At 47.6% G+C, this 140,909-nt stretch overlaps 5 protein-coding genes across 33 annotated transcripts in view; 3 read left to right on the top strand and 2 right to left on the bottom strand.

Moving 5' to 3' along the window:
- DPYSL2 (dihydropyrimidinase like 2) overlaps window positions 1-33,991 on the top strand; it is a 41,311-nt gene extending 7,320 nt beyond the window's left edge. For 3 of the 5 annotated variants that reach the window (XM_042836156.1, XM_042836158.1, XM_042836157.1), the window contains 13 exons: window positions 4,189-4,277; window positions 5,467-5,651; window positions 19,132-19,296; window positions 19,903-19,964; window positions 20,703-20,783; window positions 21,615-21,683; window positions 25,010-25,130; window positions 27,750-27,906; window positions 28,043-28,184; window positions 28,299-28,469; window positions 31,111-31,290; window positions 32,541-32,706; window positions 33,188-33,991. In XM_042836156.1, coding sequence (XP_042692090.1) covers window positions 4,189-4,277; window positions 5,467-5,651; window positions 19,132-19,296; window positions 19,903-19,964; window positions 20,703-20,783; window positions 21,615-21,683; window positions 25,010-25,130; window positions 27,750-27,906; window positions 28,043-28,184; window positions 28,299-28,469; window positions 31,111-31,290; window positions 32,541-32,706; window positions 33,188-33,279 — 1,680 coding nt within the window. In that variant the 3' untranslated portion in view covers window positions 33,280-33,991. Of the gene's footprint in view, window positions 1-1,505; window positions 1,823-2,411; window positions 2,465-4,188; window positions 4,278-5,466; window positions 5,652-19,131; window positions 19,297-19,902; window positions 19,965-20,702; window positions 20,784-21,614; window positions 21,684-25,009; window positions 25,131-27,749; window positions 27,907-28,042; window positions 28,185-28,298; window positions 28,470-31,110; window positions 31,291-32,540; window positions 32,707-33,187 lie in introns of those variants that run through there. The other 2 variants (XM_042836160.1, XM_042836159.1) reach the window with 2 other exon arrangements.
- A 6,329-nt stretch (window positions 33,992-40,320) lies between these two features.
- Window positions 40,321-46,844, top strand: PROM2 (prominin 2). The gene is made up of 24 exons (XM_042836191.1): window positions 40,321-40,537; window positions 40,739-40,788; window positions 40,903-41,105; window positions 41,292-41,412; window positions 41,549-41,612; window positions 41,690-41,779; window positions 41,884-42,083; window positions 42,158-42,232; window positions 42,307-42,370; window positions 42,945-43,104; window positions 43,281-43,433; window positions 43,726-43,849; window positions 44,437-44,528; window positions 44,616-44,700; window positions 44,815-44,961; window positions 45,049-45,120; window positions 45,195-45,287; window positions 45,373-45,426; window positions 45,708-45,788; window positions 45,926-45,994; window positions 46,089-46,178; window positions 46,289-46,395; window positions 46,493-46,570; window positions 46,768-46,844. Exons 1-23 carry the CDS (start codon window positions 40,321-40,323, stop codon window positions 46,554-46,556), a joined length of 2,475 nt encoding a protein of 824 aa, XP_042692125.1. The 3' UTR covers window positions 46,557-46,570; window positions 46,768-46,844.
- A 9,125-nt stretch (window positions 46,845-55,969) lies between these two features.
- On the top strand, window positions 55,970-60,507 carry LOC122169777 (prion protein). 2 transcript variants are annotated; one of them, XM_042836154.1, is made up of 3 exons: window positions 55,970-56,028; window positions 56,810-56,884; window positions 58,355-60,507. In XM_042836154.1, exon 3 carries the CDS (start codon window positions 58,357-58,359, stop codon window positions 59,155-59,157), a length of 801 nt encoding a protein of 266 aa, XP_042692088.1. In that variant the 5' UTR covers window positions 55,970-56,028; window positions 56,810-56,884; window positions 58,355-58,356; the 3' UTR covers window positions 59,158-60,507. The 2 variants fall into 2 exon arrangements, with proteins under 2 accessions (XP_042692088.1, XP_042692087.1); XM_042836153.1 differs by having other exon boundaries at window positions 55,995-56,028; window positions 56,742-56,884.
- Window positions 60,508-66,438: 5,931 nt separating this feature from the next.
- RASSF2 (Ras association domain family member 2) lies at window positions 66,439-78,009 on the bottom strand. 2 transcript variants are annotated; one of them, XM_042836215.1, is made up of 12 exons: window positions 77,964-78,009; window positions 77,389-77,537; window positions 74,627-74,709; window positions 73,475-73,550; window positions 72,503-72,654; window positions 71,575-71,663; window positions 69,685-69,839; window positions 69,499-69,600; window positions 69,295-69,346; window positions 69,098-69,219; window positions 68,489-68,586; window positions 66,439-67,778 (listed from the first exon to the last, which is right to left on the bottom strand). In XM_042836215.1, exons 3-12 carry the CDS (start codon window positions 74,683-74,685, stop codon window positions 67,709-67,711), a joined length of 975 nt encoding a protein of 324 aa, XP_042692149.1. In that variant the 5' UTR covers window positions 74,686-74,709; window positions 77,389-77,537; window positions 77,964-78,009; the 3' UTR covers window positions 66,439-67,708. The 2 variants fall into 2 exon arrangements, with proteins under 2 accessions (XP_042692149.1, XP_042692150.1); XM_042836216.1 differs by lacking the exon at window positions 77,964-78,009 and adding an exon at window positions 77,621-77,956.
- A 2,595-nt stretch (window positions 78,010-80,604) lies between these two features.
- Window positions 80,605-131,448, bottom strand: SLC23A2 (solute carrier family 23 member 2). 23 transcript variants are annotated; one of them, XM_042836171.1, is made up of 18 exons: window positions 117,716-119,177; window positions 116,896-117,522; window positions 115,884-116,523; window positions 110,913-111,190; window positions 110,231-110,329; window positions 105,150-105,266; window positions 103,847-104,004; window positions 99,002-99,090; window positions 97,937-98,007; window positions 96,594-96,775; window positions 93,600-93,720; window positions 92,776-92,932; window positions 91,294-91,441; window positions 90,307-90,412; window positions 87,471-87,600; window positions 87,195-87,332; window positions 86,385-86,480; window positions 80,605-85,776 (listed from the first exon to the last, which is right to left on the bottom strand). In XM_042836171.1, exons 4-18 carry the CDS (start codon window positions 111,042-111,044, stop codon window positions 85,544-85,546), a joined length of 1,977 nt encoding a protein of 658 aa, XP_042692105.1. In that variant the 5' UTR covers window positions 111,045-111,190; window positions 115,884-116,523; window positions 116,896-117,522; window positions 117,716-119,177; the 3' UTR covers window positions 80,605-85,543. The 23 variants fall into 23 exon arrangements, with proteins under 23 accessions (XP_042692105.1, XP_042692108.1, XP_042692102.1 ...); XM_042836174.1 differs by having other exon boundaries at window positions 115,884-116,087; XM_042836168.1 differs by having other exon boundaries at window positions 115,884-117,135; window positions 117,299-117,522.
- Window positions 131,449-140,909: the final 9,461 nt, after the last annotated feature.

The following is a 140,909-nucleotide window of genomic DNA, read 5'->3' as shown; positions in this document are numbered from 1 at the left end:
AAAGGCCCAGCTGCACTGCCTACGCGCAGGGATGTGGTGGAGGTGCTGTTGTCCACGTTCTGAGCAGAAATATGCCGAGGCTTCCAAACATCAGGGCAGACCAGAAAGATGCAGGTTACACCCTTTTAATATTGTCACTTCTAATCAAAATAAAACCTGGCAGGCTAACAAATTAATCATTTTGCTGCTCTCGTGATGAGACGCTTTATCATTTGCTACTAATTGGATACTAACTGATTGGCATATCAGCTATTTAAACAGTGCCTGCTGCCCCACCTATACTCAGGAAAAGCTCTTTTTCCCTCATAGGCTCCTGTGAACTAACACACATGGAAGGTCCTGGTAGTCATCTGCTTGCACAGATGTTGCCTTTGTAATGATTAACTGCAGCAGGATTGTGGAGGCTTGTGAGCAGCTTGGGTATGTAAGGAGCGCTCTGTTGTGCGATAGGAGCAGCTTGGTTTGCTTTGTGGGATGTGGAATTTGCACGTGGCCGAGGGAAGGAGGTGAGTGCTGGTTGTTCATTAATGGAGCTGTCCTGACCCCCAAACACAGGTGGGCTCGGGCTGATGTTTTGGATGCCCCATCCCTGGAGGTGTCCGAGGCCAGGCTGGATGGGGCCCTGGGCAGCCTGGTCTGGCATTCAATGGGGAGGTTGGTGGCCCTGCATGCGGTGTGTGGGGGGGGGGGGGGAATGGGATTTGGAGATTCATAATCGTTGAGGTCCCTTCCAACCCGGCCATTCTGTGACGCTGGAGCTCTCCAGAAGGCACGATAGATGTGCAGGGGGTGCGTTCCCAACGCCTGTCCTGCACTGCAGCCACGAACCCCTTTCTTTGTGTTGCACGTGCAAGGAAAGAGGGAGATGCGCTGCCTGATGCTTTTCTTTCCTCAAGTGCCAGCCTGAGGAGCACAAGGACAGGGACACAGAATCTCCCAGTGCGGCAGAAGCACCGAGTGCAGCACAAGGGCAGGAATCGGCCCCACGGCACCCAGCTCGGCAGCGGCTGCAGGAAGGGGCTTCGTTCTGCGCCTCGGCGAGAAAGCAGAGCTGTCGACTGGGACACGAAGGAGCCGGGAGCGGCTGCGCCTTATTTTTCCCCTCCATCCGCTAAGGCGTCGGCAGCGCCAAGAAGGGCGGGGTGGGACAAAGAAGATGGAGGGCGGCGCGTCCTCCGGCAGCGGAGCCGCGCTCGGTGCCCCGCGCCCCTCCGCAGCGCCGATCCGGAGCGCGGCGCCGCGCGGGCGTTTCCCGCCCCCCCCTCCTTTGCGCCAATTCGCCCCGCGCCTCATTTGCATCTCGCCGCGCGCGCAGCCAATGGCGCGCTGCGCCGGCGGGAGCGAGCGACAAGAGCGGCTCTCTGCGCATGCGCTGCGCGCTCCGCCGCTGGCGCTGTGCCGGTGCCCGGCCCCTCCCTGCGCGGGCGGGGCGGGGCGGTGCGGAGCTGCGCGCAGAGCGAAGAAAGGCGGCGCGGCGCCGGGCTGCTGCTGACTGCGCTGCGGAGAGCCGCGCTCGCCTCCCCGGCGCTCCCCGCGCCCCTTTCCGTAGCATCGCGGTGATTTGGGCTCGGGCCGATCGCTGTTATTTTATTTTTTTGGTATTGTTTCTTCTGTTGTGTTTTTTTTTTTCTTTTTTTTTCTTTTTTTTTTTTTTTTCCCCGTTGGGAAGCGTTTGCCGCACGCGAGACAATAGGGATACAGCATCCGCCCCGCAGCTTTTTCTTTATTTAGAATAATAATAATAATAATAGGTGGATAAATAGAGCGGAGGTGAGCTCGCACCATGTCTTACCAGGGGAAGAAGAACATCCCGCGGATCACGGTGAGTGGGGGGCGCGGGGAAGGGGGAGGGGTGCGCGGGGATTAAAGCCCTTTGTGTGCCGGCAGCCGGGGCTCGGGGCCGGGTAATGAGATCAGCGCCGCGCGCGGCCCTTCCTGCGCCGGGGGACGGACGGGGACACGCAGCCCCCCGCCCGGCGGATCCCTCTTTCCCTTCCCCAGAAGCTTCTCGCAACGCGATCCTGGGGGAGCGGGGCCGGCGCCGTTATGTAAAGCCCCTCCCTCGCTTCCCCCCGTTGCGGGAGCTGATGTAGGGCAGGTACTGCGGACCCAACTTTTCCTTACGTAAGGTGGGCGCTCCCCTGTTCGGAGCGCTGCGGGCATCGGCCGCTCTGTCGGCTCCCCCCCCGCGGACACACCCAGCGCCGTCGCCGTCCGAGCCGTGACAGCAGCGCTGCCCTCATCTCCCGTCGAGGTGTTTTTAGGGACGTACAAGAGCTCTCCGACCGCGCGGCAGGATGCCCGCAGGGACATAACGGGCGGCGATGGTTCCCGTGGGCCGGGAGCCGCCTGACGCATTTTTGTGATGACGGAACGCTCGGATTTCCGTGCTGGATGCGCCGTGCGGGGCAGCAGCCCAGCCCCGTTCCCATCGTTTTGCTGCAGACCGCGTCCGTGCGTGCAGGTGCTGCGTCCTGCTTTTGTCTCAGGGGCGGCCGAAACGAGCAGAAGGATCCGTGCTCCTTTCAGAGCCTTCCCGAGCCCCAGTCAGCAGCAGAGCATCCTCCGGGCGAGCGGTCCGTGACACGCGCTTTGGCCCTCGCTGCTGGGTGCGTTGGGCTTTCTGCTGCCCGTGACGCGGGTGGCCAAAGCTCAACCCATCCCCGTAGCTGCAGCCTTTGTAGCAGCACGGGGAGCCTGCATTGGAGGTGGGCACCGACACTGCAATGCTTTTGGGAATGGAAGGCATGTAGGGCAGCGCTCTGCTGCCTGGCATTGGGAGGTGGGCAGCTTTTCTCGCCCTGGGTCAATCTATTTGGCCCTAGTGGTGTTTGTAGCTGCTACTGTGTTTAAATCTCAGCTTTTCCTTTGGTTTTGGTGTGTTGGTTTTCATAAGCAGGCGTTGTTGGGGGAAGCTCTCCATTGCAGCAGGGGGAGAAAAAGGGAGGGGGAAGGAGAAGCATTTAACGTCTCCTACAGTTGCTGCATAAAGGATGGATCTAAGGGTGTCAGTTAGGAGCTGGTGCCGTTTTAGCACTCAGACTGCTGAAAATGTGAGCTCCTTGGGAGGATGCTCGATTCCTTTCTTCTGTCAGACCTAATTCAAAATAAGGGCTCCGAGCTGCACTGTCGTGCATCCATTTGCTTAAGTTTGAGGCAGCTCTGAGTTCCTGTTCTGCTTTCTACCCTTCCTTGCAGTCACTTTTGGCATCACCACGCTGTGCTGTAGCTTTGTCATATGGGAGGACGAGGATGGAGTGCTGCACTGGGGCCAAGTGCAGTTTGAACACAGTGCTGCATCTCTGTATGTGCTGTGATTGAAGCGTAGGTCATAGCAGGGGTGGAGGAGCCAGCAGAACAGAAGTCACTTCCAGCTTGTGTCCCCAAACACAACTCTGCAGCGCCTGCTCTGCTGTTGCTCACAGCTGCTGCAAAAAAGGGGCAGATTTGCTTTGGAGCTGCCCTGGCTGGGAAGGCAGGAGGTGACCTGGGTGGTGTATCAAACGCAGTGCCCAGTAGCTGCCTTGTCACAGCTACCTTTCTGTTCTGCCAAGCTGCTTCCCAGTCTGCGGGTGTTTTAATGAGGCTGTGCTTAAAAGCCCTTCTTTTCAGCTTGCTTTGCTCATCTGGGCTTGTTTTCCATCCGATCATGCGGTAGTGATCTGGACAGGCAGTAAAAGCATCCACTGCGCCCAAACGGCCCCGAGTTGGACAAACGGGGTTTGTTTGTGTGGTGTAACCCCTGGCAACAGACTTTGGGCCATTTCCCTGACAGCCGTTGACTCACAGTTGGCCGAGTGGTGGCTGCAGCCTGTGGGTGCACATGGGAAACTTTGCATGCGACCAAGGCATTGCAAACAGCAGCACGGTGGCCATTAAGCATCCCCAGAGAGCACTGTGCACTGCCTTTGCTGCAGGTGATGGTGGTGCTGCAGGGCTGAGTGAAGCTGCCAAGCCTCGACCCAATGCCTTTTTCCCTTCTGATTCCTTGGGATCGTTTACATGATGAAAGGACTTGACTAAAACAAAGCATTTTTATCTCTGCAGTTGAAAGCACGGTGATGGACGGAGCTGCGTTCTGACTCCTGAATAATGCAGAGCTTCTTTCCAGCCCTCCTCTTTCATCTCAGGGGTGACACTGCAGACTGTCAGTGTAATTAGGAATTGCTGTATGCTTCTTTGTTGCAGAGCGACCGTCTTCTGATCAAAGGTGGGAAGATTGTCAATGACGACCAGTCTTTCTATGCAGACATCTACATGGAAGATGGGCTCATCAAGTAAGTGAGCGCGATGGCATGCTGTGACTGGAGTGTGGGGAAAGGCACTGCTTGGACCCTCAGTGCGCTGGGTTGGGTTGCCAAGAGAAGTGAGTATTTCACTCACATACACCCTGATCAATGCAGGAACCTTACGAACACAACCGAACTGATCTGGCAATTGAGTGTGGGTTGAAGGAGGTGCTTTAAATGTGCTTAATTTTAGCCATGCGAACAGCCCCGTGCTGAGATGGCACATATGTTTGGAGTTATCTGTGTTGTACAGTGAGCTGAGTTATGACTGAAGGCATTTTGAATGCAGGATTCAGTACCTGGATGCCTTTAATTCTGTTCTAGGGCAGGAAATTGGACTGAGGTGACCCCTCGGGGTCTCTTACAGTGCTGTTTTTTGCTATTCAGTGATGCAGGGATCAATCTGAAATCCCTTTGAGTTAAAGAGGGTGCTGCTGTTTGTGGACATACCTCTTCCCAGCGCACTTCTGTGTTTGCATTCCCAAAACATGCATTTCTGGCACGTTAAATAGATCAGAGGTTTCTTAGGAAAATTACATTTAGGAAAAAAGCGGCCAAGCCAGAGGTTACAAACAAGGAGTTTTCCTGTTCTGGCTCTCACAGGCAGCACATGTGCTTTGTTCATCAAGGTTAGAAGTTAGAGGAGCCATCCACAAGCAGCTCTTTCATTGCCCCATGTCACCCACCATTGTGTTTTTCACAACCAGTGGGTGAGAGGAGCTCCCACCAGCACTGTGTGTCCTCCTGTTGGTGCTACATGGTACCTATGCATGGAAGGAGAGTACAGAGGCCAAAGTTCTTCTGTGCTTCCAAACCTGTTAACATCCATCCAGCTGCTGGATAGCCAGCACTTGGTGACCCGCTCCTGTCCTAGCAGAGCTGCTTGCTTCTTGTGCTTGGTCCCTTCAACACACTGGCTGCCAGTGTGTCTCCAGCTTTTCCTTCCTCTTAAACCTAATGTTCCCCCCAGGTCCCGAAGTAATTGCGTGCTTTGCTCTCAATTATGCAGCTGCTTCAAGGGGAAGAATAAAACTGTATCAGCTGGGTCTGCCAGCCCTGCGCTTTGCTTTATATGGAAAAGGAAAACAGTGGCTGGGTTCAGCGGCGCAGGGTGTGTGTTTGCAGAGCGTGTGCCTCGTCTGCTGTCTGTCTGACCTGTTTGCAACCTGTGCACCAGGCAAATAGGAGAGAATCTCATCGTGCCCGGAGGAGTGAAAACCATCGAAGCCCACGGCAGGATGGTGATTCCTGGAGGGATTGATGTTCACACCCGCTTCCAGATGCCAGAGCAGGGGATGACTTCTGCTGATGACTTCTTCCAGGGGACCAAGGCTGCGCTGGCTGGGGGCACCACCATGATCAGTAAGCTGGCTGCTTCTCTGTTCCAGGAGAGCTTTACCCTTCTCCAGTGGTAACTAGAAAGCCTGCACAGAGGCGGTGAGGGGTGAGGGGTGTACCAGCAGCAGGGGATTTCCTGTGGCTGGTCAGGTTGCTGAGCAAAGCTTGTGTAGGGGCAGGGAGTGGGGATGAAACACTGCAGTCTCCACATCTACAGCTGTCATCCACTTCCCTCCTGCTGTCCCTGCTGGCACAGTTTGACTTTGGTACTTTGTGACTTCGCTGCTTTCCCTGTAGGTCTGCTCCTACTAAAAGCAGCCTGACTTTGAGCTCTGGCTCCAGTATGAGCAGCACCTCAGACACCCTGTGCCTGTTCCCTTCCTCAGTGATGTCCAAGGTTTGTGCTCGCTCACCTGTAGAGCTCAGCCTTTCTGGAACAGCAGTTGCTGCATTTACAGTGAGAGAAAGGACAGCTGCATCATGCAGGGCTGTCAGGGGAAGGGTTGGTGTCCGTAGCGCAGTTCTTGCTGAGCAGCTGCATGCCGATGTGTCTTCAAAACTTGGGCCACTTATTTGAGGGTTTGCATGATCCCAATCTGACACACAGTTTTGGCACTGGGGTTTTCGAATCATCATTTAAGTGCTGTTCCTTTTGTGCTCATATCCTCTTTTGGAGGAAGACAGAAATCAGGAAATGAAAACATCTCAAAATAAAGACAGGCAGATGGACTGGGCGTCCTGCAGGGTCAGGCACCCACCGTGTTCCTCTCTGTCTCTCCAGTGTCTCCTAGGTGACTTCCAGACTATCTGACCCCACTGACACTGGCTGCAGAAGTTTGGTGTTGCCTTTGTTTGGGCTGGAGGTTTGGAAAAAGAGAAAATAAAGCACTGCAGTGCAATTGGTCACATGTAAACCAGGGCATCCTGCAGAGTGTTGCTGCACATGGCAATGAGGGACAAAGGTGTAAAGCAGCCCAATATCTGAACACTGCATTTTTTTTTTTTTTCCTGCACTCTGAGGTGCTGCCATTCCACAGGAGGGGAGCTGAGATGCAGAGAAATGAAAGAATACAAATCAGAAGTTCTGGTGGCTTTTGTCCCATCCAGGTGTATACAAGGGGATGTGAGGCACAGCCAGGAGCTGCCCTCGCTCTCCTTGGTTCAAGCCCAGTTCCATATGATTGAGAACATCCTCAGCTCTTCGAGAAGAGCTCTCTGAACCCTGTCCCAACTGGGGGGTGGCTGGGATTGTCTGACACTGGGAGTAGGAGCCACTGGTGCCAACGCAGCCAGGCTCTATTTTGGAAACAGAGCTTGTTCTGGGCCTGGCCCACACTGAATGGTGTGTGAATGTGGTCAGGAAGTAACCTGGGAAGTTATTTTTCATCATGTTACCAACTCAGAGCATGAAGTTTGAGTGTGGAGATAACCTCACGCATTCAGGGAATGTAAACTGGGAATGCAGCTGTGGATATTCTCAATTTTATCACTAATAGCCATTTTTTCCCTCTAAATCTTTGCTGTCAATCTAAGTTAATATGGCTTAAATGAGATTTGCTTTCCAGCTTCAGTCCATTGACTTTGTTTAGTTGGCTGTCTGTGTTGTTAGCACACCTGGTTCACGTTGTCCACTTGAGTCATCGCTTTGTTCTTCCTTGCTAAGTTGAATTAGATCAAAATAACTTTCCCTGTCGTTTGTGTCTGGGCTCTGACAGCATTATTTCCCTCCGTGGAACCACTGTGAGCAGAAAGTCAAGTTTTCTAAAGCAGCCCTTTACTACAGAGGAACCAGCTGGGTCCTTGTACTTCAGAAGTGCTTAAGCCTCTCTGTTTGCACACACGTTGGTTGGCTTCATGACTGCAGTACCTAAATGTCTGTGTGATGGTGCTCATAACGTGACTCTGAGTTGGGGAAACTGGAGAAAAGTCCCCCTTTAGAGCTTCTCCCATGCTTCCCAATCTCATCTGTATGTTTTTCTCCCCTGGTTTGCCTGGGTCAGCTGTGCTGTCTCTTTCAGCTCGAATTGCATGAACGTTGTCCCTTTAATTCTCACATGGGCTGCATCCGAGGGAAGCACGCAGGAATTCCAGAATGTAATCTATTGTTTCCAAGCCGTGTTCCTATTTACTTCCCCTTCACAGTAATCTCATTGCTGCACATCCATGAAGGGAACATTGGGTTATTGATGGGTATTAAACAGTGCAGCCCCGTTTTCTGCCCAGCCCTTCTCTTCCTGAGCTCTCTCCTCTCACAAACTGGGGCTGATTTCTGAGCAGGAATTCCTGCTGTGATGCTTCTGTCTCTGCCCTCCAGTGCCAAAGGCACACTATGAGGCTCCAGCTGGCCTGGCTGGCATGCAAAGAAGCAAAACCAGGTTTGCTGTGCGAGGCTGAAGTGAGGCACCGTGATGCAATTATTCTTCTGAAAGCGTCATTTGCTGCACCCCCTTTCTCCATCCCTGCCTTAAAACAGCATTGCTGTGGGTTGTGTCAGCAGAGGGCGAACAGCACTGCGTGTCTCAGGAGAATACTGCTTTGGGAAGACTTGGATTCTGGCCCATTTCTAACGTTGGAATGAAGTGGTTGAGGGGAGAAGGATTCCAGGATGATCCGCAGCTGACTTTGGAAGAGGAGGCTGTGTGGGGCTGTAGCTCGTCCAGCTTCCCTGAGCTCCCCCTTTTTCTGTACTGGTAGGACAGGGGAGGGTGGCATTAAGTTGTGCCAGGCTGGGTGTTAGGGACAGTTTGTTCTCTGATAGAGCAGTGGTGCAGTGGCTCAGCTGCCCAAGGGGCGCTGGGGTCATCGTCTGCAGAGCTGTTCTATGGAGATGTGGCACTGGGGGTCTTGGTGACCTCAGAGGTCTTTCCAGCCATAGGGATTCCATGTTGTGTGGGAAGAGAATGATCCTCTGGAGTTTGGGAAAGGGCTCAGCCTGAAGTTGTCCTTTACAAGTATTTTTCTCACCTGTGTAGCCTATGGAGTTTATGTTGAGCTAAAGATGGCGTTTGTGGGCACCCTTTGTTTTGGCCTGAGAGAGGCTGATGCCCTCAGGCGTTCCCTGGAGCTACTGGAGAAGTTAAGAGCAGGGTGGTCTCTTAAAGCCCTGCAGTCGTTTTGTTGCTTATTGGTTGTGATGGGCGAAATCCCCTTCGACTCCCACAGTCTGACTCCCCCTGACTTCAGCAGAGGCAGGATTTCCCCTCTGCTTCTTACCCTGCAGAAAGGACAAAGCTGAGCTGTGTGTATTTATGGGCTCCCCGATCCTCTGGCCTGTTGAATGTCCCATGGCAGCTCCCACACACGTTTAGTTCCCCCCAGCGCTGCTGCTTCCTGGGTATCTGCAGTCCTTGAGTCCAACTGCTTGCTGACATTGCCTGTGTTGACTCAGTCAACCGCTGTTATAATCATAGGGAGAAATTACAGTGAGGAGAAATTATAGCTCTGTTTGGCTTGGTGACTTGGGAGCCAGCTGCCTTTTGAACTTGACTAGCAGTTATCCTAATAACATGGAGAATATGCACTTGGGATATGAGCTTTGTATCTGGGGAGGTTCAGAACGCGAAGGGGAACTTTGAATGGAATGCACTCAGCTTCTTAATGTTTTACCCTGCTGTTAAAGGGAGGGCTGGAGCAGGATAGCAGGGCTCCTCAGGAGGGTGCTGGCTGCTGGGCTCCACTCAGCAGTGCAAGCAAGGTGACTTCACAGCTTCTGGGTTGTCCTGAGGGATCCCCATCTCACAGTTCATCAGCTTAGAAGGGTGATCCCTACCTACTATGGTGCCTCACCTCTCAGTTCTTGGGCTTCAGAAATGCAAGTGTAATAGAAGGAGGTTGGAGAAGGGCTTAAGGAAGGGCCAGGCAGCATTCTGGGGCAATGGCAAGCTGGCACAGTGTGTGTTAGATCCATACATGGAGATCACCTACAGTCCCACTGGTTGCTGGGTTGCTGTGAGGGTTAGTCCTGTCCTGGTAGAGAGGAAGAGTCTGGATGGTGGGCAGAGGAAAAGGATGGAAACAGAGAGAGAGAGGTGACCCAGCAGTCATGCACAGAGCATAAGCCAAGCAATTGAGTCCGAGGGCAGTGGCCACAAAGCTGCAGCACCTCACCTGATCATAGAATGGTTTGGGTTGGAAGAGACCTTATGGGTCGTTTAGTCCACCCCCCCTGCAGTGAGTGGGGAACCTATGGCTGTGTATGTGTGCATTGCATTGCTGTACAGAGACCAGCCTGAATTTTGCTCCTTTTTGCACCCAGAAGCAAAGATGAAGAGGAACTGTGCAGTGAGGGACACCAGGCCAGGCAGCGGCACATGCCTGCTTCACCTCCAGCAGCTGCTGGCAGTTCTGCAGCAGAGAAATGTTTAATTCTCTAGAAATGCAATGGAAACATCCACTTGTTTGGAAGTTGGATGTTTGTGTGGGGAGAGGCTTCTCTTGGATGCTGGTATTAAGATAATGTTGTGACCACACAGGAGTACAAAGTCCCTCCGGCCATTTCTCTCCTCTCTCCATTTCTCAGTGCCTTTTGTACCCCCCTGCTCTTTGGGCTCTGCACCAATTCATGCTTAACCTCCCTTGCTTTGCTGCCCTCCAGCTCCCTGCTGATGCATTTGGTGCTTTCATTCAGAGCAGGCTTAAAATCATTCATGAGAAAGTCTGTCTGCATGCAGGGATGGGCAGTCCCCTGTGGTGTGCTGCTCTGCTCCAGCTTTAAGCCCCTCTAAGTCCATTAGGCATCGTGGTACCCATGGGCTGACAGCCTGCTCTGCTGCCCGTGCTTCCTGCTGTCCCCTCTTTGCTTTCTGCTGGGTGGGATTGTGCCTGTTGTTCTACTGGGATTTGCTAAGAGGTCTCTCTGGAGCCAATCTGCCAAGTCCTTGATGTCTCTTGCCAGTTAGCACAGAAGGAAGCAGCTGCTCAGCCCTCGACATACGTTGTGTGTTGTTCCGTGCATTGGATTCCCTTTGGGCTGCAGCGGTTGTAGCATCTTTGCTGCTGCTGTGAAGAGCAATTAAGAGCTGTGCTGCTTTGCCTGAGGTTGTGCAGGAGGTGGTGGTCCCTGGCTGGTGGCCGTACTTGGTGGCTCTGCCCAGTGGCCCTGTCTGTTGGCTGAGCCACCTTCCTTTCTTAGAGCATCGACAGCTTGGGGATGGAGTCCTGTGAGCCACTGCTGTTCAGCACAGCTTGCCTGTAAGTAGATTTCCCCTATTTTCCCATCTTCTGTCTTTTCCAGAGCTGCTCTGCACACCGTGCCTGCCTTCTCTCTGGTCTCCTGCATCTTTGGCAGCCCTGATTTCTGACAGAGGCCCCAGCACTGTTTGTTTTGTTCCATGAGGAGGAAGGAGTGGCTGCAGGCTGTCCTGCACGTGCTGCAGCCTGGATACCCCAGTGTATCCAACGTAGCTCTGCACAAATGAGTGCTGAAATGTCCACAGCGCTGACAGTGCAGCCGTCTTCCTGCAGATGGAACTGACCTACATTTTTCCATGCATCTGAAAAGAGGGATTTGGCACTCGCTCAAGAGAAGTAACCAGCGTTGTATGTTTATGCAATAGCACTTAATCCCTCTTATTCCATGTAATGGTCGGGATGGCTGTACTGCTTTCCCGCTGCATGAAGCCCACGTTCTTTTCTTTGAAGAGCTGCTTTTAAATGCTTCCCTTCCTTTCATGTGCCCAGTGCTCTCAGCCCCAAGTCCCATGCCTTACGGATGACACACAGAAGGATGGAGCTAATGGGTATCACTTGACAGTGCATGCTGTGTGCTGCCAAGTTTGAGCTGGGTCCTCAGCTGCCTGAGCAGATGATCACTGTCTAAAGCTTGTCTACTGGAGACTGAAAAGCAGTCTGAAAAAACAACAAAAAAACCTATCAAAAACCCAAACAGCAAAACCCCACCTCCATCAGCACTGTCTGTGATGAGTTTTCAGGGCACGTATCAAATCTTGCTAGATAGCCTGTCTTAATCACCCTCAAGTTGAGACAAGGTCATAAAAGCAGTGGGAGATGGTGCCTCCAGCCCTTCCTTTGGCACGGTTGGCTCTGCATGGATTGCTGCCTTCCTGCTGGCGTTCTTTGGCTTCTTTTGCCTTCTTGTGAGCTTGACTCAGCAAAAATCATCCTTGTCAGACAGGAACTTTAGCTTTCCACACTGGGAATTAGCTTTGCTTGTCAGGGAAAGGAAGCAAACGATGCCTGAAAGAAAGCATGGCAGAACAAAACACGTTATTTCTCGCGTGGGCGCGGTGGAATTTGGTGTCCTGAGTCAGCAGAGCCCTTTTCCATCTCTCAGCCACTGTCCCTTCAGTTCATGGATCCCCTCTGTTTCTTACAAACGGGGCCTTTTTAATCTTCCTGCTGGGAAGAAGTGTTAAAGGAATACCAATTAGCCCCCCTGTCTAGTATAATCTAATCATGCTTTGCCTGCTGGGTGTGCATCTCTCTGCCGTGGCAGCTGTGTGCAATGGCAAGGAATGCAGCAATGGGCACTGAGGAGTTATGGCTGCTGGGAAGACTCTTTTCTTCCTTTGATGCAGCGCTGTTGGTGCTGCCAATGGGCACACATTTAATTTCTCTGTGCTTCTGAATTCCCTGTTTTTGAGCAGTGGGAGGAACCATTGGGTTTGATGCAAATGGGGAACCTGATGGTGAATTTTCAAAGCCCATCCAAAAGGGCTGTGCTGTCGGAAGTTCCCCTTCCAGGACATATTTTTAGCAGATTGCTCTGTTCCTGAAAGCAGTTCCATGTGTGCTGTGTGTATGTATTTGGGATCTGGGGGTCTCTGTGGTGGTTTACATATGAATGCCATTCCCTGGTGCAGCCTATGGGCAGCATGAGCTGGTGGAGGAGCTCTGTGAGAACCATCCCATGCTGTTACACGGCACAAAGAGGAGGGAGGGGGGAAGTTCCCAAATAATTGCACGGCTAGAGGTAGAGAAACCAGCAGTTACAACATCTCACCCCATAAACGTGTCCTTTTAGGATTCTTCCCAGCTCGGGGCATGGGAACTGATCCATCCCTTTCCAAGAGTTTTATTTATTTCAGATGGAGCTTTTCAGGATTTGTAGCAGTGTCCAAAGGGATGAGTTCAGCCCCTGATGGGGTTCAGATGACTTCTCAGGCTGATGGATAGAGGCTCTCTGCCCACCATGAAGCAGAGTAGTGTGGTGAAATCACTGTAGCTGGAAAATCCGTAGATGCTCTTCTGTCATGTAGAATTTGGCTGTGGCTCCAAGATCAGTGTTTGCTCCTGTTAGTTTGAGGAGCAGTTTGCAATGGCAGCTGGATAGAACGGGGAAAAGTCCCATAAAGTCGCCCTGCAGCTCTGGATCTATCTGCTACCAGCAATGAAACTGAAGTCACAAATGTGAGAGATGGCGTAAAAGTTTAGTCTGTGGTGGAAGCAAAAGGCAGAGCCTTGTCTGTGCAAGCTTCAGTCATTAGTGTGGGTTGGAAGAGCCTCGCTGCAAAAATTCCCACCTGCAACTGTGCTCCTCTTCATCTCTGTGCTCCCATGAGGCAGTGATGGGCAATGAAAGAAGGCAGAGAGCCAGAGCGTGATCCTGGGGACAGCGGTGCAGACCCAGAGCTGTTCCAGCTTCCCAAGCGGTGGAAAAAGCCTGCAGGGCAGGGCCCAGCTCTGCTGACCTGAGAGGGACAACGTGTCCACTTCTTTCTGATCGCAGTTTTGCCCCCTGGGTGCTGCTGTGATTGCATTTGTTGTTGTGGTTGTGTGTTGCCTTGACCTGAGCTCCACAGCTCCAGCAGCATTGCGCTCGGTCCCATTCTACAAAGCATTCCAGCCAATTGGCTTCTGAAGCGTTGGGCTTCAAGTGTGGAGTGTGCCTAAAGGAAGGTGCAAGCTTTGGAATCACTCGAATATCTCATCTGAACTTGGCTCCCCTCCTCCTTTAGCATGACCTGGGTGAGCAGTGAACCTGCTCTGTGAGGAACTGGGACCTTTCATCTAAAGATGCAGTCATTCCAGCTGTGGAATTGGGTTTATTAATTATTGTTTGGACATACAGCCTGCTGTTCCTTAAATTTGTGTCCAGAAGACATTATTAATCATATTTTGGATCTGAACAGACAGCTAAAAAGACAAGGGAAATATCTACGTGACATCAGCGGGGGAGTAACAGAACATTGCAGTCTGAAAATGTCACCAGCCTGGATATATCCAGTCCTTCTGAGTCCTGTCCAGTTCCTGACTTTCTCTGCATGGAGCCTAATAAACTGCATCAGGACTGACAGAAGACAACCCGTGGTGTTGCTGACTCTGCCTTTCCCTCTGTTGGTCCAGCAGATGCTTCCAAGCGAATGGCCTCGGTGTGTTTTGTTAGCATGGGATGTGCCATTGGGCACAGAGAGCTGTTACTCCTCGGAACGATCCCTTCTGTTCTTCAAAAAGCATAATTTGGGGATAGGACCCCCTGCTATGCAAACTGAATCTCTTTGTGAGCTGTTAGGAAACTTTCTTTATATCCTCACTGTCTTCCTGTGGCCAATGCATCAGCTTGGGTACGACAGGTAGGTGAAGCAGGGAGCTTAAAGGTGAACTGGTAGCGATCCTTCCTTGTTCTAGATTGAGTGAACACACCCTGCAGTGTGTTTTAGGGGAAGAACTGTCTGTAATGGGAATACAGGGGATGTGAGGCTCCTGCAGGTTGCTTGATTGGGGATTTTGGAGCTCAGAAGACGTGCTGAGGTCTCTGTCCTGTAGCTGAGAGTTGGCTTTAGAACAGCGCTGTCGCTGCACAAGGCGTGTTGCCTTGACCTTGGTTATAAAGGTCTCTGATTATGGCATGATATTATGGCATGATCTTCTCCTGGGTCGGTCAGGGGCCTGCCTTCTCCTTTGGATCCCACTCACTTCCACAGCATCTCTCTCAGTCCGCCCCAGTGCCAGGAGAGCATTGCTGCAGCAACAGACCAACAGCAGCTCCAGTCCTCATTGCAGGGAGCTCTGCAATTACCAGGGATGAATTTAATTACAGCCCTTCCATGAAATGCCTTTCAGCAGTACATACAAGTCAATAAATACACCAGATTTCATCACAAACGGTGGCTGCGAAGATTAAGTAGTATTAAAAAGGCAGATGTGTTTATAGTAATCAAGCTGCTATTTAAAACCTGACTGCTAGCAGTTAAATATTGAGGATTTACACCTTATAAACTCTTGCACAATAGGTGCATTCTGTGCTGGTCATTGCCTGAAATAATGTGTACAGCAGTGAATGGAGCCCTGCACACGTGGTTGTATGACATACCCAATTTTTTTGGCCTAATTCAGTTTTCTGTTGTCCATATAAAACAGTTTTTCTGTTTCCTGGTAGTGGCATTCATTAGCTGAAGACAGAGGAAGAGTTTTGTGCGTGCTTTAGATATCACATAATTAAAAGGGTTGAAAAAAGGCTTTAGAGGGCAAAGCTGGAAGCAAAAAACTATTAATAGAAACTCCAGGAAGAGCAGCCAGTGAGCCAAGCCCTGCTCAAATGAGGCAGGATGTAAAGAAAAGAAAAAAATCTGAACATGCCACAATACCAGGAAGCCATAAAACCCATTAATCCCCACCCATCAGGGCATCCATCCAGCAAATAACGTTCTGTTTCCAGTGCAGGGCTGGATTCAGCTGTGCCACTGAGGTCCAGAAAGGCAGCCGTTTCTCTTAAGCTGGGTTCCTAACTTGCATTTTTTTGAGATCTTCAGGTGCCACAGAGCTCTTTGAAATGATGTTTGTCTGTCCCAGAGCATCCTGTAGGCTGTTGGTGATCACATCTGCCTGTTACTTCTGTTCTCCAACTGGGTGCTGCTGGGGGAGAGCTGGGCAGCCCCCTGCTTTGGGAAAGCTCCAATGGGAAGAGGAAACCAACATGCCCCAAGAGATGGTGGATGCCCCGTGCCTGGGGACACCCGAGGTCAGCCTGGATGGAGCTCTGAGCACCTGTGGGTCCCTGTGCACTACAGGGAGTTGGAACAGATGGCCTTTAAGGATCCTTTCCAACTCGAACCATCCTGTGACTCGAAGTTGCCTTTAAATCGGTGCCTCTAAGTTTCCTCCTTCCCCTTCGATTTAATTCTGAGCGTTAACTCTTCGCTGCAGCGTCCAGCCTTATGGGATGGTAGGATGCACAGTGTTTCATGTGGCTGAACGCCAGCCCTGGGATGTGGAAGCCACACACATAAGCTTGCAGTTGTTGGTGCTGTTGTCTCACTTTGGCTTATTGTCTGCTTTTCATCTTGAGCTGATTAATCTGCCCGAGGAGGGGAGCAAAGGATCGGGAGGGGGGCAGAGAACAGCCATGGGTGGTGAGTAGGTGGGAGCCCAAATAGTTGGAAGTAAGTACAGATGCACCTCATAAGCAGTGTTAGGGGGGGAGAGCAAAACCAGCACATCAAAGGGGTAATTAAGGGCTGTTTGATGATGGCATGTGGGTGCACAGGTGCTCAAATCCCACTGTGTTACAAAGGGTGGTGAACTTTTGCTTCGTCTGAGAAAAAGACAAACTGTCCAGTAATGCTGGAATCCCATCGGTTTCTTATCAAGAGAAAAATGAGATGATTTGTAAAATACATCATCTTTTTGTTTTTCTTCCTGTGGAGCAGTTGCTTTCCTGATGCAGACCAGCTTGCTTTACAGCCTCTCGCAGTTTGGATTCTGTGTCTCACAAGGGTAGAAGATAAATCTACAGAATGTTTTCTGCTCTGAGCTGGGAAACCACTGCAATCCAAACGCCAGCTTTGCCACTGAGAAGCAAAGAGGATTGGAGCTGAAGTTCAGTGCCGTGCAGGGAGCTGCTCTGAGGACCACAGCTCTGTAATTCCTCCTCGAGGTTTCGGCGTTAGTGAAGTGATGCTGAAACGATCTTTCCTTTTCTGCCTTTTCTTCTTCCTTCTGTTTCTTTTTTTGGTGCATGCTTTGAGCTCGAAGTGAGTTGGCAGCTTCCTCTTCAGTACTCAGCAGCTGACATCATTTGTACAGCAGGAAGAAAACATCTGGGTTTGGAAGCGAGGCGAGATGAAGGCTGCAGTGGTCTGGAGAGCAAAGGGGTGACTGCAGTGTGTTGCAACAGCTTGCCTTGAACGCGTCCTGCAGGCACAGCAGTGAGCTGGGGGTTCCCTGGGGAGCATCGCTCACTGAGGGCCAAGCACTCTGCTTTTCACATGGCAAACCCCCACGGCTGTGTGCTCTGCTGGGTCAGGAGACCTCACATCCGTGCTGCTGCCTGGGGGTCATCTCGGGAAGCTCAGGGCTGTGGGAACGGGGCAGATGGAGCTTTCATCTGCTGCTCTGTGCCGCTCCCTGCATGGGGACTGTAAAGAAAAAGCTTTTTGTTGCAGTCTGGGCTCTGCCCGAGGGCTGGAAGGAGCTCTGAGATGTGTGAGGGCAATCCCTACCCATGCCCAGTAAGCAGAAGTAGCTGCAATAATTGGTTGATTTAGCAGCAGGCAAAGAATCAGTCTTAACTCTTCTCCTTGAAGGGACCTGGGCTCATTCTTGCTTGTTTGGGCTCTAGCTATTATGGTTTAACTAAAACACAACCAAACAAAAACTAAGCCCCCCAAGCCCTAGCATGGAGGAATGTGGGACGTGATCTTGCAGTGTAGTAATGAGAGGTGATAAAACTGAGAAGCCATGTGCATGCCTGAATTTGCTCTAGGCTGGAACTTGGGCCTTACATCCGTGTTTCTTGTGCCTTCTGTGCAGCATCTGCTGCCTCTGCAGCAGCACGGATGGGTAATGGTTGGACTCAGTGATCTTTGTGGTTTCCCAGCCTTTATGACTCTATGAATGCAGCTTTTTCCCCCGTGCTGCAGGTCAGATGTGGCTGCAGAGCAGCTCTGTGCTGCTTCCCCAAATCTCTTTGGAGCTGTTTGATCCCAGTTCTGGGGAGGCTGGCGGTTACCTTGCACACCTGAGCCTGCCTCTTGCTGGGTCCTTCATCGTGGATGTAACCAAGTGGGTTGCTGGTAGTATTTGCCTGGCAGAGAGCTGCGATGGAAGCAAAGCATTCTGTGTGGATGGGGATGATGGGTTGTATGGCTGCAGTGAGCCCCAGGGAGCTGCTGCAGGATGTGGTGGTGGTGCAGCTTCTATGTGACACATCCCAAATCCCAGGGCTGACTTTCATGCACGCGTGCCCCATTACCTCCATCTCTTATCCTTACTATAACCAGCTGTAGTCTGACTTTGTCAGAGATCTGGTAGAGGTCCCTTTCCCCACCTCCCTGCGCTGACTCCCATTAGTCATACTTGGGCAGTGCATGAAATGGGACGGTGATAAAGCTCTGATCCTGAACACCAGAGTCAGTCCTAGGGACTCTGTGTTGGGCTGCAGAGACCATAGTGTTAACCCCTTGCTGCCCTCAGGCAGAAATCCCTAATGTCCATAGGCCACGTGTTGTCTGGGGGCCGAATGCACTTTTACAGCACCTTTCGTCTGAGCAGAGGTGGGTTTATGACTGCGGTGCCCTTGAGATTAAATGGGACTGTTTTGGCTTTTTAATTAGTTAGCAGGCTGAGGAAGACAGCTCTTGTGTTAAGACTGGGCCATGTCTGCAAACCTGGGTTTTCTCCATGTCCCTTTGGTAATGCAGAGGGAATGTTATTTTTCTCCTTGTTGTTCATACTGTTTAAGCTGAAGATTAACTTTGGCAGAGTGACAATGGGCTGCAGAGTGGCCAGGAAACAATTCAGTCTGGAAGCTCGTGGAAGGGTTCTGACCATTGGAGAGGAGGAGCTGGTGGAGGAGAAATCAGATGGTTTTTCCAACAGCAAGACTGTTTGTCAGCTGAGTTTGGCTTCATTTTCCCGGAGGTGTTGAAAACGACATCCGTGAGCTGATGCCAAGCAAATGTCAGAGCTTTCACCCATAGCACAGATTTCTTTAACGGGCAGAAGCCTGTGTCCTCATGAGCAGATAGAGCCCTCCTGTTCCTGAACCCTTCAGCCCCCAGTGGTGCAGTTGTGCCAGTGGCACATGGACAAAGAGCTGCATGTCACACCCTTCCCTTTGCAAACCAGAGCAGTGCTTTGAGGGGCAGGCATGGCCTTTGGGAAAAAAGCAAATATTTGAACAGCTGTTTGCTAGCTGTCATGTAAAAGGCAGAGAGGGAGTGGGTAACGTTGCAGGAAATAGGGTTGGTTTGGGTTAGCCTCTTGCCTTTGTACAGCCTTTACACACCTCAGAAAGTGGAGACATCATTACCAAATCCCTTCAGTTACCATTTGAGGAGGTTCTGTAGGACTGGTGGAATATTCCATAGCTGCCTACGAGCCCGGGTGCTGTTAGACCCAGTGTGCTGGGCTGAAATCAGACTGAAGGGATGGCATGGGCAGCAGGGCTGTGTCTGCGTTCAGGACAGGCTGTTGGTCCTCCTTGTTCTTCACTTTGCACTGCCTCTTGTTTGGGATGTGGAGCAAAAACCAGCTCGTATCCTAAGGGTAAAAGTGATGGCTTGGTTTTGCAGCAGCTTACTGGTGTTCTTGTTGTCTTTCCCAGTTGATCATGTGGTTCCTGAGCCGGGGACCAGTTTGCTGACTGCATTTGACCAGTGGCGAGAGTGGGCAGACAGCAAATCCTGCTGTGATTACTCCCTGCACGTGGACATCACCGAGTGGCACAAAGGCGTCCAGGAGGAGATGGAAGCTCTGGTTAAAGATCACGGTACGTGCAGTTAGAGAAAGCTGAGGGAAGCCTTTCCCCTCCTTGTTCTTCAGAATTGCTTCCTATGTTTGAAGACTGGCTTTTCAGATGTACTTTATCCTTACATCCTCACGACATCAGGCCCTGTTGTTGTCTTGTCCCACTGATGTGGGGAGCACTGATGTACAGAGGTGAGCCTTTGGCTGCTGCCGTGCAGAGGAGCACCTTTGTTCAGTGAAACCCATCAGCTTGAACTTGAACATCAAATGCTTTGTGTCGTGAGTGCAGGTGGGTGATCACTTCGGATGTGAAACGAAGGAAGAATCAGGGGCAGAAGAGCTGAATTAAGCAACCTCACAGGCTTTTCCCCTTTGTGGTTTCCATGACATTGCATCCTTAGGCTTGAGTCATTTTCCATCTTGCTTGTAGTTTCACTGCCTTCACACCAATTTGCTATGAGAGCATATGTATTGTGTGCATGCATTTCACAGCAGGTTAAAGTAATTTATGTGTCTATGATTAGTGCTTGATAAGGGGCCGATGGAGTGGGATGTCTTCTTTCTGTCCTGAGCCTTGTCTGTGCCTGCAGTCTGTATGCTGAGGACAGTTCCTTCGCTCTCTTTCTAGGTGTGAATTCCTTCCTGGTTTACATGGCTTTCAAAGACCGCTTCCAGCTGTCTGACTCCCAGGTAGGAAGGATCAGCGCATCTGTCTCTATCAGGGTTTATATTCACTGTATTTGGATCTAGCATTCTTCTGGTTTTTGTCTTTTTGTATGTATAACAGTACCTGAGGTTTGTAACAGTACCCAGAGCTCTGCCTCGAAGAATTCTTTCAAGTCTTGGCTAAGGGACAGCGATGGTAAAACTCATTTTGAGGGAACAGAGGGTTTATCCCAACTCCTTTCGTGTGGAAGAAGTGGCAGTTTTATAAATTGCTGCTTTCTGCATCAATACAGGGCAGGACAGTGAGATCCCTGGCATGAGTTTCAGTTTACAAACACATCCTGGTCCGGAAAGTGGGTTTGGGGCTGTTGTGTTGGAACCACTGGGACCTCAGAAAGGAACTGCCCTCCTGTTTGCCCTTCCAGTGGATCCATCTGAGCACAGCTAATTGTCAAGCTGGATAGTTTATATTTCTAAATGTGGTGGGAGGAGAGGAATGCCTGGGAGTCATTTGGAACCGTGTGGGAGGCAGTGGTGGATGACAGTTACCTCTAATGACTCTGGTGAGCATTTTAATGAGCGGCCGTTAACAGAGCAGGCATCAGTTGTGGGCTGGTCAACCTGAGCCCTCTCAAACTCGTTGCAGAGTGGGAAATCACGCTCCTCTGTCCTCCATTCTGACAAATTCTGTATGCTATTTGAATGTACAGCTGCAGACCACGGACCTGGTGTGTACTGTTGTGTGTATTCTCCCTCTTTCAGATCTATGAGGTCCTGAGCGTTATCCGGGATATTGGTGCCACAGCTCAAGTGCACGCTGAGAATGGTGACATCATTGCCGAGGTATGTTCTGTTTATTCTGTGGATTATCAGCTTCAAACTGCTGGGAGAGGTTTAAACTCAACATCCCTCTTTGCAACCAGGATATCTCTGAGCCACTTAAAAGCACAACGCAGCTGTGCATTGAATGTCATTCCCTTCATTGTCAGGGATACGTCAGGTTTCTGGGGCAGCTGTTGGCCATCTCTGCCTTTCTGGCCATAACGGAAAGACTGTGCTGGCTGTGACTGCTGCTGCATGCAGAAAAATGCTGTGCAGTAACGTAGAGAAAGAAAACAACTTCGTGTAGTACCTGGGATGCTGACGCTTGGAATCCTTGAAATAGCAACAAAGAGGGCATTGCTAATTGGATGTAATCTGATCTGCAGCTCATTTTACACCTTGTGCCTCTCCATGTGGCATTGCAAAGGGTTTCTGCATTGACTCAGTGGGGAGAAGACCACCTGAGTCCTTGAGCCCAGCTGCCTGCCGTCGCTGGATGATGTTTCCATGAGATGCTGTTTTTTGAGTCGTAGAGAGACCATTTTATAGACGTGAATGAGCAGTGAAAGCTGAGGGGACTGTGAGCCCATTGTGAGGCAAATTAATATACAAGGCTTCCCTGAGCTCCTGTGAGCGAATCAGCTGGGCTGTTGTAGAGCTCTGGTTATTCTCAGCAGTACATATTGGATAGAACTCTGGTTCTAAGGCCCTCATGCAAAGCCCCATGTGACCACCAACTAGGACAGATGCTCAGGATCTCGCTTGTGCCTCTTTCAAACAGCTGCGTTTGCTGCAATAATGCACGTTGCTTTAAATCTTGTTTTTTCTGCTCTTCTTTTTAATCTGCCTTAGGAGCAGCAAAGGATCCTGGAGCTGGGAATCACAGGCCCTGAAGGGCACGTGTTGAGCAGACCTGAAGAGGTGAGGATGCCTTTACCGTTGGGAAGCTCCGTTGGGATGGATGTGGCCAGAAGCAGGATTTCATCCTGGCTATAAGTAGTATTGCTGTATGGGATAAGGGAGGAGGCAAGGACTCTTCTAGGGACTAACTCCTACTAAATAACCAGTAACTGCTCCCTTCTGACTGCTGCCTTAGCTACAGTGGGTACTTATGAGAAATTGAGGAACCCCCCTCAGCTTTTCTGCTGGGGAGAGGAGTGCTTTCAGGGAACAATTCTTCCACCCTAAGGTTTAATTCACCCTCTGGAAATGCTCATCTCTTTCTGTAGGTTATTGGAGGGGGTCTGTGAAGGTGCTGTCACATGAGGTACCTAAAGCAGAGTGACATTGTTTTAGACACTTGTATCTTCTGTTGTATTTGATTGTTAGATGAATTTTGTACAGATGGTGGATTTTATTTTTTTTTTACCACGAGGGACCCAAATGATGTACTGAAGGCACAGAAAATGTGTACCAGAGAGGGGAGCTGAGTTTCAGGTCCTAGGCAAGCACTTCAGCACACCTAACCTCTCATCTTCTCTGGGGTTGAGCACCCTACTCCCATTTATCTCACTCTCTCTAAGTCCTTGAAAGAATGTGAAGAGCAGAAAAGAACTCACAAGTTGCCCTTTCAGTTCTTCATTTCCCTTCTTTCAGTATCTCTGAGCTCAGTACCTTACCATAGCATTCGAGGTTTGGGATGTCCATCTGTGTACTTACACACCATAAGTTATCTCTGTTCCCCCAAGATAACAGGGCTGTGCTGCCCACCAGATGTGGTCCTGCTGGAAGCTGGATGTGTGAGATCATCTGCACGTGCCCTCACGCTCCCTCAGTTTCCTCCCTTGGTTCAGACAAGCAGCATCCAGCAGCATTTCAGTAGGAACGTAAATCATTCAGCTGCTGCAGGCAGAGTGAAGAGAACACTCTCAGCTTGGGCTGAGCCCTTGCAGAGCTGCTTGGCCTCAGGAGCTGGGATTCTTGCTTCCTGGAAGTTGTGAGCTCACACACCGAGCCTTCCACCCACTCCTGCATTTTTTTCAATGGGACATTTTTCTTGCCTTGCATCAGGAGAGCAGGAACAGATGCCGACTTGACACTTAAGGGCTCATCTGTGGAGCACCCCATAACTGCTGTGGACTTATGAAAGGCTGCTCCTATCATCAAATTAGCCCAGCCTCGTCTGGCTGCTTCGAAGACCATCATTAGCAGAGCAGGAGCTTCAAAGCATGAACCGTGTGCGCCCCTGGCTCGGGTTTGGTGCTCCATCTGTCTCCTGCACTGTGCAGGAATGTGTTGTTGGTGGTGGGGTGAGGAGGGCTGCCCCAGGACACGTGGCCCAGCAGCTGGGCAGCTCTGAGCTCAGCTGTGCCGTCTGCGCAGGGTGGAAGCTCTCAGCCCACGTTCTCCTCCTTTAAAGTCATAGGAAACAGAGCAGGAAACGATGTCATCTGGTTCCCTCCCCTCCTTTTTCCCTGTTGTGTTTTTCAAACCACGCAGCGCTGTTTACATTGGCTGATGGAGGCCACGTCCTGCACCCCCTGTGAGCCTGCAGGTTGGGCAGGAGGCACGAATGGAGCCTCGCATTTTGCTGCTGGCTCTGGTGTCACAGCCAGCCTCGGTCCCATCCTTCACAAAGCCACCCCCGTTCCAAGGCAGCATCACCCATCACTCTCTGTAGCTCCCAGCCTCACAGAGCGGATCATTCTGTGATGACTTCTCAGAGCCATCCGTCACTTTTCTGCTGTTTCTGTTTCAGCCACAAGAACGCCGAAAGCCCGAGCGATCCAAGCGCTCCAGGAAATGTCTGTCTTCTTTTTTCTTTTTTTCAGGAGAACTGCTGTGTTAGGGCTTCTGATGCATGCTGGTAATTGCAAACATTCCCCTTTGGACTAGTCGCTGGGTTATTGTTATGTGCCTGTCACCATAGCATCTGGGCACAAGGCAGGAATTCAGCAGCCTCGTTTTCTTCTGGGCAGAAATGATCCTCTTCCTGCTCAGCAGCTGCTTGGAGGCATTTTGGTCAGAGCTGAGGAGCTGGGCGTTGTTTTATCCCTGTTTGCAAGTGAGGAAACCGAAGCATGGGGTGGAAATGTGAGTGCTGCAGCAGAGGAGCAGTGCGTGTGCCTGCAAACTGATGCCATTGGGAACATCAGCTCATCTGACGTTGCTCTTTGCTTCTCAGGATGGACAGTCAGGCTTTTCTTTGCTCTTTCTTTCAGCCTCCCTTTTCCTGCTGCTGACTGTGGAACCTTGAAGAGAAAACAGCCTTCCTTTCAGCCTGTCCTTTTTGGGCCAGAAACGTCCCTGTTCTGGCAGCAGCACTCTCTAGGGAAGGTTGTCACCAGCCCTGGAGTGTGACAGGCCTGGGCAGTACCCCTGTAGCTCTGCTGGGTTTGGGGAGCTGGTTGGGCATCCTTGTGCCAAATTCAGCTGCCAGCTCCTTTATTTCAGGTGCTCCTTTCAGTGCATGGCCCAGCAGCTGCTGCGTTCTGCTTCTGGGGCTGATGGGGTTTGGCTGAGTGTGACCTGGGACAAAGCACTGCAGAGCAGATCTCCAGAGTGCTGAGCGTGTGCCAGCCCTGGGCAGGTTCCTTTTGGAAATCAGGTGCCTGGTTGCTGTGGGTTTTCCTTTGTTGGCATGGAAGATGTCCATGGCATTGCAGCTCTTCATAGTAGTAGGCACTATGAGAATTCCTCTCATTAAGTTTGTCAGCTGGACTGCTTTGATTAGGATATGTGACTTGGGAAACTCCTGATTGCATTCGTTCTAAGAGCAGCTAGCATGTAGTGCCTCAGCCTTGCTCAAGGTTTCCTTATGGGTATCAAAGTAGTTGATTTATGGGGTGGTTCACGCTCTGTCAGATCCCAAGCCAGATATCGTAGTGGAGGGTACAATTTAGAAGGCTTGCTTGCAAACGTGGCTTACCAGAATATGTGGCTACAGCATCTCTCTTCCGTGTGGGCTGGAACACGAATAGTTCTGCTGAGCTAACATTTAGTTGCTTATTTTTGCTTAGGTTAAAGGAGAGGCTTAACCATACTGACCCCAAGCACCTGGGGGGTTGCTTTAGGACTTAGCCTGCTTGTAGAGAGATTCAGAAGCAGCCTGGGAGGAAAGGGAGTAATGAGAGGGGAGTGTAGCTTGGTGCCATCTTAATTATCCTGATTACATGCTACATTTTTCTGGCTCAGATTTGGAGAGGTGGGAGCTCACCTCACGCCTGCACACCCTGATTTCCCCTGCAAGGAGGATGGGTTATGCTGTCATGCAGGGATGTTGCTGATTTGCTGACTTTGTTTCTCAGGTGGAGGCAGAAGCTGTGAACCGGGCAATCACCATCGCCAACCAAACCAACTGCCCTCTCTATATCACCAAGGTGATGAGCAAAAGCGCTGCTGAAGTCATTGCTCAAGCCAGGAAAAAGGGTAAGTTATTGCCCTTGGATGGAAGCAACCTATTAGCTCATTCCGTGCAAATCCTTGCCAACATAAGCTTCACCCCTACAGGAGGAGTTTCTTTTTCCAGTGTTACTATCCAGGCTGTCGTTCAAAAGGTCCCAAGCAACTGCTTCTGTCTCATCTCCTGCAGAGAAGTATTCAGGGATCGTTATCAGTGCCAGAAGCTGTTTTTTCTGCTCAGCCTCCTCGCACGCATCCCACTACACTGAGCCATGTGCCTTCTTGTTATCACAGAGTAATTCCCTGCTTGACAAATCTCCATGGAGACAGCAAGCTGTGTCCTCTCTCCAGCTCCTGTGCTCTTCCCTTACTGCTTACTGCTGAGCTGCTTCTGGGGTCAGAAGCGATTCCAGGAGTTCTGATGGAGCTCTGTGACTCGTGGGCCCTCTTGGAGGTGGTTGGAGTAGCTGATGTAGTTACCAGATCTTTGCTTGTGAAATAGATGCTCCTGGTGCTCACAGCCTGGCATCCAAGCAGGAATTGGGATTGGTAGTTTAGGGTTGGCTGGGAGTTCCTGATGCCTCTAAGGATGCTGCAGGAAAGACCCAGACCTTGAGTGCTGCTTCTCATGGTGAGGTCCATGAGGGAGCTGTACTGCTCTGAGTGGTGCAGGAGCTCCTCCACGTCCTGCCCATGCTGCCTTGCCCCCAAGAAGCAAAGGCTGCAGAGCGCAGTGAGCGCCTGTCTCCCTTCTTCTGGAATGAAACCCTTCTTTTCTATTTAAAGTTGTTCTGGGTGGGTGAGTAAGCATGAGGGATGATGGTTCCCCTCCTTTCCTTGGAGGGGTTGTGTTTAATTGTATGCAGTCTCAGTAAGCCTGAACAGATACACAGATGACATCACTTTCCATCTGGGTGCTTGGTGCTTGAAGAGCTGATTTCCTACTGCAGCAAACAGGCTTGTGTGTGTGTGTGTGTGTGTGTGTGTGTATTAGCTCAGGAGTGTTTTGATCCCATGATACCTGTTCAGAGAGTTCAGAGCTGGTAAGGGTACTGATCTCCAAGGCACCGCTCTCTGTTCACGATGTGGAAGCAGTTCAGGCTGTTTTGGATGAACTTTCCTCCCCTAGCTCCATTATAGTGGAGATCACACTGAAACGAGAAGATGTGTTGACATGGTAAAGTGGCTGCATGTTGCATTACCCCAAGAAACAACTTGATGTGTCTGTGCAACTTAATCCTATAGGCCAGGGAAGCCGACTTCGGATTACATTTTCTCCTTATAAGGAGAATTAGGGGTATAAATGGCATGCCATTCTCTGCTCCTTTATTCAAATAATTCAATTTAAATGCTGTGCAATTACCCAGCTGGATAGCCCAGGAGGGCCACACACATCATCCTTGCCCTCCCAAGCAACAGAGGAAACTTAGTTGAGGACTATCCAAAGCAAAAACAGAACAGAATTGATTGGCTTGATGGAAAAGAACGGCTGTTATTTAAAGCCAGATGCTCCCAGTGGCATTTGTATGGAGGAGATTCCCCGCAGACTCCATCGCTGGCAGATCTTGGAGCTCATTCTCTGCAGAACAATCCTCCCAATGTCCTGGCCCACAACAGGCCTCCCATTAATAGGCAGCGTGTGTTTTTTGCCTTGTTCTGGTTTCATAACCCTATTTGGGGCAGGCGATGTCAGGCAGCCCCTTCCTTTGCTGGTGGATCCCCTCTGATCACACTGATCCTATTCCTCTGGTGTCACTGGGGTCAGGAAGCAGCACGAAGGCACTTTGTGCATTTGTTCAGCCTCAGCTGATACACTCTTTCCCATTCAGAGATATGGACAGTATGGTGGAAGGCTGTATTTCTGTGCTCTGCATGGTGAGCTGTGCAGGAGCCTGCTGACCCATTCGTGGGTTGCCTTGGTTCTGACTTTGCCCCATCCTTTGCAGGCTGTTGCGAATGCATGGGGTGTCTGGACTCAGAAGCCAGATGGACAAGCACTTTGCAGGGGTTTGGGGAGGGTTTCATTTGGTGAGCAGACCCATGGGGCTGCAGCCCGTGCTGCTTTTGAAGTCGCAGTGCCTTGCATCTGCTTGGTGTGCAGATGTGCTGCTATGTTCCATCGTGCAAAGAATCGTGGCCGTACGGATCAGCTTTTCCTTCATGTGCTTCCAGAAATGTTAATGAGGAGGAGGGGTGCACTGGTGGTTAATGCACTGGACAGAGAGTCAGAAGATCTGATTTCATTTCCTGGTTCTGCCACGGATTTACCCTGAACCACTGGGGGAATCAGTTTTCCTGAGCTGCATTCAGGAACCAGAAGCACTGATGCTTCCTCTTGGTGATGTGCTTTCTCTTTAGGCATTAAACTCTTCTAACACGAGTTTTCTCTTGGCTGATCTGTGCACAGAGCCTGCTGCGATAAACCCAGCCTTGTTAGATCTTTATTGCATGTATGTTTATAAAAATATTGCAGGCATCTTTTGCTGCTCCATGGTTTTATCTGTAGCAATATCTTTATTATTAACTCAGGAGTGTAAAGGTTTGGAAACATTCATTTCCAGACGGAGGCTTTGCTCCTGGAAGCCAGGTTAGAGATGCACATTGCTCAGCAATTACAGTGGATTTGCCTGCATTCCTGTCTTGTAGGCACTGTGGTGTACGGGGAGCCCATCACAGCCAGCTTGGGTACTGATGGATCTCATTATTGGAGCAAGAATTGGGCGAAGGCGGCCGCTTTTGTCACTTCCCCACCACTGAGTCCTGACCCAACCACTCCTGATTTCCTCAACTCCCTGCTGTCCTGGTGAGTAGAGCTCTTTGTGTTCATTACAAGATGTGTCTCATCATGAGACAAGCAATTAATAAAAATAATAGTGGTTGTTGCCAGCTAGCAAAAGGCTGTGACAACACAAAACCCATCTGCCATTACCTTTTTCCAGCGGAGACCTCCAAGTCACTGGCAGTGCCCACTGCACCTTCAACACTGCTCAGAAAGCTGTTGGGAAGGACAACTTCACCCTGATCCCCGAGGGAACCAACGGGACGGAGGAGAGGATGTCCATCATCTGGGACAAGGCTGTGGTATGTCACACGTCATGGACTGGCTGTATTTTGGCTGGAGAAGGAGCTCCTGCCAGCCCTGGGGCTGGTTTCCACAGTGCTGACATCCAGGCTAATGCTTCCATCTCTCCGCAGGTGACTGGCAAGATGGATGAGAACCAGTTTGTGGCTGTGACCAGCACAAATGCAGCTAAAATCTTTAACCTGTACCCACGGAAGGGCCGCATCGCCGTGGGCTCTGATGCTGATTTGGTTATCTGGGATCCGGACAGCGTCAAGACAATCTCTGCCAAGACCCACAACATAGTAAGGATGTTTTCTATGATGTGATTTCTCCTGCATGTTTTGTTCTCTCTTCTTCAGACTGTGCTGATAGGAACCAGAGCCTGTGACAACTGAGGGCTTTTTTACTTAATTTGTTTTTCTTTAAACCTTTGCCCCTAGCCTTTTGTGGTCTTACATCCAGTACAGCTCAGCTGTGTGAGTCCAAAGCTGAAATCACATGAACACCCAGATATTCCTTTCAAAGCAAAGAGCTTGTGAGTGTTGGACGTGCAGATCTGGCTCTTTGAATTGTTTAAAACACCGCTCATCACAATGTGTCACTGATGACCTTTTGGCTCAGCAGTGCTGGGATTGAGGACTGTGCCTTTCCCAGTGAAGCACATCAGCTCCCAGACACCTTTTCTGGAGGTGTGATCCAGGTCAGTGAGTCTGAGTGGATTTACATTGAGCACCAATCTGTCCCTGATTGCTGCAGGCTTCTGGCAGCATTCAGGCTTTGATGCAGATGTCCTGCACCTCGGGAGCATGGAGAAACAGGGTTAGTGGTGCAGTGGAGACCCTGAAGTTGGTGAATATCCATGAGGATGAGGGAAGTTGAGAAGAACCCATGGCAGGGACCATTAGCTGAGTGAAGCCGTAGGGGAAGCATGTGTGGAGTCAGGCGTGATTTTCCTGATGCTCATCCCAACCCAGGATGGCACAGAAGCACAGGGCAGCTCCCAAACTAAGCAGCGCTTCCCTTGTCTCTTCATGGTGGCACTGTTGGAGCTTGGTGGCCCACAGCAGCATCCCAGACCTCACACCTGGCTCCTGCAGTGCAAGAACCATCCCAGCTTGCACGGAATGTCAGCACTGTCCCCACACAGAGCACCGGTTGGAGTCTCCCTGTGACATTTGTGCTCTGTCGCAGAGAAAGCAGCCCCTGTTTGCATTTGTTGACAACTTGTTTCACTGCTGGCGATGAACCTATGGAATGTTTCCCTGGAAAAAAACTCCTTGTTCTTTTTTCCATGAATGCTTTCATTCACTCTGGAGCTGAAGGAGCAAAATTTTCTTCCACACTTGGATCCCTGGGCACATTCACAAAGAAACCTATTTTTTTTTTTTTTTTTTTTTTTTTTTAAAGGTTTGATTTGCTTTCCTGTGACTTAACTCAGTGTCAGAATTGGGCACAGATGGCCTGGATTCATTTTACCTGTGCGTAATGTCTAACACAGGCATCCAGACTCAGAAGTTTGGTTGCTTTTGAGGTTCTTCCAGACTCATCACATTCAGTCTGAAGAGAGAAGAGTTGCTCACGTACAGAGTGCTGGATTCAGTGGTGTAAACCTGAGTCTGTGCATTTGGGAGCTGACGAGCTCTGAGAGCTGGAAGGAGCTTCCTGGATTGAATATGTGACAGCCACTGCATTTTAATGGGTGTTGTTTTTAGGAAGTGGAGCCTTCAACGTTTCCTAACACAAAGTTCAGGTATCTTTTGCAGATGTTCTCCAGCACAATCAGGAACCACTGCTCATCACCTCCTCGTTTTGCCATATGTCTGGGCTCGGCTGAAGGACCACCAGACAGATGATCTTCATGGTCTTTTCCAACCTTAATGATTCCATGATTGTATGATCTCGAGGCCGCTCCTCAGAAATGGTTTGTGGGCTGAAGACTGCAGATCCCCACTGCGACTCCTGCAGTGCATCTCACACACTGTGAAAGAAGAAATGTAGAGGAGTGATGCCCATAGAGTCAAGGCATCCTATTTAAATCACAAGGATAAAACAAAAGCCCTTTGAAAGTCAGGCAGAGCCGTTGCCACGACACAGGGAGACGTACTGATTATGTGGCATCGGATGGTTGTTACGTTTTTTAATGCTAGAGCAACATGCAAACATTTTCCAAGAATTCACACTGCTGTTGCCACTGTCTGGCAAGGAAACGTCAGGAGCTGGAGGGGGAGATGGTGTTGTTCTTGGAACAGCCTAACTCATAAGTTTCTAACCAAGCCTCCTCTGCCACCACAACTTTTTTCATACTGGAACTGGTTTGCTGTCGGTTTAACCACCATTCTAGCTAATTGTAAATCTGCAGTCAGGCCTACCCATACTTATAACACACTTCAAGGTTCAACTCCATCATTAACTCAGAGAAAAAGACTTGGATTCCTTTCAGAGCTGGTTGCCTGAGTAAGAGTCCCCAAATAGCCTGGTTGTAGTGTATCTCCTTCCAGGACCCTTCTTGGGTGGGACATCTACCAGCGATTCCTTTAAAACTCCTCTTTTTTTTCCATGGTGTAACGTTTCAAATCCTATTAATTGAGGATGAGCAATCCCATTAGAGTAAAAAGATTGTCCTGGTCTCTGACCTATCAACCAAAACTCTGGTTCCAAGTACAGTCTTTGAAAATAACCATCACTTTTAATATGAAACTCAGGTAAAACTTAATTTGGCTCTTAAATCTCATGCAGTGCAGAGAAGGCACGTGCTGACATCCGTCTCGACCAGGTATGCTTGAAAGTATCCTCATTTAAAACAAATTCTGTTGAGGCACTGCGTGTACAGCTGAGGCACGTGCTGTTGGGTTTGCTTCCAGGCCTTAGGAATTACATGGCCGTTGATTGCTGGGCTTTGCTGGCGTGAATGTTTGCCTCACGCTGCCTCTCTGTCTGTTCCAGTCTCTGGAGTACAACATCTTCGAAGGCATGGAGTGCCGTGGGTCTCCCCTGGTGGTTATCAGCCAGGGGAAGATCGTGCTGGAGGATGGGAATCTGCACGTAACGGAGGGCTCTGGGCGGTACATCCCCAGGAAGCCGTTCCCCGACTTCGTTTACAAGCGCATCAAAGCGAGGAGCAGGGTGAGTGCAAGCAGCTGCCCCCTGGAGCTCCACAGTGGAAGTGGGCGGAAAGCAGAGGCTGTCCCTGGCTCAGTGCGTGCACTTTGCAAGAGGAAACGTTGCCTGCATAGAAGTCATGTGTAGCTCATTCCCCTTTCATTTCTGCTGTTTACTTGAGTCACTACTTTGACTTCAGATTGGCTTTTTTGCAAATTTTGTTCCTTTTGCTCTGTAATTCTTTGCTACCTTAGAGACCCCTGGGCAGTGAGAGCTGTCTGGATTGGATTGGAGTCCATCTGCAGATTACCAACAGAACGTACTGATATTGATAGCAATTACGCATCAAACCTTCCAGCAACAGTTCAGCATTCTGATTTGTAGCTGCAGATGCTCCTTTCCCTTCTGTCAGGTACAATCAGATGCTCTTGTCTGGTGACTGGTGAGTCACAGGCACAGCCCACGACTGCTTAAAAGTGGGAACATTTCTATTTTTAAGAGGCTAAAATACACCCATTCGAAACAGACTGCTCCTGATATGCCTTTAGCTGGTGAAAAGCTGGTGCTAAAATCAGTTGCAAATGAACTGCAGGGGATTTGAGAAGTTTATTTCCAGATAAAGTCAGGTTTCTGAGATGTTTCAGAGCCTGAGGTATTGCCCTCTCCTGGACAAAACCAGAGCTGTTTTGGTTTGCTGACCATAGGCAGTCTGCTCATCCCTTGCAGATTTTTCCTTAATTACTTGTTGGATGAATTACAAGAATTACAAGCACAGATAATTCAGCACTGGGGAGAAGAGAACTGTAGTTTCTGTTGTGTTCTGCCCTCCTGCAGAAATGTGTGCTTGACCTACAAATCCAAATCCGATTGGGCAGTATCTCGGCTGGAATAATTATGTTTAACCCAATGTAAAGCTCTGAAGCTGAAGAAGTGAAGCTGGCCTGGCTTCTGTCTGTGCAGCTCTGCTCTGTAGCAGCGTGGCTCTCCTGGGGTAGGAGCAATAAGCTCCTTAGAGTGGCCAGGAGCATTTAATACAACTGCAGGTTGGCTGAGGTCATAAAAGGAAGGGGAAAAGGAAAGGGGAAAGGAAAGAGAAAATGAAGGGGAAAGGGGAATAGAGTGGAAAGGAAAGGAAGGTCCTGTTTGCTTTCAAATCCTCTTAGTAGAGATGAATCTTGAAATATGCATCTTTGGCTTAGCAACATCTGGCCAGCTGTTTAGGGCCATTCTGAAGGCTGTCTGACCCTAAAGCTCCCTGCTGCTGTGTGTTGCAGCTGGCTGAGCTGCGGGGTGTGCCTCGAGGCCTCTATGATGGGCCGGTCTGCGAAGTGTCGGTGACGCCGAAGACGGTCACTCCTGCATCTTCAGCTAAAACATCTCCTGCCAAACAGCAAGCCCCACCCGTGAGGAACCTGCACCAGTCCGGCTTTAGCTTGTCTGGTATGTATTCTTGTAGAGGAGCTCTCATAGAGCCCTCTTTATTTTCTTAAACGCTGCATTCCCTGTAGCTCAGTGCTCAGCTGGCTGTGTGATTGCACCAGTGCCAGTTGCCAGCTGAGAGCAGCTGTGGGTCTGGCATGCAGCAGGTGGATTTCTCCATGCACTGGGGGTGGAATAGTTTGGACAGGACACAAGTGTCTTAACAGGGTCAGGACAAGTAGACTAAGAAAAGAAGCCGAGCAGAATTAAGAAGCAGCAGAATTAAGGCACTGGAAACCGATGCACTTTGCTCGTAGAATGGTTTGAGTTGGAAGGAAGGCTGTGTGGTCCAGCTCCTCTGCAGCCAACACCCACAGCTCGATCGGGTGCTCAGAGCAGCCCCATCCACGGGGGTCTGCAGGGACGGGGCGACCTGTTCCAGACCCCCTGCATCTCACACAGTCTCTGTGGTTGAACCCGACGTCCCTCCTGTCTCCCACAGGCGCACAGATTGACGACAACATCCCACGCCGCACCACCCAGCGCATCGTGGCACCGCCGGGCGGACGTGCCAACATCACCAGCTTGGGTTAAGGACCGACCCCTTCCGCCCGCCCAGCGGACCAGGGGAGGGGATGGGGGCACCTGGAGACCCTTTTTGATTCTTTTAGAGCCTGTGATGGTTACTGCGGGCAATGGGGGGGGCTGAAGTAATGCGCCTCTTTCGGTCCCCTCAGATTCCCTCCTCATCTTCACCAACCCCTCTCACTTCCCTGTCAGCCCCTACACGTTTAATGAGAAAACAACCAACCCTGTTTTGACACCTCTGACATGCAAAAGTAAATGTGAAGAGGATGTTTGAGATATGTGGCCTATGTCCCATTCAGCATCTTTCTTTTAATAAAGGAAGGATAAAGTGAATTTCCCCGGAGCTGCCTTTAAGACACAGATGAAAAGAAAAAAGAATAAATAAATTTTAAATGTAAAAAAATAGCTTTTTTTTTTTTTTTTTTTTTTTCCCCAATGTCAAGCAGAAGAGTAGTTCAAGGGTTATAAACTGGATGTTCTTTAGGGTTCTGTGTTCCAGCAGCATAGCTAGGAGAGCACGGAGGGCCACGAATCCCAGTCTGGCACCATTCCTCACCACCACCTCTGAGGCCACAGAATAGCTGTTTGCTGCCAAGAGAGAGAACCAGGACCCAGCACTAGGAGCTGACAGAGCACATGGCACCCCGCCATCGGGTGAGCTAGAACTGTTGGAGACTTTTGTTCTGTTGGGGTTTTTTTTTTCTTTTTTTTTTTTTTTTTTTTTTTTTTAATAATTTTGAATGTCTGTGTGTGTTTTTAATACGTTTGTCTCATCGTGTTTACAAAGCCTTATCTCAGAACTGGGCATCTCTCAGTTCTCCCCGCTCCTTTCCGAGCCTCATTCGAGTTATTGACCCCCACCAGTGTCACTGCCCCTTTGGTACTTTGGGTGCTCCTAGGATGCATCATTCCAGCCCATTCTTCCCACTTAGCTGCAGTAGGAGGCAGCAGTGCAGGTTTGTAAGCTATGATCTTCACTTCAGCATACTGGCTCTTGAGCTGGTGCAAACACTGGGGCTGCAGAGCTGGGCAGAGCCTCTGGAGGAGCTCTTAGCAGTTGGTTTACAGGTAGCAGTCAGTAAGCAGAGGGCCATGGTAACGGGCAGTACTTTGCCTGAAAGATTTCTGTAGCAGCCACATCCCCTTTCCTGGCCATTAATGAGTGGTTATTTAAAACTCTGAGAGCTTATCTTTAGCTCTTGTTGGAAGGCTGCTCTGTTGTGTGCGTGCCTGAGCATCTGTGGCAATTCCAACTAGCGTCCAGATGCCCAGCTGTTGTAACTGGGAGCCTCCAAGCAGCTCAGTGGGTCAACAGCAGCTGAGAATCTCTCATCCATGTGCGAATTTCACAGTCTGTCATTCCTTCAGGGATCTGCTTTGGTGCAAATATTCCTGAGAAGCCCCCGGCCCTGCTCGGGTACGTGCCTCAGGTTTGAGAAACCAGAAGGTAGGAGTGCTCCTCCAACTAAGCATTGATCACAGGATCATTTAAACCCAGGACTGAGAGGTCTTTTAGCGCTGGTATTGGAGGCTCATGTTTTCAGGTTTTCAGGACGTGGAGCATAAATCCATGTTAGATTTATGTGTTAAGTTAGAGTCCCACTTACGCTTCGCTGGAGGGCTTGATGGTCCCAAGGGCTTGGGCTGTCTCTGAGCACAGAGAGCTTTTCTACCCACAGTTAACAAAGCATTACCTCCACTGTCTGTAGCCCTGGTGCTTGACTGTGTCTTCTGCTTTATCTTCTGTTTGTCCTTCACCATGTGCATGGACCTCATTTTCCCTATTTGTGAGCATTTTCTTGAATGGTTTCTTGTAATGAAAAACTAAATATGAGAAGGCTTTTAAGAAGCAACTACCGAATTTGTTGTGATGCAGTAGCAACGCTGGGATTGTCAAAGGATCTGGGAGCAGTGTAGGTACCCTGCCCCTCCCAGCACAATTCCCATAGGCCCCTTTGAACATCAAAGCTAAGACATTGCCATACTCATCCATGCCTTTTGTATCTAGGTTTAACCCTTGGGTGGTTAGTTTTGCATAAGAGTTTGCACTTTGTGAAGTAATCTGTGAGCATAATATATATTGCAGCTGTCTTTCACCTGTATGTTAAAACCAATCTGAACGAGTTGGGGAGAGAAAGAAAGAAATTGGGATCCGTGTCGATTCTACAAAACACGCGGCTCTTCAGTATTCACTTAAGTCTTCCTTTTATTTTCCTTCATTGACTCATGATGACTTTTGGATTTCAATTTGTTCTTTGAAAGAGTAAAGGAAAAAAAAAAGCAAGAAAATCACAAAAAAAAAAAAGATTTTTTGCAGGCTGTGTAAGCATGTTTTTTCCTGTGAGAGCTCGTCTGCTTTGTGTCTGTTTATTGAATGTCATATGTAAATGCTTAAAGAAAAAAAAACATGACTTAATTAATTAACCGCAGTGACTTGAAGCTCTAAAAATAATAATAATAATTAAAACAAAAACAGTAGGATTTAATACTAGCTGGATTTAACCCTTGGATTTGTGATTGTGAACCATGAGTGGAGGAGCTGTAAGTGCTAAAGCTGATCATGTGTGTAGACAAAAAGAAGTACTGATATTTGACCATTGTCTCAATGGCAAAAAAAAAAAAAAAAACCAACAAAAAAACACCCAACCCCAAGTCTTGTGTTTTATTCCTGAAGAACTCTGTGTTATATTACCATGGGAACTCCTAATAAAGACAAAATGTTGTTGTTTCACTGGGTGCATCTGTGTCTTGAGGGTATGTGTCTGTGTAACTGCACACCTGGGCTGGTGCCTTCAGCAGGCAAGAATCTGGGCCCTCAGGTTGCTGTAATGTGGGTGAGGAGGAGGGAGGAAGGCAGCAGAAATATGGTTCCTGGGAAGGCGATAGTGAAGATGCCAACAGTGTGATTTCCTGTATTACTGCCATATCCTCAGCCATTCTATTTGAACCCTCATCACGATGGTGGTGGAGGAGAGAAACAGCCTTCAGTGGAAGCTACGCGCAGGTAATGGAATGGGGGTGATGGGGCTGACTGGAAGAGCAGCAGCGAAGCCTCCAGTGATAGCAGTTGGGTCGTATGCATGAGATGTGATGGAGATGGCACTGGGCACGGGTGGAGGTGGGGTTTGGCCAAACTTCTACCCACTTCACGGTGAAGGTCACCCATCCATGGTGTGGAACAGCATTGGGTTAGCATTTAATGAGCAGCACCACGCAGCAGTCACCTGCTAATAAAGCACTTGGGTTGGTGTGGGGTTCCTGACTCTTAGCAGTGAGGTGTGGTTATTGGGCTTAGGCATCAGCACCCATGCAGTGAAATGGCGTAGTTCAGGTTTGCTGGGCAGCTGTATGGTGTCACAGCTTATCACAGCAATAGATGCAGCATAAAGCACTGCTGTTTGGTTAACGCACATCTGTGGAACTTCCACTTGGTTTTGTTCTATCACTATTTCTTCCTCAAGATTCTGAGTTGGAAGGAAGAAATGTCTCCTTCAGGAAATCAGTGCCAGGGACTCTGAACCTGCGATAGAGCAACGCTGTGGGGGGGGAAATCAACAGAAGTGTATAGAACCTGAGGTCAGGAAGAAGAAATCAATCTTAATTGATTAACTGACCTTAATGCACTGAGGAACAGAGCAGCCAGAAATCACAGAAGGGCGTTGAGGTCAGTGGGGCTGTGCTGCTGCAGAAGAGCACAGGAATAGCTGTGTTGTCAGCCCACTAATCCAGGTAATGCCTTATGCTGGCAGCACTGAGATCCAGCTCACAGCTCATTAGGCTGCAAGCCTGCCATTAACTGCTCTATGTGCATATAAGGCCAAATATAGGTCTAATCTGAGCTTAGAATTGATACAGAATTAGCAGCTAAAAGCAGAAGAAAGGAAGTAGAAGTAGCACAGGATTTTCAAAACCAAAGCTATTGTGACCTGGAGCTGTTTCATATCTACTTTCCAAGTAGGTATGTAGAAGAACATGTGTGATGCTGTCTGACCCAGCAAGTTTTTCAGTAGGCAAGGTTAATTTGCACTGTTTTGCATTTCATGGTGGGTAAAACCAGTGTTCATGCAGCTTAAGACCTTCCACCCCAGAAGAGCATGTCCTGTAGGGAGCTGCAAAGACTCTTGAAGCAAACTGGGAAGGTCCTGCAGTACGTTGAGCTCTGCAAGTTCTCTTGGACACCTAATAGTACACCAGGGTGCCCTGCGAGACCTCCAGAGTACCTGGGGAAGCCTCTGGGTCACCATGGAGCATGCATTTGAGCACTGTCGGTACCCTTGGCACCCAAGAGTACAGGCTGGGGTACAGGGAGGCCTCTGGGGTGCCCTGGAGCACAAGAGTGAGTCCTCTGAGGGACCCTAGGTGGCCTCAAGGGCATGCAGGAGTACCAGCAGAGTTTTCTCAGTGTACTCCAGGGTGCCTGAGATGCTTCCGTGTGTGTCTGAGTGGCCTCCCAAGGCCGCTTGTGTGCTATCAGCTATCTGAGAGTAGCAGCAGAGTTTGGCAGGGAACCTGAGAGACCTCTCCTGCTGCCCAAGGGGCCACTCAGTGCCCCACTGTGCGCTCGGAGGCACCCAAGAGCTCCTCTGTGTCCTCCAAAGTGCCCCAGAGGCCTCCCAGAGACACCCTTGTGTGCTCTTGGGCGCCCAAATGCACCTGCAGAGCTCTGGGTCCCCCAGGAGCCTTCCTCGAGTGCCTGAGAGGTCTCCCATCCCTGTTCAGTCTGTGCCAAGCTCCATCACCACCAGCTCTACCCATTGCTGCAGGAGGCTGCTGATGTGCTGCAGGCAGCGCTGGGAGACTCCAGGTAGGTTTGGGTTTCACAAGAGCACACTTGGGGTCTCTAAGCAGAACTGGGGGGCACTGGGAGGTTATTGAGGAGCTACAAGCAGCACTGGTGGACTCCAGATGGTGCTCAGTGGCACGAGGATTGCACTACGAAGGTTCAGACAGACCTGAGGGATCCTGGGAGAGCGCCGGAATGTTATTGAAGGCTGCAGGCAGCACGAGGGGGCACTGCAGAGCTTCGGGCAGCGTTTGGGGCGTGGGAAAGGCTCTGCAGTGCTGGAAGACGCTCGGAAGGATGTGGACATCTTTAGGTAGCACTGGGGGCAGGTTAATGAGGGGCTGCAAATGGCACTGGGGGAGACTCCAAATAATGCTTGGGGGCAATGGATTTGCACTGTAAGGTTCTGTACAATATTGGGAGGCGTTGGGAGGTTATTCAGGGACTGCAGACAGCACCAGGGGGCACCGGAGAGCTTTGGACTGCGCTTGGGGGTGGGCTCTTCACAGCGCTGGGGGCACTGGGAAGGACCTGGGGGCTCTGTGAGGTTATTGAGGAGCTGCAGACAGTGCTGGGGGGCTCTGGGCAGTACTGGGGGCCCACAGGTGACTCCGGGATGGGAAATCTTTTTATTTTTGAACAGGAAATCATTGTGGTAACAGGAAAGTGGTGGCGGTGGGCTTCTGGCCTCCATTCCTGGGCTGCAGGACAGGCTCCAGCCCTAAAACCTTAGAGCCAAGGCTCTGCAGGGCTGACACCTGGAGCAGAAGATGCCCTACAGTGACCTGGGTAGGCACATGCTGGAGTCCATCCAGGCCCTGTGCCCATCTCAGGCAGTACAAATGCATTGTTGTCCTGGGGGCTGCCTCTGCCAGCCCCATCCCTTCCCCTCTAAAAAGCACCTCACCCCCAAAAAAGCCTTTGTTGGGATGCAGAATTTTTGGGATGGAAAATTAGGATGTATTTGGATAGTGAGTGATTGTCAGGAAAGGAAATCACTGGGATGGGATTTTTATTTTTTTTTTCTTCATTTATTCTCGTTTCTCTCATGCAGCACTTCATTAGGGAAGCTTCCCATGCCTGCCCCGTGAATTGGAGCCTGGATGACCACCATGGATGGGAGCAGATAGATGGATGGAGGGGGAATCTGCTCCTGTCCTGCTGTGGGCACCCCTGGGAGATGCAGGGAGTGCTGGGAGGAGCCGTTCCCACGGCACAGGGAAGCGGGGGCGGCCAGGGCTGCTTTGCAGTCATATAGACCTATATAGATGCCTTGCATGTAATTGCTCTCCCGACTCCATGCTTTTCTGGTCCTGGGAGTTTTGTCCTGGGACAGGAATCAGCCAAGCCTGTAGGTCCAGGGCAGGATTTTCCAGTCTGATGCATCTTATTCCCAGGAGGGTTATAAAGGGGGACTTTAAGAAAGAAGGGGACAGATTTTAGCAGGATCTGTTGTCGTAGGATATGGGGAAATGGTTTCTAACAGCAAGAGTAGAGATTTAGGCTGGATATAGGGAAGAAATTTGCAGTGAGGTTGGTGAGGAACTGAAATGTGTTGCCCAGAGGGATGATGGATGCCCTATCCCTGGAGACATCCACGTCAGACTGGATGGAGCTCTGAGCACCTGACTGAACTGTGGGTGTCCCTGTTTGTTGCAGGGAGTTGGGCCAGATGGCCTTTAAGGGTCCCTTCCAACTCAAACCATTCTATGATTCTTTGTGGAGCAGTGCGTTATGCCATCTGCTCCACAAAGTTGCTGCGTCCATCCATCCCCTGCTGGGGGAAAAGCACCTTTTTTGAAGGAGGGACCACACTTCTTTGCACTCTGTCCCAAAGGGAAACTCCCTCCCTTCCTGCCATCCTTGTCACTAGAGCTCAGCTCCTCCTATGGAGCAGGACGTGCCCATGGGACAGCTGGGGACGAGCCTTGTCCAAGCCCAGCCAAGGGGATGCTGTTTGCAGGTGAGGAGGGATCTCTGCTGCCTGCAGGGCTGAGCATGACGAGGGACGCAGCGCTTGCAAAACAGCCCTGGGATGGTTTGGGAAGGTTTGGGCGGCTCATCACCCCGCCTTGCACAGCCTGGCCAAGCCCAGACGCCCCAGGGAGGCCGGGGGAGCAGCCACGCAGCGTCTGGGCTCGGCGGCGGCCAACCTGTCAGGCAGGTTTCCTTGGAGCAGCCGACGAAGCCACCAGGGCCGGGCATGCCCCTCCGTGCGCTCGCAGGCTGACGGGCCGCCCGGCTCCTTCCTCACCGCCGAAGCCATGCGGGCAGCCGGGCTGCTCCTCGCTTGGGTGCTGCTGCGTCCCGCTGGCGCCCAGCAGTGCCTCCCCAGCAGCCCTGCTGGTGTCCTCCGCTTCACCGACACCCATGCTGAAATCCGAGTGCCGGCGCTGCACCGCGTGCCCAGCTCTCTTGACCCCCTCTATGGCCTCGTCCGACACTACCTGGACCTCATCCAGCAGAACCCCCTACCCACAGGTGAGTCCCCACCTGGAAAGGCAACATGACCACCACCACCACCCCTTGGAGCCCTCTGCAGTACCTGGGAGTGGTTGGTGGGGTTGAAGCTGCTTTGTCCCATCATGGAAGGGGATGCTGCCCACGGAGGGATAGGGGTGCACCAGGTGGGATGTGGGAGCTGCCCTTGAGGCATTCACCGTTGCCACGGTTTGTTTGCAGAGCTTCTCAGGGCAGCCCTGAACAACCCCAGCTCAGTGCGGGCATCACAGGTGAGCAGGGACGTGAAGACATGGAAGCCACAGCGGTGGCACCCAACCCAAAATTGGGGATACATAAAAACAAACAGATGGAACACCCCAAAACCACTCTCTGCCATCACACAGGTGGTGCAGTACGAGCTGGGCTACGTCATTTGTGCTGCGGTGGCTCTGCTCTTCACTGTGGCTGTGCCGGTGGCAGGGCTGTGCTTCTGCTATTGCCGGAGTCGGCGGCGGTGCGGGGGCCGCCTGCGTGCCCACCGGCGTTCCCTGGCCTGCCGGCGCCGCTGCCTCCTTGTCTGCCTCTCCATCACCTCCATCATCATCCTGTGAGTGTCCTGAAGTGCCTCACCCCAAAGGGAGCATGCTGATGGGGATGGGAATGGGGATGGGAATAGGGTTGGGGGTGGGAATAGAGTTGAGGATGTGGATTGGGATGGGGATGAGAGTGAGGATGGAGGTGGGGATGGGGATGCTCTATGGGACCTTCCCGTCACCTCCTGTATCCCTGGCAGGACCAGCGCCATCTGTGCCTTGGTCACCAACCAGCGAGTGAAGGAGCAGATGGAGCCGGGGCTCGGTGCTGTGCCGGCCACACTGCGCACACTGCGGCAGCACATTGCCAACATCCCCCAGGTGGGTGCTGGAGTGACTGATATGCCAGGGCAAAGCAGTTTGGGAAGCAAATGAGATGGATGCGTTTCTAATACAACACAGGGCTTCCTCTGCTCCCTGATGATGCCCCTGCACAGCAGCTCCTCTCTCTTTGCAGGGCGTGCAAATGGCAGTGGACCAGTTTGAAGTGCCCCGGCAGCAGATAATCTCTGACCTGGGGGGTAAGCACTGCACAGACCCCCAGAGCACCCTGTTCTGGGATGGAACAAGGGGCTGATGGTCTCGTGGTGCCTTGCAGGGGTGAGCCGCAGCGTGGGGCTCTCCATCCACACACAGCTGAAGGCAATGACCTACGCAGCACTGGCAGACCTGCAGGACAGGGCGGGAGGTAATGTTAAGCGTGATTAACCCAGGGCTGCTCCCAAAGCCTTGCTTGCAGACAGGGGTGGCCGAGTGGAGCAGCAAGAACTAGCCCTGGGCTTTCTCTTTAAGACCTACAGACCTCGCTGCACCATTTACAGATTCTCAACAAGACGGTCCGAGTGCTGACAGAGGCACGGGCTGAGCTGGAGCCGGCACTGCAGGAGCGACGGCAGCGTGTGGTCGCACTCCTGGACGATCCGCGCTGCACCTCCTGTGCCAGTGTGCTGGGCAGGGCACAGAGCCTGCAGCTGGGCGCTGACTACAGCAAGGTGGGATGGGGTGCTGGTCACCCCCCACCCCTCCGACACTCGCCAGGCTCACAGGATGCTTTTCCCACTTCAAGGTGCCCTCGGTGGAGAAGGTGTTGAAGACGTTGGTTGGTCTGCCCCGAAGTGACTTTGCAGAGATGATTCGGCAGGTGGGTGCAGTGGGGTGGCTCAGCACCCATGGTATCTCCATCTGTGCCACTCACAGTCCCTCTTCTCCTCGCAGGGCAATGGTACTTTCAATTCTATCCCAGAGTTGGCTGTGGAGAGGATGGCACAAGTGATCCAGGGTGAGCAGAACCCCCATGAGGAGGAGGGATGCCCTCCGTGGGGCAAATCCTGATTCAGAGATGGGGTGGGACACAGGGACCCCCTCCAATATAAGCTTAGAATCATAGAATCATTAAGGTTGGAAGAGACCTCCAAGATCATCTAGTCCAACCCCAGCCTGCCCCGCCATGCCCACTGGCCACATCCTTCACAACCACATCTCCACGGCTCTTGAACATCTGGGACGATGACTCCACCACCTCCCTGGGCAGCCTGTGCTGGTGCCCAACCACTCTTTCTGGGAAGAAATTGTTCCTAATATCCAACCCAAATGTCTGTTAGTGCAAGTTGAGGCAATCATCTCTCATCCTATCGCTGGTACCTGGGAGCAGAGGCCAATCCCGCCTCCCTACAACCTCCTCTCAGGCAGTTGCAGGGAGCCACGAGGTTTCCCCTGAGCCTCTTTTTCTGCAGACTGAACAGTCCCACTTCTCTCAGCTGCTCCCCATAAAACTTGTGCTCCAGACCCTTCACAGCTTTGTTGCCCTTCTCTGGACTCACCCCAGGATTTCAGTATCTCTCTTCATCTTGCAGAGCTGAGGGAGGAGATGGCCCAAGTGTCAGAGAAGGTGCAGACCATAGCCGATGGCTTCCCCCTTCCTGACTACACCCGGCACGTCAACAAAGCCCTGCTGAAGGCAGAGGACAGGAGTCAGCCTTTCCTCCGGGAGGTGGAGCGCTTCGAGTGGTACAGGTGATCCAAATGGCTGCAGGGGATGCAAAGGAGGTGGGTGCGGACCCTCTCCGAGCCCCATATGGGTCTGTATCTCGAGGTCATGGCCTGCTGCAACTTAGAATCATAGAATCATTAAGGCTGGAAAAGGCCACTAAGATCATCAAGTCCAACCATCGGCCTGTTACTTCCCCCAGGTGGGTTGCAGGCACGGCGCTGTGCTCCATCGTCCTCCTCATTGTCGCCTGCAATGTGGCTGGGATGGCTCTGGGTGCATATGGACTGTCCAAGCGGGAGGACCCAAGCGACTACGAGTGCCGAGGAGAAGCCGGTGCCAAGTTTCTCATGATGTAAGCATTACTGCCAGGGGTCTGTGGCCATCTCATGCCACCCAAAAATACAAAAAAAAAAAAAAAAAGGCAAAAGCAAAGGCAGGAACCAGGAGCCAGCTGAACTGAAAGGCTTTTGTAGATTCCGCCTGCGCCGGAGGGTTTGGGAGAAGCTGCTCCTCCCTGGGAGCCAGCAGCTCCCGCACCCAGCCGGCGTGCCTGGGCACAGGAGGGAGCCGCGGGGCCAGGCAGGTCACCGCAAGCCTGCTCAGGTCTGCAGAGCTGCCTTGGGCACCTCCTCTCCTTCTTTCAGCGGCGTGGGCCTGGGCTTCCTGTTCTCCTGGCTCCTCATCCTCATGGTTTTCACCACCTTCGTGGTTGGGGGCAACGTCCAGACATTGGTTTGCAGAAATTGGGTCAACCAGGAGATTTACAAGGTGGGTGGACGTCTGTCTGTCTCTTCATATGCATGCGCTCACCAAGATGCCCACAAATGCTCTGCCTCCTGTTCCCGAACCCAATAAGGTTGGAAAAGATCATCTACTCCAACTGTCAACCTACCACCAGTATTGACCACTGAACCACGTCCCTCGGTGCCACATCTCCGTGGTTCTGGAACACTTCCAGGGATGGTGACTCCACCACATCCATGGGCAGCCTGTGCCAGTGCCTGAACACTCTTTCAGAGAAGTTTTCCTTAATGTCCCACCTGAAAGCCTCATCCTAGACCAAAGAATTAAGATTCCAATTGGATTGCTGGATTTGCAGTGGGAAATTGGCTTTTGCAGTGGTTCATTTCCTTCGTGTGACAATGCTCCCACCTGCATTACTGTCCCCTGGGTGTTTGGAGGTGCTGGGATGGTTCTGAAGTGCTCGTGATTGGCAATGCAATTCATGCAAGATTAGCTGCAGATGGGATGGGGTACACCAGAACACACATGTGAGGGCAGATCACCCCCAAAAAAACATGTCTAGGAATGCATGCGTCTCACCCTGCCCCTCTCTTTCTGACTGTTTTGTTCAGTTTATTGACACCCCTGGGAACCTCCCTCCATCCATGAACCTCACCCAGCAGCTCAACCTCAGGAGGGATTCCAACCTTACTGCTGCATACCGGTGGGTGCTGGCAGGAGCCCTCCGCTGCCCCAAATTGGCGGGAGGAGTGCTAATTGGGGTGATACCGACTGCCCCTTCACTTTGCAGGGAGTGCAAGAGTGGCGCGGGGCTGTGGGAGGTGCTGCAGCTGGAGAAGTCCTACGACCTGGATGAGCACCTCAAAAGCCCTAAGGTGAGGGCTGCCTTCAAGCAGAGCTTCTGGAAACAGCGCAGGGATGCAAGAGCTTTACTGGGGTGACTGGGATGGAGGTGCCAGGCCCCGAGCATCCCTATCTCATCCCTGCAGTACACGGCCAACTTCCAAAAACGCCTGGCTGACTTCACGGCACAGCTGGGGGATGTGCGGCTGCTCCGCAGTGAGGGCAGGAACGACCTGGAGACCTTTGCCCGCAGCGGTGTGGATGAGGTGGACTATAGGAGCTTCCAGGAGGAGGTGAGGGGCTGCTGGCAGAGACCTGGTTCCTGTGACAGTCTTTCCGAGGCTGGATTTCAAGCAGCCGATGACTCTGTTTTCCTCTAGATGAAGATCCCTGTGGTGCAGACCAGCCTCCCTGCTCTGGCTCGGAGCCTGGAGGGGCTGCAGAAGATGCAGGTGAGTGGCATGGCAGACAGCAGCAGCTGCCCGTGTGCCCACGGGGCTGCCCTCACCCTGCTGTCCCCCTGCAGAGGAATGGCACGGTGGCGGGACGGCTGGCTGCTGAGGCCAAGGCTCTGTGGCGGATGCAGAACTCCACGGTGCAAACTCAGGAGGCTCTGGTGGTGAGTTCACACCTACAAGGCAGCTCCTGTCCCTGTGGAGGGGAGAAAAGGGATTTTGCAGCTTTCTCACCTCCCTGTCCTACAGGTGAAGCTGGGGGAAAGCGTCCGGTTCCTTTCACGCTTGGCACCGCACCTTCAGGTACCAAAAACATACACGGGGCCCTGTGTGTACAGCATCCCAAAAGTGAGTCATAGGATGATGGAGACCCAGGAATGATGCCAGCCCGTGAGCATCAGTCCCATCCCTGGCAGAGATGCCTCACTGCGTTTAATTGAGCCTCTACCCTGCCAGGAGGGTTTTTTCTCACTACCCCACAGCAATCAGACCAAATTAGAAATTTCATCCTTGGGCACCCATTCCACCAGGCCCAGTGTTGCTGAGTGCCCTGAGGGTTTTCTGTACTTCTTGCACTTCTCTAGGACCGAGTGAAGACCACACTGGCCACCATTGCATCAGTGGAAGCCCGGCTGCCTGTGCAAGCCCAGCAGATCCTCCGGCAGGTGAGCCGAGAGCAGAAAAATACCCCACAGCCAGAGAAAAAAAGCAGTAAAGGAGCTCTGGATTCGAGGAAGAGGCAATTGGAGCCTCAAGTCCTCTTCCTAAGCTCAGCCTCCATGCCACCTTCCTTCCACCCCAGGAGATTGGCTGCTTCACAAGGAAGGAGCTGCGCTACTTTGCACAGTACCTGCACTGGGTCGGACAGACGGTGGGTGCTCACCTTTGTCAGAGTGGAGGCAGCAAACTGCATCCTCCTGAGCCGGGTGGGGTTTTAAGCTTGGCCTCCCCGCTTCTTGTTCCAGCTGAGGGAGGATGTGGCTTCGTGCCAGCCTCTCGCCACAGCCCTTGACAACGGGAGGGTGATCCTGTGTGATCGAATTGCTGACCCCTGGGTAAGGACCTCAGTGCTGCACCCCACGCTGGGACCAGCAACCACAAGGCTCCCCAGCCCCTTTGGTTCTGCCTCTCCCTGCACAGCCCAGCATGCGCTCTCTCCTTGCAGAATGCCTTCTGGTTCAGCCTGGGGTGCTGCACCTTCTTCCTCATCCCCAACATAATCTTTGCCATCAGGCTCACCAAGCATTTCCGCCCCATCCGCAACCGGCTCATGTAAGAAGCAAGCATGGGGTGGGCGAGTTCCAATGCAGAGTGGGCAGATATGTGCTCCTCCTTGGCTATCTGATGTTTTCTCCTTCTTTCTCCACAGCTCTACAGGCTCAGAGGAGACCTGTCCCTTCCACATCCCTCGCGTCACGGCGCTGAAGCTCTAGGTCAGGCTCTGCAGGTATGGTGGAGGCTGAGACCTGGGCTGCTTGCTGCATGCCCTATGTTTCTGCTTATCAAACTCATATCCAAGCACTGTAGAGCTTCCTCCTCCTCAGCCATCCTTTCTGAGTGTGAGGCACATCCAAATGTTGTAGGGCTCCAGGTCCCTCCAACAGGCCAACGTCCATGGGTTCTGCCTATCTTTCTTGACTACAGGGACACCCGTCTCCATGCGCTGTAGGGCTCCAGGTCCTTGCAGCATCTCTTCCTCAGTGTCTGAGTACCACCAGGGACCTCCCTGGAGCCTGGCTGACCAGGGACCTCAGGCAGCGTCCCTGCAGCTCCCGCTGACTGCTGGCTCTCCTGCTGCACACGCAGACCCCGCTGCGATGCATGCCTGGCTCCCTCTCGCCCACCGCAGCCCTCCTGCAGCAGCGCCCTGCAATGCTTCTCCACTCCTGGGATGGAGCACATTAAACCTTCCTGAGCCAAACCTACCACTGCCTGCTTCTTTTTGTGATTTTGCCAGGAAATGCTCAGGCCTGGGGACTGCAGCCTCTCAGAGGAGCGTACCCAGCTCTCAGTCCCCTCTGCTGCAAAGTCACTTTGGAGGAACTCTCACAGTCACAAGGATGAGGGCTGGGGTGGGGAGGGGTAGGGGGCGGATCTTGAGACCCTCAAGATCTTTGCTCTTGGGACCCTCAACACCTTGAGTGTTGGCAATACCTTAGGTTTGGGGACCTCGAACACCTTAGGTCTTAATACCCTCAGCGCCTTGAGTCCTGGGATTCTGAACACCTTCAGTCTTAGCACCTTGAACACCTTGGGTCTTGGGACCCTGAACATTTTGGATCATCAAACCTTCAGCAGCTTGGGACTTGGGATCCTCCAGCCTGGGGCCTAAAAGCACTGGCAATATTCATCATTTATGATTATTAATTATTATTTCCTGGCCCTGAGAGGCGCTCCTGGCACTCACTAAAGAGACTGATGAAAAAAACTTCCAGTGGGCTGGGGACCAGAAAACCCCCTTGCTTAAGGCCTGAAAGATGGGATCCAAGCAAGCCCACCTCTTAAAAGTAATTAGAGGTTAGTCCAGGGAGGAGCAAAAAATGCAGGCTAAGCCTTCTTTTTTTTCATCATAAGGGACTCTTTTATGATAGGAACCATCACGTGCTTCAGGTTTGGGTTCAGAAGATGCTTACCTGTAAAGAAATGCAGCCGGAACTTTGATGTCCAGTTTATGGCATTGGTGGCTTTGTGGCAGGAAGCGCCTGCATCGCTGTGGAATCTTTCACCATCCTCAAAGCACTTTGTCCCTATCAGCAAGTTATTTTTTACAAGATCTATCAGGCAGTTGACACATCTGTGGTTTCCAAACGAGGGAGGGTTTCCCTGTGTTTCCGCAGCTGAAATACTCAGTTTGGTAACAGAGAAATGCCTCATTTTATGCATTATTAAAGGATGATTGCTACCCAAAGCCAGCAACAGTGCATAAAATGCCCGTGTTATGCATTATTTAGGTTATTGCTGCCCAAAGCCAGCGGGTTCTGTGCGCCATTTACCTACAGAGGTCAGCATTGCAATGGGTTTTTGAAAAGGGCAAAAGTGCAAGGTAACAACTACAGAAACAATTGTTTAACTGACCGCTGATGGAAGAACAATACAGGTGTGCCAACAATGGAGCCTAATTCAATTAGCTCTTCTTAAAGCCTAATCACAGTACACGAAGTGCTGCACGGATGAGTAATGAAGAGCAAAGGAATACAGTGCTGTAAATGCGTGTGGTCAGCGCTGCCACAGCTCTGCTCCCTGCCTGGGAGGCACACGGGTTGAAAACGTGAGTGGTTGCATCTCTGGGTTAATAATAAATTACCAATGAATATTCCAGAAATTGCCCTAATCCAATTAGGTTCGAATTTTTCTTTATTTTTACGGGGAAAAAAGGAAATGAGGACAGTCTTGGTTAATGATTCCTCAGCTGAAGCGAGGCCATGGTTTATGAATAACCTCCAGCCCTTTCCTAAATGTCCCCTTGTGATGGTTTAACTATTAATGTTCATCTGTGCACCACCATAGAAGGAGAGAGAGGAAGAAAATACAATGGCAAGAGAAGGAAAGCCTTATAAATTAAGGATAGTTTAACTGTGGGGGGGAGGGGGGAGGAAAAGAGCAAAAGAGGAAAAGAAAAGAAAAAGAAAAAGAAAAAGAAAAAGAAAAACAGAAACGAAAGAGCTGTGCAAAAGCAAAAGGAGAAAACGTTATTCTCTTCCTCCCATGCCCAAGCAATGCTTGGCCACTTCTTGGGAAGCAGAGCCTCAACATGCATTGCAGTTCTTTGGAGGAGAGCTGCTTTCATGGCAAGAGTTTCCCATGCTTGGGGGAAAGCGGCTTCCCCCACTTCTTCAGCCTTCCCTGGTGATGCCATGCGGTATGGAATGTCCCTTTGATTGGCTTAGGCCAGCCATGATCCCAGCCATGATCCTGAGCTCTGCCAGCTCCCAGTCCATCGCACCGAAGCGCCGGTGCCGTGTCAAGGCTGGCGCCTTTCTCTCCCCTCAGTTATTTTTATTGATAACATAAAGACTGCAAATGGTGCATTTCCAGCTTCTGAATGCAGTGCTTTTTAATTAAAGTGAATACCTCCTTCATCAGAGTTGTTTTTTTTTTCCATCTGGGTTTGTCTTGGCTCAGTGCTCTGCGCATTTTTGGGACTTGAGCAAACCAGTGCTGATTGAGCCGCTCGCCTTCTCGCATCTTCTCTCTGGAAATTCAACTCCTGCAGCTCCTCTCCTGCATGCACACCTCCCCACGCTCTAACAGTGACCCCGAGAAGTATCTATAATTACTATAATCAATAATTCAATGGCCGGAGAGCAGTGGGAGCCGGGAGCTCTGGCGCCGGCCCAGGTGTGGTCCCCACCAGCAGCTATTTCCAGACACAATTCTCTTCCCCGCTGCCAGAACTAAGGAAAAAAATACAGGAAAAGTGTTTGCAGCCCCTTCTAACACAATCAGCCTATTTCTGGAATTAAAATACCGTGGGGGTATTTACTATTGTTGTTTCATTTCCCTTTCTTTCTCTCTCTTTTTCACAAGACCAACCTGTTTTTCTCCAGAAAATGGCCCCATGACCTTTCCCATCTGCTGCTCTCATCATCCCTGAAAATAGCTCCACAAGCTGAGACACAAAACTGCAGGACCCCCAGCTGCCACAAAGATCTCCAGTCTCTGTTTTCATCCCAGACCCCAGAATGTTCATTTTAGAAATATATGTTCAGAAAAGTTACTGTGGTTAAAGAGGGAGCAATAAGACCCCAGTGTGCAGCCCTGTTTCCTTTAATCCCAGCTGAGGGGTTGATGTAACTGCACTGAACTGAACATCTTTGATTTGTTTTGTGCAGTGGGTGACCCAAGGACTGCTCAGCAGAGTAACCCCAGCTCCCAAACATGCTGAGAACTCACGTCCCAGAGGCTTTGCTGCAGCATAATTCCTTTTTTACGTGACAAGTTCCTTGCACCATCGATACCACAAAGATATTTTGAACAGTGCAGATGTTTCTGGGCAGAATGCAGGCACAAAAATGCCCTGGGAATAAGAAATTGTGTTGTATTATTAGCACTGACTATTGTCTGCTATTTCACAGCTGTGTGTGAGGCTTTTCTTGCAAGAAGCCTCATTGTGCTGAGTCTGGCACGGACAATTGACCCAGTCCTTGGGCCAAGTTTATGTTCCTCCATCCTTCCTAGACAGCAGCCCCGTGACAAGGCTGCATGGTTCTTGTAATCCAGTCCATAATGGCTCCATGCAGATTTAACATCAATTTTATTACCCCATTGCCCTTAGCACTATGTCCAGGATCACATAATGCATAACACAGGCATTTAATGCACTGTTGCTGGCTTTGGGTAGCAATCATCCTTTAATAATGCATAAAATGAGGCATTTCTCTGTTACCAAACTGAGTATTTCAGCTGGGGAAACACAGGGAAACCCTCCCTCGTTTGGAAACCACAGATGTGTCAACTGCCTGATAGATCTTGTAAAAAATAACTTGCTGATAGGGACAAAGTGCTTTGAGGATGGTGAAAGATTCCACAGCGATGCAGGCGCTTCCTGCCACAAAGCCACCGATGCCACAAATTGGACATCAAAGTTCCGGCTGCATTTCTTTACAGGTAAGCATCTTCTGAACCCAAACCTGAAGCACGTGATGGTTCCTATCATAAAAGAGTCCCTTATGATGAAAAAAAAGAAGGCTTAGCCTGCATTTTTTGCTCCTCCCTGCTCTAAGAGCTATGGAGACGCGGCTTTGAGGAACGTGGTCAATGGGCATGGTGGGGTGGGGTTGGATTTGGTGGCTTAGGGGTCTTTCCAGCCTTCACGATCCTGTGGTTCTATGACTCTTTGATGACACTGGGTAAGGATGGTAAAAAAGCTCTGAGTCTCATCTTCTGCTCCGTGCGCCCGCTGTAGAAACTCCACAGATCTGAGAATTTCACTTAGAAAAATAATAATAATAATTGCAGATCTCAGCTGCATTTGAGCTCTGGCTGAAAAACAGCCAACATCCCCAAGGATAAACCTTTTGGATGATCCCAATTGCTCCTGGATGGGAGGGAGCACACAGCCTTTGAGCTTTCTGTGCTTTCTGCACCACTTGCATCCCCATTGCTCAGTGCTGAGGTAGCCATGGAGATGCCCATGGGGAGCACCGTGCTCATGACAACGACTCCGTGTGAGCATCTGGAGCATCCTCAGAGCAGCATTCCTCTCCCTGATCCCTTCCCTGCACCAAAGCATGGTTATTGACTCTGACTCCCACGCAGGGATGGTAAAGCTTTCTCCAGCAGTAATTCTCCTGCTAAAATAAGAGGGCAGAGTATGAAACGTATGGAGCAGATTTGGTATTTAACATCTCTGAGTATTTGGTGTTTAATATCCCTTTGCTATAGAGTGTCTCTTTGGTACATATCGTCAGCAAGAGCCTCACAAAGAGCCTTTCATTTGTTGCTTGGGGAAAAAGGAAAGCTTTGTAATAAATCTCAGGTCAACCTCCCAGCTGGAAGATGTGCCAAAATGAGCACATCATGTGGGAAACTCAATGTATTAAAACCCTAAGGCTGAAAACCTACACTATTTCTCACCCAAAGGCATGCATTGCCCAAGCTCTGTCTTTATCTTATTGAGACATCAAGAGGGAAAGGGGGTGAACACTGCACATGGGAAAGGCAGAAAGCAAAATAATGGCCCTGGGAAGGTTTATTGGCAGGGAGAGGGGGAAAAGGGGTTAAGGGGATTTGCACATCCACTTGGTGAGCAAAGTGGGTTTAATCGTCTCATCCTCCCTGAGCTCTTGAATTAGAAACCACAACACGGGAAGCGAGAGCTGGATTCTGTCCCTGGTGAATAAACAGAGCAAAGAGCTGGGCAAAAGCTGTGCATGGAAAAGGAAAAAAATACTGCACATGAAATATGGATGATGAAAGTTTACAGTTCTTTTTAAAATTTCTTCATCTCCAACACCTTGTCCCATCCTGCCCCATCTCAGAGGCAGCCCCGAGGGATGAGTTGGAGGGTTGAGGGGTTGGAACTAAGGGATCTTTGAGATCCCCTCCAACCTGAGCCATGCTGTGCTTCTGAGGAGCCTCCCATCAGAAGGGTGACGGGATGCGACGCTGCCATACGTCAGCTGTAGGCCAGCCCCTGCAAGCCCTCAGCTGACGCACATCTGGATTGGAGCTGGAATGGTATTCGGATGATTGATGTGAAGACGATGGCAATGAGAGCACCTTCCCCCTCTCGGGGTGTGCCCTGGATTATTTTTAAGGAGGTGACCTCAGTGCCGTGCTACGTCAGCTGCTCGTGCTCCCATTGCTGAATGCCTTCCAAGGGGATTGCAAGTTAAAAATAAATGGGAGAGGTGAAGGAAAGCCTCCTGGTGAGTCAGAAGCAACCACTCCTGAATGAGAAGGAGAGAGATTCAGTTTTTCCTGCAGGGGAGCCAGCAGGGCAGCCCTGCGTTGCTTGGGGAATAAGGTTATGGCAGTTGGATGAAAGCACCGCTGACCAAGTGTTTGTTCCTGCAGCTTTACAGAGCTTTGAAAGAGCCCGAATGCTGGCTGCCCTCGTGTTTTCCAACAAACAAGAGTGTTATTGAGGAAAAAAAAGGACATAATGTGCTCTTTCTGCTAAGAATTAAGGCTCTTCCACTCACTCATGTTCCGGGCACAGCAGTGAATTGTTCTCCCCAAAGACACTGATCCCAAGTGTCCATGGCTGATATCCAGAGCATGTGTTATTTTCAAATACCAGAATCCAACAGCAAAATCCTGGAAGTATCGTGACTTACTCATCCCTCAGTTTCTCCATGAATTCACACATCCATTGCTGGCAGCAGTGCACTGCTGGGAAGTCACCAGCCTGCGGCCAGCGATGGCCCCATCTGTAAGGAGCTTACAAGTGTCCTGCTAGGAATAGCAGCGATGCACAGAGCTTGTTACACCCCTAATCAGATTGCATCAGGTCAGTGAGCATTTACAGCTCTTTCAAGATGTCTAATAGTAAATAGAGGGTGTGCTCTCCATGTCCACTCATTCAACAAACCCACTTACTGAAGGATGGAGCTGTGGCTTGGAAGCACAATAAGAACAAATCTGACACATTTGCTGCAAAAAGCAGGAATTTTTTTTTTTTTTTTTTTTTCAATGCTGTGCCCCCAGAAGAGCCTGCTGCCCACAGCATCACTCTAGAACCTGAGCCCCATGCAGAGATTTGCAATGAGGCATTGCAGGGAACTTGCAAAGCAAAGGATACATAAACATGGGCACTGTGGCTGCTGGCATTCTGCTCTCCTTGGGCAGGCATTGATATATTTCCTTTTTTCAGCCTTTGGCTTTATCTGTTTAAATAAAGAAGTCCCGGAAAATCACAAGAAGGTGCTTGAGAAGTTTGCTTTGCTTACTTTTCCCCTGTGTTTCCTCTCCTGACGTGTTGCTGAGCTGTTTGCATCATTACATGATGCCAGGTTTAGGCTCCAGGGATGCAAACCCCAGCATAGCTTTACCCTATGTGAGCAACCAAGGCCTGTGCAACATCCCCTAACTGGTCTTAAGTTACTTTTAATATCAGAATGACATTGAAAATGAAGGCTAACTGAGTGGCATCTGTTTCGCTGTGGTTCAGATGCCCTGGTGCTTTCCTTCCCCGTATTAATGTTGCCCTACTTACTCACAAATTGCTTTTTCTCTGCTCCCATCAAGGCAGGAGCCAGCAACCATTGACATATCTGTTTCACCAGAAAATCCCAGGGGAGAGCATTTTTAAAGAAAGAAACTTCCAGAAGCATTACCAGAAAATAAACCAATCTGCAAATGTAAAAACACACTTCATTACTACTCCGTGCACATTAAGGGATGGACGTTGTGCACATTATTGCCATTGGAGAGTTCAGCGAGCATCCCAGTGATTGCTGCCCCAAGCCTGCTTCCCTTCCCTTCTCATGTATTCCCAGATCCAGCGTGTGACTGTGGGATGGTGATGGGCTGTGGAACTCAGTGCTCTTATCCAACCCACAAAATCTGCCACATGACCCCAAACACAAGCCTAGTAAACCTCAACCAAGCCATCTTAATGCCTTCCCTTGCATTTGTGGCTTTCCCCAAAAGCAAGCAAGAATTGCCCAAGAGCATTATGTGAACAGAAGGGTTGTGCATGAATTACAGGGAAAAGAGAAAAATCAATGCGAAGCAATGAATCAGGGTTAGGTGGACCCTGGGTCCACTCCCAGCTGCTCTCATTATTAAAACACAGTCAGTGTTTTGCAATTGTTACGAGAAAAACAACCCATTAATGCTTTCTAACCTGGCACCAATTCCCCCCCTCACTTAACATCATTGCATCTACCTGAGCTGAGGCTGAAATGGAGGGCAGACCTCCAGCAGGGATCAATACAGCTCTCAGCCTGCTGACAGGAGAAATTTCACCCTGAGATGCTGTATAATCAATGGATATCAAGATGTTACAATCACAAAATAAACAAGAGAGTTAGGCAAAGTGGACTATGATAACAAGAGAGAATAAATGGAAGGCTTACCCTTATGCTGGGCTCACCACCAAACACCAGAAGGAGGGATCTCCAGACAAGATCCTTCCCCACTGGTAGCCAGCTCTTAAATAGGTCTAGGAGCACAGCTGAATTGCCTTCACCTGTGCTCCTCTGGCTGGCTCATGGCTCGCCTCAGGTGATCAATCAGAAGTTCAGGCCCTGACTCAGTGGTTCCCACACAGACACTTAAATCAAAGAGCACTGCAGAAATAATCAGAGTGGCTCAATTGGAGGGATGCTGCAGGCGCCTTTGTTTGGGTCTTTTTAGCACTGTGAACTTCCACAGTACCTTAAAACAAACTCATAGGCTGCTCCATTTGCAGCTCGGATCTCCTATAGGAACGGCAATGTATGTCAAGCCCACAAAGCCAAACACCCAGTGCAACCCATTTTGCTGCCAAACAGAAGTGATTTTAATTTTAATTTTTTTTTTTAACATAATCCATCCAGATGGACAGAGGAGAACACAGAGCACAGAGCTGGGAATCCTCTTTACAGCCAGATGTGCTGCAAAACCCAGTGGTGGGAGCACTGGACTGTGCCAAGTCCAGTCTGGGTGCAATGAGTTCCGAGCTGCAGTCACATCTCCTGGCCATCATGGCAGAGTGCCCTGGGTGTGCTGGGCTCAACCCTTTTATTGGAGCCTACCTAAAGGATGAGCATGATGGCTACAGCAGGGTGAGACTTGGCCTTTAGTGCATTGCAGTCACGTATCCCCACAAAGCAGGGGCTGTAAAACCTCGCCATCAGCATCACACTCATTTTTAATTTGTTTAATCTGCCTCTTCCCATTAACCACAAAATGCACAATCACTGTGCCCGAGAGTTTCGCTCATCCAGAGCACAGCAGGCTCTGAAGATGGACCCACTGAGCGCAGTGGGGATGGGCTGGCAGTCGGATTTGATGACCTTAGAGGTGTTTTCCAACCTCCATGGTTCTATGATCTCCGACAGAATGGGCTTGGTGGGGAAGGGTCAGCGATTGGAACCAATGACCTTAGAATCCCCTCCAGCGTTGAAGATCATTTTCACTGTCAGCCTGTGCTTATTTTATCCCCTACCACCAACTGATGCTGCGTTTCTCACAAGACAGTGGACTCACACGGCAACCTCTTCCTTTCCTCCTCAAATACCTCTCGAATACCGATGAACGCAGACTCCTCTTGAACAAACGAGCCAGGCGCCGAGGTTTCCTATCTTGCATCGTTTGGGGGAAGATGGGAAGGACCCGAACGCCGCGCTCAGAGCGAAGATCGCTGGCCGCGCTGCGTGGGGTTGGGCTGCCCGGCAGCCAGCTCCTCCCTCTCGCTATTTATTCCTTCCTCCCCCCCTTCGCTGGATCCGGATCATCTGGAGCCGAGCGGTGGCGGTGAGTGCTGGGGAAGGGGCTCTGGTCTGGGGGGCACGAAGCCACCGGGGGCTGTGGGAGGCGATGGGGCAGAGCTGAGCCGTTTCTGACAGCGGGCGCTGCGTGGTGTTTGCGGTTGAATCGCTTCCAGGGATGGGGGCTGCCCTCCTTTCCGTGCCTAAAAATAGAGGTTTCGGCTGCCTGCCTTAAGGCAGCTCCGCTCCTCGCCTCTGCTCGTCCGCTCCTGGCTGATTCCGCTCTGATAGCAGCGGGAAATTTTCCCCTACCCCCACCCCTATATCGGCCCCGGGTTTTATTAGCTCAGTCTGTGGGTCCCAGTGGCTGGAAATGGTGCGGCCCTCGCGTTGGGGTGCAGAAAAAGGGGGGATTTCTGAAAGCTGGCGGTTATCAGGAGTGTCTGCGTGCTTTATGCATCCCCCAGCCCTCATTTTGCAACCCAGAGCTGGAATTTCCCAGCACTGCAGGGTGAGCTCATCAGCAAATTGTAAACAGAGCATCTTCCTCATACCCAGCACTCTTCCACCTCCTCCTTCCCCTTCCCCTTCTCCTCTCCTTCCCAGATCTGCTCTCCAGGCCCCACCACACTGTGATTTTGGCAGCAGTGTTGGATTTCCCCCGCAGAGCCAAAGCCCATGCACGTAATTGCTGCTCACGATTGCTCATACATCCTCCATTTTCCTCTTCCCCTCTGCCATGCTGTCACTGTGGCACAGATGTAAAACCCTCCTTATGGTGCCCGACGCCACAAATCACCTGAATTAATCTGTCGTCTCCATTCAAGGCTTCTTGGATCGCTCATACATAAATATCTTTGAGTCAGAGGAAGCAAACACCGACCCCAAGACCTCACCCTGAGGTAAGAACATCCCCATTGCTTGTAGGGCTTTAATTGCATTTATTAGGGCACAGCAATTAGCAGTGCCAACACAACCCAACCCCAGCTGTGTTTATCGGAGCTCCAACACCATTGCAAACAGGTCGGTGCTGCTGGGCAGGAACACCCCCAGGGCTTTGCCAAAACTTGTTTCCATCCGTGCTGCATCTCGGGGTTATTTTTCCATCCCTTGTTACAGGAAATCATACATCTTGAGGCAAGATGCCAACTTGCTGCTTTATTTCTTCCCCCTATTTCCCAAGTCCTTCTCTGAGACCACGCAGCAACGTTTGCCCATCTGAATTTTAATCATGTCTGCTATCTAATTTTTCAAGTCATTGATCTCATCCTTGGGTGGGCACTGAGGGGTGGGGAAAGCAATAAAGCAGCAACCAGGGCCGTGTCCCCCCATCACAGGGCCAGGTCAGTGCATCCCCATCCTCTGATTCTTCTGGGAGGGAAAAAGGAGGCTGTTATCTGAACAAGGAGAGGGGTTGGTTTGTTTGCTTGTGGAGTGCGAAGCTGTAGTTAATAGGCAACTGGAAAAGGTTTTAGCTTAAGGAAGGAATTGCTCTGTTACGTCTCATGAGGGATGGTCAGCGCGTCTCATGAGAGTCATCTGTTATCTGTATTTAACTCGCCTTTGGGATTAGTGGTGACCATTAATCCTGGGGAGTGGGAGGAAGGAAAAAAAAAGAAAAAAAGAAGAAAAAAAAAAGGAAAAAAATAAAAAGAAAAAGTGGGGGAAAAAAGGAAAAAAGGGAGGAAAAGAGGGAGGAAAAAAAGAAAAGCATACTCGAGGCTCAAGCCATGGGCAATAAGATGAGCCAGGTAGCACACCCAGCCCACCGCCCTGCTGGACTTGAGAAATGTGGTGACCTATGCACCTTCGCAGGGAGAGTTTTCAGCTGGAGAGATGTTTTCCAGAGTTGGTGTCCATTACAGCTGCTCCATTTCCTGGGCAGATAACAGCTCATTACAGTGGCATTTTGCCCTCCCACCAATCTCAGTGTCGGGGGCTCCTGGCAGCCCTGTGTGCCCCTGCAATGCCAGCAGCAGAGTGCTGAATAAGCAAAGAGCTGCAAACTGTTAACCAGAGCAATGCCAGTCGCTCATGCTCTGCTAAGGGCTGTTGCACATAAACAGAGACTTGGGAAGCATGCTGAGTTCTGTTCTCTGGCAGAAAACCCAATGCTGAAGATTGCAGTTAGCAGCAGAGATGGCATCTGAGGCTCATGGGAAGGTGTACAGGAGGTTGCAAGCACAGGGAGGAGGGAGATGCACGGGTTTTTTGGAAGGGTAAACGTTTATGCCCAGATCCGTTCAGAAGGGGATGATGTTTGGGATGATGCTCAATTTAGGTGGAAGATCTTGTGATGCTTATGAAGCGGGTGGGGATGGGAGGGGGGTCTCTGCTCACTGCCCTAACGGTGCGTGTCCTTATGCCCGCAGCCATGGCCAGGCTCCTCACCACCTGCTGCCTGCTGGCCCTGCTGCTCGCTGCCTGCACCGACGTTGCCCTCTCCAAGAAGGGCAAAGGCAAACCCAGCGGTGGGAGTTGGGGTGCCGGGAGCCATCGCCAGCCCAGCTACCCCCGCCAGCCCAGCTACCCCCACAACCCCGGCTACCCCCACAACCCCAGCTACCCCCACAACCCCGGCTACCCCCACAACCCTGGCTATCCCCAGAATCCTGGCTACCCCCATAACCCAGGTTACCCAGGCTGGGGACAAGGCTACAACCCATCCAGCGGGGGAAGCTACCATAACCAGAAGCCATGGAAACCCCCCAAAACCAACTTCAAGCACGTGGCAGGGGCAGCGGCGGCAGGCGCTGTGGTGGGGGGCTTGGGGGGCTACGCCATGGGGCGCGTTATGTCAGGGATGAACTACCGCTTCGACAGCCCCGACGAGTACCGCTGGTGGAACGAGAACTCGGCGCGTTACCCCAACCGGGTTTACTACCGGGATTACAGCAGCCCCGTGTCGCAGGACGTCTTCGTGGCCGACTGCTTCAACATCACAGTGACTGAGTACAGCATCGGCCCCGCTGCCAAGAAGAACACCTCCGAGGCCGTGCCGGCTGCCAACCAGACGGAGGTGGAGATGGAGAACAAAGTGGTGACCAAGGTGATCCGTGAGATGTGCGTGCAGCAGTACCGCGAGTACCGCCTGGCCTCGGGCATCCAGCTGCACCCTGCTGACACCTGGCTCGCTGTCCTGCTCCTCCTCGCCACCCTTTTTGCCATGCACTGATGGGACGCCGTGCCCTGTGGCAGTGAGATGACATTGTGTCCCCACGCCCACCCATGGGGTGTCCCCTGTCCTCGCTTTTGTCCATCTTTGGTGAAGATGTCCCCCCGCTGCCTCCCTGCAGACTCCGATTTGGGCAACTGGGAGGGAATTTTGTCCTGTCCTGGTTGTGGCAGGACGGCTGCTGGTGGTGGAGTGGGATGCCCAAAAGATGGCCTTCACCACTTCCTCCTCTTCCTTTCTGGGGCAGAGATATGGGCTCGCCCAGCCCTCGTTGTCCCTGCAGGAGCATATGCGAAAATCCTCTTTGCTAACAAGCAGGGTTTTACCTAATCTGCTTAGCCCCGGTGACAGCAGAGCGCCTTTCCCCAGGGCACACCAACCCCAACCCCGGGGGCTTGGCACCCACACATCCCATGGAGGTTGATGGGTTTTGGGGAGTCAGTCCCAAGCAACACCTTGGGCTGCCGAGGTGCAATTGTAGCTCTTTAATCCGCCAATCCCAACCCTTCCACGTGGATAGGAGCTGTCAGCTCTGCATTTTGCATGCTGTAAACACCTCCTGCAGCAGCACTCCAAAACTAGAGTGATTTGGGAATGGTGAGGCTGAAGCCACAGCAGCTTGGGGTTGGGCTCATCAATCCACGCTGCTTTGCTTCCAGCGGAGCCATGCTGCCCTTTGTAGCCTGCCCAGAGGAGGGGAGCACTGCTGAATGCCCAAAAAGTAACACTGAGCAAAAGCTTCTTTCAGTGTATGATAGAAAATGAATGCATCTCATATGGATCAGCCATGGGAACATCATTTGCCATCAGCCCCAAAACCCAAAGGATGCTAAAATGCAGCCAAAGGGGAATCAAGAACGCAGGGAAGGACTTGAGTCAGCTCAACTGGATTGAAGTGGCAAAAAGGACGAGTAGAACGAACGCCAAGGGGATGCTGGAGACCCACCTTTCGTGAGCAAATTGTTCAATGCAGCCAATGGAACTATTGCTTCTTGTGCTTCGGTTGCTACTGATGTGTACATAGGCTGTAGCATATGTAAAGTCCACGTGTCGAGCTGCTGGCACCGCCTAGAGCTGATATATATCATGTATGTGGGCACTGAATGCCACTGCTGGCCATACTCAACCATCCTAAATGATTTTCACGTCCCTGTAACTAAAGTGGAGATATACTTCCAGTATATTCAACAACAAAAAAAAAAAGGTAAAAATATCAGGACTTGGAGGTAATGTGTGCTTTGTGAGACACGGCTGTTTTGTACGTTTGTAACGGTGCATGCACTGCGTTTTACTTTCCAACATTTTTCTAAATGTTTGACGTCTGGTGCAAATTAAAGCAGGTGAAGCGAAGGCGCGGGAGCCTCCTTCGTGCAGTTCTGGCTTTGGCCCTCTCGTGACCACGTGTCCCATCCCCTGGTCTTGTCTGTTTTCCCAAATTTCTCCCTTTTCTCCCTCTTCTTGCCCTACTTGCACTCACAGGGATACGCTGCAGACTGAAGCTGCAGTGACGGTGACCCATCACCCTCCTGGGCTGCCTGTGCCAAGTTTCTCCACTCTTTCTGAGAGCAAATTGTTTCTAATATCCAACCTGAAACCTCTCTGACCCCTCGCCCCATCCCCTGGGCACATCAATCCCCTTTAACGTTGAATCAAGGTCTGATAAACCTCCCCCCTCCTCTTCCACAAATGGTTTCAGTGCCATCCATCAAACATTTTCTACTAAAGACAATATAACAGTTGAGGATGTCCTTCTCCCCATTTAAACCTTGAGTTCTTCTATACAAAACCCAGCACCACTGTTGAGCTACTTGGAATATAGCAAAGCTTAAAAATTACAATGAAAGAGTGAAGACTGTGGGACTTTGGCCAAATGGTGCTTTTCTTTGAAGTGATTTGGGTTGAGCAAGCCGGGAGTTGGACTCAGTGATCCCTCCAGGTCCCACTCCAACATGGGCAGTTCTATGAGTCTGTGATTCTATGCTATTGAGCTGCAATACCCTCTTTCCTCAAGAGCACTTTAAGTGTTGGTCTTCAAGTGGCGTGCCAGAAAACCCCCAAAGTGACTCTTTTTCATATTTTTGCCAGGAAAAATAAAAAATTAAAAAAAAAAAAAAAAGAAGAACCATTTGGCACTAAACAGAGGATTATTCCTGAGTGCAAGCAGCTGGGAAACCACAGAAGACAAGATCATGGGGATCTGGAGCTCCCATGGGTGTTTGGGAATAGGAAAATAAAAGCTTTTCTCTTGAAGGCAGCTACTTAGAAATGGGCATCGTCACATTATCTGATTGTCAGTAAGAGGAGCAGTGATGGGATGAACGATCAGATGGCAGTCAGGAAATGAGCAGGATTTGATCTTTGCACTTCGTTTCCAAAATGGGGGGGAGGGGGGGGGGTTGGGGGAGGAAGATAAATTCAGGATCCCAGACGTTGCATCCCTTCTGTGCCAGAGCAGTGCAAAAAGCGGTGGTGAAGAGGAGGATTTGGGGTATAAAAACCCCTATGGATGTGTTGGCTCTGCTGTTGGGGCTGGCAACACGTGCAAGGCAGTAGGGTGCACTCCCATGTTCCAGTAAGGAAGGGCTGAGCTCACAAAGTGCTCCTTTCCACCCTGAAAAACCCTGAAACTTTTTCCTATGCTTTGATCAAAGAGCACAGAGCCGTTCCTGCCCCACTGGGATAGATGGAAACAATGAGAAATGCTTGGAGGAAGCTCATACAAAAGCATTTCCACCCTCCGTGCCCACACAGCACTGAGTTAATTGGTGAAACACTGCAGATTCAAGCAGGAAATGTTCAGATCAGGAGAAATATGCCCTAAAGTTCATAGACGTTACGGGTTGGGGTCATCTTCTGCTCTGCACAACGTCTCCTTGTTAAGCTGAATCCCTCTTTTGACAAAAAAAAAATTCTGCAGAAAAAACCACAACACGTTTTTCTGCCTAAAAAAGGCTGCAAAATGAATATTTTGGGCGCGTTTGCACTGAGCTGGGCACGGCTGTGTCGGGAACGCGCGCTGCTGAGTGGCCAACAGCTCCATCTCCTGTCTGAGCTCCAGGCAGCAGCTCTGGGGATGGCTGGCAATGCGTGTGCTCCCAAACTGTCACCAAACTCTGCTCCCCGGACAGCTTTCAGGTGTCAAGAGTAGTGATTTGAGAGCAAATTGCATGCAAATGCCCTGACCTCTCCTGCAGTGTTTTGCATTGGGTTGCAGGAGGTTTGAAGCACTTCTCCATCTATTGCATGCTTCTGAAAGAGAGAAACCAAGAAAAAGGTGGGGCTGCATTGGAGCTGCAGCATCTCTGATTTCAGGATGCAAATCAGAGAGGTGAGTGAAAGATGCTTGCAGAGTGGTCTGTCCATTCAGCCATAGCATGGATGCAAAACATGGGCAGGAAGTTGCAAATCTGGGGCTCATCACTCATTTTAAATAAGAACAATGGGGAAATAAAACAAAAACTAACACCTGCAGGAGGGTGAGAGCGAGGCAGCCCATGTTTTTAAGGGGAAGCCCCAATATTTTGTTTCGTTCTCCTTTGCTATCAGCTGCTGTGGCTCAACTGCGTTTTTGGAGTTGTTTGACCACCCAAGAGAAGGAGCAGAGAAAATGTAGAGCCCAGAGCGGAAAGAATCCCTCTTTTCTGTGCACGTCAGAGAGGATTTTCCCTTCTGGGAAGAACTGGATGAAAAGCAAACCTGAAACATCTGCAGAAGGCAAACCCTGGAACTCCAGAGCCCAGGGACAGGGCACCACACAGCTGTCTGTGTTCTGGGCAGCTGAAGGCTGTAGCAGATTCGGTCATACTGAGGCTGGACGGATGGAGCAGGAGGGGTCTCTCCCTGCACAGCATTGTCATCACTGGTGCCACCCTTGCTGCAACATCCCTTAGCAGTGCAGGGCTACACCCAATGCTAAATACAACAGAGCTGGTGTGAAGCTCCCCATAACAAGAGCAAATTTGCAGCCCAATAGAGGATGCCCTGATATTGCAAACCAGAGCAAGAGGCTGTGTCCAAACCAAACTTTAATGCAAGTTGGAGGGGTCATTTTGGAGCCCCATGTCCCCAGCTGAGTCCCAGTGCTCTTTGGGGAAAGGAACATCTTTTCATAACATCTTTCCTGATTTTGCCACACCATGCAAAACCAGGACAAGCACCGAGGCTGATGGGGTCAATCCACCTGTGTCTGCACAACGTGTGGGTAGAAATATTGACATTTCCTTGCTGGGCTTGATTTCTTCATGTGCTCGATGGGCTTGCAGGATCCCAAGGTTGCCAAGAGCACGGTGAGGGCTGCTGGCTGAGGGTCCGAAGGACTCGAGATGGCAGCAGAGCATCTCCCCCCTCCCTGATCCCCATCCCACCTCCCAGCACTGCTGTGCACCTCCAAGCACCCATGGTTTCATCTTGGAGGGTGCTGTGCCCCCTCCCCCCTTCAACTCTCAGCGTTACATCCCATGGTTGACCCAGCAGATGGCATTTGCCAGCAGTAGAGTGGGGACAATGCTACCGCACGGTCCCCTGGGGGCTCGGCTGGGGGGTCCCCGCTTGGCCCCCAGCTCCGGCCAAGCTGCAGCATGGAAACCCCCAGCTGGTGGGGGCTGCCGTTGGGCCGGGGGGCCGTGACCAAGGCGGGAGGGCCGCGGGCGCCCCAGGAGCCCCATCCCATACCCTGCGGCGGCACCGGCTGCAATGGCGCTCGCCATCTTGGAGCCTCGGCCTGCGGTGTTGGCTCCACGGGAGATGGACCGAAAGCCCCCACGGAGCCCTCCTCCTCCTCCGCCACCTCCTCCTCCTCGTCCCCCAGCTCTTCCTCCAGCTCCACGTCGGCCTCCAGCAGTGTTGCTGAACAGGGCGAGCAGCAGCATGGCCACCCAACACCAGGCGTCACGGGGCCGCATCCCGAGAAACCTGCAAGGAATGGTTGTGGTGGCCTGAGATTGGGTTGGAAGAGTTGTTAAAGATCACAGAGCCATGGAACCGCAGAACGGTTGAGTTGGAAAGGACCTCACAGCGCCACCATCTCCCCCCCTGCCGTGGCCTGGCTGCCTCCCACCGGCTCAGGTTGCCAAGGGCCCATCCATGGCCTTGGGCATCTCCAGGGATGGGGCATCCGCAGCTCTCTGGGCAGCAGTGCTGGAGCGCCATCCTCATGGCGAAGAATTTCTTCCTAACATCCAACTAAATCATCCCCTCTTTCAGTTTAAAAATATTCCTCTTTGTCCTGTCACTATCAGAGCGCATTTAAGTTGGTTTCATATTGTTTATAAGCTCCCTTTATGTACTGGAAGATTGCAGTGAGGTCCTTCCCAGAGCTTTCTCTTACCCTGAATCACCCAAGATCCCTATCTTCATAGGAGAGGTTCTCTCTATATATTATATATACAGTATATTTAATGCTATATATTTAATGTTAATTTGTTCAGTTGATGAGATGCTGGAAAAGGTTGCCCAGAAAGGCAGTGATGTCCATTCCCCAGAGGTGTAGATGGCCAGGCAGGATGGGACCCTGGGCAGCCTGATCTGGTGCTAGGTCTAGTGGTTAGCAACACTGCCACAGCAAGGGGGTTGGAACCGGATGATCTTGGGGGCCCCTTCCAACCCAAGCCATTCTGTGATTCTATGATTTCGTGTATTTGATCCATTTGATACATTCAAAGAATCATCAACTGGTTTAGGTTGGAACGGATCCTTCAAGATCATCCAGTCCAACTACCCCACCATGGACAGGAACACACAGTATATCTCATGGAACCGTAGAATGGCTTAAGTTGGAAGGAACCTAAAAGATCACCGGGTTCCAACCCCCCTGCCATGGGCAGGATTGCCAGCCACTACATCAGGCAGATCAGGGCCCCATCCAACCTGGCCTTGGACACCTCCGTATATGTGATATACTGAATCTATTCTTTAACTCACTACTCAATCCATTTACCACATTCAGCATACACACGGGATCAGCGCTGCCATTGAGTTGCAAACTTCCATAGTGCCAACTTGTGATGTCAATGCTCCCAAGTATCCCAGCAAAGTTGCAGTTCAGCTTTTGCACCCCAGTGAAAAGCAGCAGTGAGGACCCCCCCGGTGCCCCCCCGTTAGCCCTTGTGGCTGAGCAAATAGATTGATTGTGCCGAAGCTGCTGAGCCATCGCTGAGCTGTGTTGACAAAAGCCTTTTGAAAAGGCAGAGCCTGTGGCCCCGATTGAGTGAAAGCCAATGGAGCATCCCTGCATCAGCATTTCCCCCAGTAGAAGGTGCCAGGCGTGATTCCAGCCTCCAAGTCTGACACACGAGAGGCAGTGCAAATGCAGAGCTTCCTAAAAAAAGGACTTACTTAAATTAGCCATCTTCAGCACTGTTAGAGGACCTGTATCTCCAAGTAGTGTAGCATCAACTTTTTTTTTTTTTTTGCTTTAAAGAAAGTTAGGCACGAGTCTCTGTTCCAGATGCTTTCAGATGTGGAAACGCACTCGAAAAGAAAACAAACGAAGGCTTCCTTTTCCCTTCCTTTTTCCATTCCATTATCCCTGCAGCATCCGCACTTACAGATCACAATGCAGGTAATACAGCATTGCACACCTCTCTGGGTTGCTCTTCCCACCCCAACCCCCAGATTTGCAAACCTGCAGATCCTCCAGCTCCACCCCTGCCATTTCTCACCCCTGTCTGCTGTGCCATCCAGCAGTGCACTGCTCTTACCTTGCAGCCGCAGCCGCGCTGCCTGTGCCTCCTCCCGCCTGCACGCACGGAGCTCAGCTCACACTGGGATTTTCCCAGCTGATAAAGCATCTCTGGTCAGAGCCAACGTCACACATTCCCCTCCTCTACAGGGAGGGATAAATTGTTTTCAATGGGATGGGCAACACGGGATGGTGGCTTCCAGAGAGCTTGGCCTCTGGGAGGCAAAAAAACAAAACGCATCAGGTTGAAAATTTCAGTGGGTTTAAACAAGACTGAGCAAGACACAAGCCTCCCTTCAGAGGTGAAATTTACACTCTGGAAGAGAATCAGAGAATCATTAAGGTTGGAAAAGACCTCCAAGATCACTAAGTCTAACAACCCATCTCCACCATGCCCATAGAATCATAGGATCATTAAGGTTGGAAACGGCCTCTAAGATCACCAAGTCCAACCAGTGACCCTTTCCTTCCATCCCCATAGAATTATTGAGGCTGGAAAAGACCTCCAGGGTCACCAGTTCCATCTGTTGACCCATCCCCACCATGCCCAAAAAACTACGTCCGCAAAGTGCTGTATTCTGAACAAAACCAGCTCTAACTCATGTGCTTCCATACTGTATTAATTTACTACATATTTTGGTTTTCTTGTTAATAAACAAAGCAATGCCACAATCGTCCTCCAAACACATAAAACACTTTTGACACCGGACAATACTTCCCGTAACACGTGTTAAAAGTGTAAAAGGTACCATTAACCAAAAGGAATGTTAACAAAGATACATTGCAAAATACTCAAGAGTGGGAGAAGTCAGAGTTTTAGTTCACATCGAGGTATTAAATAGATATTGCTGGTTTCGCATGGAGGGAGGGAGGCTTTTGCCTGGCAAAATAAACCTCGTTCTGTCTCAATCCCCTCACACAGAAGGAGAAACATTACCCAGACTCAGTTTCAACTCACAAGCATGCAGAAATCCCCCCAGAAAATGAGATGAGGAGAGTTCAGAGTCCCTGTGCCGCTCCATTTTCCTTACAGCGATCTCTCAGGGCAGCTCAGCACCATCGTTGCTCCGGTGAGCAGTATTTGGCATTTGGCTACCAGAGAGCTTTGACATCGTGTGTGTGGTGGTTCTTTTAAATCCCACAGTATAATTAGTGCAAATTAAGAACAGGGAGAGGAGGGTTAAACAACCAGATGTGGGTTTAAGGGAGAAATGCGCTGGAACTCTTCTACTGTAAGTCCAACATTCAATCTTGTTTTGCTTTCCATGGCGAAAGTGGAAGAAAGCAACTCTCAGAAGTCCTTTGGGGTTGTACAAAAGCTTCCCATCACCTGTGAATTATTGCAAGACAAATGTGCTTTTTTTCCCAATATATATCTTTCTTTTCTAAGAGGAATCATTTGTGCTGTTTGGCTTCCTCCAGGCACTGTATGGGAGAACTGCACCAAACTGAGCCTGGGTTATTGCTGCTGAGCACTTGCAGCCCTTCTTATGCCCATCTGCAGCAGCTTTGCCCTGCTCCTTAATCTCCTTTTATCTTTTTTTGCAAGGATTTGAGTTTTGTGCCACTGGGAGAGCCCTGCACGTGGCTCTCTGCATCCAGCAAGGAGCAGAACAAGCATTTGCAGAAGAAGAGCCCTCCGAGGATGCTGCAAAGAAGCTGCCGAGTCCTGTGCATGGGACGGGGCTACCTGAGTGTGCCAGCATCGCAGGGGCTTGCATTTTTGGGGGTGACATCAGGGCATGGCAATAGCTACATTCTGCCCTGTGCAGAAGGACGGGTTGGCTCCTGGTTGATGCTCCCCAAGAGATGGGAATGTAGGGTTTGGAGCAGGATGGCCTTCGTGCAAGCTTCTTGCAATGAGAGCTGCATTCACAGCCTTGCTGGACCTTCAGAAATCTCCTCCAGCCTCTGTTCAATCATCAGCCGGAGGATGGAATACCTGGAAAGGCAAAGGGAAAAGCTGAGCTGAGAAAGAGTGGCTTCAGGAGACCAGCATGTGCTGCTCTGTGGATGGAGTCATGGCATTATGTAGGGCTGGCTTCCCGAAACCATCCTTTTTTTTCAGTACAATGTCAAAAGTTCAGTTTCCCACCAGTAATATAGAACACTGATTTGTTTTCAAGCTTTATCCTTTTTAAATTGGAAGAATAAAATTGCTTTTTAATCATTTTTATATATAGAAAAACCCATGAATGTCAGAGTTTTGGAGGGACTGGAGCATCTCTCTTCCTTTTTGAGAGCTCTTCAAAGCAAATGGAGCTGAGAGTCCCGATGCTTCCAAGTTCCCTGCTGCATCTGCTTAAGCAGAGGTCAGAGATGCCGAGGCTGGGAGCCCAGACCTTCTGATGGGACGTGCACAGACTGCAGCCAAACTCTGCCCCAGGGGAGCACACTGCTGGGAGCTGACACTGCACCACGAGCCTGGCGTTACTGCAGGCATTGGCTCCAGTGCAGTGTTTCTGCAGCAGCAGCAAGCTGCTCTTTTCATCCATATTGCTAAGAAGGCTCTGGATAATGCAAAAAGCAACAGCTTGTGCATGCATTAGGGATGCTGCCTGCCTTGTAAATCAGTCTCTGGCCCCCAGCTGAGCCCCCCAGCAGTGCCCTTTAAGCTCAGCACCTCCCCTGTGCAGGGCACACTGTGCATACTTGCGCATCAGCTTCTTCACTTCGCGGTCCTCCTCCTCCTCCAGCTTCTGGATGAAGCTCCTGAGGACGGGCATTTCGAATTTGATGTACTGTGCCACCTGCAGGGCAGAGACATGTAGGGAAATCTCCACTCTGTCATCCCAAACTTGGATCCTTCACATCAAGGGAGAGACGCACGCACGCACACTTCCCAACTGTGCACACAAATGCACACAAAAGTGCCTCGTCTGCTCCGACTCAGGAACAAAGACACACCAGGGGTGCACAGGAGCCAGCAGATGGCACAGCAGAGCTGATTCCCATGAGCGGCTCTTTCCCAACTGGGACAAAAAGGAAATCGTTTGTGCCAAAGGATGCGGAGCTGAGAGATCCGGGAGACAGGAGGCAGATGGAGCACGGCAGATGCAAAAAGCAGGGAGCTCTGCATCCTCTGCAGGCAGGAACTTACAGCTCCATCAGGTGCTCTCAGCCTGGCCCAGCCTAGATGCACACCCAGGGACTGCAATTTCTGCAAAACCCCTTTTTGGAGGCGCTCACCCAACATTTTCCAGCCCATGCAACCACTGGGGACACTGAGACGCAAAAAGCTTCCCCCAGGGCAAAACTCACATCATAGGTGACCTCCTCCACCTGGTCCTTCTCCATCAGGAAGACCTTGGAGACCTGCTCACAGGGGCCCTGCAGGACGCGGGCGATCAGCGGGTAATCGGTGGCCCTCAGCTTCTGCTTCTCTGCAACACCAAAAGCGCTGTTTTTACAGCAGCAAGGCCACCAAGGGGCCCAGCTGCCCCCTCCTGCAGCCTCACCTCCGCTGGTGTGCACGATGTAGAGCGCGAACTCCTCCGCCGAGTTCTCAATCTGAGCACAGACACCAAGAAGCGTCGTGGTTGGATTCGGGATTTTTCAAACAAACAAGCAGAAAATCCCATTGTTTTGCTCTCCCATTATATCTCATATCCACGGAACTCGAGCTCCCCATGATACCCAGTGCAAGGATCTCCCCCACTTGCCTTGAACTTGTTGAGCAGCAGCTTGAGCACCTGCGGGGTCGTCATTGTGCTGTTTATCCGCACGTTGGTGATGGAGCCGTACGCCGGCGTGAACACGGATGTCTGTAGGGCACAGGCTGTGTGTCACCCTATGAGTGAAAACCAAAACCCCATCCACGGTGCCACCAACAGATCACTGGGTCTCACCTTGTGGTTGTAGAAGTGCCCGTTGATGGAGAAGCGGTGGCGGCGGATGCGGCGCTGCTCGCTGGGGGTTCGGGAGCTGCCCCGGCGCCGCACGCCCACATCGCTCCGTGTGCGCAGCAGCTGCGGGGGATCTTCTGGCTGCAGCCTCGTGGTGCCTGGAAAAGCCAGGATGGGGCTGAGGAGAGACAGGCAGGCAAACAGACAGAGGGACAACTCCCTGCGCAAGTTGGGCAGAAACCACTTCTTTGCTCTGCTTTGGGTCAACAGTAAGCAACAGGGTCAGCAAATAACCAACGAGGTCAACCAACAATCAGTGGGGTCAAACAAGAACCAACAAGGTCCACCAACAATAACCAATGGGGCCAACAATAACCAACAGGGTCAACCAACAACTAGCGGGGTCAACCAGCAACCACCAATGGAGTCAATCAGTAATAACCAATAGATTCAACCAGTAACCAATAGGATCAACCAATAACTGATGGTTCAACTGATAATCAGCTGATAAGCAGAGGGGTCCTAGATGGAATTGTCACGACGCACGCTGCAAGGCAAAACAGCCATAAAAGGTGGACAAATCTCCCACGGGATTTACTCTCCCCCATCTCCCAAACGAAGCTGTTAATTCACAGTCATTGCATCCATCCATGCCACCACCTGGATAACACTCTGCCTCCTGGGGACTCGAGCACCTTCCTCGCTCCTCCATAATTTAACTTTTTTTTCCCTCTCCCTTAATGAGAGCAAGAAAATGAGGCCAGAGCTTCAGATCTCGGCATGAAGACTGGCCCACGTCCAGATTATTATAAACTCACCCTTCATCCATTTTTAATGAACCCCTCCAGCTCAAGCTGGTGTTTTAATTCAAAGCATGTCTGTGCCGAGACAGTCTCCTGTGTGTGCTGTTCCAGATGCACACCAGTGACTAAGCACTCACGAAGAGCTGTGCATGCACATTATGCTCTGATTTTGCAGGATTCTGGAGAAAAGCACAATAAAGACTTCTTTCTGTGAGTCACATCATATGCCTAAAGCAGTGGCAGGCAATGCATAGCGGATATCGCCCCGCAATCTGTAACAGGTCTCCAGGGCAATAAAAACAAAAGAGTCGTGCACAGGCAGAGCAAAATGAGGAAGGGGAAGCAGGAGGAGGACTTTTGCAGATCTGGAAGCATTGCAAGGGCTCTGCTCCTCGCTGGTCGGGAAGCAGATGAGCAGTAAAGCTCAGAGCTGAAAGCATTATCTGGCTCTTATCTGTCTCCAGGATGCCTGGAGCACTACAAAAAAAAAAACAAAACTAGCAAGGAACATGTGCAAAACGCCCTGACAAGTGGCAAAATGCATAACGTGGTTTTATGGTGTCCCATTTGTTGCAAAAACGGAGAGCAAAGTTGGTGAGCAGGTGGTGGGACTCAGCCCGGGGGGGGGTTAAGGAAGCCGCAGGGCAGGCAGCAGTCTGCAGGGAGGAACAGCCCTCAAGTCTGACCTCAGGGCACACAGCAACGCCGTGGGGAGGGTAAAAACTTTGCAGAAATGTTGACTTCCCCATGGTAACAGCACTGCACAGCGGCGCTCATTATTCCTCCGTCAAAGCGGAGCTGCTGGGAAGGGGAAGCAGCAACATCCTTTTCCCGGCGCTCCCACGAGGCCTTTGGCTCCATCCCCCTGTTGCTTTCCATCCTCTTCTCCCACACCTCCACCAAGGGCATTCCCCAGAGCAAACTCTTCAGGAGGGTTTTGGGTCACTGCGATTCAATAGCAGCACTTTGGCAATGGTTTAAGAGAGGGGGGACACCGATTTATACCAAAAGCAAAACGCCAGCTTCTGAGTTTTGCAAATAAAACCGGAGCGTAAGGAAGGCAGCACAGACAAACCCAACTCATTCTCACCTGCGTTGCTGCTGGCACCCTCTGCCTTCACTGTGGCATCCACATCTGTCACCTGGATGTCTGGCAAGGTGCTGGGCTTCAGCACAGACCTTGTAAAATAAAAAATTGGGGAAAAAAACAGCATGATTTTTTTGCCTTAGGGCCTCACATTGTGATTTTGGACCCACAAGCCCATCCCCCTCTGGAGAGCAGGATTTTCCTCCTGGTTTGTGGTTTAACCCTGTCCATCTCACACCTCTGCACCCCTACGTGCCCACAGCTGAGTGCACCCAATTGCACGAGGCTGATGCTCTGAGCAGGATGGACCCTGCAGTGCAGCCACCCCCTTCTTACAGATCTACACGTTGCAAACCTCCTGCACGGTCTCTAAAACGCCCAGATCATGCATTTATTTTTCCATTTGCAGATATCTAAGAGACGAGCAAAAAGCACTGCAGCGCAACCCATGGGGACACCGCTCTTGCTCACTTCATAGGGTCCCACGGGTGCTCATAAAACCAAAGAAAACTCTAAAACTGTCCTGGAGAAACTGCTTGCACACAGATTAAAATTCAGTGTACAACTTGGTGTGCATTCAAGTGAAAAATGAGACTTTTTGGAGGAGCTTCTTGGGGTCTTCACAAAAGGAGTCTTTGCAGAGTGAAAACAAGAGATCTTACTTTGCCCCTCTGCACGTTGCACACTAGGGAAAAAAGGAGATTTTCTGCATAAAGCAGTGAATGAATGCACCATGGACTCACTGGTGAGTGCAGTTATCTGGCTGTGGAGGCAAAGAGCAAATATTTACAGCCCTGGGGCCTCACCTTCATTAGGAGAAACGATTTATTACAATTGTTACCACATGACCAAACCCTGACGCCAATGACTTAATTGGGATTGCTCCTGCTGGGGGGCTGCATACCACGGCTTGGGGCATTGCTGCACTCACCCGTGTGCCCCCAGGTTGCACCCAGAGTGCCAGGAGGAGGAGGAGGGCGGCGGGCGGATGCGCTGGTTGTCATCCTGCATCTGCAGGCGGATGGGTCGCCGAAGGCCCCATGAGATGTTCAGCAGCCCCTCAACGATCAGCTCACCTTCCTCCTGCAAAGAGCAGAGCGATGGGCACGGCCCCCCTGAGTCCCACGAAAACATCGAATGTGGAGGAGCAGCAGGAAAAGGGGTGGGAGGAGGGTTGGGAAGTGGAGGAGCTGGTGGTGGTGTGAAGGACAGCGGTAGGCTGGATGCTAGCAGGGGCCAAGCATAGAATAACATCATTAAGGTTGGAAAAGACCTCCAAGATCACATCAAGTTCAACCACCAACCCACCCCCACTATCGCACATGTGGAATCAGTGAGGCTGGAGAAGACCACCAAGACCCTCAAGCCCAACCCATCCCACCATGCCCACTGACCGCGTCCCCAAATGCCACATCTCCACAGTTCTCAAACACCCCCGGGGATGGTGACTCCACCACCTCCCTGGGCAGAGAGGACGGAGCTCCTTCCATTGCTTCCCAGAGCCAGGATCAGAGGCGCTGGCCGCAGACTGGAGCACAGGAGATTCCCCTGACCAGGAGCACTGCTGTTCTGCACAGTGCCAGACGTTGCGGTGGCTCCTCTTTGGAGATCCCTGAACCCACTTAGACATACGTGGTCCTGGGCACCAGCTCTGGTGGTCCTGTTGGATCAGGATGGGACCAGAGGGACTCAGAGGTCCCTGCCAACCTCAGCCATGCTTCTGTGGGAGAGTTATGGGGTCGGGGGTTCAGCTGCCCCCATATTTGATCAGTGAATATCAATGAACTTTGCTAACAGGCATTTTTAGGACCTTGCAAATCTGAATCAAATCTGAATCATCATTTCTCCATTGAGTGTCTTCTGATGGAGAGAAGCCTGCCTGGTGCCCACCCTGGTTCCTCACCTCCCGGTGCCGCAGCTGCAAATTCTGCCCTTCATAGTAGATGTTGTATGTCTTCAAGTGCAACAGCAGCTCATTTCTGCAAGAAAATGGGAGAGGTGCTGAGAAGAAGAGGGGAAAAGCGAGTATAAAGGCTTCATTTGGGAAAATGTGGGTCTTTTGCTGCCTCTAGATCTCTATTACTGGGGACGTTTGCTGTGGGTTCAACCAGTGTCCCTCCAGCCATTGGCAACTGTGGTTTTGGGGACAACTGTGCCATTCTCCAGCCTTGTAAAAAGCAGTAAAGAAGCCCACAGGCCCTTGGTGGAGTCAGTCACAAGGCTAAAAAAGCAAAATTTAGGAGTGTTTGAAGCCCTTGGGTCATGCTGGAGTCACAAGTTATCACAAGTTCATCAGTTTGGCTCATGGCACCAAACCCTGACCTCGTGTTCAAATTAAAAGTCTGAGCCCGACTCTGGCTGCAAATGTATAATAATGATAGTGATGATGGTAACAATAAAGACAAGGCGTCCCAGCACAGCTCTGAATCACTGGGAAGCAACGAATGACAGCATAAAGCAGTCATTAATTCAGCTGAACTCAGTGGTGCTCAGCATTACTGGATCAGTGACAAGATAATTACAGGATCTGAGGTTGTCACAGAACTGTAGGGCTTGGAAGGGACCTCTAGAGATCATCAAGTCCAGGAGAGAAATATTGCACATAGGCTTGATCACCTCCAAAGCAGTACCTGAAGCTCAGCAACTGGCTTGCTTCCGTACCACAGAGCAGTTACTGGGCTAGAGTAGGTTGTTTTTTTTTTTCCCAGCAAAAAGTATTTCAGCAGAAATTCTGAATGCTGTTCAAACCGCTGTTCACGTTCCTAAGAAAGCAATTCAAAATCCCCTCAAAAACCCCTTTGAATGCTGCCAGCTCGTTAAGAGGAAGTGGCCATTCTTTATCCCAGAAGGGCAAAGAAATGGAGTCTCCAAAAGAAATACCCAATAAATGGAGAGGTTCCGAATCCAGTGGTGCTGAGAAGGCGAAGCCAACCCCGTGCAAACAGCCACTCGGGTCGGGCGGCTCCCCCTCAAAGTCCAACACCCCACACATTTGGAGACGCCAGCCAGCAGCTGTGTGCATCTTTGGGCGCCACAGCTCCGCAGTGCCTCTTACTTGGAGATGAATTTGTCCTTCCCACAGGGGACCAGGTACTCGCAGCTGCCGTACTCCATCCTCAGGCTCCTCTTTCATCAGAACTGAATGGCAGAGAGACAAAAGGCGTTACTGCCTCTGCGCTATCGCATCCCAAAGGCAACGGGAAACAAAACCGGGTTGGGTTTGGGAGAAGCCCCCGGGGAAAATTAAGGCTGCTCCTCCAGCCGAAGCCACGGGCGGGGAAGCAGGAGGAGAAATCAGATAAGGGAGAACCGTTGTAAACCCGCTGAAAATTTAATACTGGCGGAGATACCCTTACTGCAACATTTGCATTTAGAGCAGCCTCCATCCATGGGCTGCAGGGCCAGCCAAGACGAGGTGGAAATAAGTGGGATTTGCTCCTTTTTTTTTTTTCCCATTTCTTTTACAGTTCTTTTAGGAAGCTGTGGATGGATCCAGCTCAATGTCTGTTCGTGCTGTCCCAAAATGAGGCAGTGTGCATGACAGCTGGGCTCACACTACAACCACTGCATTGGTTTCTTGCTTTTTTTCCCCTTTTTCTTTTTAATGCAACACCCACTGAATTTTTGCATTCCCTCCAGTGCCAAAATTTTCCATCACACTCATGCAAACCCTCAGAAACTGCGCCTGCAGCCCAACCTTTGAAGTGGTTTGGCCTTAAAGCACGAGGATGTTTTCTGGAAGCTGCAGACCGGAATCAAATGAGAACTGGGGTGAAACCTTTGGGGTCGTCCATTTGCTTGGAGCACTTTGCAAAACCAGAACTGGAGAGAAGCTGAACTGCAGCTTCAGGGCAGTTTTAGGCTATGAGGGGTGGCTTTTTGGGTCTTGCTTTTTTCCCACGTATTTGCACAGATCCTTTTTTCTGAGGTCCCCTCACACAGAAAGAGAAAATAAGGCAAAAAAAACCACTTGATGCACAAATTGCAGTTTTCTCCACTTCCTACGCTGCCCAGAGCTTCACAGTCCCTTCACACTCCAAAGCTCCAACAAACAAAACTTGAATTGCAAAAGCAAAACTCCAAACCCACAGCGATGCGCAGAGGGATGGGTGATTCAAGCAAGGCCACGGGACAAAACCTGTGTCAGAGGAAACCAAAGACCCGAGGGCAGCAGCAATCCTTATCCCAAGCTCACAGCAAACAAACCACGCAACGGAAAACACTCGTGGTCCAATGGAGGGAAGCATTTGCAAAAGCAAAGCAGAAAGCAGAAGAGAAAGCCGCCCTGCAAAGATCGCGTCTTGCAGCGGAAAAGCTGACGAAGCCGCGCGCTTCCTGAAGAGCAGCACTGCAGCCCCACATGAGCACAAGGCCTTTACCCCATCCACGTGGTTCATCACAGCAAGAAAACGGGGAAAAAAAAATAATGACCCTCCACGTGCATGGAGAACTACATAGGAAAAGGGAATGCTGACGGTGCTGGGATAAATCCTGGCACAGCATTGCATGGCACCAGAATTTGGGTTAAGCCAAAGCATTGGCAGCTGCAGCACGTGGAGCAGTCAGTGCTTTGCTCATCCAATCCAGATGATGGAAGTAACCATAAGGGAGGATAACATTGCTTGGGTCATGCAGAAACATCACCAACAATACCAAAGCGGCCAAAACAAACCCCAAACCCTTCGCAATGAGCGCAGAGTGACAAAAAGGGCTGAAGCCCAACCCCTCACTTCCTCACATGGGGCAAAATCATGGCAAAATAAATGAATAAATCAAAAAGCACCCATTTTGAGGCAGAAGGGGAGCCCCCAAAAGCATTTTTTTCTCCCCCTGAATGCTTGCAGGGAGGAGCTGGATTTCCTGTTTACCGCCCCACAGCACTGCCACCTTCGCCTCCGTCATCACATCCCCTTCCGAGCAGCCAGGAACGGGGCAGTTCTTCCTTTTTTGGGTCTCAAGAGCATCAGGCTGAGCAAAGAGTGGGCAGCTGACAGAGATCCCCAAACTGCAACCCTATGGATTTTTTGCTGTAGCTTTGGTAAACCTGAAGTGCTGGAAAGAACCCCAGTAGAACAGCAGGGAATCTGCATGTTGTCCATTCGGTTGCCCAACCTCTGCAGTTGGCATGGCCAGATTTTCCAGGCACCCCCATGCTTCAGCTTCCCAGTTTTGATGCATTTCCTTCACTTCTGCCACAGACTGAGGACTCAGCAGCCTGGGGGCTGTGTCGATGCTTTAAATTAACCAAAGCAATGCTCCTGCCCCAGCGCTCTCTGCCTACAAATAGGACCCATCAGCCACTGCCACCATTGCGTCCGATCCCAAACGTAATCCCTCCTAGAAACACCATTCCTAAGGTCCTTTCCCTGACCCCCAGAGTAGATCCCCATCTACTAATCCGCAGAGGGCAACCAAGCAGCTGCTGCTGCAGAGCTCCTGAGGAGCTACCCTGCAAAAAAAAAAAAAAAAAAAAAAAAAAAAAGAGGGAAAAAAAGAGAAAAATATCCAAATATCCAAATATGACATTTTCAGTGGGAGAAAAGGGATGCAGCCGCTTCTGCAATCAGAAGTGCATTTTGGGGGACACTTTCTTGCTGCTTTCAGGGCGGAGAGCTTTCCCATCACACAGTGAGGGATTGTGGGAATATCCCAACCCTGCGCTGCTCCTCCTGCCCTGATTCTGCCCAGGGCAGCACAGCATCAGAGCATCCATCGATCCCAATGCAGAAGCAAAGCAACATCTGCAGGCAACAATTATCCCCTTTAGGCACTGGGAGAGGCATTGCTCGGCGATGGGCTCCGGCTGCACATCCTCACCCACTGCAAGCAGATCCCAGCAGCACTCCAATGATGGTTCCCACCAGCTCCGGTCCAAATGATGGTTTCAAGCAGGGATTTCTCCCGAGCTAAGCGTGAAGGTGCGGCGGTCCCATTGTTTTCCAGCTCCGCTATTGTTCAGCTCCGTCCTGTCAAAGGGGAGAGGAGGGAGCGGTGAGCGGTGCAGAGCTGGCGGTGGTTGGGCGGACGGCACAGGGCTGAGCGAGCGGACCCTTCGCTTGAGCTCACTCCCCCCGTGCAGAGCCATCGGCCGTCAGTTCCATGGGGGCTGCAGGGAATGGGGGCTCAGCTCGGGTACGGGAGAACCGGGGGGAAGGGTTAGGGTTAGGGGTCTCGTGCAGGGCTGGGACCCCGCAGATGGGTGCTCGCAGCTCCCTGCTAACGCAGCCAACTCCACGAATGAGGGCGAAGGCAGCGATGAGGAGGTGACACCGACGGGAGGGCAGGGGGCTGTAAAGCCACCCTCCGCCTCGGGGACGGGGATGAGGACACAGATGGGGAAAGGCAGAGGGATGGGGATAAGAACGCGGCCGCCCCGTCCGTCCCGCACTCACCGCCCCGCACCGCGCTGCTCCGCGCCGCGCCCGCTGTCCGCGTGGGGCCGCCCCCGGTGGGGCGGAGCGGGGCGGGGAGCGCGGGCAGGGCTGCAGGGAGGGAGGAGAGGGAGGGAGCCTGAGCTTCCTCGAGTCTCGCACCGCATCCCTGCGAACCCAGCGGTTCCCTCGGCTGGGTGATGCCCGGCTCCGGCAGATGGGGGTGCGCAGGAGGGGGGACCCAGGGCACGTCCCAGCTGTGGGAGTATGATCACAAATGAGGTCTGGCTTGTGCACCTGGGTGTCCCAAAGGTGCCCCATCCCAGGTACCAGGACTGCATTCCAAAAGGTGCTCCATCACAAGCACGAGGGCTGCATCCCGAAGGTTATTTCATCCCAAATATCAGGACTGGGTTTCCAGTACCAGATAATGGCATGGCAATGCCAGAGGATGCCCCATCCCAGGGACTAAGGCTGCATTCCCAAAGCAAAGTCCTACCCCAGATGGTAGGACTGCCATTCCAAAGGATGTCCCAACCCAAGTACTAGGACTGGGTTTCCCATCGCAAGCACCGTGGCTGAATTCCCAAAACATGCCCTATGCCAAGCAGCAGGCCTGCAATCCCAGCCGCCCAGGTTGGAAATACTCTCACCATCAGCTCCAATTTTGTACAGAACACGCTGGGGATGCTTTGTGGCCTTCACCACATAGGCTAAACTCATGCCTTGAAATGCCCCAAACCCTGTGATATTCAGAACCAGATCCACGCAAGCTCCACACTGCCATTCTGCCTTTGGGATGGTGTTACAGGGCCAGCAAACAGCCATGGGGGAGGGCTGGGGGGGCACGGAGGCACTCAGTATTCTGTCAGAGCAGCAGAGCCTTTGTCTGCTCCTGACCTTTCCCACTGCTTTGTGGCTTCCCTGGCTTTTTTTTTTTTTTTAAATAGAAACAGCCCACACTGGGGGAAAAAAATAAATAAAAAGGCAGGAACAAAGGAATCATCTAAACAGCTGCTTTAGCAAAACAAGCAGCTCTTCACAACTGAGATTGTAATCAGTCTGTGTGTGTAAAATATGAGGAGTTCAGGAGGAGCCATCTGGCGTGGGGAAACACTGACATGGCAAAAGGAGGAGGGAAGGGGGGCAGCAAGGGGGGATTATTGGTATTCCAGCAGCATCTTTGGGGCTGGCGGAGCTGAGAGGCCCTTTGTGGCCGCATGGCAGAGGGGAGCAGAGCTGCCATGCTGCAAAGCCCTGAAGTAGGGGCTTATCCCTAAAGCAAGCAGAGCAAAAAACAAGAGAAAATTAAAAGGAGAGACACATCCACAGCAGTGAAACACAATGGGAACCAAACCCACGTTGGGAAAAACAGTAAGACCCCAAATTCTGCCCCACTGTGGTCCTACAGGGAAAGGATGCTCTGAAGCTGAAGTTTCCCCTGAGCTGCTTTTCTGTGCAGCGAGTGTGAGATGAGCCTTCTACATCTTTGCACTGGGGGGATTTGCTTCTGCTCCCATATGGAGACTGGGTGTGAGTTATTCAGACCCCAGTGGAAGGCACCCAAACTTCCCCTATTTCCCCCCAGACTCAGCACATCCAAACAACATCCAAACTCACTTTCACACCCTGGCTGCTCTCCAGCATTTCGGCTTGAAGGCCCCCGAGGAGTCGTCCAGAAATACCCATCAATGTGGTGCACGGGGCTCTCGTTGGCCCAGCAGCGCCTGCTGGCTGCTCAGCAGCCTCCAGGAACCAGACGGGAAGGGACGCTCTGGTTTAAAGGTTCAGCTGACAGCTAACAGGGATTTCTTTGCTGTGTGGTCACCGCCCTCATTGCAGGATGGGCCCAATGTCTCATTCTGAAAATCCCTCTGAGAACCTGCCCAGCACAAAGCCACTCGTTCTGGGATGCTGAATCTGTATTCAGGCAGTGCACAAGTAGGAAACTCGGGGATTTCCAGAGCTCTGACCTAGTCGGACAAAGGCTTAATTGGGATTAAATCAGAGTGGTTCTCATTGCTGCTCATAGACACAAACCCACCCAGCTCCCACTGCTGACTGGGGTGGCTCTTTGCCATTCCCCTTCCCATCTGTTGCCCGGTGGCTGTGCAGCTTTCAGGCTGTGGGATAAGCCTAAATGAAGGGAGGTATTTGGGTGCCTTAATTAAAATTAACTCAAAATCAACAGCAGCTCAGACACCCCGAGAGCTGGCAGAAGACTGAAGGTGCTGTGCGCCCACACGTATCATTCCAGCCAACAGCAGCACTCAGTTGGGGCCCGAGAGGCCACAGAGCGCCCAGTTGAGGCAAGCACCCAACCCTAAGGCTTAATTTCAATCAGGAGACCAGCAATTAGCTTTGCTGCACGGACGCTGCCTGGAGAGGCATCAGTGTCAACTCTGTGAGGGTTCCACTGCTCCTTGGCTGCCCAAACGGTTCTGTCACGACACACAACCTGCAAATGCTGTCATTTCCAGCACACCAAGATCTGGGCTGATCAAAGTCTTCACGATAAGAGCTCTGCATCAGGGAGCACCTGCAGCTGTGCTGCTGGAAAAGCACTTGCTGTGATGAGACAGAGGTCTTGGCATCATCTGGATTCCCCACCGATTCTCCTTTTGGGAGGTGTCAGAAGCAAGTAGAACAGCACTGCGCCCAGTTGCGTCTATGCCCGTGTTTATTTATACTGAACAGCTTTAAAAATACAGAATAAAATAGCTTTATCTACTATTATTCACAACATCTGGTCCAAATATTACATTTTTAAATATTTGTTTAATGAAGCCATGTTAGAAAAAAATACGAAATTAAAAAAAAAAACTCCATAAAAGAATTACACATCTCAGAACAACAAAAGGGGGAAAGGAGGGAAAAAGGAAGAAAAACCCTCTTGCTTAACAAAGAAGTTTTACAGCCAAAGTCAGTCACAAAAAATCGTGAGAAAGAAAGAAAGATTTATCCCCACTGCCTAAGAACAGTCAATAGTTTGTTACGCCCAAGGTTGTCATAAAGAGACAAAGTACAAGAATTTGGACTGGCAGCAGGATGGCTGACCTGGAAAGATGTAAAAAATGCCAGATAACACACGAGGCAATTCTAAATCTCTCTGATATCAATACGTACGGATGACAACGCACAGTCACAGTCGAATCAGAACTAGACAGGAATAGCTGGGATGTTTCTAAGCACAGATCCCCAGTGCAGCCCAGCACTCAGCCGGATGGACTCGCGGGCAGAAGCCCAACACTGGCAAACTTGTGGCCTCCTCCAATACTGTAATGACCTGTTGTAGCTGCAGAAACGTGAGAGCACTGCATGTGTGCCATCCCCTGCCCCAAGAAGGCCGTCGGCCTCGGCAAGGAACGGTGCAAAGCCCCAAGTGGGACAGGAGGGGGAAAAGGGAGACGAGAGCCGCGTACTCAGGCAGGTTTCGGTTGAAGAAGGCCACACCAGAGGAACACTGTGGGTTGTGCTGGTCTGTCACATGCACCCTCTACGCCGATACACAAGTCACGTTAAGCACAGGTTGTATCAGATGGTGCGAACATCCAACGGCTAACCAAAGCCACTGGAAGCTGGCTGCTATAAACCACGTGTGCCTGCAGGGCTGCCTGTCCACACGTGAACACCTTCTGCCACGGACACACGACTGGTACCAACAGCACTGAGGATTTCAGTTTGCAAGAGCCAATTCTGCACCGGAGTACTGAGATCTCAGTAGGGAGATGAACAAAGAAACCCTTCAGTTTTTGTAGGAACATAAGGATGGGTAAATAAAGTATACACAACTACTATAGATTCGTCAATGAAGAAATTCTACCATCACATGACATTGTCATGACAATCATACCACTCCCTCCCAGGAAAACTGCAGTCATTATCCTGAGTGGAAATGTTATTCTTAATATATGGAAATAAAATACTGCAATATTCATGTACAAACCAAGTTGTCATATTTCAAGTCAGTATTAAAAGGCATAAAGCAAATTCTGGGTTTAAAGGTTGAACTTTCTGAGCGAGGCAACCGCTCACGTCCCGCCAGCACATTCCAATATGACAACATCAGCCAGCCACAGCCGAGCTCGCCTTGACACCTACATTTCTGCAATTTGCACACACTTGCTTTAGGAAAACGTGTTTCGCCATGTTAGCAACAATCCTTAATTTAACCTTAAAAAAATACAAGAGCGATTACAAAAGCCCGAAGTTGTGTCCTTTTGCACACGTTTTAAGCCATCTCTGGTATGACAAAGTGATACTTCTACCATGAATATTTGCCCTTCCACCTCAACGCTTGGTCAAAACGTCTCAGTGCCTCTTTGCTCGTCCACCAGCTGTTGTCTGCTGCAGGCAGCTTTGCTCAGCACTGCGCTTTGAAGGCAGGCAGCCACAGACTCGGACCAGCCTCACGTGTCAGCCATTCCCAGCCGCCCTCGCACTCCGAGCCCAGATGGAAACGGTGAACAGAGGATTCAAGTGCTGTTCAAGCCAGCAGCAACTGCTGCACTGCAGCTCAACCCGCGCTCCTCCAGGTGAGGGCATTTCACACCAGCCACACTGAGACTCAAATGTAGAAAAGTGGACGAGGGAGGAATATTTAGGGTCCACGACTGCCTGCCACTTGCACAAAAACGGGGGCAATTTCAGTGCTTCCCTCACAAAGGAAAGTAAGCATTGCATCGCACTGCATCTTCGAGTGGCACCCTGGGACTGCTCCAGGGGCATCAGGAGAAAGGGGAGCTCCTCTTCCCAAGGCAAGTTGCCTGTCGGCGCTGTTCTTTGCTTGCCTCAAAGCTCTACAGAGATGCATGCTGCAATACAAAGATTCAAGGTGCAGCAGCTGCATCAGAACCTTCCCTGCACATCCAGGGAAACATCACCAACACCATCACCTTTTGCTACACGTTACATTACACATGCTTCAGCAGATCTCCACTGCAGAACTGAGGCTCACCTCTTATCGTTTGTGTCTGTAGTAAGATTGACAGTGTCATTACGCACAATACAGATCTGGTTACAAAAATGACTGCTAACTACAACTATTTATCTTAGTGTTAACTGAGTTAAGTGGCTAGAAAAGCAAAGCATGCCAGCTAAATGCTACTGCACTTCTCAGCCAGTCCACAGAATCAGCATGGGAGAAACAAAAGCTGAGAAAGAATTAAATCCAAGTTGGATAGAGTCATCTGGATTCACCTCTTTGGATAGGCCTGGCCCATGCCACAGCAGAGGGGTGGTTCTGCCCCAGGAAGAAGGAAAAAAATCCCTGGATTCATTGCCTTAATTTAACCCACGTGTCACAAATCACCTTGGTAGTTCTTGCTGACACGCTCAAGTGAAGACAGTGAAGCACACAAAAAGCTTCACTCCATCCAAAGGTGAGAGAAGATCACTATTGCTCACCGCCTTCTCTTCAATGTTAAGCATTCATATCCGGGGGGAAGTTGAGCAAAGCCTCAGGACACAGCAATCACTGCTGTGCTCAGCTCCCAGGAGCTTCAGCATTTAAGAGGTGGCAGTGCACTGAATACCAAACCTTTGCCTCTTTCAACATTTTTATGACAATCAACTTTGGCATTTTCTGTGACAATGACCACCACACACAGCTGGATTTTCCCTTCTTTCCTTGCCCATTCATTTCAACTCCTCCACCTCTCTCACACATCTTTGGTTGCACGTGAAGTTGGGAAATTTGGAAGCTCTGAGCCACTAGTTAGAAGTCCCCACATTCAAATCTATTTGTAAGTGGATGTGAAAATCTAACGTGTCGCTACCTGTAGAGGAGAATCTCAAATGACAAAAATGACTTAGTTTTAAAGGCAAACCAACCTTGTCTATGACACAGTAACTCTTCTGACTAGCTTTCAAGATAGACCGACTGACACAAAGACTGCAAACTACTGAGAGTTCCCCGAAGCAGGAACAAACACATGCTTTGTTATGGAAAAAAAAGCCAGAATTATTTTACGTTTCTGGAAACAGCCATGACATGCTGAAAAAGGATGTCCATGGAACCATTCCAATCCTACGCTACTCAGTACTGATCCATAAAGCTCTTTCCTTGCCCTCCCCACCCCAACCCATCCATGCTTCAATAACCAATAACAAATTCACGTGGAAGTAGACTCAGAAAGCAGAGTTCCTGCGCTCCTGTCCAGTAGTCAAACCTCGATAAATATACCAGTGAATTACAGGATCTACTGTTACGTCTCTCCAGGAACACAAAACGCAAGCACTGTAGAGCATACTGGCCTTGAAATTACATTACACTACATTTCCCTGATGATCTCCACAGCTTAAAAATGCTTTTGGGGCCACACCGAAGTCTAAAACTAACTTGCAATAGTAAGAACATTAAACATGAATGAAACTTTTAATTATGAATGCATGATGAGCATCAACACTCACACAACATCAGAGCTGAGACTATTCCAGGAAAAAAAAAATCTGAATGGTGCCCTGGTTGGACCCAATACCCGTTAAACCATCCAGTGGATGAGGACATCAAATGTAGTGTCTCTGCCATTCAAGATCACTTCTGCAGAAGTAGCGAGCTTTTACAGTAATCCCACAAAGAGGTAAAAAAAGAGGCAATGCAACAGAAGCCAGTCACAGGCAGCACTGGATCTCAACATCCAAATAAGAAATGCACAGATGCACACCAGTGAAAGCTGGTTGCCTTCTGATCACGTGCACACAGGTGTGAATCCCTCTGAACCACTTCTGCAGCCTTCTTGTTTAGGAAACATCCAGCTGCATCCATTCATTGCCCTGTCAGAACTGCTATCAGGCTCCACCTGGAAGTTAAGACTCCCATCTCTACAAAAGTCAAGCTACATCCCTCTAGAGAAGAACCTACTCCTGGACAGCAGTTGGGTGGTTAAAAAGCCAGGCAGAAAATGGAGAAATTCAAAAATGCAAACTGATACGACATGAGTGATTCTTTCTCAAGCAAGAAGCCAACAGAAGTCATTCAGAGTTTTCACAGGCAGAGTTCTTATGGAAACTTCTGCCGTAAGGCTGGACATCTGACTGAACCATCAAGCCATCTGAAAAATAGTCTTGGGATTTGCCAGTTTAAAATAAGTCTGGTTTCCAGGGATCTGAAACTATGGAATGTGCAAATCAGTGGTCAGAAACAAAAGAGACGTGATTAGGCATAATTGCAATTATTACTTTTTCCTTTTCACAGGATTCAGATTTTCTGGCATGACTAACATTGCCAGCAATGAGCGAGCCAAAAATGCCAGCATAAATGACTTAAATAAAACCACCATAAAAAGTAACATTCTCAACAGCACCTACATATTTCAGGAACCTAAGTCCCACCTAAAATAAGCAGACTTGGTACGCAGGTATCGATAGCTTTGGACAAAAGGAAGAAAAGGAATCCAACAGAGACACTAGATCTGGCTACCACCACCCACAACAGGAAAGCTTTTTTTCTCTCTTTTTTTTCTTTTTTTTTTAAATCTGTCTCAGCTCTGGTTCCAGAATTTAAATGCAGATATACAAAACATATATTTTAATGCTTCTTATCAGCAAGAAACTGCAAATACATCTTTTACTACAACTACATAATATAGTTTCAACTAAGGCTATACTGTAGCTTCTGAGTCTTCATCTGAACTCCTGCAGTTACTGCTTTTCCTGAAGCCTTTCCACGTGTAACCCATGAAGGTAGGACTGATGGGCAGGAAGCTGAAACACCTGTATTTTTTGATGAAGTTCATGCCAAAAGGCAAATCATACGTTTCCATGCCTTCCAATGACTTGCTTCCTTTACCAACCCCTTTCTTCCATTTCCGTATTCCCCTTTCTTCAGGGCTTCCTAGAAGTAGAGAAGTAGAATAAATAGGTACACATAGACACACACCAGGAGGAAGAGCAGAAAGAAGACAAGCCTCAAGACTCAGGCACCTCGTTCAGTAAAGCACTGGGAGGATCTTCTACGAAGAGGAAATAAAAATATGGAAAACACAATTACGTATCTGGAAGTTGAGGCAAATTTTTGCTCTCAAAATGGAATATTCTGAATCCCAAAATATTTTTACTGTGTCTTCTGGAGAAGCCTGGAGCAGGCTCTGGACTGGGCTCTGATCCAGCTGTGGATGTCCCTGCTCATCACAGGAGAGCTGGACTGGATGACTTTAAAGGTCCCTTCCAACTCTAAGGATTCTATGATTCTAAGCGCCTCCTGGCCTGACTTTTTCTTTGCTATTTTCTATTTTTAAAGAAAATGGAAATCTTAGCTTGAAACGGGATCAAAGCATTACCAAAGAATCAGAGGCATACAAGAATGAAGTACCCTGCTCCAGAAACATCAACAAAAGCAGCAGTGTTTACCTCCTCATCTCCTGTCTCCCTCCCTGAGGTGCTGTGCTACCAGCATTCAGAGAAGCAGTCACTACTGCAGGTAAAACTGCAGTTCACACTGACCTGGAATGGTATTATCCAAAATGAATGCAACGCAGCCACCAACAAACATGGCTGTAGTGAGAAGAACATTCAATACTTGATCGATGCCTGCTATTCCTAGAACAGAAAAGAAAAATAATTTATTGTTTGCCTGAACTTTAATCACACATAAGCACATTCTATTGATTTACAAGGGAAAACTGCCATTCAGCTCAGTGAGGAATTTGCTCAATCTTCCACTGAAGAGCGCTGTATTAATATTGTAATCTAACTCTTTGCTTGAATGACCTACTTTTCTATGCAAGCTAAAAAAGGTTAGCTATGCTCTTACATCTAGTTCTGAACTGACAGCTGTAAGAAAACCTTTCCTTTTCAAAATCAGTTTCAGTGCCCCTCTACAGAGCCTTCCTTTCATGACATTTACCATCAAAAGCAACAATCTGAAACTGACTGCATTAAAATTCAGATTCCACTCACATCCAGAGTGACAAGAAAAGCTGGAAAATGAAAACAAACTCCTGGTTTCCAAGGCCAACTCAGTACTTCCACCTGTTCTTTCGACACTTTTCATAACTCAGGTTCACCTTTGCAGTCCCTCTTTCAGTCCAGCTGGCAATTGTGTCCTGGCATTGTTCTGCAATCTTACCCAGAAAAGCAGGACAACTTGAGATGTACCCCACCAAAACACTCAGCTCCAATCTCAACATCCAAATTGATTTTCCTGTGAACACACCTGTCTCCTTACCAATAGCTTTTCCTGCCTCCATAATAAGTTGGATTTCTTCTTATTTACTTAGTATGGACTTCATGAATTCGAGCAGGAACACATACCTGTCACCAGTGGATTCTGTTTGAGATAGCTGGGAAGGACAAGTCCAAAGAAAATGGAAAATCCAAGCACAAACAGGTTGCGAGAAGAATTCAGATCTATGAACTGGAGGTTAGACAGACCCACAGCTGTAATCATCCCTAGATAAAAACAGCACAAGTCTCACTCTTCAGGCTTCTTTTTCTTAAAACAGTAAGAAGATAGCAACACAAATGCAGCACTGGTGTAACAAGATGCTGCCATAGACTACATGAAGAGGAGCAAAAAACATACGTTACCAAAGAGAGTGCAGAAGAGGGCACCAAGCACGGGGTCAGGCAGGGATGCAAACAGAGCACTGAACTTGCCAACCATCCCAAGCAAAAGCATGAAAGCTGCTCCATACTGAATAACCCTGCGGCTTCCAACCTGCAGGAGAACAAAAAGGAAAGCACACTGGCACAAAGTCTACACTTCATCCATCTTCATCCCTTGCATTTTATTATTCATTTTCACATTCAAACTTCCACATATTTTTTGCAGGCTGCAGAGCCTTTATGCCTCAGACTCAGCTGTAACATGGCTGCAGTCCAGTTCTAGCATAACTTTAAGTCTGCTTTAATGAGCTTTAACAAAATCTGTAAGTGTTGTAGCCCCTATAACCACGGGGCATGGTCCCATCCACAACACAGACAATAAGCAGACCATAACTAGGAGAGATTATAAACAGATCAGCAGAAAACAAGTGAAAAGAACTCATGCATTGCCACCCTTTCACACAGTAATACATATATTAATCATCTTTCATGCAGTTCACCTGAAGGAGATACAACCTTTCTAGACAGATTATCAAGAGATTTTATAACATTCCTCTGAGATCAAAACTGAATGCAATTCAGCTGCAAATGATGGCTGTGCTAACGCCAAACCAAGTGTCTGCACTTCCTTCCCTTTTCTATTTTAAGCATCCAGACGTCAGGGCAGTTGCTGTCTGGCACCATGTTGTAACTGCAATTGATCAATCTGAACGTTCAACATTTTAGCAGTGTTACACAGCCTAAGAGGTCCACGAGGAGCAGAAGACAAAACAAAAACTATGGTTATACTCACACAGCAGTTTCTAGCAAAGCTCTCTGCAGACCTTCTATTAGAAAACTGTGTTTCAAACAAATTGAAATTTGTTCATCACATTGACTGAGCTAAATGAGTTAAATCTATACAAGTTAGCCTGCAGCTTTCCCAATTTATGTGTAAATAAATATATTCCTTTCCTTATGAGCACCAACACTTTGGTCCAAAACTACCTTCCTGTATGAAATAACCAGATCTTTGAAAAAAGGAAGATCCCCACAACAGTGACATTGATCAACCTCTACAAGCCAAATAAATTAAACTTCACATGAGATTTGAAAGCAACTGAAAGCATCTTGGTCAGCACCTAGCTTAAACTATGCAATTACTCCAAGGCACTTGTACACATGCTAAGAGAGTGTTTTGGAAAGTGTGAGTAAGGGTATGGCACCTTAAAGATGTAACCACACCACTGACATTATGGCATAAGCCAGCTATAATTTTCGCCTAACAGTTGAGTTTTAATCAGTCACCCTCTCATCCAGTACAGCTCAAAGGCTCTGCAGCCTTTCCATCCAGTTGAAGCCTCGAATTCAAAATTCCAAATGCAACCAATGCTAATTTCAAGGCAGGTAGAGGCCCTTTCAACAGCTGCAGTGGTATAGTGGGATCACTATGATTATTTAGACTTTCATGAGCACTGAAGATTGCCTTTTACGACTAACAGCAGAGTATCTAAGTTGTACAGATTGATTCTAATAGAAATTGAATTTGCAAAGTTGTTTAGATTTTTTTGGGACAAATACTCAGACAGCAAAACAGGGCAAAACACTGCAGCACAGCCATCCAGCTGTGCCACTCTAGATAAGGCACATTCAACTCTTCCATCATACTCTCTGAACAAACCTCACTGTACTTAACTCTGTTCTTTGTTTCAAGAGAAAATGCCTGCTCATTCCTGCACCCTCAGTAAAAAATATTTGTTAATTCTTGGAACTACAAAGTGAGAAACAGGAAGAGCAGAACAACATAAACCTTTCTCTAAGGATTTTTCTAGCAAATTTCTTCTAGGAAATTTCCACCCACTGAAAGGAGCACTTGTACAGACAGCAGATGGTGCTATTAGTATTTATATTCCATTGCAAAAGCAAACAGAGCCATCCTTTGTGTAGAAGAAAAAATATGGCTGCTGATAAATCCATATCTATATTGGATGAAGTTGGGGGATGAGTTATGTCAAGAGGAGCACGTACATTCTGCATCTTGCCTGCATGAAGTAGATTTACTGCTCCCAAGCCAAGCACACAACAGGATGTACGCAGTTACGACGTGAATTGCTCTTACTGATTCTGCTGATATTTCTTAACAAGGTTAAATTAACAGTGTCGAGCAAATCCATCTGCAGCCCAAGGTCCCCCCGTTCAGCACAGCACTCAACCACCCATCCATTCAGTACGAAAACAAAGGAATTCCTCAACTGCTTACGCATCTTGCTGAGTGACACTGCCCCCAAAATGCAACCCCTTAATCATGCTCAGTGATTTATAAACACATCACAACAGAGACCTTTTAACTTTGAAGTTACCTTGACTGCAGCTCCTGCTCTAGCTCTGTCAGTGTAACATCCTAGTACAGATGCAGACAAGACCCAAGGATCTCAATTTATATTTCATTGTATCAAAATGAAACACTGAAAACAGTCCTGTAGCAATGCTTTCAGGGCTAAGAGATCCGAAGGAATATTAATTTCCATGCAGTTTACAGTGTCTGTGCCTCAACTCAAGAACACTACAATTCTGGAATACTTCGCTGGTTTTCAAAAGGCTGCTTTATTTTGCATCATTTGCATTATGAACGCTTTTAAACTCCTGTTTACTTAGAATGCTTAGCATTACCTAGCATCCTTTTCTAGAATGGATTTCTATTAGGCATCGCCTGATGCTTAAGTTCAGAATACTGTATAAAGTTGAGTCTGCACAAAGTGAAGCTACAAAATATGAAAATAGCATAACCCAACCACAAGAAGACAAAATAATACTCAAAGTTACTGGCTGATTAACATACCTTCGTGATGCCCAGGACACCAATGTTAGGGCTGGAAGAAGTGGATCCATTCCCTGTCCCAAATACTCCATCCAAAACACAGGAGAGACCCTCAATAAAAATTCCTCTGTAATTCAGAAACAGAAAATTGTCAAACTTGTTTTAGCATAGACTCACTCAGATGGTGCTTTATGACTGCAGTGCCTGTTAAGGCATCTGTCCCACATGAATTACTGTAATTGACATTTCAACTTCCAATACAGCTGGAAAATCAACCTGTGTTCTGACTTTCTGTGTCTCAAATAATCACATTCCTAAAACGAGGAAATTAAACACACAGAATCATAGAATTGTTTGGGTTGGAAGGGACCTTTAAAGGTCATTTAGTCCAACTTCCCAGCAATGAAAGGGGACAGCCACAGCTGATCACGGCTCAGAGCCCTGTCCAGCCTGACCCTGAATGTCTCCAGGGATGGGACATCCATCACCTCTCTGGGCAACCCATGCCAGTGTCTCACTACCATTATAGTGAACAAGTATTTCCTTATATCCAATCTAAATCTCCCTTCTTTTAGTTTGCAGCCATTTCCCCTTTTCCTATCACAACAGACTCTGCTAAAGAATCTGCCCCCTTCTTTCCTACAGACCCCCTTTAAACTCTGCAATGCTGCTTGCTCTCAGGTCTCCCCAGAGCCTCCTCTGCCCTGGGCCGAACAGCCCCAGCTCTCTCAGCCTGTCCTCCTAGGGGAGGTGATTTAGAGTTCCCTCCCCAGTGAAACTGTATTATTTCTTAATTTCTATAGATCCCAGTAGGAACAGGACTAAGTTTCCAATGTTACTTTTGAATCAGAGTCGGACTCAGCTCTTCCATCTCTCATTTCACATCCTCAGCCCTTGTGCCTAACACATAACAGCAAAGCAGAATCCTGTCTCGCCCCAAGGAAAAAAAACATGACATAAGAAAATAGAATTGATCCTCATTTTTTCCTTTTTCTCTTTTTGACATACCTGTTTATCGCATGAATAGGAGGAGGAGGAGCACAAGACAACCTGGCACAGGCATAGTAATCTCCTATTGATTCAATAATGCTAGCGACAACCGCGCTGAGCATTCCTATAACTCCAGCAGCTGAAATTGTTGGCAGTCCCCACTGAACTGTGAAGAAAACAAAACTGAAATCTCTCATGCCACATAAAACAATTTAGATTTCAAAACGCACAGCAGCTTATTATTCTCTAATGGAATCAACAAACTCCCTTCACAGTCACACAGCCTGGCAAGTTCAATTAGATTAAAGGAGCAAAGAAATAACCATCTAACCGACTGCTTTGATCATGTTTGGGGGCTCTCCTCCTGCTCAGAAGGAATCTGAACTACTTCTAGGGGAAAAAAACCCAATTCAGATCAGTGAGGCAAACGCCTCTTTATTATCATTCCTCTGAAAACTCAGTCTTTGGTTACAAGTTTAGTCTATCAAACGAAGACAACGTCCAACAGCCAGCTATGATCACTGCACAAACAACTTCCAATTCTAAATTTTTGTACAAGGGAAAGTAAGATTAATTTAAGCCTGCAGAAAAGCTTGGCAGGTTTTCCACAGCCACTGCCTTGATGCTTTTATCTCACTGAAATAAAGAGTCTCTCGCAACAAAAGGAACTTTTAAGTTACACAAACATGAAAGAAGAAGGCTTCACAAATAAGAAAGGTCTAATGAGGGTGGAAAAATTTTCTGCCTCTTCTTTCCCCAAAAACTTCTATTACACATCTTGCAAGCAATGCTTTAGATGAGTTCTTTCCTAAGAACCAGAAACAAAGCATATGAAAAACCACAGTGCAGATCCTTCATTATGATGTATGGGCATTCATAACAATTTATATTATTCTATTCTGGAAGAGTACTATTCTGTTACGATTATGTTAATTTCTGAGCAGCACAAGCACAGACCAGTGTACAGCTCTATCTCAAGTCCTAAGAAAAAGCCTTTAACAGCTTTAGACTTAGATGTAGCTGGCAAAAGACTAAATCAACCAAGGTGCCACATAAGGCATTTTGCACTTTCATGCACTCTTCTGCACTTTCATAAGCATTGACTGGCATTTGCCAGCTTGCCCATAAGCCCAATTCTGGAAGTCAAATTATTTGCACAGCTTTCTAATAGTTGTGCTAATTCAAGAACAGTTGCCTTCAGGGGCAGGGAAGCATATTAAGTTGGAAAAACTCCAGGCACTGGTGATTCCTTTAACTATGAGTAACTCCTGTAGGGAGCTACTGAAGTCATAACAACCCACCCTTATTACTGTAACATCAACTGCAGCTGGCCACAGCAGTGACAAGTACAGATAAATCAACCCTTTACCTGAAGCCCTGTGTTAAATATACAGTCACATCCACGTCGTTAGGAGTCAGGAGCTACCTACATAAAATCTAGCAAAACTGACATTAGCAGGCTATCAAAAGAAAACCACCCTTACAACCAAACATACTTACAGGGATAAGGGACCTTGAACCACGGAGCCACTAAGAGCACTCCTCGTCGGGCATCCGTGCGAGCATAGAAGCCGTACTTGGAGCTGTCGGGGGGAAAGACATCTGTCACAGTGAAGATGAAGCACAGCAACCACGACACCAAGATCGCTAAAATTATCTGCAAAGGAAGATAGAGAAGCTGTTTAAAGATCAGCTATCATCTCAATATGCATCCATAGCAAACAGGTGCTGCAGAGCACCTACTGCACATGCACTGAGTGTGATCTTACGTGATGTTTTACATCTGAAGAAGCAGTAAATCCTGCAATAGATTTGCTGAGTATCCTATACCTCTAATGAAGGTGCTCTTACAGAAGCCTTAGAATAAGTCTGCCATCTTGCTAACAAATGGAAAAGTCTCCAAATGGGCACTTACATGAGCTAGTGAATTAGCCTTGTGAATTAGTCTCAATTTTAACAGAAATAAAAGAAGCCTTTCACATGGGGAAACAGAGTGCTGCTTTCACAAAGCTAGAAGATAATGATCTTGTCATCCCTTTTTTCAGGACTCCCTTTAGGCTTTCACTACATGCATAAAAACATGTCCTTCTCTACCTCTTCCCTCCATCACCTTCACTGCTCCATCAGAGATGGATGCCAGAATAGGATCTGGCAAGACTACAATGAACAAATCAGCCATCGAGTTTCCCATAACCACATTCAAGCTTTTATCTCACCTCTGCCATCTACTGTACTACTAAGAAAAATCAAAATCAAGCAAAAAAGTCCCCAAACATTACATTAGGGTCACTTTTGGCCACTGAAGAATGAATTCAGCTACTTACAGGGAACATCTTAAAAAGCTGCAGTCTATATGCTGTCCATCCTTTTTTTGATTTGTAAATGGGTAGGGGAAATTTGACATTTCTGGCATACTGAGAAAACAGCAATACGAGGAAAATAGTCCTGAGAAGGAACAACAAGAAAAGGAGAAGGACGGGACAAGAGAGAGATGTCATTAGCACCAGTCTTTTAAAAATCCTTCTCAGCACAAATCTTTCAGGCTGCTCAGACTTCAAACAAAAGCACACATTTAAATTTAGAGCGAGACAAAACAAAATGAGAGAATTTGTTTTAAATAATTATTCCACGTAATCCCAAGCGACATCATTTGCATTCACTTCTTAAGAACCCCAATGTTTGCTGCATATGTTACTAGAGTATGATTTATGATGTGATTCTAGCTAATAATACTAGGTAATATTATTATAATTATTATATTATTATAATCTAGCTAATATTACTAATGCAATAGTAACAGAATAGGGCCCAAAAACCAAGATCCCAGTCAACTGCAGGTCAGCAGTACCCTAGTTCATTAAAGTTTTTAGATGCCTCAAGTGTTATGCATTTCCCTGTTGTCAAAATTGCTAAGCTCCTCCATACGTTAAAAATAATTCAAGTCTACAGCTGAAATAAGTACCCACAGCAATGTAAAATAAAAAGGAAGGAGGAGCTGATCAATTCTGAAGTAACCAAAAAGCATTTTGCTGTAAAAAGGCTACAGAAAGAGTCGAGCTGTCTGAAGGAGCAAAGCTTTCCTGCAATTTGAGCTTATGTTTTCATCAGATTTATTAAGGAGAAGAAAAGACGACGGAATTTAAGCATCCCTCCCTTTCCTATCCAGGATCAGTTTCAGCTTGCATGAAACAGAACAGAGCTACATTTTCTCCCTCGATCTGCAGGAACAAAGAGCTCTGCACCACAAGGGCATCCTTTACAGCCTTTCCCTGTGACTGAAGTCAAATGATAAAGACACCTTTTCCCTTGCGTTCAGGAAATGCTTTGGCATTCCTCCAGAAGTCCATTACAGAAGGACGATGGGCTCCACTCCCTAACAGCACTTCAGCCCTGAGGACAGACAGCTACCAGGCATTTTTTGTTAAAAAAAAGAAAAAAGCTGCATTATTTAAGACAGCGAGGAGGATAGGAGGATGCATGGCATGAGTCTAAGCAGGACACAGAGACAAGACTTGAAAACTGAGCTTTTCTTCACAAGCAGAGAAATTAGGGAATACTTTCCCCTTTTAGAGATGGTCTGTATTTTATCATTAAATTATTTCAGACAAGGGCAACAAAATCATTCTGGAGTCTGGAAATCCTGTCAAATCACACCTGCAGCTAACGAAGGCAAACAGCTCTTACACAAATATTACCCCATTGTGCTAGACAGTGATGCAGTCATTTTATCCCATCAGAACAGGCAAGACCATTTTCAGTGCCGTATCTTGTAGAAATCAAGTTACTTTTGAGTGGCAGCAGATGACCACAGAGTTATTTCCAGCTCTATAGCACACATTTTGAGTGGCTGAAGCCAGAAACACTTATTGACTGAGCAGTATTTAAACCTGTTCCTAAATGGATCTATTTTTTCCACCTGCAAAATATCAGCTGCCATTACAGGTCTCCATGTCCAACTCAAAGGTCTGTGATCAATACAACATCAGTCCCAACTTGCACAGAATTTGTTTTGCAGGAAAATAAATGTTCCTTTGTGTCAGCTGCTTAACATAACAGAATTACAAAAATATCCATAATGCTAGCATTGGAGATCGTGAATTAAACAGCCCTTTTAATCATAAGCTGCACTTACAGAATACTTTACTTGGTCAAAGTACTGTGCTAACAGATGTGTCACATCACAGTCTGATCGCACCAAGTCATTCCTTCCACTTCCAGAGCCAGTTCAAAGCTGGTCGCTATACATCGGATATTTCAGCTGCTCCAGCCAATTTCATGCTCCCTAGAGTGTGATTTCCATCCCAATTTGGCTGCTTATCAACAGCATCTCACAGGAAACTTTTGTCTTCGCTTCATCTCATTTCTCCCAGCTATTCCCTTTTGTACTTCTAATCGCATTTTGTTTGTTCCCTGGCATCCATACCTCCAGAAATATGCACAGCATGGCCTGAAACCAAGTATTTCTGCCTGCTGAACAGCAGTCAGCCTACTTACACTTCAGTAACTGAAACAATTCTTATAATTTAGAAAAGAATAATACAAGACACACCGAAGCTACCACAGCTGTCCTCCAATACTGTCACATTCTTGTTTAATTCTATCTCTGAAATAAGGTAAGTTCCAAATTCACCGTGAGATTGAAATAGCACTCACTGAAGCAACTTCAGAGTTTCCACTGAATGAAAATTAAGGTAGAAAAGTAGAGGTAGGATGTAATAGCAAGGAAAAAAAAAAAAAAAAAAAAGAGCAGCTGTGTAGAAAAAGAAACCATATTCATCCTAAAAGTCCAATCTGTTTCCTCAGCAACTGGCATTCATGGAAATATGTATTCTGGCATCAAATAAATTTTCTGGGGATATGCAGAAATAAAATAACAAAAATCAGAAATGGACAACTACTACCAAAGCCATTTGCTTGCTTTTGCCAAATAAGAAATGTGCAAAAGCATCACTAAAAAAGAAATACAAGTTGTCCACTTGTCCCTCTGGTGTTCTGCAGAATTGCTTTTAAGTTTGCACTGAATTAATGGACCCACGACTCCCGGACAAACTGTCGTTTCACAACATTCTGTCTTCTACATCTCACTGTCAGCCTTCTCTCCTTCCTCCTCTCATGAGTTGCTGTGGTTTTTGTTCCCTAATTGCTTGCTGATCCCACCCAGACTCCTGCACGTTCTGCTTCTCCAAGCTGGGAGCACTGCCACGCTACCTCTGGCAGCCAGGCAGACTCAGGTTTCTCACTGGCACTCCAGAACACCTCTGTGATGACTTACCAGCTGGGACTCACTGGTCTACATCAGAAACACCCTGAGTACTTACAACATAGCGATACCCCAGTGTTTGCCTGCTCTTTCTCCAGCTGCTTGGAAACCAGAGAGGCCGATGAGAGCAACAGTTGGTGTGATGGTCAGAGGTCCAATATATCGCAGCAGGGCACCAGGAAGGCCAAGCAAACCAATCACCACTTCTATCAGTGAGGACATGATAATAGCACCTTGGATCTGAACACACAAGAAAGGGAAAGAGACAGTTTACTTGCATCTTAAAAGCGAAACCAAAACATTTCTTTTTCTGCTCTGGATTACAAACTGCAGTTCAAAGAATTCAGTGACACAGAAGAACTCAGCATTTTTTTTTTTTTGTCATAAAACAGCTCATTAGGTTTAAGTGACTTATTGCTTAAGCATAACACTTATGGTTTTTCTCCACAAAACTATTACACAACAGACCAGTGGGCCAGTCTGGTAGTTGTGTGGATAGCACATCACACTGTCAGACAGGAGACCTGGGTTCCAGGCTAACCTTTAAGCTCTCAGATCGAGCCGGCAAGGGTTGGTGGCGCCACGGAGGTGATGCTCCTAGCTCCTAGGGGCAGTGTATGCTGCATTGTTCACAAGTGCTCCTTAGAAGCTGGTATAGAGCAGCGTTGTGGTCTCAGGAGACTGTCAGCCCTCTTGGCTGCAGGGCTCTTGGCAGGATGTAGCTATGGTTTGAACATGGGGAAGAGAGAGGGGTTGTTTTTAATTAAGAAAAAGTTTGCAGCCCAAAGCAACGGGATGGGAGATAAATTCCATGACACACGCCTTGATTTGGACTATGCTATCTACCACTGTAGTGGGATGCCTGGGCACAACCCTCACCGTGGGCTCTGCAGTGAACAGTGAGGTTCAGACTGCAACGCTTCAAGTGGAGAAGGAGTTTGATATACTTCAGCAAATCTTTTGGGAGAATCCAGGTCTTATCAGAAGTCTCCAACTTCGAACACCTGGGGATGAACACGTTTGCTAACTGCCTTTTACCTTCCACGGGACAGCCTACTGACCAGAGTGAGCAGGCGAGCGGTCTGCTAGCAGCCCATGGTTTGCGGAGCTGCTACTGGTGAGTGCAAATTGCAAGTGTTACAAGAACAGTATTCATCTCACTTGTGCATTTCACTGCATATCTTTTGGAATGTGACAACTAACTCATCAGATTTGCTGTACAGCGATGAACAAGTTGAAAAAAAAATTAAGACTTCCATAGAGTGAGTAAAGGGATATATTCCAATGAAACTGCAGTGAAAGAAGAAACCAGCAACGTAACGATGAGAACACACAGATGGTTAAATGAGAAACTTAATTGAAATTGGACAGATTAACTGCAAAAGGCTACTCCTACATTACCTCTCGTATCCTGGGATACCAGATGTGCTCAGTGTGAAGCAGTTCTGTTGTTCCATTTGTAACTGTTATATCTTACCAAAAGAAGAAAAGACAAAACACAGGTATTTATTCCTCTGTTTGTTTGCCACCATTTAATAAACCAATTTCCCTTTGACACAGCTTAGCAAAAGAACTTTGGTTTAGATTTTAAAAAGTTCTGCAATGCTATAAATCTTGTAATAACGTGTAAACATTTCCCAAGAGCTAACCCACTAATTTTACCCAGTGTACTGAAGTAGAAAAAATAATTGTCATTTTCAGAAATAAAGGTTTTTTTAAAGATTTTTCCCACTCAAATAAGCAAATGAACGGGGAATTACTCAATTGCTGGGAATCAAGGAAGCACCCCAATGTTTGTTGCTAGCCAATTTAGGTCACTCCCTGAACAATGAACTGACCCCCGGGTAAGAGCCCCATCTGACAATATCTGGAGGTTAAAAGGAGCAAGATGCAGCAGAGGTTCTTTCTGAAAAGCTCAAGTAGTGGAAAAATTGCTTTGGCAATCAAATGTTATCTGTTGGACAGCATTTTCTCTCAACCAGGTATGCCAGGACTGTGGCACGTTCTGTCATCTGGAAGTATCTGACACAGGTGTGAGAACTGACATGCACCACAGTATGCCTCGGTAAGCACTGAGACCCACGTGCTCTTTCCCAGTAGCTTAATCTTCTCAATATCAAAGGATTTATACGTGTGATCAAAGCAGAAATTACAACTGGATGTTAACCCTAACAAACAGAAGTTTTCTAACAAGGCCTTAATGGCTCTCTTAAATTTTGCATCTTCCATTCAACTCACTTATAAAACAAGTAGATTAGACATGGACATAAAGGAATGAAAGCCAGAAATCCATGGGGGCACTTTTAGAAATCTTCTAAAGCAAGGTTTTAACCTTGTGAAAGGAGTTCATTTTCTATATCCCCTGCTCATTACTTGCAGTTTCCATATCAAAAGGTTCAGCAGTTGCTCTATATGACATCTGGGTCACTTGCCACTTAAATGAGAACAAGCATAAATGACAATTACCTGTATTATTACATTTCCACTTCTCCAGGGAGAGTATTGCTCGAGCGGGTGCTAAGAATGCAAAAGCACTCGCCTGGAACAAGGGTAACCTGGTGGAAAGTGAAAGAAGAGATGCTAATGCTACTCCATGTCATGGTACTGTGTCAAGGTATCAATTGCACTTAGGTGCTTATTCATCCTCAAAACCATCCTGTATCAGATGGCTGCCACAAATGTGAAATATGAGAATTTCTTATTAAAAAGAACATAGAAATGCTAAGACATCACCAAAAGAAAGTCCTAACAAAAGATGCTACGTATGTGAAGTCAACAAGATGCCTGTAGCAGATAATTACTGGATGCTGACTGCAGGTACCAGACGTTGCCTTAAGTTTTTGACTCACTATCACAACAAGGATGAGGATGCATGCTGTGATGTAAGCACCAGCCAGGGTGCTGAACATTCAGCTTTCACAGTCTCACCACATTAAAGAGCCTTCTGATAGAGGTAAGCAGTCTGTGTACTCAGTACCTTCCCACTGCATGACTTGAAATGGAGTCATTTACAGATTCATCTTTAAGTACATGTGTAAACAGCAATTAGGTTGCTAAGTGCTGATTAGATGTACCAGGTGGCTACTAACAATAAATACAAATGTTGCAAGAATTTCAAGATGACATTCTTAGCAGTGGTGTTTACACTTCCCAAAAGGTTTAATATCTGAAGAGCATCCACCAGCACCAACTATGTATTTATTGAATGTACGGTAGCATGCACAGCATCACAAATATTCAGATGTTACTTAACTATAGAGAAGATGCACTTTGACCTGTTCTATAAATACCAATGGACTGTAACTCTTTAACAGCAGGTCTCAAACGTAACACGTGAAACAGCTGCACATGCAGCACTAGGAACTGAACTGCATTTATGGCTGTTTTACAGCCACAGTCAAGTGCCTTGATGCCAGTACAAGTCTTAGTAAAAGAAAAAGAACTGACTGTAGAAGATTCCGATTAAGATCAAAAAGGTACAAGGGGAAAAAAAAAAAAAACTCGCTTAACAGAGGAAAGTTCAAAACAGAAACATGTTACTAACAGCAGTTGTAAAAGTTCACAGGCAGGAAGTCAGAACAGATGACCAGCTTTTTACAGCAAGGAGTTCGAGCCACGAGCAATCTAACAAGTCGACCTATCTGCTGCAACTTCCAGAGTTGAGTCTGAAAGTCACTCCATATGAAGCACATGAACCACTTGAGGACCACTGACCTGCACGCAGTTCCCTTTTACCTTTCTCTAGCAAAAATCAAAGCTTTGGGGAAGAAACAGTAGCGGCTATGAGTGAATGATTCACCTCATTTTTCAAGGTTCGTTGGGCAAACTGAGCAAGCTGGTGCCCATAGCATAACATGTAATACCTCTTAACAAGCTGTTACTCCTCTGTCCCACCTACACAATACTCTGTCCCTGCATAATGATTTTGTAAACGCACTTTGCAAGAACATTCACCAGTGGTGAAGTCAGTCACACTGAGACAAGTCTGGATTGTGAGTTTTCTATGACACAAAACGCCCTCCAGAAACCTTGCACAACCTTCACGAGTGGCACACTTACAGGACACAAATTGCTGTGGGCATTCAGACTGAGAATTATCCTTTTAAAGATAATAAAACCACACAATAATAAAATAATTAAGCTTGCAACATCACGTCCAATCCTCAACTTTACCTAATGAGTCCCACCACCAAACCACACATGCCATGTCCCAAACAGGATGGCAACTCCACCACTTCCCCACGCAGCCTGCTCCAATGCCTGACCATCCTTTTGTGATGAAATTCTTCCTGACATCCAGTCCAGCCCTCCTCCATCACAAACAGAGACCACTTCCTTGTGCACTACCACCTGTCACTTGAGAAATCAGACCAACATCCATCCCTCCACAACCTCCTTTTCCAGATAGCTGTGGAGAGCCTGCTCCCACCCTCTTGATATTCACACCCTTTAGATATCTGTGAACGTCGATAAGATCCTCTCGGTCTCCTCCAAGCTAAACAGTCCCAGGTCTCTCAACCTTTCCTCGTAACAGAGGTGCTTCAGGCCCTTAGTCAGCTTTGGAGCCCTCTGCTGGATTCTTTCCAGTAGTTCCTGGTCTTTTTCAAACACGGGAGCCCAGAACCCGGCCTCCTGAATGCCCTACAAACAGACACAGCCCACTGATCTGGCCCATTGGGAACCTTCTGCAGAACCTTCCTATCCTCAAGCAGATCAACAGTCACACCCAGCTTGGTATGGTCCACAAACCTGATGATCCCTTCATCCAGATTACTGATAAAAAATTAATTAGACTGAGCCCCAAAAACAAATCACAGGGAACACCACCACTGACCAACCACCGACTGAATTACCTCCGTTCATCACCATGACTCTGAGCCTGGCCAGTGAGCCCATTCTTCACCCAGATATTCACATTGCACAGATTCTTCCCTCATCTGTAGCCAGTCTATTCTTAACTTCAGCTGTTTTGTCAGAACTGGGGCTATCTGGTGCTTTTAAAAACACGCTGGTATTTTTTGTCTACCCAAATCCTCTTTGTAGACCCAGACTATTCACCTGGATAAAATTACATATTGCATAATACGGTCTTAGCAAGTCCTGCTAAGCTATCTGCTCAACCATCACGAAAGATGGCTAATCCAAAACCATTTACGAGAAGAGTCAGTGAGCTCAAAATGCTGTGCTTTTGTCTAAGCGGAAAATAACAGTTTCTACCTCCCTCCATCATTTTTTTAAAAACATTCCCCAAAGTCAGCCAGCCACAATTAGTATCTTTCTGGAGAGACAGCTGTAGTTTGGAACGTGCTTTATGAAATAGCCTTCCCACTGCTAATCCAGGCATTCATCACTAGCTAAGCACCACCAGCCTGCCATTGGAATATCATGGCTATATTGCTGAGTTGCTCAATTCTGGCAGCAGCACTTGTGAAGATGGAGCTATTTATGAAGCTGAAGTCATTTGGAAGCTCCTTCATTGTATCAACATTTCACACAGACGTAGGAATGCTTAGACAATGTAGTGATGGGCACAGCAATAAGCCTAGAATGTTTAGATACTAAAGCTGCATGGGATTGTTTCAGTCATGTTAACTGCTCTGAATCTGAATCCTTGCAAAACCTTTTGGCTTATTAGGAAATCCAATAAATATCTCAAATTCCTAAAAACTAGTATGGGTACCAGACTGACCAGAACTCTCCTTCATAATGGAGCCAAATGAACCTTCAAACCACAGAATCTGTCCTTCTGAAACCATGCTGGCTTTATTTGCTGAAATACTATACAACCGAGATGCATGCCAATAAATATTTGAAAATCTCATTTAGTGAACGTTGCTGCTTTATCTCAGCCCCACCCTTATATAAAACCAGAATCACATGTTAAATCATTACAAAACGTTCAGCCACTGGAATTTTCTTCTTAAATAGAAGACCCAAACACAATTACCTCTTCAGTTTATAAACACATCTTTCGCAGGGCAAGTGAAAAGGGCACTGAAAAGGAAAACCACAGAAGGCAAACACTGGATTACACAGGAGAAACAGAGCATTTCAAACTGATGGGACCACACCTATTTTTGAAAGAGCCACAAATCTTTCTATAGCAAGTCATAAAGACATGAAGCTCAACATTAGCTAGGGAAAAAAAAGAAAGATGACAAGCTTGAGATCCGTGAAGACATACTGGTCTCTGGAAATACAAAAAGTAAGGTTCTTCTGGTAAATCTGAGGCAGAAGAAGAAACCCATTAGGTGTACAGGAGAACCAAGCTCCCTTTTGCATTAATATCCAATCACAACTCTGCATTTGTCCAGAAAATACAGAGATTTTCAACTTCAATAAGCCCAGGAAGCAGACACTCAAAGATGAAAAACAGAAGACCTTGTCTCCTAATTAGGTCAATGATCTCTTCATTTCCTGCATAAAGCACAAACTGGAGTGGGGAAAAAACATCCCTAACATGAGCAAGGTCGATCAGGTTCAGAGCATCAAAAGGCACTGAACACTGGTCCTCTGCTTCCTTTCAGATGTGGTACTCGAGAATTTATGATTACAGCTAAATGGAGCTAACTTGTAAGCACACAGAGCCAGTCAGGCAGAAAACATGAGTCTCGACATAAAGAAAATTCGCTGGGGAAAGAAACTGTTCTCTTTCAACAGCTTCAATTATACCGAGCTCTCCATTAAAAAAATACAGATTTTCTACATTTAACAAAATGTAATAAAAACAAAGCAAAGATTCCTTTTCAAAGTCAAAAGACAAGAAAGTATGTAAGCAATGTATCTTCTCAAACTAAAACATCAGTGGAGATTACATTAGAAAAGCTGAAATACTTGAAAAAGCGTTGGATAAGAACTGATCTCAATATACAACAGACTTTACTTCTGCACCCCACTGAGATAACTTTTCCACCCAAAGATTCTGTTTCTAAGATAAATCTTTCCAAACGTGCGGAAAACGTTAAAGAACCCAATGAAAACATCACAATTAATTCTTCTTCACAAAGGTGCGTGAATTTTTCCTTCTCCTCAAAAACACTTCTACCTGCTGTTCTCAAAGATTTCTCTTTTCTCCTCCTCTTCCACACGCTGGATTTTCTTACCCATGAGATATATTTTCTGATTTCAGATCCGTCTTTAATTAGGGTAGGTTTTCCAAAGATTTTAATAAGCAGTTCACGAATAGGGGACAGTTATCTCATATTTAGTGTTTCTCCTTTGGAAAACAGGCTGCTTCTTGGATCTCTACCTACATCCTGGAAAATCTTACAGTCACCATCTCCACACCTGGAAACAAGTCTCAAACCTCACCTGCATCCAAAAGTTGTTTGTAACAATGTAGTGATGCCCACACAGAAGAAAATGGTCCCAATCAACTGGCTGGTGGCCCACTGGTCAAATCCGACACACATGGCATCAGCTAGCAAAAAGGGAACTGCTATAGTTCCACTGAAACATGTTAAATAGTGCTGTGAACAACAACAAAATAAGTGTTAATACATCAGACTTTTTATTTTTTTTATTTTTTAGTCTATGACCGTTTTTTTCTTTTCCACTGGATATTTTTGCTTTTGCATTATCTATCAAATGACTCATTTCTTGGTTCCACATTAAGCTACCACTAGCCCATTGCTAATGACCACTAATTTATTTACATGGCTGCACGGCTACTGTTCTTGATGAGGAAGTACTCAGTCAACTGCTGAAAACAGCTTTCAACTCAGAAAAGCAGACAGTCAACTTCATTCATTTTCAACCATGTGAAAAGCCAATAGCTTACAAACGAATTTAAAGCACTTACACACTAGGATGCAAATAAGCTCCCAAGTATCAGAAAATAGGTACTCATTAATTCCTTCCCAATCTAAATATGTTAAGCAAACAAATAGGTGTCACCATATCCAACAATAATCCTTACAGAACTGCCTGCCCTCAAAGGAAAGGCAGAAGTAAGAAAGATGCCTTGGAATGTAGTTGTTTGGAGATCTCAACATACTTTACAGATATTAACAAATTCTCAGCATTCCTGTGGGATAGATTTTATTACCATTCAAGAAGGAAGCGAGATGAGAAGAGCTGTTCTTCACATAAGTGAGTGGCTGGGCCAGAAGTACGGTCCAGCTCACCACTACAATCACATCTGCAAGATGCACACACATTCTATCCAAGAGCAGCGACAGAATTTGCCCACCCTGCTTATTACTAAGTCTGCAGGTAATTGCTGCAGGATGGTGCTATCAAGTTTGTAGAACAGAAACCACTACAGTATCAGGTTAATATTCAAGGTTTTAGCAGTAAACAATTATCTCCCATCATCATTAATTCTAGAGGTATGAAGCGTCAGTTTCTGAAGCTTCACACTTTGTTTGCTAACTTACCTCCTACCTAACAATAGCTTAGAATAATAAATATTTAAGTGAACCTCACTAGTAACTAAGCCAGCAATAATAGAGGTCATTATTAACATAGTAAAGTTACTGTGTGATCAACTTCAGAAGAAGCTATCTTAACAGCTTTTCAAATGTGTGAGAGTGTGGGAAGAATCAATTATCACATACACAGAAAGTGCTAAAAAAATGCCAGAGGAAAAAAGAATGGCTGCTTTGAAACATACCTGTAACCCCAAAAATATGCAGAGATACCACGGAGGAACATCCTCAATAGTGTAAATCATATCAGTTCTCTGAGCATCTAAACTGCCAGTGCTGTCCAGTGTCTCTGCCAAAGAACTCTATCAAATGGGGGAGGGTAGAAAGGTGGAGGAGGACACAAAACATAACACAGGTTAATATTACATAGCAGTAATCTGAATTTGAACTATCAGGCAATTCCCAAATGCTGCAAGTCTGGTGTAATAATCCCAAGCAACATCTGTACGCTGCATTTTCAGAAACCTTCTACCTTCGATGATGGGCTCATCTACAATTCTGGCTACAGAAATTGCACTGAACAAATCACGTGTATATAAACCATTTCCTGTTTACTTACACTACCACAACAGTTCATTTATGGTACAACCAACCTGGCAGCCACACAGTGTCTCAGAATACTGTATGTTAAAAAAAAAGAAAGAAAAATGAGGAATTGGAACTAAGAAAAAGAATCAACAATGGCTATCTGCAAAGTCAAACAGCCACCTTTGCATAAGAGGCCTAAATCACAGGCAAGGAAGCTCCTCATTTGTGTAGCCTGTAAGCTGCTTCCCAGCTTAACTGTTACCCAGTTTGAATCTTGGTTAACCATTTTTTAGCCGTAACATAGCTTTCTTTTCCCCATCCCACAGTCATGTCCCTCATGTTTCATACACGAACAAATCCTAATTGTTGTAACTGAATACATACATGGTCCGTTTGTATGCAAACCTACAGGAATTTAAGTGAGACCACACTGGGGCCTTCCACGGGCCCTCATACACCGCTAACAGAACACTCATCAGAGCTACACAGGCTCTAAAATCCCCACATATATTCCATTAAAACAAGATTCAGCACAACCACTTCTTCCTTACAACTAAGTGGAATTGTTTATAACTCTCTGCTTTCCAATTCCTGAGAATCAAAATGCAAACACTTCAGAGCATTAAGAACCAACAACAAAAGTAGAAGGAAGTATCAGTTTTCATCATTTCAGCTCAGCTATCCAAAAACGACATTATGTAACTACTGTTCTGACCTAATCCACACTTGCACTTGATCTCAGTGAAGCAGCCTTACCCAACAGGCCGGCGCTTTTGCCAGACCTGTGACTTCGCTTCACACAGCCTTTACTTCTCCGAAATCACAACACATATGCAGATCACTCTTAGATAATCTCCACTTTGTTTATCACCTGCAAGGTCAGGGAAGCCAAATGGACCTACAGCATTTGCCTTTTATCTAGCACTGGGTAATAACACCAATTCAAATTCAGACAGCATAAACAATCACATTGCTAAGGAAAGACTACGGTTATTACAATAGAATATGAAATAGAAAAACACTGATTTCAAAAGACTTAAACTGCCTTCAGCATCAGGCATTCTGCTCACCAAGATTAAAGGTGTAGCTCTTGAAAAGGCCAGTAAGTACAACTGTTAATTTACCAGCATGCAGCATCATTTTTCATTGGCCAAAAAGTGAAAGACTGCTCCCTTGACTGAGTTCTCTAAAAAATTATAATAAAAAAAAAGTTATGAAGTAGAATTTCAGAGCTTCATCTCATACTGAAGGGAGAGCACAGAGCAGCTGTAAACCTGTGCAGATCTTTTCTCTTATAGGAACTCTGGAAAACGTATATATCCCATGTCAACCTAAGTTTGCATAAATCCAAGGTACAGCACAAAGAGGCTGAGCCACAAAGACATGCAGAAAGAAGATTTGGAAGCTGATAAAAGTCAGAGAAATGTCAGATTCACCTGGAGAAGATCCTGTGATACACTTCTGTCATTATAAAGCAGCACGGCGAAGCATTCCCTAATAAATACATGTATTTTTATGTGTGTATAATTGTAAGTAAAATTACATAAATGTAATTTTATTACATTTATGCCTACGTTTGTCTGCAAAGAAGAAAAGGTTCAGCGGGCACTTGGCTTAGAAACAAGCCAACTGGTCTGCATAAAGCTCTCCAGACATACTGACAATTGGCAACAACTTTAAGCTCTTGAGAGCCAACTTTCTTACTCTTCTATCAAAAGCATTTTAGCAGAGTATCCTGGGAATCCATGCGAGCTGGTTGATTTTCAATAACCATCTTTAAAAGCTCAGGAGCAGGCAATCCCACTGCGCTCCACGTTACGCAAGCAGGGCAGAAGATCAGCCTGGCTGAAAAGGGAACTCCTCCTGGAACAAGGGCAAAAAATAAAAGATATGTGATCCCTGGAAACAAGATCAGGTTTCAAGGAGTGATTACAGAGCTGCAGTTTGCACCTGCAGGAAGAAAACAAGAAAAGCTGAAGTTCGAGTTGACAGTGGTCTTTGTGCTGTCAGACAACAGAAAAGGCTTCAAGTATATCAATAGCAAGGAAAGCTCTATGGAAAAACACAGGATTTAGAACTAGTGAAACCATTCACCCAACAAGTGAAGATGAGGAAAAGGCAGAAGAATGTAACGTCTCAGTTTTTTAATATCAATGACAGAGCTCGGGCTGCCAGTCCTGCAAGCAGGAGGATCATTACTGGGACTCTCAGCAACTTTATATTCGTGGTCACCAAAACTGTAAGGAAATCATTTTAATCAGCTCCATGGTCTGAAGAAGTCCATGGGGTCTGACAGGATCCACTCCAGAGTGCTGAAGGAAATAGCAGGTGTTAAACCTCATGATCACTCTGAACAATTTACCAAAGATGCTGGGAGCCTGGGAATATCCCTGCTGATTAGAGTTAGCTAACTTTATAGTCATCTACAGAGAATTAAACACAGTATGGCCAACTGGTCCAAGGAGATGATTCTCCTGCTGATTGGTGCAGTCTCACCTTGAGTAATTGTGTCAGTTCTGCACTCCACAACACAGAAAGGATGTTAAGTCCCTGAACGCGTCCAGAAGAGAGCAATGAACTGATAAAAGGATCAGAGGGCATGTTCTGTGATGAGTGGTTGCCTAGTTTACAAGTCACAGAGATGATCTCATTGCTCTCTACAACATCCCAAGGAAGGGAAATGAGGAGGTGCCAGCTTCTTCTCCCTGGTAATCAGTAAAGCCTACAGGAACAGCACAAGTCTGCATCAGGGTACGTTCAAAATAGAGATGAAGAAAAATTCCCTTACTGTGAGGGTGCTCCAAACACTGGAACAGGCTTCTCAGAGGCAGCTGATGCCCCGTTCTTGTGTTCAAGAAGCATTTGGTCAATCCCCTCAATAGTATGCTTTAACTTTTGCTCAGCCCCGCAACACTCAGCCGTCACTGATGACTTCATAGATCCCCTACAACTGAATTTTTCTCACTTTGAAGAAGAAATATGATAGCAGTGTCCTTCCCAAACAGCAAAGTGAGGGCACAGACAGCATTCAGGATACTGCTCCTCTCTTCCAAAATCCAGATTTACTCTGCTTTGAACAAGGAAGCTTTCAACTTGCTCAGAACTTCAGTGGTAATAGTTAAAGGGAGTGGGCATAAGAGACATCAAGGCAACCATTAGGGCAAGGTGTGGCTACAGGTGATAAGTCACTGGGTAGTCACTGGCCATTTATTATCTCAAGCATGCGCCTGCTGGTTCCATATACTGACTACATGCTGGTGCTTGCCAAGTGTGCCATAATATTATGCTTTAGGGAACTGCCAGGAATAAGCTGCGCCTTTGTGAATGAGATATTCATCAGAGATTAATTCATTTTTTAAATTTTTAACTGCCCACAAGTGGGACAACACAAATTGGAAAAAAAGCAAACACAGAATAGTTACGTACAGGAAAAAGAATGAGACTGAAAGGCAGAGCAAAAATGTTGGGAAATGACATAGAAACAAACAGGGGGAAAAAAAATCAATAAAAATAATCATGCAAGATGAAGATATGAAGACTCGTGTTATGAAGTACAAAACTAGGAAGGACCAAGAGAAAGCTGAAGAACTGCAAGGAAAAAGGGAAGAGCTGTCAAGAAGCATTATAATATCAGCACGATCGAGATGGTACCAGAAATGTGTATGAGACAGATTTCTGCATACAGAACACGTGTAGACACACTGCACACAATGCACGCTGCAGCATTCAGACATTCTTCCAAAATGTAACACAAGACTTGCATCACAACTACCTGCCCAGGGTATGTTCTGAAGTGAACTTTGATGTCTGAGTTCGAAAACTAACTACACTACTTAAGATCATCCTTGTCCCAGAAGCAGCTAAGGTTCATATAAGCAAACGTCAAGATGCACTTTTAAGGACCCAAAGGAGTTTTTCCTTGTTTCAATGTAGACATTAAAAAAAAAAAAAAACTGCCAAACTGAGGCTTCTCTGAAATAATGCTTAACCACAGAGCCAATCAGATAATGAACACTTGAGAAAAAAGTGCTTCTCTTATTTCCTGTAATCTTCTTCCTCTAAAAAGTTCAGATGATTCATACTGTCTCTGTTTGCAAGATTATTAAACAGGATTGAAAAGCAATAGAATGGAAGAAGAAAGCTGAAAAGGCACAATCAAACTGGCCTCCAAATAGGAAAAAGACAAACACAGTTGTCCTAAGGTAAAAATCTTCAAGGGTCTTTACGAATGACCCGATCTTCACTCATAAAAGCTGTCACAAAATAATAATAAGTTCCCAACTTACAAGAACAATTAGAAAAATTAAGTCTATTAGGTTGGAGCTCAGAAGAAACTGGAAAAGATCCCACTTTCAAGGGTGCTCAACACCGCTAGTTTGACTAAACACTGGAAAAATTAAGAACTGAAGAACAAAAGAAAAGGATCTTAGCAGGGAAATCTCATGAAAAGGCCAATGGAAACGAAGAGATGCAAAAGCTGCCTATGATGAAATCAGGCAGCAGGTCACAGCACATCAACTGCTCCTGGCGCCTGCTGAGTCATCCTCCAACTTCTGCAACTGAAACGTGTGACCAGAAGAATCACGAGGTCAAAACTCCCCCAGACCCCATCTGGACTGCAAATCAGCAAATTCTATTAGAGAAAGAAAATCTCACAGCCAAGGAAAACTACTGTGAGCAAATAATAGCACTGAACAAGCAAGAATGAGTTCTTGTATAAAAGGAAACAACCAAATACCTTTTCTGCTATGCCATTTTCTGTAGTATAGATGGCCATCAACTCTGTGTCTTCTGTATCCTGATCACCACTCGATGTTGCTCCACCATTAATCACAACCTTAAAAATAAAACAGAGCAAAACAAAGAAGTGCTAAAATAAACATTTTCTCTGCAACAGCAGCTCACATCAGCCATCTCCCCCCTGGCTTGCACTTAACAAGTGCCTTTGACATTTTGTCAGAAAAGGTAACACACATGAGAAGCAGTTATTTCTCTAACAGCATGTCTAGGAACACACACATTTGAAAGGCATCACACAGAGCACTTTGAAGCCTAGACATGAAGGACGTAATGAAAATCTAATTAAGTAAAAGGTGATCAGCAGCTGTTTCTTTACTGCTGCCTGCTACTCTCAGGCAAAGAACATAGGGTATACTCCTCATGGGGGCTGGTGTGTTTTGCAGTATTACCATCAACTGTTCTAATCACAAACTGCCTGGGGAACTGCACGACTTTCTTTGGAGCACACACAGGAAATAACTATAGACAACATAATTGGCCATGTTTACATATAAACAGAAACAAGTGGGAAAAGAGTTTTTACTAACTACTTACGGATGGTCAGGTTTCATGGGACACAATTAGAACAAAGCCCGATGGACTGAGTCACACCGAGCTCGAGAATGGAGTTCGTTACTTACAGGCAGAGTGAAAAAGGTGGGATGTTTGGATTCATCCTCATATTTGCCTTCTGTTGAGCCTCCTGCCTCCACTGACTTCGACGTGGTATTCTTACCAATCCCCATCGTTTCCAGTACGTCATGGACTTGCATACAGGACCCAAGAGAATGCTTCTGGGTTGAAGCCAGGTACTACCAGGACAGGTTCTTATTTAGACAACAGCAGCTCCAGGAATCACAGATGTCTTCAGCAAACCAGCTGGGATACTCAGGTTGTTTACTTTAAGTACCGTCAGCACCTGGAATTAAAGACAGGATTTATTTTTTCCCCTCAGTTATCTAAGTTAAATGCACAAACACAAGCCCTGCAGACATGGTTCCTTCTCGTGCTCATGACTCACAAACACTCAGCATTCCTTCTCTTGATTTGATAATGAGTAGATATCACTTAAAAATAAGGCTGATGGTGTTTTAAGTTCTTTCCAGGATGGGACCACTGTGATTATTCTCTCATCCTTTACTTGTGGTCTTCAATTATTGGCAGCATATTTCAATTCCGGCTTTGTTTCTACTGCACAGTCATTTCTAAATGGGTTTTGGGGAACAAAGCAAGCCTGTACTTCAGCAATGCAGATGCCAAACAGCCTGCTGTTCTACACCCATTGCAAACAATACTCCACTCCTTCAAAGGATTTCAACTTGTGGACCTAATCATAACTTCGCTTCTAAATAACTAAATTCTTCTTTTTAGAATAACATCTTCAAATACAGAGCATCCAGGAAGCTGAGATTAGAATGACAGTGAAGCACTGAGCCTATTACCCCCAAATTATCCCAGTTTCTCGAGGGACTTTCAAAGTGAACTGCCTGATGATGTCAAAGCAACTGCTTCAGGGCAAAACTGAGCCTGCATTTTAATTGGCATCGCTGCTGTTTTGGCACAGAAGCAGGAAAGATCATACAGCTTACCAGTCCTTTTGCTTTACTAGATGGGTCACTACAGCCTAGTTTTCCCACATTTGCTCCTTAAAAGAAACCTGCCAGTCCTTGGCCATCCACACTTTTGCCTTTTCCAAGACTAAGGAGCACAAATCAACAGATGTGAACCTACACTTTCTGTGGGAAAGCATCAAACATTCCTAAAGCAAACCAAGTTCTGCAACCTGTGGTTACTGAGCTACCAACAAATTAAGCGTAGTTGCAGGCAGCTGTGGATGAAACAACCTAAGCTACAGACAGAAGTACATGACAGAACCTGAAAAATGCTCTTCAAAACCTTAACGAGTGAAATTTTCTGCAAAAACAGGAACACATTCAAGCAGCAAAACCCCACTGCACATTGGCATTACTTTAAAAGCAAGTTAATGGCATTTCCAACCTAATTGCTGGAGGTGGAAATGCAACTAATGGACATTCAAAAAAAACTCAGTTATGTGTATGTAAGAAAGCCAAAAAGTAGAGTTTGGTGTTTTTACTTAAACCTCCCTTTCAAAATATTGCTCAGGAAAATGTCAGCAGCTCAGACATCTGCTGTAATTGCAAGAATGAAACCTGACAGAGACTGTTCTCATGGAGGTACTTGACTGCTTTTAAAATCTCCTAACAGCTCTTAGCTGCCCATTTGCTAGAAAATTCTGGTTACTTGAAGCAAAACAGATATTCACCTTTCTAAGTGAGCAACTTCCCAAGACACAAAATATACGTACAAAATAGAACCTGCTTGGGTGCTGAAATGCCCTCAAAGCATCCCTAATTAAATCAAAATGGAACTGAGAGAACCGCCTTCAAGTAAGGGCTTAATTAAGATCTGTTTCTCCAAGTAAATAGTAGGAGAGCATAACTAATTATTTCTCACTTGCAATTAAGACTAAAGGAGAGGACTAGTTCAAATATTCACCAGACTTGACGTTTTATAACAAGCTTATTTAGGTGAAGTTCGGGGGCAGGTGTGTGATTTTGAGAGGTTTTGTTTGTTTTAATGGTAGAAGCACAAGGGAGTTTTTGTCAAGCACAAAAAGTGTTAAAAGAAAAAAAGGAATTTATCTTTTTCTTTCAACATAGACATATATTATTCTCCAAGAAAACCAGCAATGGAGACAGGCTTAGTTTGCTCTGGCAGCTGACATATCTCAGGTTTGGAAAGGAAAAGGGAAAGGAGAGAATTACACCTCCCTAACAAATACAGCCATGCCAATAAAGCACCACTGTGGGGGCTGGACCAGCAGCACCGTGCAGTTCAGGAGATCAGGTTTAAGGTATTCCAGATATTAGCATTATATCTAATCAGCATTAACCAGCATATGCACTGATGCAAAAGAAAAGACCATATAAACTTACTGTTGTGCAGTGCAAAATAAAACGTCTGCTATTTTCTCCAAGCTGATGTGAACATTCCTTGGGAATTGCTCTTGAGAATTACATCAGGAGATCACACAAGCAAGCTATGCCTTGTACTAATTCTTTAGAGCTGAAACACAACAGTTAGAAAGGTACAGCATGGAGGAGGGCTCCCAGATTACAGCAAAGTAATGACTCCAAAAGAGCAGACAAAAACACCTCATCTGCTGTTTCCCTGGAGGAAGGTTGTGTTTGCATACACACCAGTTTCTGCACATATACCCAGACGTGCCCACACAGACACCACACATTTGTATGTTGGTGCACAGTCCAGGGCAAACAAGAACAAATCTCCAAGCTATAATGGCTCCTGCCCAGCAATTAAACTGGCACTTACTGGCACAGATAGCCACACATCTTCAGAATGCTTTTATTCAGCAATGAGAAGTGTCAAACCAAAGGAGAAATCTCTAGGCAGCAGCAGCAGCAATCTGACGGAGAGCATTATTTCCTGTGTATCCCACAGCAGGGAACCTGCTCTGGCAGTGGGTTGGACTGGGGGATCTCCAGAGGTCCTTTGCAGTCCCTATGATCCTGTGATTATCAGAGCTCTCACCCTGACTGCCCACAGCCAAAGCAGGTGGCTGACACATTTTATAGCTCTCCACAACAAACCCAGCTGATCAGAAGCTGAAAAGCTCTGCAACTGGAGATAAAACTCATGTGAAACCAGCTGCATACACACAAATTATCTGCTGCCTCGACTCAAACACAAAGGCTAGAAGTTAGAACCACTTTTGGGTTCAATGACATTAAAACTGTTCTCTGCTTTTTTTCCCCTCATTTGTCTAAGAGGGCAAAAAGGATAAAATTTGCTTTCACGGCGTTTCTCTCTACAGTGCTGCTTTCGAGGGCCTTCAACGTGACATACTGGCAATCCTGCAGTGCTCATCTCCTGGCTTCTGCAATAAGCACACACGTAACTGGATCCTTCAAAGCAGCTCAGCTCAGACCCGAAGTTCCCATGACTATCACAATGACTTGCAACTCTGATAACTACCAGTTTTCCACAGTGTTAGCATGATGTTACTTTTCTCCCAGAAGCTTTAAGAAGGAAGCAGCTTCATGAGTTTCCTTAATTGCTCAACTCAAAACAAAACCACAAGGGTCTTTCCAAATTTCAGCTGGATCATGAATTTCTAGCAGCTGAGCTACGCTCACCCTACAAAAACATTACTCAAAATACAGCAATGAGCACAAAGTTTGAACACAACTCAAGTGGGCATCAAAAGATGGTACAAACAATGTTCACCTCAGAGAAGCCCAGAAGACAAGGAAGCCAAGATAAAAAAAGTTAGAGAATCCCAGTTAGCCTGAGAAGTGAGTGCATCCTTCCTATCCCTTAGCCTAACTGAAGTCACAAATGAATTAGCAGGTTATGCAGCTGCTGTGGTTTCTTGATTTGTAATATAGGAGCTGACCTACATTTGGTGGCCTTCCACTGACATGCAAGGGAAATATTTGGGAAATAAGCACAAAAGGCGTGGTTATAAAACAAGCTGGCATTAAAAGCACATTCTTTAGAGTGTACTGATGGAAAAGCTCCCAGAAGCAGTAGGTGTAGGTATGCCACCTGGTATGCACATGTCACACACCACGAGGAAGGAGCCACAGCCAACCCAGGATCTGCTTGGCTTTTACAGAGGGCTGAAGAGCCAACAAGCTCAGCCTACTGCACACATTAAGGAGATTAGAAACAAATCAAGGTGACAGCTTAATTACAAACTTCAGTTTATTAATTGTAATTCGTTGTCAGACTCATGCAAATATCAACAGCTTTCTTCCGCAAGCAGGGACGATGCTCAGCCAGAAGCTGTCTGATCTTACAACCAAGGTCAGCTTCACCTAAATTTTAAACAAAATCAGGGTGCTTATTCATAGAATGGCTTGGGTTTGAAGGGACCTTAAAGATCATCTAGCTCCAATGCCCTGCTGTTACAAGGCGAGTAATCTGAACAGGATTTCTGATGTTCCACCATGTCCACTTCCAGGTATACACTGAAAACCAAGGATGCACTGTGTCTGAATATAAATCAAGATATCCTTTCTGTCTGGGGCTGTATTTGGCAACAGACACAAAACAGATGTGGAAAGGAACCTGCACTCTCCATACTTAAGTTCTTTACTATAGAATGGTAAGGTGCTGGAACAGGCTGCCTGGAGAGGTTGTGTCCTCGGAGGCATTCAAAGCCAGGTCAGATGGGGCTGTGGGAGCCTGGTCTGGTATCAGATGGGGAGGTTGGTGGCCCTGCCTGTGGCAGGGGGGCTGGAGATTGATGATCCTTGAGGTCCCTTCCAACCTGGGCCATTCTGTGATTCTGTGAAACTTTGTGATGTTTTACTGTTAGATTACACCAAGTCCAAGCAGAAGATAAAGCCGAACTTTAAATCCCCTTCACTACCCCAGCAGGCATTGCAGAGCTGACCCCGGAGTCTGCAGCTAAACTCTCCATTCCTGCAGCGTCATACAATCGTGCAAACGTGATTTACTTTGTTCAGTTAACAAAAAAAAACCCAACATCAAGAAGTGTATTTACATAAAGTAGCTACTACTACTCCCCAGCACTGAGGATGCTGCAGGACAGGGTTGCTTACAGTTTGGCTGCCAGATGACAGATGACGTGGACTGAGGGAGCGGGAGGAGGAGACAGGCAGTCACAGCTGGGAGCAGCACCAGAGCTTTCTGCAGAAGGCAGCGGGATGGATGCCAAGAGATCAGGGAAGTTTTCAAAGAAATCCTTCACTGAAGCGCTGTGTCGGGGCAATGAGGGAAACAGGAATGCTTCTGGGTTTTCAGGACTGAAAAGCAGACAATCAAGGAATTTTGTAGAGGCTCCAATTAGACAAGTATACTTAGAGGGAGCAGCTACCCTGGGCCAGACACGCAACAACAGAAAAGCAAGGCAATTCCCAGTTAATTACAGAACAGCAGCTTTCTCCATTTTGCTCTTGGCTTCGGTTACACCAGCCATACAAAACCTCTGTACTGATTTTTTGGTCGTTCTTCTCTTCCTGTGATCAGACACACCTGGTCTTCCATGCATTAGACAGGAGGCAGAGCAATAGGCAGGTTCCTTTATATGAGTGCTCACTCACCCAAGTCCCAAGCTGAGCTCTTTTTAACACTTGATGATTCTCAGAGTGAGATTTCCCCCTTTATTTTCCAGCTTGCTCACCACAGCCATTCCCACCTGCTATTCGGCAGCACGAAGCCTGAGATACCACCTCTGAGAAGCTGTTCAAACGGAGCAGCACTTTATCATAGGGTTTAAAACTAATGACCAAATTACAAGTAATCAAAACAGCAGCTACGTTCCAACACCAAACTGCCTCTGAAGCTGCTTGATGTTTGACTCTGTGATCCCTTATGGGTTCCTTCCAACATGGGGTATTCCAAGATTCTGTGTTTTCCTACACAGCAAGAAGATTCCTCCCCCGTCCAAAGGACTCATCAACAATCTCTCATCAGCAAGCCTAATAAAGCCCAGCAATCTCTTTGCATTACACAACACGAGTCCCATCTGCAGCCCCACAACTGCCTCAACACTGACCACTACTGTTACATCTCAAGATTGGTGCTGAGATACCGCGGCTGTGAAGTCCCTACCTCAAAAACCAGTCCAGATACACAGGTGTGCCCAAAAGGCATTTTTTCAGCCTTGCAGGGGAATTTGACCATCTCACAGACAAGGAAAAGGTTGCATAATTCCCACACTTCATCTTCTGTTGTTACACGTAAAAACCATCTCCTTGGTTTAGTCTTCAGCAGAGATCTCCTCGGGCTCTTTTGAAACAGAGCCTCTTTGGTCTGGAAAATCTTTGAATTTGTCCCAACCACGTGCCCTTCCTGCTAAATGAAACAGCACTAAACTGCAGCAGATAAGATTTTCCCCCTCCAATTAAGAGCAACTACATCCACATTCAACCAAATGTGCTTTAAATTCTAAAGCACTTCCCCACAAGACACCCCTTCCCAAAAAGCATGAAATATGCCCAAACATTTAACTTACAAAAAGCAAGATTGAAGGAGCACTTCAGTAAGTCCCAAGCTTGTTTCTCATCCACTTCAAAGCACGTTGTCAAAGCACCACTGTATTCCCTCCTTGTAGGCACTAATGAGTTTTTAAGTAGTTGGTATTTTGACCACGGTGCAGAAAGTATGGCTGAGCTGACCGACGTTATCAGTGCCTACACAACGCTGCGCAGGAAAGTTATGCCCAGCTCAAACCTGCTGCTGATTTAAAGTATATTAGGTAAATCTCATTAGCTTCCTATGCGAATGAGCTTGCTGAGAAGAGGACTTAAGTCCAAATGAATGAGATATTTAACAAAGGATCTTAAAGCTTTCAAAAACGATGCTTGGTTACTCCAATTATTGTAGAGTTAACATAGCTTCGATTGTAAACGAAAATATCTGAAATATTTACCTTTCTAAGATGTATGTGTGAACGTGGAGGTGCGCCTTTGGTCAGAAATCTGTCAAGCTTGTATGCTTCTCACAGCATTTCTCCCATTTTGTTGTTCTAACAGGCAATGGCTTTGCCAAATTTTGTTGAGGTACACATGTTGTTCTCCACAGGACACCTATTTGATGCCCACAATGGTGTGCATTAAGGTCCTATGGAAAAGGCACAAAAGGAGTGCCCAGAAGCCATAACACATTTCAAAGAAATGCAGGCAAGATTTAGCAAATAGCTCTGCAGCTTGATCCTACACGACTGATAGCAAGTGACGCTAGCAATATTCTACAGACAGTGATGGGATAAATAAAAATGAAATACTGTATCACTCTGCTTTATGAAACACATTTCTACTTTATAGCTTTATTTTTAGCCAAGCACACCTCCATCTCTGTTTATGGTACACATTAACTTGATTTACAATAGCATGCAGCCCTTACAGCCTCCCTATGAAGCACTAATAACTGAAGAATTCAGATATCCCCACATTATTATGGATGTTAATACATAGTTCATTAAGCTCCTGTACAGCACTCAGCAACCTGAGCGCACACTGGCTCTTTTCTCAGCTTCCTTTGTACTTTCACTTGGCACTTTGATGAAAGCTATTTTTCTCCAAGACCTTAATCACATTCACAAGAAAAAAAGGTGAAGTTAGAGACTCATCTATGAAAAATCCCATTTATTAAGCAAACTAGGGTAATGTGCCAGCTTTCCCATCTCTGGGTACAAAGCTCCTTTCCAAAGGCTTCACCATTCCCAAGTCTACCTTTGAAACTGATATCCCTTGCTGGAAGAAAACAACATTAGCCCAGTAAACAACATAAAATCAATAACTGGTCACACTGCATGTGATGTACACATGCACGGAGGTAAATAAAGAGTTGATCTGTTAAGCTTAACTTGAAATAATTGAGTATTTCCCTTCTATTTAAGAGAACTCAATAAAAGATCTGGAATTCAAGAAACTTTCAAAAACTAATCCAGATGACGCCCTTCTGGGGTCAAACATTAAAACCTTCTCTTTAGGACAAAAATCTCATTTATTTTCCACCCATTTAAAAATAAAAGGAATCCAAAGTTTACAAGTAAACAGAAACAAGCAAACACTTCTGAATCTCTCTTGATCATGATAATTTTAAAATGGAAAAAAAAAACCAAAATCTTCTGTATATTGAAACTTAAGCTATGGAAAACCTGAAGTGATCAAGTTTAAATCATCTCATTTATAATCATGCCTACACTACAGCACTGAGCTTTTGTAACCATCCCTGTGAACACCTGGACTCAGAGAAGCCCTCTTACCACCAGGCTCACCCCTGGAGATCGTCTCAGGCAGCTCCTCTACTGGCGTCTCTTCCAGTTCGTGCTCAGAGCAACAGCCCAAGCTGCAAGCCACAGCCTGAAAGGATGCAGGCATCAGACTTTTATAATCTGGTTGGGCTCACGACATTGTATAACTGTACTTTGCCCAATCAACATCTCTGCACGTTACACAATGCTGAAATGCAGGAAGACACCACACGGCCATAAATTGTTACTACATGCCTCCACCACAGTTGAGGGAAGGGACAGAATCCCTGAGCAACAGCAGAGAGCACACGTAAGAACTGTGCGTGGAGGCTTAAGAACTTCTCATAACCCGGCCAGGGCCCTCAAAATCAAACTGCATAAATATTTACATGCCAGACTCCAGCAGCTGTAATCAGGACAGGGAATTTTCTCCTCCTGCCTCTGATGAACAAATTAGCATTTCCATAGCCCTCAGTTGTGCAACTTGCAAGGAAATATTTTTATTAGCAATTAGCCAGCTTTCAACAGTTCCCAGATCCAAAAGCTCTGCTCCGTAACACAAGGACCAGCAATCCAGTCTCAGCAAGAGCACAGAATGTACCCCACATGGGCTCCTTCACTTTACTGATGGAACAGCTTTATCACAGAGATGCTCAGAGCCTGAGACGGTAAGGGAGGAGGAACAGGAGAGAGTTAAAACAACAAACTCCATTAGTTAATAATGTACAGTGTGTCCTTATCTCCCTGACTACCTCTATTTCTGGATGAGGATGGCACTCATCTGAAGGGCCTTTCTCCAGCAAGCACATCCCCTTTGCTTGCTGTAAACACCATTCCCCACTCTGAAGTCTCCCACGTAGATGCACGGCATTACCAGCCCTCCAGGAGGCCCTTTACATCTGTCATGTCCTAAGTCCAAACCCTGTCCCTGTACGAGGGAAAAGCAGCAACCTTGACATGAGTCTGCAGTGTTAACAAGCCACCATCACTCCCACAGCCAACGCCATGACTGTGTACACAGGACTCCAGAAAGCAGCACTCAGCTGCGGGATGCTGCCCACGTTTCACCTGAAGTGCACCTTTTGAACCCAAAGCTGAGCAGGCAAAGGCCGAGGGCGCCATCTAGCTCCTTTCTCCCAAGGAGCACAGCAAGCACTGCGCAATTAGCAAAGTTCATCAAGAGCTTGCTTCACTGGAACATCAGCACAGCAGGCACTGGCACGTGCTTGTCCTTCCATCATAGGATGAGCCACTGAATAGGGCACAATTAATTGTTATTACATGTGTTACATCGTTTATTAAGAATTCATGAAAGAAAGTCAATTATATCCAACAATAATTTTGTGTAATATGCGTGTATATAAAAACACATTATTTTACATTTAGTCTCCACTGGAAAGAGATGTTGAAAGGTTCCCTCCTCCATTTGCTCACTTTCCAATTCTCAGCTTCTTTCCTAGGCTCTTGGCTTCCGATTCCCAACATTTGTGCCAAAGTTGACCCACAAAACCCAAAACATTTCCTAAGTCCAGTGAAGAGAAAGCTTACAGCCTCCAATGCAAGCAGTCTCTAATGCAAGCTTCCCCATATCTGATGCTTTAAGATCAGAAATCAACAGCTGTACAATAGACCCAGACAGCCTATGAGGTCGTTCATACTTTGGAGGAGTATGGTGGAAGCTATTGAAGCTATTCCAGCTTCAAGACATTTGATGTGCTTTCAGGGAGCACGAGTTGGAATCTGTGGTCCTTATGGGTCTCCTCCCATCAGATTCTATGACTATTTAATGGCAAAAAAAGAAGTAAGTTTTGGAAAAACAAACAAGATATTTGCTTTTTGACTCTTCACACCTAATGACTGCTAATCTCTAGCATCCACAATTATTTCTTTAAACTTCTTTATTTCTTGCAAAAAACAAAACAAACGAATAACCAGGAACTCAAACGCTGTTTGCCATGGATGTCAAAGTTCAAAGTATAATTGAGTTCAATGCCAGTAACATTAGTTAAGTATTCAATTAACCAAGACTTGTATATTTACCTTACCATTAAGGCTAACCGGTTCAAAGGTCATCATCAGGTAGTGGACAATTTCATCATTACAAAAATTTGTTTCTCGTTAGTTAGTATTTATACTCCATAATTTAGTTCAAACAAACCACCTGCTGATCTGGAGGCCTTCACTCCAAGTCCAGCTTCTCCCATCCACCAGACAGATCTAATTGCCTGTTGTTTGCATGCAATTGCTTGCAGTGAATAGGTACTTAATCACTGCTACGCTTGAAATGAATGCTGATTCAAGATTTAATCTTACGGTTTCAAGACAGCACAATATTATACAGTGCATTTTCAAATACTGTAATAACGCAAAGGACAGGGGAATGAAAAGCTGAGAACAGAAATGGGGGATTTTATGCCACAGCACAGCAGTCTTCACCTTCTGGATCAGTCTGGAACAGGAGGAACCTCCAGATCAGCTGGCTCTCTTTCCAGCTGCCCCACTAAGCCTGTTTTACGCAAGCGAGCAGCGTGTCAGAGCTGCGCTTTACTTACTGTAATTCAAACCCTCCGGGAAGCTTTATGTGTTGCTGCATTTTATTGATGGAAGTGAAATCACAGCCGACAATTTATCTTCCACTTCTCCATGCAGGAAGCAGACTGTCGTAACGATCCTGCATAACCAGTCATCATTTTTATGCCCTGCTTAATATTTGAAGCTTGGGCTGACAGAAGCACCTCTCTTGCTTGAGGATGTTACTCCTCGGAGGAGTTCACTTCTGATTACTGTGATGAAATCCAATTTTGTGCCTCTTTCCCAGTTACACAGTGCTCAGTTTAAGCATGAAACAAATACTTCAGAGAGACATAGCTGAATTACAAATGCTTGCTGGTAGACACGCACTGGTGAGCTGACACTTTACAGGCATTCTGAGTCTGAAGTATTTATTCAGGGGATGATTTTGCAGCACTCAAATTTAGGACAAAATTCTTTTTTGAAAGCATCTGTTTCTTCTATACTGAAAAGTGTCTCTTGTGTGCGAGGATGGAGCACAGTGGTGGACTCACACAACTGAATTCGATGATAACATAACCCAGTGACCACAAGCACCTGGTAACCAAATCACTCCTTTGAACCTTCAGATATTGCCAGGTAATAACAAGAGAAACAAACAACATAAAAGGCAAATCAGATGCAATCAGTGCAAAACTGTTAAGAAGAGGTTCTCTGCTCCACAACCTATTAAAACAAGGAAGAAAAAAAATACCCGTTCCAGCAGAGCAGGTGCTGCACAATACTCAGCTGTTGGACTGAGCCCTTTGCAGAGCAATAGAACTGAGACATCACCTTTGCATGAAAATCCATTTGAAAAAGGAGAGGGTGAGGTGAAGGATGTCACAGTAACCCGGCCAAACCACGGCTCAGTGAGCGTTCTTCCTACCAAGTCCTAACAAATCCGCAGCGTTCAGCACCAGTGAACTCATAGAAGATGTAATTACATCACACACAAACCAACCACATGACATATTAGTAAACACATCCACTTTGGTTTTTTCCTTTCTAAACCCTGCCTTACAGGCTGTGTTACTGTGTTTCCTACAGCTTTTCTTGCAACCACAGTATTTTTTAAATTCTAGGGTCTGAGAAGTCATTCAAGGCAGAACATGAACCATGCCTATGGTTCATTCACACAAAAAGTAATTACCAGATGGAAGTGCCTTTAAAAATGCCTAGGGTTGATTTTTGTTCAAGAAACAAGAAAATACTGTCAAGAACAGACGGGGAGTGAAGCCAAAGCCATTTACTGCAAATGTGCTCCAAAAATTAACGGCTAAGGAACATGCTTTCTGTGACCTGCTACTGTATTCATGGGTCCATAAACCAAACCAGCTACCTACATCTCTCCTGGACCCTCAGGCATGTTTGCAATTAGCAGCCCAAACTCAAATCACTTTTCTTTGAGGACTGACAAGGGTAAAACCAGTTCAGTGGCCAATACAGCACCAAGGGAAGCTGCTGGATGCCACCCTCACAGCATCCTTACGACACTCCCAGACGCCAGGGAAGCACGGTCAACATCACCACGTGCTTAGAAGACAGCATCCAGCCCAACTCCATGTGCAGTAACTCAGCCAGAGGAACTCCACACAGCTAACCCAACAGCCCAGGCACCCAAAAGGCCAAAACTTAATCCGCCAATCGCAAGTGAAGACCGGCGACCAGCCCAGCAGCTCCAACCTGCCCAATGCTGCAGGCCACCGAATGGACATGCACATCTATACACTAAGTCTGGACCTGCCACATCTGTTGGCTCTTCCCACCTGTGGCATTATTTCGCTGTTACCATTTAGGCAGCACACAAACAGTTTATCTGCCTTGTTTTTTGACTGCAAGTAGTTTCTAAAGTGCGCTCTACATTAGGTCAGAGAAGAAAATAGCAGACTGATACGGTAACAGGCTATGCAAAGAACACAGAAAGTTCCATCCTTCAGCTGAAGCTGCTGTTATTTTAATTTTCTTAAGGCAAAACATGTTTATACAAAAAATACCTTACAGCTTTGAATTCAATATGCAGTTTGCTCAGAGATCCGCCTGCATAGTGACCAGGTGAGTTAAAATCTCCAGTTGCTAAATTAAATGTTGTAAAAGAGGGAGGGAAGCAGAGAGCCACACTTTGCTCAGCAATCCTGGTTTCCCACTCACAGTTCAATAAGTAAAACGCAAGCACAGCTTCGCAGCACTGCCCAACTGCTCAGGCAGCCACAACTCCCCCTCCCACCAATCCCAGCCTCCTCCATCTGAAATGAAAAAGCCCTTTTAATCTTCAAAGCATGGCCACAAGTCAATCTCAAACTTAGCACACTTTTTAATTTTCTTTTTAATTATCCAGCTGGGAGAGTTATGCCCTCTTTGCTCAGTGACCTTTCATTCCTTCAGGATTATTTCAAGAAATCTTTCCTGGGAATGATCAGCAAATTTATACCACTTGCAGAGGAAATGTTTCCAAGCATACAAGCACTGAGAGAAGAGACAACAAGATTCTTTGTGTACTTTTGTGCAGGCTGCTTTTACTGGGGTAACCCAGTAACTGGGGTAACCCAGCACAGCACACTCTGCTCTGCAGGGCAGTTACATTCTGGCTTCAAAGCAGCAACTGCAGCAGGCACAATTCTGACATTTACCCCAATGCTTTTCCAGCAGGCCGTTGTTGCTGCACTGAGATTCAGAGTTCTTGATCCCAGAAGAGAATTTCTTTCTGCTAGAACAGAAGGCAAGGGTGAAGCTGATAGCTATTGGTATGGAGATTCTTGCATCAGCAACAGCTGACCCAAGTTGGTCCTGTGAGTGCTGGCGTTGAAGCACAGCTTGGTTTGCCACAGCTGGAGCCACAAGGATAAATCAAGTCGTTACAGACGTTAACGATTTTTAAGTTAACACCAGCACTTACATCCTGCCCACACACTAAACTGCATGCAACCCTGCTCTTGATTCCCACACCAATTACTAATTTATTAATTTTACAACAAGCCTGGAAGTGTTTATGCAAACAGGCTCATGTTTAACCAGACCTGCTGGTTAACTTCCCCTACTCATCTTTCAGGCAGATCGGGGTGAAAGTGCCCCATGGCCAGCAGTCACAACCTACTTCCTTCTCTGTGCGCATGGCAGCTGTGCCTGCTTGAGGCGTGCATCACCACCACAGCCCTGCTGTCTGCGTTTTTAGGGCTTTTTTGCAGACATCTATATAGCACTACTTGGAAAAAAAAAAATCACAATAGTTCTTGCTTAATTGGCATTACTTAGAGAACTACTATTTGGAGTAATACCGTTTAGTCATACATTCTACCCTCAAACAACATTTTCCATTTGAATAATTAAGAAGAGAAAAGACCAGTACAGATAGAGTCTCCTTTGAAGATACCCACATGCTGTGCTCTCTCCATAATAAACCTATTACCTGCCACTGAACAACACAGTGTCTGCCACAGCAGCCTCCAGAACAATAACACCAATTAGACGCGGCCCCTCAACACACCGCTGTCCTGCAGTCGGTGATTCTGCAGGTTTAGGAAGCAGGCAGTGCTGCACCTGGGCAAGATTCACTCGGGCAAGATTCACCCGGGCAAGATTCACCCGGGCTAACGCTGACCACGACATCCCCACAAAGCAGAACAGCCAAGGGGCAAAGCCTGATAATCCATGGGGTTTGAGCTCATTTATACTGAGAAACTCAATGGGAAGTTTAACTGACAGCTTTGCTCAATTCGACTGTGCCTTATTAGACATCTTCATGAAAAGCACTGAACATGTTTGATCCCTTCCAAAGAGGAAGGCTCGTTAGCTATGGATATTTACAAGAGCTCAAAATTACAGGAGCTCCTTCTGTCCTGGAGAAGGAGCTGCTCAGATCCATGTCTTTATGAGAAGGGCTCATGCAGCACGTCAGCAAGAACTCAGGTTCCATCCTTTTCTCCTGATATCTGCAAACAAGACAGGCAGTGCAAACATCAGGTCACTGGAAAGCCTGACTCCGAGTTCACACCTCAACGCATGGCTACAGGTCCAGGGGAGTGCAACAGCACTGCTACACAGCACCACAGATTATATCTCACGTCAAGACAGATCTTCTGTGCTCTGAAGTCAACATGCTGCAAACTGAGCAGCTCTCATTCATATTGCTCCTTCCAGATAGAATCTGCTCTCATTCATTCTCCACTGTCCAGCTAGAAAAAATAAATAGAGCAAGTAAACTATTACACTACCTTTACACAGATAATCACTATTACACTGATAATAAGCATTATGCTCAGCAGCAACTCATGGCATTTCACACCCACAATCGGATGATACCAATGCAAATATACACTTCCAGGACCATCAAACAACAGACACCTGTTGCTGTCCCTCTACATGAAGGGCACAGAACAGCATGAGAACAACACAGCTATGCCTTTGGTTCTATAAAGCAGGGACCTGGAGCTCCAGTTTTATTATATTATCATCTTTTTGTCAGCCTGGATCCCAACTGCTTCTTAGGTTCGGCACACACACAATAAAGTGCCCCAGAGAAATCAGTGCTCTTTGAGCCTTCATCAAAAACTCTGGTCTGCTGAAGTACACTCAAGCAAACGCTTCTGGAGTCAGGAACATCTGTGTCAACCTGCAGAAACAATTCATTTTGCATTAAAAAAATATCAATAAAAAAATGCTCCAGCTGATGCTTCAACACACCCTAATTTTCCTGAACATATGCAAAAGCATGAATGCATTTTCTTTGCTCAGGTATGGCAAGGCTCTGAATACAGCAATCTACAGTAAATGGGGTAAATTACATGGGGTAAATACAGAACTCAGGATTTTTCCTGCCACCTATTCAGACACAGTCATACTTTATCACAAGGCATGCAAATAAACACATTTTATTTTCCTTAAATAACCTATACGACCTGAATACTGATGAGAATATACACACACACAGAGGCACTTTCTTCCCACAAGCACAACAAAACACAAACACTAACCTACATACTGAAATGCAAGGCAAAAGGCCAGAACATAGAATCCCTTAAAATCATTACGTTTTGTACAGAACACCACAAATACCCAGCAGATACACTTCAGAGCAAAAGCAAGAAGTCAGAGACTTGCATTAGGGAGCACCTTCCTCTCTAGGAATTCCAGAGCACTGGAAGTTAGGAGCAAACTCCCAGCACATCAACCACCTCATCACACAAACACAGCCAAGACTGACTGCTTTGGGTACCTTCTTAAATCTCCCAAACTGCCCTTTATTCCCTTAACTTTTATAACCTTACAAGCACACTAACAGCCAGCATGCCACTAAAACGTTGCCCCAGGCTGTGATTTCATGGCCATGCAACAATTAAGGGTAAACCCAATTAAAATGTGTTACTACTTTTAGAGTCCTAACTTACTCGGAGCATCCACACACAAGGCTAATGCCTAGGAATCCAAGTGCACAGAAACCCCTTCCAGTTGCTTTTTTAATTTCCTTGCTATGACAGCATTCCTGTCTACAGCTCATTCTCAAAATGCTCCAGCCAACTGTTCATGTGACACAGGCACTGCAATAATTTGATGTGAAAAGAAATGCAGACAAGAACTTGGGGGGACATTCAGCCATTTGATATCTGTCCTATGAGTCATTCCATTTCAAAACCATCACCATGTGAGTCAATCACTCCTTCACCATTTATACTCATTCAAGGCCATACTTCAAGCAACTTCAACCTAAAGGAAATGGCACAAAGTCAGCATTGTCTCTGTAGTCACAAGGGGCACAGCAAGCAAGCACTGGTTAAACCTGCGTGTGATTATTGTGTAGGTGTATGCAGGCATATAAATGAACTCTAGTATTGCTGTCACAGCCCCTAAAAGTTCAACATGCCTAAAGGTACCACGTTGCTACTTACAGCTCCTTCAACACAATGACAAGTGGACAAATCTGCTCCTAAAATTACAACCCTCAGACAGAGCTCATCTCCTCTGGCATTTTGCTGACGTAAGTACAAGATCAAAGCATCGCCCAAGGAGAAGGATGCACCGGTCTCTGCAGTGCACAAGAGAAAACTCCACCATGCCATCACACTGAGGCGCACGCGACAACGATTTGGTCCGTCTGGCCTGATGGAACATCCAGCACTGAAGAACTGTTGCTCAGGATCTAACTCCTAAAGCGTGTTGGATTAGAAGAACAGAGATGTGCACAACACATTATTGCGCACAGAGTATTTCTGATGCTGTATACATTCTTACTGCTGTGTTTGGAAAGAGAAGCTACAAATTCTCATGTCAAGTGCAAGGTATAAAGCTAGAGCAGGAGACTTCATATGGACTCCTCTTCCTTCCTTTCCCCACCAGTGATGGACCAACAGCCCAACCCTTTCCCAAGGAGGCACCACTTCTCCTTTCACAGCCGAATTACCAACAAGAAATTCCCAATTAAGATCCTTCCCTCACTGAAGAGCACACAGCTAGCAGACATTTCCTTCCCATAACCTATCGTCAGACTTTTCTTCCTTTAACTCAGTTGTCATAAGACCACTCCTAACAACTAGAAACATTTAGCCACAATACTTTCTTAGAAGCATAAGAAACACATTCCCAGCAGCAACACAAAGTTAGCACAATGTCTTAATGCAACCCACCCCTGGGAACAGCTCGGGAACATGGCACATAGCTTTCATTTTCAGTGATTTATTTTCATGCTGCCTTAGGCTCCATCACGCTGCACATCTCTTTACTCATCCTGACCGTCAATATTTTCTTCCTGCAGCTTTCAAGTCAAATAAACCACGCTGTAACTGCAGTCGGGCCGTTTCATGACCACTAAGGCTCCATAAATAAGAGCACTTGATACAAATAAATTTTTCGGCAATACAAGAACCATCATCACCAATGGCAGAAAAAACGCTTTGTGCAGCCATCTGCATTTTCCCTTCCTACCATAAACGTCCAAAGGAGTGTTTGAAAGCAAGATAAATCTATGGAGAAAATGGCTCCAGAGAATCTTTTCGGTCTTGGGTTTTTTCTTACTGATTTTTATACGTGGTTCACAAAGATATCGAAAGGAACTGCTGCAGCAGAATAAAACCTTCCAAAAGCACCCTGCGTAAGACACAGCACTTAATGGAACAGCTCACAAGGGTGTGTTGCCTTCCTTCCCCTGGTACACACAGGGATCAGAAGAGTTCAACTGCAGCAGTTCAGACCCGGCCATGAGGGCAGTTTAGCAGCCGCTTCCTCAGCAATCCTCCCCCAAGATGGGTAAAGCTGCCCTCGGGCAGCTCTGAGCAGCCTAGAGAGCGCTCCTCTGAGCCCGGCTCCACAGCACAGTAAGGAAACCCACGCTACTAAGGAAGCTAATTAATACTTCGGGACATAACAGGAAAAAAACAACAACAACATACAGACAGACTCAAAGAATGCAAACCCAGCCTGTCTTATTTTCAAGCCGGGAAGAAGTACTGCACACAAACGCAGCGTCATCTGCTAAGATCTGAAACAAATACGGGGAAAACCTACAGTCATATCACCTTCTGGTTTCCCCACCTCCTCAAACACTGCCAGTATCTTGAACTCCTCCCGAAGAAAACAGTCTCCAGCCCAGCAAAACCAACAGACGCACAACTCTTGTTTCTCTCCTGGAATTCAACTCCCTGTTAGCTTCAAGTACAGAAGATAGAAAATCTCATATTAGCAGTTGGAAAGGGTTTGCTTAAAAAAAAAAGTAATAACAATAACAATCACAGAAACGTTCACCAAATTGCAGCCCAAATTATCCTGCTCTGTGCAAAGCTGCTTCTCCTTCTGGTTTGTTTCTGTATTGACAACGCAGAAAAGGCACAGACAACATTTCCACCCAGCTCTGTGTATCTACTTAATGTGAGGGCCAATGCCTTTGAGAAAACGTGCACCAAACCTCAGCCTAGCTGAATGCAAGGTTTAAAGACAAGTGACAGATTGGGATGGGTTTTAAACCTGAAGAACTTGGCTTGTTAAGGAACAGGTGGAACCCAACCCACCCCAGCTCTTTCCCTTATCCCCAGGGCTCTGACAAGACATTTTCAACTCCAATTTGCATCTTTCCTACAGCCAAAGGCTTGTTTAAATCCACGATAAAAATCTTAGGAGATGTTTAACCTCACAGCTAACCCAAGGTTGAATTTGTTCCAGTGCAACTCCCAGTTAACACTGCTATAATTTCAAGCTACCTGGATCACAACTTGAAACTGGGAGTAGAGTTGCAAAAGCTCATCAACTACAAATCCGATTGTTCTACACGTGTCCAGGATTGTTTCATGCTGCACTGCTCTGAGCTGCTTGCTGCAATAACCCCTTACTTCTAGTGAAATCTCCCAGCAGGTTAAGGTGTGCAGTTCCAGTGCCTTGCTCTGGCAGAGTGCAGCACTCCAGACTGCTCCAGCGTTTGTTCTGCTTCTCCACTCGGTTTTCCAGCCCGCATCAAACTCCAGGTGCCAGCAAAACCACCATCCAAAACAGCTCCTATTTTAAGCTTAAAATGGGTAATTTAAAGCTCACTCAAGTAAGGCAACACCATGATGCACGGGGGTATACAGATGTGTTAAGCTCCAAATGAGAACAGAGCATTATTTCTAATTCAGGTGGTCAAGTTCAAGAGCAAGTCGCGCATTTATCTGGCACAGAACTCATACCGAGAGGTGTGAGCAGGCAATAAGACGTCCAAAATGATCACAGATCTTCACCTTGTCTTAAATATGTTTGAGGATTTTTCCCCTTTCCTGCCAAAATTTTCTATAGGCTCTGGAGGCAGCTGACTGCCTTCTGTGTTCGGCCCCACTCCCCCATCTACAGAAGTGATGAGCAGACCCCCAAAGCCTGGGTGTGGAAAAGAGCAGACCCTCAAAGCTGAGCCATCCTTTGAGCCTTCAAAACGACAACGATGCTTCAAAATGAAGGGACAGGAATCTGCCTACACGCTCATCCTTTATGACAAACCTACTAACGACAGAAAAGCACAATGCACGTATTGAGGCATTACCCAGTAGGTAATGAAACCCAATCAGAGGTTCATCGACAAGGTTTTTTTGTCAGGGCATTTTGTATTGCCTGCATTTGGCCCCACACATCTTAAAACAAAAGGGAAATGTGCACGATGGGGCTCACAGACCGAAACAGGAATAGAAATATGAAATGCCTCGAGCTGCAAAGGAAGCAACACACAGCCCACAAGCCTCAATCATTTAGGAAAATAATAACGATAAAATAAAACCCTCAAATCACATCGTGAGAATGGGATCAGACAGATGGGGGGGGAGAATCGGGGGATGGGAGTAACGTGAATTGCTTCACCCCATCTTCGAGCTGACGGCTCTGCCACCCATTTTGTTTCCAGTAATGAAATAATTAAAAAAAAAAAAAAAAAAAAAAAAAAGGCGCGAGACACGACAATCTCCGCAAAAGAACACCCACACCTACGGCCCCCCACAGCCGGCAGGTGGCTGCGGCCGCAGGCGCCACCGCTCGCAGCCCCTCCGCAGGGCAGCCCCGGCTCGGAGAGGGGAGAACGCGGAGGGGTTTAAAAAGAAAGAGAAAAAGGGGACGCGGATGGCACAGCAGCCGCCAGGCCAAGGTGAGGCGCAGCCCCGCAACATGGTGGAGGCTCCCCGGTAGGCGGCAGGAGGAGAGGATGAGGGGGAGAGGAGACGGAGGGCAGCGCGCGGAGGTGACAGCGGGCGGCTGCCGGACGGCGCCATGGGGGAGGCGCCCCTCGGGCTGCGGCCTCGGCGCGGCAGGAGGAGGAGGACGGGCTCACCTGCCATAGCGGGCGGCGAGGGCGATGGAAGCTGCGGCAGCGACGGAGAACGCGCCAGACTCCGCACCCCTCGGTCGGCAGCGGGGAGTAGAGCGGGGCCGGGGCCGCCCCGCCAGGCAGAGCACGGGGCGGGCCGGGCCCCGCTCCGCCCCCGCCAAGATGGCGCCCGCCGCCTTCCATCAGCGTCTGGGCGGCATGGCGGCCCCGCAGCGGGCGAGCGACGGTGGCGTGGGCGCGTTATGAGGCGATCCTGAGGCGAGGCGAGTCCTGCCCAGGTGCATCGCTATGGCAAATGGTGTTGGTGCGGGCTCGGGGTGCACTGAGCCCATGCGTCTTCTGGGGGGAGTTCATAGAACGGCTTGGGTTGGAAGGGACCCGAAGGATCAAAAATACATAAATAAATGAATAAGTAAATAACTCCAGCTCTTCTAATAGGAGAAGTGATGGCAATAAAGACATTCTTTCTTCCCTCCAAGGAAGTGGGCACCCTCAATATGAGATGCCCCCCAACACACACACTGCAATCTCTGGCTTAAAGTCATGTTAAAATCTCAATTTTTCTCACATTTTCAGACTTTTTTGCTTGAACAGTGATGGGCACATCACCACACAGCAGGCCGGTCCTGGAGCACAGAGCTGTGCGTTTCAGACCCATGGCAGATCTCTGCTGCTCCAATAGCCCACACTGGAACAGACGTATGCTTTCTCTTCAAGCCTGTTGGCCCAAAAATGAATATATATAAATAAATAAATGACATTCTTAATTGATTTTGATACTGGTAACTTGCTTTAATTTTGCCCAGAGAGGTTGTGGATGCCCCAGTCTCTGGATGGGGCTCTGGGCAGCCTGATCCAGTGGTTGGCAGCGCTGCCCTTGGCAAGCAGCTTGGAGCTGATGATCTGTAAGGTCCCCTCCGACCGAAGCCATTCTGTGGTTCTGTGATTAATTTGTCTTCTACCCTTTTCGAGTGCGTACACTTCTGGGATGTGTTGGGGCTCATTGGCTCACTCTACCTTTTACGTCTTGCTGCCCTTCTGGGAAGCCACAGCCCAATGCTGTCTCCAATAATTCCTACTTTTTCTCCCATGGCAAAGCTCTGCTTCAAGCAGCAGTGCTAACTTACAGTAGGTGTCCTTAGATAATATTGACTGATGCTGAGCTTTCTCCCCAAACCAGCCCGCTTTGTTCTCTGATTAAGGTGCCTTGTAGCTGTAACTGGAAACCAAGTCAATAGGAAAACTTCTGCTCTCTGGACCAGTGACACTAATTGTAATCCATTGCATCATTTCACCCAGACCTGCAATTCTCTGTTGATCTTCCAGGTCCTTGCCTTAATAGTTGCTGTTTGCAGAATTCAGCTGCTCAGAGTGTTTACTGAGTATTTGCTCACCAGCTGTCTGACCCCTTCCATCCACTGCCGGTGTAAAGAGGGTTTCATCGGATCCCACTAAAACCCAGGAGCTTATTTTAAGACCGTAGACTCTATGAGGCCCCTGGAGCATTTGTGTTTCTTATCCTTGTGCATCACTCAGTTCCACATTCACTGAGGTACTCTCCTTGTTAAGCTTCTAAAAGGCTTTCAAATTAACCATATGCAGGACTATACAGGACACAGATAAGTCACAAAGCATCTTTTCTGCTTTGTATGCTCTTGACTATGGGTATCGATCCGTAAGCATTGCTCAATGCTTGGCTTTAACCCAAACATATACATATATTTAATTGCAGCTTTTAAACATTAATAGACTTTGTTTGTTAGGGCAGAGGACCGTGCAGCCATGATAAAGGAGACATTTTAGTACTGTAAGATTGATTGAGACTGCAGCAGTTTCACTGCTGACAGCAGTTTGTATAGGAAGATGGATTGTATGTATCCAGTGATTCAGTCTCCCTGTGAGGATTTCTCATGTTCAGAAATCATGGTCAGAGCCACAGCTCTAAGATTTCTTTTAAATCCAGATTCAAAATAAACGTTCTAATTTTGCCAACATAGCGTCCCTCAGTTGAAGACTGCAGAGTGAAATACAGGTAAGCAAGAGATCTGCGAGTGGGAAGTTCACGAGTCAGCCTGAAATCTAACAGATAGAGACCTCAAGGTCTAAATAATCACAAGGACAAGCAAAGAAAGGATGATAAACGTGCATTTAGTGCTCTAAAAATTGAGTGGGACACCATTAGATCCCCTGGATCCATGGGCTCAAACCCAGCAAAAGCACTTTCAGGCCTTTGTTCCCATGAAGTAGACAAATGACCTTCCAGGTGGCTTTCTGTGTTGTCAGATTTCAGAAAATACCCTGACATTCCAGCTGGTCAGGGAGCCGGAGCTCACTTGGTGTGGTCATGCTGCCCTGCTGCTGAAGAGTAAGTTGTCTTGCTGGGATTACTGGCATGTATCACCCTTCATTATTAAAATGAGGTCTTTATAAACACTTTCAGTCTGAGTGATTCCTGGGACCATAAACAAGTTGCAGGGAGCAGAGATACAGGATGTGCATTTGTGTGTCCTTCATAACAGCAGCAAGTATAAAGGGAAATCGGCAGCCATTAATCATTCAGTGTGTAGATCTTCGAGATGTAAAGGACTGACCTTCCTGTTGTAGTTTCCCTTTATATGTGATCTAGGAGCTTATCAGAAGGGGAGAGATGTGAGGTCCTCAGAGCTCACCTGGATTTACCTGAATAGGCGAAGTGTTGCTGCCTCCAGACGCCACATTATGTCTGCTGTCCCAATTAAACCAGTGTGAAATACCTGTCCATCTACAACACATCTCCTGAATCCCTCCTGAAGTTGCCCTAACTGCCTCAATTCCTGTGAGTACTCTTAAAATGCTCAGTTCTTCAGCTAAGATTAACAGTCCTGTCGTCTCGGTTCCTCCCTCTGTGGTTTGTGCTAATCGGTCATTACGCTTGCTTTCATAAAGCAGGATAAATATTATAGTATTAATGTAATCACAGTAGTAACAAGTAGGGAGTACATGAGCAAGGAGTGTGTTGTGATTTTTGCCAGCTTGAATCACTGGAACGCCTCAACAACAGCATGCAAGTAGGAACTTGATTCTGTGGTGAGGTTGTGCCCATGTCAAACTCCACGTCTGCTGAGCTGGGTGTCCTTCTCTGCAGCCAGAGAATGCAAGATTACTGTGATAGTCTGGGTAACTAATGAGTATGTTCCCCAAGCATGCCAGTTTTGTTTTGTTTGTTTCTTCATGGCTCTTTAAAAATAAAGTGGTAAGGACAGGACTACAGAAGGTCAGGGCTTTCTTGAGATGCAGTGCGTAGGTTACTGGCATAAATTTCAATGCTGAAGTCTTTTTGGCTGGCATCTCCTCTGTTTACTCAAAATTCCCAGTTTAAACTGGAACATCACCTCCATTTGGACATGAGTCATTGATCTGAATACAGGATCTCCAAAAGAGTAAATTCCACCTCACATCCAGTTATGTGCAGAGATGGTTGTTTTGGAGCTGGGATCTGTAGGAATTTTCCAACTGCCCTTCTGATTTTGTCAAAAAAAAAAAAAAAACAAGAAAATTAAAAAATTATCATAATAAAAAATAATAATAAAAAAGAAATTTGCCTCAATCACTTTAACAGTATTTTCTATGGATCCCACAGGTGGTGTTGAGGAGTTCAGAACTGCCCAGCACTGAACATACACATGGACAACGAATAACATCTCTCTACTGGATTGTACAAAATAAAAACAAACCCCTGGCATTTCCACAGCTGCCTAAGAGGCGAAAGGAGCCTGAGAAAAGGCAGTTTGTAGGTCACCAGCTGTGACAGTTTTTCTTCTGGAGTGTGGAGTAAGTGAAGACAACACTGATCTGAGCAGACCCTGGGTTTCTATCCTTAAGAAATGCTGTCTGCCACCACCTAGTGGAAAATACCACTTCAGTTTTCTTTGACCTACATGGATTTTTAGTTGATCTTGTGGACAGTCCTGACTGGATTGCTGTTTTTTTTCCCACCCCCATAGTGCTATATAGAATTAGAGCTTGCAAAAAAATTCATTCTAAGAAGTATTTAAAAACTTAAAGACATACTTCCTGATCTGAGCTAAATCCTCCATTTTGTTATCTGCAAATGGAGATTCTGAGACCCAGAAGAGTTCTATGAGGTTTAATTAGTGCAAAGTGCTCTCAATGCCAATAGGTCTTTTTGGTCCAAGGACCTCAGACTGCTTTGGTCCAAGTACTCAAATTACTGAGGTTTCAGCCAGCGATCCAAGAGGGAGATGTACTGCTGTGCTTGCTATATAGAAAGATAAATAGCAGGGGCTGCAAAGGTACAGTTGCCAGAATTCACATAATAAATCAATAAGCAAAGAGAAGAAAAATTCTGCATAGCCGCAGAACTGTTGGATCCCTACTGTTCTCATCAAGATGGTCTTCGCTCTGATAGCTTTCAGAGAGAGGAGACCCTCCTTGGCTTTTGTGCATGCATGTATTCTGCAAATGGAGTCCAGATTCTGGCAGAACAACCCAGGAGCTTCCCGTGCTGCTCACAGGAGGGCTCTCAGATCTCACTGCTGCGCGGAACGCACAGTGTGCATCAAAACGTTGTTGGCAAATGTGGGGAAGTGCAAGTAATAGGGAATGCTTACAGCAACACTAAACCAGCTCGTGCTCTGGATGAGAAGCGAATTTTCTTGATGCTGTTTGGTACCTCAGGGGCTGTACCAAAAAGATGGGACTGAACCTTCTGTCAGGTGTAAGGCCTGAGGATGGAGAAGACAGACTTAGCCACGTCTCAGAGCTCACTCCTAGTCCTCCTGTCACACACAATGGGGAGTCCTTACACATTGGGAAGAGTAGAAGCAGGAAAGCAGCATGCCTTTGTCCTCCCTGTTCCCTTTTTCTGTCAGGTTCCAGCTGCCAATACTGCTGAATTGCTGGAGCCATGTCTCCTGACCCTGAGATTTCATGATGGCAGCAGCAGAACTGCAAGAAGCACGTGGCTAACAGCTCTGGACATTTTTGCTTTGCTGCTCCACATTCACACTGGCATTTTGCTTGCAGCCACCCATCAGATGAAGCCTGTGTCACTGGGAGCAGTGATGTCCAGGCAGGAGAAATGCTGAGTTTTGCCATCTTATATCAAGATCGTGACTGGCTGCTGTTCAAAGCTGTAGCAGTAAATGGAGCTTCTGTTGACAAATGTGTATGGACAGAGCCGGGCCAAGAATGACTTATTCTTACTTAACTCACTTCCAGAAGGGTGTGGGCATCGTGCTATGTGAAAATCATTTGGAAGGCCATTAGAGGAGTTTTGCAGCATAGTGTGAAATAGGTTACGTTAAGTCACCTCCCCTGGGAATTCAAATGAAGATCCTTTGCTTTGTAAAGGTCAGCAGCACTTTTGTGGTTGTTTACTCGTATCTCAGAGCAGTGATAACAGACAATCCTTGCCTAAACCTTTTCATTACTTCCAGTCTGTTCAGGGAGGACGGTCTGGGATGGTGGCGTTGCTTTTATCTGCGATCTGCCGTGACTCATTTTGTTCATCACATGGTAACGAAAACAAGCAGTGATGTCAGGAATGATAGAAAAGTGATTGTTGCGGAATCAATCCCCTCTAGCAAGTGGCAGAAGACAAAATAAATGAGTGTAGCACTGAGGCATGAGTCAGAGATGGAAACAGGACCGCAACAAGCCCTCTAAAAGCTTCTTCTGAGCTGTCACTGTCCGAACCACGCTGACAGGATGCTTCATGGGAATCGTCACTGCCTTGGCTAGAAGAACTCGCTGAGGCAGGAGGGATTGCTGGGCCCGAAGCAGGGCTCAGTGGGCAAATGGAGAGCTGGAAACTGTGGCAATCTTTTCCAGTTCCTTCTTTCCCTGACAGCTGAACTAACACTTGTCACAGGAGTGCAAAGTAGGCAATTACAGCAAGCGTGGATGCCACAGGGCTGGGTGGGCTCGCTATTTATAGCTTCCTACTGAGGGAGTTTTCCCACTGTGCCACTCTGCACACAGGGGAAGGTACAGTCCATGCCTTGAAGGGCTCACAGTCCAGATAAAATTAGAAAAAGGAAGGAGAAGCAGCCTCTTGTGATGAGAGCCAAGACTCAGGAGATGAAAGGACAAAAAGGAAATTCACAGCGGAGCCTGGAACAATGAACTCCAACTTCTCCCCAGCAATCTGCCCTTCCTCTGGTTAACTCTTCCCTGCCTCAAGTCCGACCTCTCTGCTACTCATCATAATTAGTGCCAGTTTGATACGTCAGGAAGAGGAGCTTTTCCAAGTTCTGACCTGTCTTCCCACTGTTAAATTATTTTCCCTCTGGGAGATGTGGTGAAGGGACGTGCACGCAGCCTGTATTCCCTCCTGGTTCAGTGCTTCCATCCCAATGAAAGAAGGATGGGAAGCGTCCGGACTGCTCAAGGAATGATAAACTGGAGAGCAGCAGGCCATCAGCTTCAAGAATTCACCGCCTCAGACAGCTGTGGATGTGAGTCAAAGACAGACATCCTCCTTTGTTTCATGTGAGGATTAGAACAGGAGCTGTTTGTAAGTTGAGCTCTGCAGTATCTTCTCAGCAATTGGAAATGTGGTCACAACAAAGAGAAAACCTTTGCAAATCTAGTTTCTTTGTACTAATCTAGTACTTGAGGTTGGAGACCATCCACTGGCCTACTTACAGCCAGGCATTTGAAATGCTGCATTGCAATCCTGCCCCTGTTGTCACGCAGTAAAATACAGAGAAGAGTCACTTGACTTACAGCATCAAATACAGAGAAAACGAGATACCTGTCTGGAAAGGAACCACTTAACGCAGTGGTGAAGAAGTCTTGCTTCTACTTGTACTGTTAGTGCTGAGAGGCAATAAAAATCATATTGTAGAAGCTGGTAAACTTTTTAATAGTGATTTTAATGGAAATAACTTACAGAAAATGGTGTAATGATGCTAATGAGTATTGGCTTGTTTAAGATCTTTTACTTTCACACTACATACACTTAGGTGTAAATCCACCTGACTTCCCTTGCTGGATGTAGTTTTCAGCTCCAAGGCTGATGCTCTCACACAAGTGAACCCCTCAGTGTTGCTGACTTTTGTTCGAGTGGTTCGACCACTTGCATTAAACACGATGCAACATATGAAAATGCAACTGAACGTCAGGAAGCAGTGCAATGAAAATGCTGATCCCATCTGATGGGTCAGTGAGAGAGAGAGGAGGGATTTGCCCCGGGTAAGAGCACATGGAAATGCACAGAGATGAACGCCATGCCCCAGGTCTCTCAGCCTTTCCTTGTAAGAGACGTGCCCCTTGCCCCTGATCAACTTCGGGCCTTCCACTGGGCTCCCTCTAGAAGTTCCCTATCACGTCAGCAAGACTCTGTGTACCACACATTTCTCACCAACAAGGACAGAAAGGTTAAATCCTTGGTTGACAGGTTAACAGCATGATTTGCAGCAACAGCTTAAATAAATGGTTGCAGGCACAAACGAGTAGCAGGCAGCTAATCCTTTAAAGGCTTAAGTGCAGCTACTACTGCAGTCCAAGTAAATATTTCAAAATAAAATTAATTAGTGGTGACTGGTGGATTTCCTTCTTTGTTTTGCAAGCCTGGGCTTAAAGGGTGACTCCTCCACAGAATTTATGCTTTCAGCGCCAAAACTGCCATTGTGCAGGTGGCTTCTCAAAGACAATGAGTTGCAGTGTTGTTCCTTGCAGTAACTGTAGCAGAACTGGAAAAGTTACAGATGAACCTTGTAGGTCCCTGTTCCCATCAGAGGCATCAAGGGCTCAGTGTCCAACACAAGTACAGCGTAGAGGAAAGGTTTGCTTCCTGATTCTTGTCATAAGTAAGCTCTGCCCAGCCACAGAAATAATGGCCTTCATAATGGCCTTACTTCCAATTAAAAGATTTTTCTTTACACCTTCATAGACAGAGGTCAAAGCAGGAAGGCGAAAACCTCAACATAACCTGTACCCAACCAGCACAAAACAAAGCCTGAGACTGGAGAAGAAAAACACTCAAGCAAAAGCAGCAAAAGGTCAATGAAATCATTTGAAAACAATCATTTACAATCCACAATCAACCCTTTTTTTTCCCAAGATTTTTTTCCTGTTACCTTGACCTTTGACTCCATCTCAGAACAAAGCCAATTTTCTCTGAGGGAGGAATCTCTCGTGGTCCACTGAACTGTCTGGACTATTTTTAGTTAAACACAGCATTCCTAAAAATCTCAAGCTGCTGTGTATTAAGGAGGGAGCAAGGAAGCCCTGTGACCACACACCATTTCACACGGCAAGCAAGAACACAGCATGCCAGATGGGGCTGAATGCAGAGCTCTAGGAGAAAGAGCAGTGTGCCTGCAGTTTTCAGTAGATAAAGGAAGGGGAAAATGGACAGCTTGCACTTACCCACTAAAATGATGAGCTGCAGCTCCAGAGCACAGCAATGGGAAATCTGCCCAGTGGAAAGGCAGAAGTCAAGGAGATTTGGAGATCTGGAGATGGGGAGATCTTGCTGGGAGGAGCAGGACAGATGCCCAAAGGGAAGGGTGAGGAGAAAGCTTATGGTAGCAGCTCAGGGAGAGGCAGAAGATGTGAGAAGTGGTTGTATGAATGAGCTGATGTCAGGGACATTTAAGGACTGAGCATGAGGGGGAGGAGTGGGGGAAACTCGTTTAGACCTCAGCGTAAGTGGAGTATAGCACAGATCTGATTAGATGGGACAGAACTGCGGTGCCGAGTCATTTCTTCCTGCCCTGCAGGGTTTTCATGTCTTCTTTTATGCTAAGCAAAATCCATATCGCCATAAAAGTAGCATTACAGCACTGAGCCTCTCCGTTGCTGAATTTGGCTAACTGCAGATGGCAGAAGAGAAGCAGACCCCAATCACAGGGTCTAATCTGAGTGATGGGTACCAGAAAAGCACTCAAGATGCCACTGTCAATTGTGATGTTTGAACAAACAAAACACTCATTTTAAAGCTATATTTGGAGCGCATTGGCTGTATCTAACATGCTCCAAGTGAGTCATCACATTCTCTCTCCCTCATCTCCACAGATGTTTCACACGATTTCTGCTGATATATTTTCAGGACTAGGATCGGTGACAGGCTGCCCAGGGAGGTGGTGCAGTCTCCTTCTCTGGAGATGTTCAAGACCTGCCTGGATGCCGACCTGTGCGACCTGCTGTAGGGAACTGCTTTGGCAGGGGGGTTGGACTCGATGAGCTCTGGAGGTCCCTTCCAACCCCTACAATTCTGTGATTCTGTGACAACCACTCCTCTCTGCAGATAGTCCTCAGCCCTCAACCAGCACAGCATCCAGGCAGGCCTCGAGGATCAGCTTATCAATGAGGACATAAAATCACTGCTGAGAGAAGAGAATCAAGGTGAACCCAACAAGGAGAAACAAGAAACCCAAGCTCCCACTTTTCTCCATCACTGTAGAACCAGCGGTGAGCCCTGCTCTTCTTCCCATCCCATGAACCTCCCCTACAGGACAAACACATGGAGAAGCTCAGAGAGGTCAATCAGCAACAATGCCACGAAACACACAAATATAGTGCAAGGAAAACTGCTGCTCAGGGCAC

The sequence above is a fragment of the Centrocercus urophasianus genome, unplaced genomic scaffold (genome assembly GCF_019232065.1).
Source record: "Centrocercus urophasianus isolate 14NV4802_14NV808 unplaced genomic scaffold, USGS_Curo_1.0 seq_58, whole genome shotgun sequence".
Lineage (NCBI taxonomy): Eukaryota > Metazoa > Chordata > Aves > Galliformes > Phasianidae > Centrocercus > Centrocercus urophasianus.
The sequence above is the reverse complement of the archived record's forward strand: the minus strand, read 5'-3'. Positions and strand labels throughout refer to the sequence as shown.

Coding starts and splice junctions, on each gene's coding strand:
- PROM2 (XM_042836191.1), top strand. CDS start 40,321: ATGCGGGCAGCCGGGCTGCTCCTCGCTTGGGTGCTGCTGCGTCCCGCT. Junction 43,434..43,725: donor GGTGCCAAGTTTCTCATGAT/GTAAGCATTACT, acceptor TCCTTCTTTCAG/CGGCGTGGGCCTGGGCTTCC. Junction 46,396..46,492: donor CCCATCCGCAACCGGCTCAT/GTAAGAAGCAAG, acceptor CTTTCTCCACAG/CTCTACAGGCTCAGAGGAGA.
- LOC122169777 (XM_042836154.1), top strand. CDS start 58,357: ATGGCCAGGCTCCTCACCACCTGCTGCCTGCTGGCCCTGCTGCTCGCT.
- RASSF2 (XM_042836215.1), bottom strand. CDS start 74,685: ATGGAGTACGGCAGCTGCGAGTACCTGGTCCCCTGTGGGAAGGACAAA. Junction 71,664..72,502: donor TGCAACCTGGGGGCACACGG/GTGAGTGCAGCA, acceptor TTATTTTACAAG/GTCTGTGCTGAAGCCCAGCA. Junction 67,779..68,488: donor GTGAAGAAGCTGATGCGCAA/GTATGCACAGTG, acceptor TTGCCTTTCCAG/GTATTCCATCCTCCGGCTGA.
- SLC23A2 (XM_042836188.1), bottom strand. CDS start 111,044: ATGCAAGTCCATGACGTACTGGAAACGATGGGGATTGGTAAGAATACC. Junction 91,442..92,775: donor GTTCAAGGTCCCTTATCCCT/GTAAGTATGTTT, acceptor TTTTCTTCACAG/TTCAGTGGGGACTGCCAACA. Junction 86,481..87,194: donor ACAGAATCCACTGGTGACAG/GTATGTGTTCCT, acceptor TTTCTGTTCTAG/GAATAGCAGGCATCGATCAA.